The 117603-nt window shown below is 57.7% G+C and overlaps 4 protein-coding genes and 1 non-coding gene across 5 annotated transcripts; 3 read left to right on the forward strand and 2 right to left on the reverse strand.

Annotated features, from left to right (window-relative positions):
* Positions 1-5411: 5411 nt before the first annotated feature.
* WRAP73 (WD repeat containing, antisense to TP73) lies at positions 5412-15800 on the forward strand. Its single transcript, XM_054394896.1, has 12 exons — positions 5412-5480; positions 6242-6394; positions 6914-7030; positions 10835-10907; positions 11986-12089; positions 12995-13081; positions 13373-13507; positions 13598-13675; positions 14162-14261; positions 14992-15117; positions 15205-15396; positions 15691-15800. Exons 1-12 carry the CDS (start codon positions 5412-5414, stop codon positions 15798-15800), a joined length of 1344 nt encoding a protein of 447 aa, XP_054250871.1.
* A 919-nt stretch (positions 15801-16719) lies between these two features.
* TPRG1L (tumor protein p63 regulated 1 like) lies at positions 16720-20300 on the reverse strand. The gene is made up of 5 exons (XM_054394897.1): positions 20106-20300; positions 19927-20018; positions 19286-19462; positions 18581-18734; positions 16720-17860 (listed from the first exon to the last, which is right to left on the reverse strand). Exons 1-5 carry the CDS (start codon positions 20298-20300, stop codon positions 17666-17668), a joined length of 813 nt encoding a protein of 270 aa, XP_054250872.1. The 3' UTR covers positions 16720-17665.
* A 3048-nt stretch (positions 20301-23348) lies between these two features.
* MEGF6 (multiple EGF like domains 6) lies at positions 23349-102652 on the forward strand. Its single transcript, XM_054394820.1, has 36 exons — positions 23349-23434; positions 25598-25732; positions 29649-29758; positions 71278-71400; positions 77087-77212; positions 78471-78593; positions 78940-79062; positions 80946-81083; positions 82186-82308; positions 82886-83008; positions 83545-83712; positions 83928-84059; positions 84139-84267; positions 85406-85534; positions 85969-86103; positions 86439-86573; positions 88676-88801; positions 89241-89372; positions 89785-89913; positions 90564-90695; positions 91361-91489; positions 92049-92177; positions 92720-92848; positions 93980-94108; positions 94668-94796; positions 96306-96434; positions 96836-96964; positions 97641-97772; positions 98628-98756; positions 99552-99680; positions 99860-99988; positions 100151-100279; positions 101029-101157; positions 101262-101390; positions 101985-102116; positions 102645-102652. The coding sequence occupies exons 1-36, from the start codon at positions 23349-23351 to the stop codon at positions 102650-102652; spliced, it is 4506 nt and encodes a 1501-aa protein (XP_054250795.1).
* Positions 55917-55989, forward strand: TRNAK-CUU (transfer RNA lysine (anticodon CUU)). Its single transcript has one exon. It is a non-coding gene; the product is annotated as a tRNA-Lys (tRNA).
* A 3497-nt stretch (positions 102653-106149) lies between the features above and the next one.
* Positions 106150-115561, reverse strand: ARHGEF16 (Rho guanine nucleotide exchange factor 16). Its single transcript, XM_054394990.1, has 14 exons — positions 115037-115561; positions 113896-113947; positions 113306-113475; positions 112693-112749; positions 112335-112495; positions 111245-111397; positions 110411-110540; positions 110195-110269; positions 109074-109166; positions 108155-108309; positions 107698-107898; positions 107190-107263; positions 106697-106798; positions 106150-106289 (listed from the first exon to the last, which is right to left on the reverse strand). Exons 1-14 carry the CDS (start codon positions 115559-115561, stop codon positions 106150-106152), a joined length of 2088 nt encoding a protein of 695 aa, XP_054250965.1.
* Positions 115562-117603: the final 2042 nt, after the last annotated feature.

Raw genomic sequence — 117603 nt, forward strand, 5'->3', positions numbered from 1 at the left:
GCCATCTTGAGCCCCACGCTGCCTTCCTTCCCCTGGCAGCCCTGCTGTGCAGTCCTTCTCCTCCTCCTCCCTGACTCATTCCCTGGAAGCAGCAACTTCCCTGCCCATGGATGGTGCCCAGGTACCATCTGGCTGCTCCTGCCCCCCACAGCAGCACCAGCAGCTCCTCTCAGCTCAGCACCAACACCTCATGATGAAAGCCTGAGAGCTTCCTGCTCTTGGGGCTCGCTTTGCCCAGCACCAGGCAGCCACTTTCTAACTGAGAGATGCTGGGGGGCACCCAGGCCCCTCTGAGCCAGCTGGGGACCCGGTGGCTGCAAGGACCAGGAGTGAAAACGAAAGCAGGGTGGTGTCCCCCAACAGCTCATCCTGTGGGCTGCCTTCTGCTGCACCCACGAAGCATGGCAGCCACAGACACTCCTCAAAGAGAGGAGGAAGGCTCCTTGCCCTTGCCTCTCTCACAGAGCAGCCACCAGTGCCAGCCTGGAGCCCTCCCATCCCTCCTCACCCCACGCAGAAAAACGAAAGGAGCCAGGAGGCAGCTTTGAGAAAAGCAGAGCCCAGAGCTGAGCTGGGTGAGTGCTGCTGGCCTTACCCTGCTTCCTTGCTGCTTTTTCTGGTTCCAGGAAGGAGCCAGGCCCTGCCCTGGGCTGCAGGCAGCACCTCTGTAGCGCCCTGGCTGTGGGTCCTGCTGGGTGACACCAGCTGTGGCCACGTGGCTGCTGCGCTGCCTCTCCAGGGGAAAGAAACCTGAATGGTTTCAAGGGCGTTGAGGAAGTTCCCCCAAAGGGCTGGCAGAGCCAGGCCAGCATCTTCCAGCATCCCTGAGGAGGAGCTGGGGCTGCTGACACATCCCTGCTGCAGTCCTCTCTGCACAGCCTGGGCAGGCATCCCTGCAGCAGGGATGGCAGCCTGGCAGCTAGGCTGGCAGCAAGGCTCTGCAAGCAGGGCTGCCCCAGGTTGGCAGCAGTGCCAACAACAGCTCCATTGACTCTAAAACAGGGTGCCACCCAGGGCCTCATGATGCAAGGAGTGCTGGTGGCACCCCCAGCTCAGGGAGATCAGGAAGGTGCCCTTATGGTGAGGTCCAGCAGAAGGGAACAATGCCCCATAGGAAGCAGTGGGGGTTGTGGCACAGCTGAATTAAAGCTGAACTAGGAAGAGCTTCAGGGACTCACTCCAGACTGCTAGAGAAGCTTTACCAGGTGGCTTGGATGTAATCACCTTCCCCATGGGCTATGAAAAGGGCACTGGGAGACAGCTAACCTGGGACTGAACACATCAGCAGGGGCTGAGCACATCAGCAGGGGCTGATGCAGAGCTGGAGACCAGCCTCAGCCCAAGTTCAGCTTCTCTGTCACTTCCAGCTCCACAAGTCTGCTTGGAGGCTGTTTCAGCTCTGCCAGAACTGTGCCAGCTTCCCAGCACCAAAGGACCTGAGCTGTCACCCCAGCTTCTGCCAGAAAGAGTTCTCTAGCCAAGCCCCCACCCAGAGCCCCAATCCTGTCCCAGGGAAGGGCTCAACAAGGGGTCCTCCACCCCTCCTGCCTCAGACCAGCAGGGAGGTGGTGGGCTCAAGGGGGCTGCCCGGTGTGGTGGGCACCCAGACAGCTCAGGGAGCCTGCAGCAGGGTGGGCACCACATTTATTTCAGGCTTCTGGAGGCAGAAAGATCCAGAAAGGGGAAGCAGGGTCTCTGGTGCTGGGTGCTGAGCTGCTGCTGTGATCTGCTTGTTTTTGCTTGGGAGAGCTGCTCTGCCCCTGCTCCCCTGTTCCCTGGTTTGCTGCTTCCCTCTGTTGCTGGCCAGGGCATTGCAGGGAAACTGCACATGGAATAAAAACGCCAGGAACATGGAGAGGAAGCCTGCAAAGAGGCCTTCTGGCACCTTCACTTCTGCTGCCTGCTGCCCACTGAGCACTGAGCTGGGGGCTACCACCTCCCCGGGGATGTGGGAGTGGGCTGGGGGCCTCTGGGGGTCCCCTCACTGAAGTAATTCCCAAAGCTGAGGCTGGAAATGCAGTGTCCTCAGTCCTTTCCCCACCACTGTGGCTTTGGCTTTATCCAAAAGGCTCCAGCTCAGCTGAAGCAGTTCCAGGGACACAAGGAGAACCGAAATCACACAGCAAGGTCCTACCCTGAGCTGCCTGGAGAAGCAGAGCAGAGGAACCTGCAGCATCCAGCCCAGGGTTGGAGTTTTGACCACAGGCTCAGAAGGTTCTTCGAATGATCACGAACCTAACTCCCTCCTTGCACCAATGTCAGGAAGCTGAGGAGGTGCTGCAGGGGTGTGATGCCCAGCAGCTGACTTTCTGTGGTCTCCAGGAGGAACATCTTTGATCTCATCTTTCATCTCACCACTAACTTTAAGCCCCAGCTCGAGGCACTTAGAAAGGCCTCTTGCAATACTTCACCCAGCAGTGACACAGCCATGGCTGTCCTGCTCCTCTGGCAGCCCAGAATGGAGCCTGACAACATTTTGCAGCCACCTCAGAGTGAGATCCATGCACAAAACCTCTTCTCCCTTCCTCTGCACAGCAGAACTTTTGGGCTCATCCAGCAAACCAGTTAATGTTTGCAGGCTGCTGACAGATCCCAAGGTGGCAACACTACCGCTCAGTTCTCCCAGGTGGTCAGACTCACACCTCCAAAATGAGGCTTGCAACCAAAAGCAAGGCAGCTTTCCTGCAGCACACTGCACCTTGGGGGCCAGTAGTTGATGAAATTTTCTTTCCAAGGAGTAGGCAGGTTCAGCAGAAAGCCCCTCTGATGGACAGAGACATCGACAGGCAGCTCATGGAGGAGCAAGGAGCTAACTCAGACAACTCCCCCTCCTGCCCTCTCCTGCAGCCCTGCCCCAGGAGCTGGCGGTAGGAGCCAGCCTCAGCATCCTGCTGGTCCCCAGCACCACCACTGCTTTCCCCATTCACAGCAGCTTGACCTCCACAAGAGCCTTAACTCCGGATTTAAGGCACTGGGGAGCAAACTTTCCAAGAGCTTTACCATTGTGTGATTAAAGCCTGCAGAGCAGCAGGGACACAAACCATCCTCCAGCTGCCTCCCCCCAGGGAGGGGGTCGTGCTGGGTAGCTCACACACACACACAAACAGCAAGGGGGGGGGTTCCTTTTGCTGGGGGTTTTCCTCCTACCTGCTCTGTGTTCCCAAGTGTTTCAGGTTCCTCTGGAGGTCTCCCGTGGGCAGGAGTGGCCTGGGATTGAGGATCTCTGTTCCTCACTGCACTACAATCAAGTAGCGTCCCGGTCGCCTAGGCGATGACATTGGAGCTCTTGAAAGCTATGTGGAAAGTGAGGCAAAAGCTCCTCTGCTCCTTCCTGGAATAGGAGGCAGTTGCAAGGGGGTGGGGAATGCTCAGCCAAGCGTGTCAGGGAATTAAGCTGCTCACCAGTGCCAAAGGGACTCAGGGCAAGCTGGTCTGTGGGCCTCCGGCAGCACCCCGCAGAGCTGTGCCTGAGGGGGATGCAGGGGGTCAGTCACAATGGGAAGGGCATTCAAGGTAGAGCAGCCCCAAAGGAGGCTGGGTTTGAGTTCAGGTTGGTCACAGCTCATCTGCTGCCTGGAGAAGAGAAGGCTTCAGGGAGACCTTAGAGCAGTCTTCCAGTACCTGAAGGGGGCTACAAGAAAGCCAGGAAGGGACTTTTTATGAGGGCTTGCAGTGGCAGGATGAGAGGGGATGGATTGAAGCTTGAGGAGGGGGAATTTAGACTGGAGATTAGGAAGAAATTCTTTCCAGATTGCCTGGGAGACCAGCAAGACCACCACATTGCTTCTCCCCATGGGTAGAACATCTTGCCAAGGGGCACCCTGAGTGGCAATGGATGGATCATAGAATCACAGAATGCATCAGGTTGGAAGGGACCCTCAAAGGTCTCCAACCCCCCTGCAGTGAGCAGGGACACCTCCAACTAGAGCAGGTTGCTCAGGTCCCCATCAAGCTTGGGCTTGAATGAAGAATGGCTGTTTTTGGTTAAAACCCATCAGTGATGAGACCCTAACATGTGGGCTCACTGCCAGCCCTGCTCTCTGAGTGCCCTTCCCAACCTCTGCTGCTTTGCTGCTTGCCTGCCCTGCAGCCTGTGCTTGGTGGCTCTGGGAGGAGGGGGAGCAGTGTCCTCATGGTGAAATCCAGCCTGGAGTCCCCTGCCTGCATTCAGAGACTGAGCAGGGCAGGCAAGGCTCTGCCCACAGGCACCCCGGGTTTGCTCCCAGGGCAGCTGGGGGCTGCGGAGCAGCTGTCACAGTCTGTCCCTTTGCTACGGGCAGGGCAGATGCACTCACCAGCCCCTACACACCACCAAGATGCCACAACTGGTTTGGGGGGCCTGAATGCCTAAGCCAGAATGAAAACAAGACTTGGAATGCCTGCTCTGAGCCCAAGGTTTATTTTGCAGATGGCAGTGACTGCATTCTGCAGACGAGGAGGGGACCCCTACCCAGAGCACAGCTCTCCCTGGGGACAGGAGCTGGGCTTGTGCCCAGGAGGGGCTCGCTGCCCACCTTCAAATGCAGGCGACATGGTGTGGTAGGACCAAAGGAGGGGTCCTGTGTACCCACCTCCACTACTGAGTGGCACTTGAGCAGGGAAGGGACACGGAGGGCTGCTCAGCTTCGGTGCTGTGTCTGAAGGACTGCACATTTTTAGAACACTGATGTCCCCATCATGGTCCCCATGTTGGTGCATCTGCTCCGTGGCAGACGGCTGCGGCAGGGGGGCTGTATCCCCGGGGAATTTGTACCCTGCTAGGGCTGATCCGGGCTCGTCCCCCCTAAGTCCCGCTCCTTGCTTTTCCCCCCTTCTTCCCCAAACTTTATTCATTCACTCTAGCGTTATCAGCATGGTGGTTACTGGTCCGTTCACATTGCAGCCTGCAGCCGCTCGGTCCTAGCCAGGAGCCTTGCAGGACACCGCTCCTGCTGGCAGTAATTAGCCAGCGGCAGTAATTAGCCAGCAGCAATAATTAGCCGGAACGAACTCGGGCGCGGGACGCTGCCCGCGGAACGGCGTCCAGTGGGGAAGGTCTGCGGCTGCGGGGGACCTGGCCCACGCCGCGCCTCATTAAGCGCCTCATTTGCATACCAATCACGGGCGGGGGGCAGCTTCCCGCTCGCTTCCCGCTCGCCTCCCGCCGCTGGCCGCCAGCAGGCAGCGGACCGCAGCGGACCGCAGCGGACCACAGCTCCCGGCGTGCCCCGCGGCGGCTCCTCCTATTGGCGGTGCAGTCCCCTCCCCTCCTACCCCTTCCGCGCTCCCATTGGCCGCGCAGCCCCCTCGGCTCCCGCCCCTTCCGCTCGTTTCCGCCGCGGGCCGGGCCGGTGTCTGCGGGCGGAGCGGAGCGCACCGGGGCGGGCCGGTTTGAATGGCGGCGCGTCCGTTTCCCCGCTCCGAGCCTTGCCATGAACTTCTCGGAGCTATTTAAGCTCTCCGGCCTGCTCTGCCGCTTCTCTCCCGACGGCAAATGCCTGGTGAGTAGGCGCGGGGCGGGGGGGAGGGGGGGGGCGGCTGACGCGCAGCGCTGGCCCGCTGCCGATCGCGGCGTGAGGGGGGTTGTTAGGCCAAGCGGTATCGCGGAGGCGGACGCGAGGCCCAGTGACCACCGGGAATTGGCTTCTCCGTGCTGTGGCAGCTGGTGGAGTCAGCCCGGTGCGTTCGGTGCAGCGGCATCCACCGGGCCCCCGGGGCAGCCCCCATCGAGCCAGGTAGAGGCCTGGCCAGCAGTGTCCCCCCCAGAGCTGGGGCTGACGAAGCAGCGATTGAGCTGCAAACCTGCAAAGACCGAAGCGTGTCTGTGGGCCGCCTTGCTTGCTAAGAGGCTTTTAGCCATCAGGCGTCTTTATAATGGGGAGCCGCTTAAGGTTAATTAAATAAAGTAATAGTTGTAGAGCCACGGACTGGTTGGTTTGGAAGGGACCTTTAAAGGTCACCTCGTCCGACCATCAAAGAGAAAGAATGAGAGAAAGAATAACGTTTTTAAAAGTAGAATCAGTCACCCAGCAGCAATAGGCTGAAGGAGGATTCTTTGCTTTAATCTCAGCCCTTCCCTCCTGCTTTAACTGCTCTGCTGTGGTTTGCAGCACAGCACAGCTCAGCCTAAGCCCTTCTGCAGTTATGATCCCGAGTCTGAAACGTGCAAACCCAGCCAGAGCAGAGAGTTTAGCCCCAGCACAGTGGCAGCCACAGGGCCAGCCTGGTGCCCCAGCTCAGTGCTGCCTTTGCCCCTGCTCAGGCATCCTGTGTCCAGTACCGGCTGGTGGTTCGGGATGCCAGCAGCCTCCAGATCTTGCAGCTCTACACCTGCCTGGACCAGATCCAGCACATAGAGTGGTCATCAGATTCCCTCTTCATCCTGTGTGCCATGTACAAGCGTGGGATCGTGCAGGTGAGGGCAAACCAGAGCATGCTTCCTGCTGGGCACTGCTGCATGCTGGCAGTGACAGCCCTTGGTCAGGGCTGGAGCCACTGCTGTCACTGACTCTGTGTGGCTGGGGGACAACCCACCCTGCCAGTAATTTTAAAGCCATGAACAAAGAACCATTTTTAAAGCCATTTGCAAAGAAACAAACAAACAAACTGGGCATGAAAATATTCCTGGAAACCAATCCAAGCTGGAGAGGATCCTGCAGTTTCTCAGTCCAGTAAGAAACAAATCCCTGCAAGCTTCCTAAATGGACTAAAAGTTGGGTTTTTAAAGCATTGGCTGTTGAGAATATTTGTCCCAGAAATAACCCAGCACTCAGTTTGTGGGAAGGGACAGAGCTGCAAGACTTACTTTTGGAGCGGGATCCAGCGCCAGTCCTTCATGGCTTTGCTTCAGGAGCCTCCCCTTAGCCGTGCTGCTGCTGGAGCAGAGGCTCTGCTGAGCTGTTTGCTTCACTCCTTGCTCTCCTCTCTGCCCTAGGTCTGGTCCCTGGAGCAGCCAGCCTGGCACTGCAAGATAGATGAGGGCTCAGCAGGGCTGGTGGCCTCATGCTGGAGTCCGGATGGGCGTCACATTCTCAACACCACCGAGTTCCATGTAAGTGTGAGGTCATCACTGCTCCTGCTGCTAGCAGATGTTGCTGTCTGCCCTTTGCCTCCTAAAATAACCTAAAGCCCTTAAAGCTGCAGTGGTGCTAAAGAACGTGGCTGCAATCCTCTTCTCTCCGTGTCTGCAATCCAGTTCATTCCAGTTTAGATGTGAGTTCTTCTGCTAGCATCTTCAGCTCTTGTGGAGATAAGGTGGAAAAATGGACATCTGGCTTGGAAGGTAAAAATTGGCTGAGAGCAGTGTGGGGATAACTGGCATTCATCAGAGCAGCTCTGGAAATCAGGTGTGGTGTCTGGAGCTCAAGAAAACCCCCAAGCCAAACCATAAACACTGCAGAGTGGCTGTGGGGTGAAAGTGTGGCACTGCCAGAACCAGAGGAGTGTGGTCTCCACTGACCTTTGAGATGAGATTTGGATCCACATCCTGGCAATGCTTCCATGGTGGTTTGATTTTTAATTTTACACCCAGATGTCTGACTGCATTTGAGAGAAACACTTGGGGGAGTTTTTCTGCCTGTGCAGCAGCCTCTTGCCATTCCCTTTCCCCTTCAGACAGTGGCTTGTGAGGAGTGCTGAATGGTTTGAACTGAGAGCAAAGGGCTGCAGGGACAGGACCAGGGGCAATGGTTTGAAATGGGAGCAGAGCAGGTTTAGATGGGATGTGAGGAACTAGTTCTGCACCATGAAGGTGCTGGAACACTCCAACAGATTGCCCAGGGAGGTGGTTGAGGCTCCATCCCTGGAGATACTCAAGGTGAAGCTCAACAAGGCTCTGAGCAGCCTGCTCTGGTGGAGGATGTCCCTGCTGGCTGCAGTGGGGTTGGACTGGATGAGCTTTGGAGATCCCTTCCAACCCACTGATGAATTTAGGGCTGAATCACCCTGATGGTGATGAAAACAACAAAAAGGAGCCCAGAGCTTCAGCCTTCAGTCACTACAAACATTCCTGCTGCTGAGGAAGCCTCCCTGAGGGCTGGGAGCTACAAGTGGGGAATCTGGTGGCACATGTGGGGGTGGCCCAGCAGGTATTTATTGCCTCCCAACAGAACTTGCTTTGACCTTAGAGGATTTCCTTAAGCCTCTGCCAGGCTGGCATCTGTGTTGGGATAGGTTTTCTTTCCTGCTGTAAACAGGCTGCTAAATTAGCTGTTGTCAGACAGCTGCCTGGGCTCTGCTGCTGTCTGAGTTGTGTTTACTCTCTGCTAAATCCATGGTCTGGTGGGGCAGGCGTGAGTGCTGCTCGAGACACAGTGCCAGGGGCTTCCTGTTGCTGTGTTGTCTCTGGTAGCAACTTCAGAGGTTGCTTGGGGGACTCAGGGCTTCCCTGCCCACCACTGCAGCCTGGCATTGCCAGAGAGCACCAACTGGTTCCTCCTGCTGGGAATTCCTCAGCTCCCCCTGGTGCCCCACACCAGGAACTCCTTATTCCTAGACACTTTTCAGAGAGGTGCTTGGCTGATCTCTTGCCAGCAATCCACACTCACAGTGCCCCTGAGAAATGCTTCCTCAGCTGCCTGACAGTCAGGCAGTGAAGGTTCTTCTTGTGGCCAGCATTGCAGTGCTGCCCAGAGAGGCTGTGGATGCCTCCTCCCTGGGCCAGGCTGGATGAGGCCTTGAGCAGCTGAGTCTAGCTGAGAGGTATCCCTGGGCATGGTGGAGAGGTTGGAGGAGATGAGCTCTGAGGTCCCTTCCAACCTGAGCCATTCCCTGACTCATCTTATGTGGTAAGCAGCTTGAAGAGGAGCAGCACTGCTCTTCCTGAGTGCTTCTTTAGGAGCTTAGATCTTTCTAAACTCCATACTTGGTGCTCCCTCTAGTCCCAGGCTGGGCACTGAAGCCTTGGGGAGCCTTGAACTGCAGCAGCAAGGAGGGAAAGTTTGTGTTTGTGTGGATCTTGGAGCTAATCCTTGGTAACTGCAAATGGCCACATTGCTTGAAAAATGCTTCCTGTCCAGGAATGTGCTCTGAATAATCTTCTGAAAGCCACTGCTGACAGACACTGCTGTGTGAGGGGCCCTTGTGACCCAGTCAAGTCTGGGACAAAGGTTGACAGTCATTTGAGCTGTGAGGTTGTTTTAGAAGTGTGTTTTTATCTGCTGAAAATCACCACTCTCCCACCTGCCTGGAGCTGTCAGCAGCAGGACGTGGTCCTGAAGCCAGCACTGCAGGCTCTTGATCACGTTACCAGCTAAATACTTTTTATTTCTCAGCTGTTTTGAGGCTATTTGAAAAATGCTGCTGCTTTTGGGTTGGTTTTCCCCTGCAAAACAACAGCTGAAAACCTCTCAGACACCATTATCAGGAGGATTTGAGGTTGACAGCTCCACTTAGAGGCATCTCTCCCTGGAGAGTGCCTGCTGCAGGCTTCCTGGGCCAGGAGCTGTTCTCCTGCTCTGACTGCAGTTGTCCATCCCCACAGAGCCTCAGGAAGCAAAGAACAAGGCAGGTTCTTGGGATTTTGGGAGGATTTGGCTTTGTTTTTCCCCTCTCTGTGCTTTTCATGTGCTTGTCTCTCATGACCTGGGTCAGGGTGGTCCCAAGCACAAATCCAGGCTGGGTGAGGAGTGGTTGGAGAGCAGCCTGGAGGAGAAGGCCTTGGGGTGTCAGTTGATGACAAACTCCCCAGGAGCCAGCTGAGTGCTGAGCTGCATCCAGAGCAGGGAGAGCAGCAGCACAGCCTCCCAGCAGACCTGCTGCAGCCTTTGGATCAGTGCTGAAGTTTCACTTCTGTATTGAACCAGAACTGATTTTGCTCAGGGAGGGGCAGCTCTGACCATGTGGCTTTGTTGCAGCCCCATCTTTACCACGAGCCCTTGCCTTGGTGCAACAAAATGTAGGCAAAGACAGCAGAAGCCAAAGCCACTGCCTGCAGCTAGAGGTGGGGAGGTTGAGATGCCCCCCATGTCCCTGCAGAGATGCCTGGGGGGCTGCTGTTGCTAGGGGACAGCAAGTATTTGTTTTTAATTGAATAATCTGCAGCTGGCAGCCCAGAGCCTGCAGAATGTGACCTTGCAGAGCTGTGCAGGGGCTTGTTTGGCAGCTGCCTGCCTCCACTGCAGCCCTGCTGCTGGAGGATGCACAAGCCCCCAGAAAAACCCCCAAGGAGGTGCTCAGTCCTTGCTCTGCAGGCCATGTTTGGTGAGGTTCCAGCTCCTTCAGCCTTTCCCCATCACAGAGATGTTCCAGGCCCCTCAGCACCTTTGTACCCCTCTGCTGTGCCCTCTCCTGCCCTTCTTGAACTGGGGAGCCCAGAACTAGACCCAGGACTCCAGATGTGGCCTCAACCAGGGCAGAGAGGAGGGGCAGGAGAACCTCCCTTGAGCTGCTGGCCATACTCTTCTTGATGCCCCCCAGGATGCCCCTGGCCATGAGGGCACCTCTCTGGCTCATGGTCAATGCTCACCTCTCTTCCAGATCCTGAGACCAAACTGATTTTCCAACTGGAAGGTGTCTGTGATGTTCATTGGACATCCTGTAGCTGTATTCCTGCTGGTGCCCATAACTCCAGTTGGAATCCATAACTCCAGTGTCCCTGCAGAGCTCTTCTCCTGGTCAATGCCCAGCTGGAGCCCTCTGCAGTCCTGGCAGTGCCTGTGGCATCCATTTGGAGTGAGGAACCTGGAGCTGAGGGCAGAGAGCTCCTCACAGGCACTCTTGAGGGCTCTGTTTGAGCTGCCAAGCTCAGCCCAGCCCAGGAGGTGCCTTCATGGCCTCTGTGTTGCTGCTGGGCTCTGGGGCTTTGTTTGCCTTCTGTCTCCAGATGTAACCTTCTGCCCTCTGCTCTCCCTGGCAGCTGCGCATCACCGTCTGGTCCCTGTGTACCAAGTCCGTGTCCTACATCAAGTACCCCAAGGCTTGCCAGCAGGGTAAGTGGCAGAGGCTGAGCCAGCAGAGCTGCCTGTAGTCTGGCAGGAGGGGAAGGTGACTCTGCTGGGTCCAGCTCAGGCTCTGACTCTTGCCCTGCCGAGGGCTCTGCTCCCCTTCAGGGTGCAGGGCTGCAGGAAATCCCCTGGGTGCCACCTGCTGCAGTGCCCTGAGGCTGGCACCTCCGTGGGGATGAAAGGTGAACTCTGGGCTGTGTCTGCTCTTCTCATAGAGTTGTTGTGGCTGGCTTTGAGCTTGAGGAGAGCAGATTGAGACGGGAGATGAGGAAAAAATTCTTCCTCAGTGAGGGTGGGGAGACACTGGAACAGGTTGCTCAGGGAGGCTGTGGATGCCTCCTCCTTGGAGGTGTTCAGGGCCAGGCTGGATGAGGCCTTGAGCAGCCTGGGCTGGTGGGAGGTGTCCCTGCCCATGGCAGGGGGTTGGAGCTGGAGGATCTTTAAGGTCCTTCCAACCCACTCCAGGATTCTGAGGCCTGGAGTCCAACCATCGACCCAACAGATCTTTGTGTTCAGCTCTGAAGGGTCCTTGAAGACATTAACTGAAGCTGGCTGCACTGCTGATGACAAACACTAATGCAAAGTGGCTTTTGTCATCTTTTATACATGAGAAGATCTGGAAGGGAAGCTCCTGTCAAGAGCTGCTGAGCCACATGGCTGTGGTGAGCAGATGCTGCCTGGGGCTCATGTGTGGTCCCAGCCCGAGTGTGACAAGGATAATTATGTCTTACATCTCCAACAGGAGTGGATGGGGAGCAGGGCCTGTGGAGCACCAGTGCTTGCATAACTAATGCAGTTAGCAGCACAAAGGAGCTGCTGATTTGTGATCTGTGTGCTTGGGGACAACTGTGACTCACCAGAGGTGGCTTTTGAAGCTCCCTCGAGCTCTGCAGGAGCTGCGAAGCTCCATCTGAGGAAGCGGTGCCCTGGCAGTGTGAGAGCTGCTGGCAGTGGCACTGTGCACTGCCCAAGGGGTGAGGGGCATGCAGGGGGGAGCTGCTCCTTTGCACTGGGAGGAGCTGCCCCTCCTGGGTGCTGAGCAGCTCCCCCTGTCCCGCTGCAGGCATCGCGTTCAGCAGGGACGGACACTACGTGGCCGTGGCGGAGCGGAGGGACTGCAAGGACTTCATCAGCATCTTCGTCTGCACTGACTGGCAGCTGCTGAGGGTGAGAGGGCACAGAAGGGCTCAAACTTGCAGGGGACCTCAGAGCTCATCTCCAACCTCCCCACCATGGGCAGGGACACCTCTCAACTAGACTCAGCTGCTCAAGGCCTCATCCAGCCTGGCCTTCAACACCCCCAGGTAGGAGGCAGCCACAGCCTCCCTGGGCAGCCTGTGCCAGAGCCTCACCACCCTCCTGCTGAAGAACTTCTTCCTCAGCTCCACTCTAACCCTGCTCTCGCTCAGCTTCAAACCATTCCCCCTTGGCCTGTCTCTAGACACCCTCAGTCCCTCTGCAGCCTTCCTGTAGCATCCCTTCAGGTACTGGAAAGGCAGCTCTGAGGTCCCCCCGGGAATCTTCTCCTCTCCAGGCTGAACATCCCCAGCTCCCTCAGCCTGGCCTCACAGCAGAGCTGCTCCAGTCCTCCATCTTTGTGGCCTCCCCTGGGCCTGCTCCAACAGCTCTGTGTCCTTCCACAGCTCCCATGTAGGCTGCCAGCCTGTGCTGCACAGGACTTCAGACTCCAGCACTTTGGTTGTCTGCTTCTAGACTCCCCAGAGCATTCTCTGGCTGCTCCCTTGGCCTGCAGGCAGCCTCCCGCAGCAGGGCTCTGCTCAGGAGGCCAATGTGTGCTGCATGTCCCTGGAGAGCTGCTGATGGGATGCAAAAGTTGGGGCTGTTCAGCCTGGAGAAGTGAAGGCTCCAGGGAGACCTCAAAGCACCTTTCCAGTAGCTGAAGGAGCTCCGGGAGAGCTGGGGAGGGACTTTTGGCAAGGGCTGGGAGTTACTGAGTGAGGGGGGATGGATGGATGGAAGCCTGGGGAGGGCAGATTGGGCCTGGAGACGCAGACACCAAGCTCTTTGTTGATCTCATCACAAGGGGTTGGGTTTTGTCTCTTTTGGGGCAGCATTTTGATACCGAGACCCAGGACCTGGCTGGCATCGAGTGGGCTCCGAACGGCTGCGTCCTGGCAGTGTGGGATGCCTGTCTGGAGGTATGAGGGGAAGGCTGAGTGTTTCCTTGGGCTTCCACTTGGCTTGGAGCCACCACAGGTGAAGCAGTAACTAAAACACCCACTCTGCACATTTTTGGGGTCTTTTAAACATAACAAAACCTTCAATTGTTTTGATTCGCCCTGGTGCCTTACAGGCATAGCTCAAACTGGGGCAAAGCTTCAGTGACAGCAAATCTTGGGGACTTTGTCATTTAGCTTGAAAAAAAATGGAATATTGTCAGTCTCCAGAATGAACCTCTCTGTTCCAGTGTGAAAATCTCTCTGTTGCAGTACAAAATGCTGCTGTACTCCCTCGATGGGAGGCTGCTCTCCACCTACCGTGCCTACGAATGGTCCCTGGGCATCAAATCAGTTGCCTGGAGTCCCAGCAGTCAGTTCTTGGCAATTGGCAGCTATGATGAGAAGGTGAGGGCTGGGTTTTGTTGCTCTCTTTTGGTCTAACCCAGTTGCAGAGCTTTGACAGCAGTGCTGTCCTGTGGTGCTGTCTTGACCCAGGTGCGCATCCTGAACCACATCACGTGGAAGAAGATCACAGAGTTTGAGCATCCAGCAGCTGTTGTGAACACCAAAGCTGTGAGTGCAGAGCCCAAAGCCAGCACCTCTCACCTGCCATTTGGGCATGAAAGGTGCTGGTAAAGACATCTCACTCTGCAGACCTTGCTTTTGCCCTCCTAATGTTCAATCAGGGCCTGGGAAATCACTGGGGGTGTAAGAAATGTAGAGGAATCCTTTCAGTTTCATAGATCCATGGAAAGGTTGGGTTGGAAGGGACCTTAGAGATCATCCAACCCCCTGCCATGGGCAGGGACACCTCCCACCAGCCCAGGTTGCTCAAGGCCTCATCCAGCCTGGCCTTCAACACCTCCAGGGAGGAGGCAGCCACAGCCTCCCTGTGCCAGTCTCTCCCTACCCTCACTCTCAAGAATTTCTTCCTCATCTCCAGTCTCAATCTGAGCTTTGCCTGCTGACCCCTTTCCTGCTCTGCTGATGGAGGAGAGGCTGAGCTCATGTGTCCAGCTTCTGGCAGCCCCTGCAGACCTCTTGCTTCTTTCTTTGTAGGTTGTGTACAAGGAGGTGGAGAAGTCCCCAGCTGCCGAGAAGCTTCCATTCCCCCCCCCACGAGCCCTGGCCAGTTCTCTCTTCAGCACACACAGCAAGTGTAAGCCAAACCTCCCTCACTTGAGCTTCTCTGGGGAAGTCTTCCTGTAAATAACTGCTGCAGGTGAACTCTGCTTCCTTGAGCATGGGATGGATCCTCTGGAGGCTCTGCTCCAGGCTCCCAAATGACCTGAGGAGCTCCCAGGGCAGGAAGCTGAGAGGGGGTCCTGTGGTGGCTTGAGGGCAGGTTGAAGATCAGAGAGGTGCTGTAGGAAGGGGCTGTGGTTGGTGGAGAAACACAATCAGAGAATCATTTTGGTTTGATGACATTAGAGGTCTCTTCCAGTCCAACCTTCAACCCAACACCACCATGGCCATCAAACTATGTCCCAGAGTGCCATGGCCACACATTCCTTGAACACCTCCAGGGCTGCTGCCTCCACCACCTCCCTGGGCAGCCTGTTCCAACCCCTGACCACTCTCAGTAGGGAAAGCAGGAGCCACATCTTGGTCTTGGAGCTGCTTGCAAAGCTTCTCTGAACGTGCTGTGGAGTTTGCTCTCAGTGTGGATTTAATCTCAGCCTTGCTTGGATGTTTCCAGCCTTTCTTCCCTTGGGAAAGGGCAGCAAGCAGCCTGTTGATCTAAACACAGCATCTGCAGTTACTGACTGGAACACCTTGGGGGGACTGAACCCTGGTGCTGCCACTTCAGGGCTGAGTTTGTTCCAGCCTAACTGCTTGGTCCATTCAGGCTTGCTCAGTGAAGTGCTTCCTGTTCTTTCCCATTCCAGATGACATCTCCCCAGTGCCAGCCTCTTTACACTGTGTCAAACCAGTTGCTGACAGGGCAAATCCCAAGATGGGAATTGGGATGCTGGCATTCAGCCCAGATAACTGCTTCCTGGCATCCAAAAATGGTGAGTTCCTACTGCCCCCAAACCAACCCAACAGTGACCTGTTCATCCTTCAGATCTTCACACGATTTCCTCCTCCTCTTCTGGCAGATAACATCCCTCATGCTGTCTGGATCTGGGACATCCAGAAGCTGAAGCTGTTTGCAGTCCTGGAGCAGCTGTGTCCCATCCAATGCTTCCAGTGGGACCCCTGCCAGCCTCGCCTGGCTGTCTGCACAGGGAACAGCAAAGTCTACCTGTGGTCCCCAGCTGGCTGTGTGGCAGTGCAGGTTCCCCTGGAAGGTAAGGCTGCTGCAGCAGCTCCTCCAGGCCACCAGCAGCTGCTTAGTCCCTAAATATTTTTCCATTTCTGAGCATCATCCTGTGAACAGCTCTGGTGTGTTCTTGGAGCTTCCAGAAGTAGGGATCTGTAGCTGTGCAGAGTGCCAGGAGCTGAAGTAAAGACTGTGATGGGTTTGGGGAAGTGTGCAGGGGGAATCTGCTGTGCACAGCTGGAAGCACCTCTGTGTGCCACCCACAGCTGCCTGGTCCTGCAGCCAGAGCTGCTGCCTGACTAACTCTGACCTCTTTCTGCAGGTGACTTCCAGATCCTGTCCCTCTCCTGGCATTCCAGTGGAGACTCCCTGGTGCTGCTGAGTAAGGAGAACTTCTGTGTGTGCTACTTGGAAAGGGAAGAGGTGAAATAACTCTGCTGCCTTTGCACACCCAGGAGCTGGGGGAATAGTGAGGGAAGGGCTCAGACCCTGCTGCCCAAGGTGAAGTGTTTGTATTTACGGATTATTTATTGGAAGGAATGTTCCCAGACTCCAGTGTGGGAAGTGCTGGGGAGTGAAGCCTGAGTTTCAACAACTCCTGAGTTTTGCTGCAGCTGAGCTTCCTCCTGAGCTGCCCACCAGGAAGCCTCCTGTTCCACACTGTGTGTATATAATGTAGAGCTGTTGCCATTTGGTAAGGGCAAATAAAGGTTTTGATAGCTACAAACTTTGTATGACTCAGCTAGAAACCTTCTCCCTTCTCCAGTCTGTTTCTGTGTTATCTAGAAGATGTTTTAAGACCAGGCTGGATGAGGCTTTGAGCAGCTTGGTCTAGCGGGAGCTGGCCCTGCCCATGGAACTGGATGATCTTCAAGGTCCCTTCCACCCCAACCCAGGGCTGGGTGGTTCAGCAGGAGCAGAGCCCTTGGCCTGTCCTTTCCCTCTGGCCTGTACCCACTGCAGGCTCCAAGGGGAAAGTAGCCTCGTGGGCAGGAATTCTTGGATGTTCTTCCTTTTGCTACTTAATTGACAGCCTCGATCTATCTCTACCAAATGAAGAAGCCAAGAACAAAGGGAGTTGGAAGTTCACTTTACTGCAAGATTACTGAAGATGAAACCAATACCTTAGGGAGGTGCATGGAAGGGCACAAGCAGCTCAGGGCAGTGCTTCATGACTTCAGCTCTACAGAGGCCTCACAAACACAGATCTGCTGCAAGCTCCAGAGGCTCACTGCAGCACAGCCTGGATTCAGCATTGCAGGGGGACAGAAGCTCAGCCACGGTGGAGGAGGTCTCCAAGCCACGGTGGAGGAGGTCTCCAAGCCACGGTGGAGGAGGTCTCCAAGCCACGGTGGAGGAGGTCTCCAAGCCACGGTGGAGGAGGTCTCCAAGCCACGGTGGAGGAGGTCTCCAAGCCACGGTGGAGGAGGAGCTTCGCAGAGGAACCTCAGGAGGGGTTTTAGAGCTGCTGCTGCTGCTTCTGAAGTTGAGTTCTGCACATTGGGCTGGAGTTAAGCACAAGAATGGCTAAACCAGGCCTTGCAGCCTGTGCTTAAAGGCTGTAATGGAGACAGATCAAAGCCCTGCACTGCTGCTGCCCAAAGTGGAGGAGATGAAAGGACAGGAATCAGCCCAGAATCCCCTCCAGGTGTATGAAGCTTTGAAGGCAGATTTGGGAGGCTTTTGGCAATACTGTCTCCAAAGAGTCTGTTCTAAGGCTGCAGCAAGAGACCCTACAGAAGAAATGAGGAAGTTTAGACTCAGATACTTCAGTTTACAAATATGTTGTGTGCAGAGCTCCTGAGCAGCCCTCAGTGCAGCTCTGCCACCTTGTGCTGTTTGGCTAGGGAGGGGCCCAGCTTCCCCAGCTGGCCACAGGCATTCATCAAAGGACACTGTGACTGAACACCAACACCTTGAGCACTGCAGCTCCATCCCAAGCACACACAGGACTGCACACCACAGCCAGGGACACAGCTGTGAGGGGGCAGGAATGTTCTGCTGTGTCCTGGGCCTTTGGAGCAGGGACCAATCGCACTTAATGGAGAGGGAGGACCTTTAGAACTGGGAACACCACTGCTACCTGTACAGGAACCAGGGAGAGCTGCAGGTTAGGTACAAAATACAGCAAGGACATTGCCCTGTGTCTGCTTCAGAGTCATCTAACCTGACCACAGCAGCCAGGGCCTCCTCTGAACATCAGCTCCACAACCACCCCACCCCTCACACCCTGCTGCGTTCTGCCCAGGAGAGGAGCAGCAGCTCCCTTCCCTTGGCAACACCAAATGCCATGGATCCTAGAACCCAATTCTGCCTCTTGTCATGGAGTAGCCAAGCTTGGCCTCGTTGTTGATGAAGGACATCAGCCCCAGGTAGGTCTCAATCAGCAGAGGACACTCCAGCACCAGCACCCCGCCCGCCCTGCCTGGCAGGGGTCGCTCCTTGTGGGCCTTCTTCACAGCTTGGATGAGCTGAGTTTTGAAGTTCTCCAGCTGCAAACCAACCAAACACACACAATAACCTCACCTTGGGCCTTTCCTGTGCTCTTAAAGCAGCAGCAGGTAAGGAGCTGCTGGTGGTGGTGCTCTGTAAGGGGTCAGCACTAAAGCTGTAGCTGTCAGGGGGGCTCCTGCACCATGGCAAACTGCACAGCCTGGTCCTGACCCTCAGGGAGGGAAGGGAAGTTTTAAGCCACTTCTGAAGTGCCCTTTTCACGTGGAAGTTAAACACCTGGGCTTAAAGACTGAGCACTAACAGGGATTATTTCTGACTGCTGCTCCTGCTTGAGCTCCAGTTACCACAGCTCTGTTTTTAAGGACACCTTCAGAGGCAAGCATCCATTGCAGGAATGTCTGGGAGCCACCCAGCTGAAGGTCTGCAGTGAGCAATTAAACTTTAATTAGCTGGCAGCCTGAGATGAAGAGTCAGGCATCAGCCTGGCAGGTAATCAGAGTAGGAGAAGCCCCAAATCCATTTCATTTTGGGCATTACAGGGCTCTGATGGTTCCTGTAGGAACTATTTATGGGTGGCTGGCTAGAAGTGACAGCTGGGCTGCCCTGAAAGCCACTCTGGGGGCTGGGGAAGTGCAGCTCAGAGCCTGAGCTATGTCTCTGCTGTGGCTGCTGCTGCTCAGTCCTGTCAAGCAACCCAGGTCCTACCCAGCCTGTGAGCTCAGCAGGCTGGGGGCCAGGAGAGGAGCTGCTGCCCTTACCAGGCAGAGGGAAACAATCTTCTCATCAGCATCTGCCATGGGGTGCTCGGTGAAGGTGACATAGGGGATGTTGGTGGACCAGGGGTTCCATCTGTTGAGGAAGGAGCCACGGCCCTGCTTGTCCCACTGCACCCTGATGCCAAGGCCTTCTCGCCTGGGGGGAGAGGGGAAGAGTTTGAGTCTTTGGGGTGATTCATTGGAAACCTGCTGGAAGCTGCAATACAACTTTTGAGTATCAAATTTTGCTCTGGAATGGTAAGAGGAGAATCCAGCCCCTGGAGTATGCCAAGGTATGGCCTTAGAAGGTTGAGTGCAAAAGGTTGAGGTCAGTGGGCACCAGGCCTGAGCTGGGGCAGCCTCTGTCTGCTATGAGCTGACACTTACACACTGCTCCCTAGCACTGCTCCTGCTGCTACTCACTGCCTGACCTGGTGAGGAACTGCTCCCACATCTACTCATCCTGCAATCCCTGAGCAGCTCACTTTTAACCCATCCCCTCCTGGCTCTGCCCCCCCAGCTCCCTCCCTTCTGGCTCTCCTCCCACCTCCTGAGGTTCTAATGAAGCTGCTTCAATGGTTTGCAGTCAGATGAGCACAAGGAAGAACCAAACCAGTCCAAAGGTGAGTGGCAGCAGCTGGCAGCTCCACCTCTGCACCAGCACCACAGGAATGGCAACAGCTCCCTGGTGCCCCGGTGCCAGCTTACTTGTTGAGAGATTTGGGTGGGAACTCGAAGGCTCCTACAGAGATGGTGTCCACTGCACTGAGGGAGATCCTGGTGACGTGCTGGCACTGCAGGCTGATGAAGTTGTACTTGCAGATGAGCAGGGACCAGTCAGTGATGAGGACCAGGCGCTCCTTCTCGTTGTTCCAGTGGTCAATTCTGGTGAGACAACATCAACCACCTCTCTTCAGGTACTGGGAGAGAGCAATGAGGTCTCCCCTCAGCCTCCTCTTCTCCAGGCTCAACCACTCCAGCTCCCTCAGCTGCTCCTCACCAGGAGCTCTTTTCCAGACCCCTCACCATCTTCCCTGCCCTTCTCTAGACCAGCTCCAGCACCTTCTTGTAATGAGGGCCCCAAAACTGAACTGAGTATTTGAGGTGTGGCCTCCCCAGTGCCCAGGACAGGGGCACAGCCACTGGCCATGCTATTGCTGCTCCCCCCCATCAATTCTGCCCTTTCTCCAGGACCAGGCTGCACCTGAGCTGCGCCCCCGCACAGCGCCGGCTTTGCACCCTGCGGCGGTTGGATGGATCTAGCCGAAACCTGCCGCGGGTCCCACGGCAGCAGCGATGTCCCACGGCCTCCCTGGTGCCCGCACCACCGGTGCCCGCCCCCCACTCACTCTGCCAGCAGCCAGACGCTCTGCACCTCCCCGTCCTCCGCCGGCGACACCACGACGCGGATCTCGCTCACGGCCCGTTCGATGCTACCGGGCTGGGGAGAGAGGCAGGTAGAGGGTTACGGGGAGCACAGCCCCGTTGGGGCGGGAGGGAGCCGTTCCCATCCCTCCCGGGGCCGTACCCGGAACACGAAGTACTCCCGGAGGCGGCCGGCGCGGGTGGCGGTGCGGACCCGGAGCGGCTGCAGCCTCTGCGGTACCGGGACCGGCTCCGGGGGCTGCCCGGCTCCCCCCGGCACCAGCAGCTCCGCCGCACCGGGGCTTCCGGGGCTCCCGGACGGGCCGCTGCCGTCCTCCGCGTCCCGCAGCTGCAGCATCGCGGCCGGGCCGAGCTCTCGCTGCCTTCCGGGGCGGAACGGAAAGGGGCGGAACGGGGCGGGCGGTGACCGAGCACCGAGCCCTCCTCCCCTGCATCGATCCCGCCTCCCCCCGCCCCGAGCCCACCCGACAGTCTTGAGTACCCGCGCCAGTGATCTCCTCCGGTGTCGCGGGATGCTCCGGCCGCAGGGCAGGGAGGTGCCAGTTTGCAGCCTCGCCGCCCCCTCCCCGTTCCCTCTTGTCCCGGGGCCGTACCAGGTTGGTCTCTGGATGGGGCCAGACTCTTGTCAGTGGTGCCCAGTGACAGGACAAGAGGCAATGGGCACAAACTGGCACCCAGGAGGTGCCAGCCGCACATGAGCAGAGCTCTCCTTACCCTTCACCGATCTCCTCCAGGTTTAGCACATGCAGTGCTACTTGGACTTAGAACACCCAGGTGAAAGCTGAGGGCACAAGAAGGCACCAGCTGCTCCCAGCTCTGACCAGATGCCCACTGGCAGGTGGCAGGAAGGGTGCAGGACAGCCTGGCCTCCAGCATGCACACAACTGTGCAGTGCTTGTGCAGCAAGCCCTGGTTTTGCCCAAATTGCTGTGCTGCTGTGCCCAGGGAGTATGGGCACAAGGTCTGAGGTACCCAGGAAGCAAGGAGGTTTGTGAGCCTGCAGAGGATGGGCACAGCTCCCGGGGGCAGATCTTGGTCAGGTGTACAAAATCCTTTGATGCCATCTGGTCAACATTTCCAGGTGGGATGTGGCAGAGAAAGACAGGGAGGGGATGGAGTGGTGCAGGACTGTGAGCTGAGAGCTCTGAAGCCCAGGCTGTGCTCAGCATACTTGAGAGCAGAGCTCAGCTCCTGCTGGGGAGTGAGTGGCAAGTTCATATTTGTGTTTCTGTGGTCTCTGGCCTTGCTGCAGATCTTATCATCACTCTTCCTGGAGCCCTGCTGTACTTCTGACTGCTTTCCAGGCCTGTTTCCCCCTGAGCCAGAAGATGACATTGTCGGTGTGCTGGGAAGCAGCACAAAATTGGAAGCACATGAAATTGACTTCCCAGACAGTGCTGGGGATCAGATCTCCATCTCTCACATGTGTCAGGAATTCTTTGCTGCACTCGCTGCAGCCCCTGCCCACGTGGGCCTGGATAAAGCCTTTTTGCTTTCTCCCGACACAAGAGCTGCAGCCTGGATCCTCTTCCCAAGCCCGGGTGAAGCCAGGATTGTCACCGGAGACAGCCTTGGAGCTGCGGCTGGAGCAGGACTGATCCCTGTCCGTGTCCTGGAGAGGGAGCCACACTCCAGGCTCTGCCCACTGCCTGCCTGCTGGGCTGGAGGCCAGGCTCCCCTTGGCCTTCCTGCTGCCTTGCAGGTGGGCATCGGGGCTGGGCTGTGCCTCACCATGCCTCAAGGGCTCACCTGAATGCCTGAAGTGCAGGTACCAGGTACCCAGCGCTGTGTGCCAAGGCTGGACCCACACAGGGGATCAGCTCAGTATAAGGGAAGCTTTTGGGCAGCAGCAGGAGGTTAGCCCTGGAGGACAAGCTGAGAACAGTCTTATGGTTTCCTGCTGTAAGGAAAATCCTGACCTTGAGAGATCTGACAGGAAAGTGGAGGCTGGAATTTCTGTATCCTGGAGCTCTCTCCATCATCCTAAACCACCTTTATAGAATCATAGAACTGCTTTGGTTAGAGGCCTCTAATGTCATCCAGTCCAACCTTCAACCCAACACCACCAAGCGCCATGGCCACAGGTTTCTTGAACCCCTCCAGGGATGGGGACTCCACCACCTCCCTGGGCAGCTTGTTCCAGTCCCTGACCACTCTTACAGTGAAGAAATTGTTCCTAATCTCCAACCTAACCCTCTGCTGGCACAGCCTCAGGCCGTTTCCTCTCATTCTGTCACCTGATACCAGAGAGAAGAGACCAACCCCCAGCTCACTGCAGCTTCCTTTCAGCGAGCTGTAGAGAGCAGGGAGGTTCCCCAAGCCCCTCTCTGCCCAGTGTCTCCCCAGCACCCTGGGAACTGGTCCTTCACCAGTGCTGGAGCAGGTCGGATGAGTCCTGTCCGTTTTCCAAGCAGCCTTTCCTTGAGAAGAGAGGGATGTGGTTATTTGCCAGAGTGCACAGGAAGGATTAAGTCTCTGTGGGGGCATTTTCAGAGCAGCTGTGAAAGGGATTTGGGGTGGTGTGTGCAGAGCTGGCCTTGGCCAGTGCAAAAGAGCTGCTTCTGGAGAACCAAAGCCGCAGCACTCCTGCTACTGTTCTGCAGGGTTCCCCCCTCCTCTGCTCGGGGTTGGACACAGCTGGTGGGAGGGATTTCTGCCTGTCAGCAAGAAAAGAAACAAGAGAGCATGTGAGGGAAAGGAGCTAGACCTGGGAAAGACAGGAGGAAAGTTTGGTTACTGCCTTAAAATGCAGGGAAGCTGCTCCTGGTGTGTGTGTGTGTGCAGGAGCTGCTGGATCCTGTCTCCAGAGGACCTGTAGCAGAAGGATCGTTTCAGTGATGTGGATGGGATAAAGGAGCACCCTGCCCGCCTCGGGGAATGCTCTCTGGAAGGTGACTTCTGGGTGTGCAGGAAAGCAGCCTTCCTCTTCCCTTCCCTTCTTACTGCTGCTGAAGTGGATCGGGACTCCGGAGCAGCTCAGCCCACATGGGGCTTCGCTGCTGGACACAGCCCAGGTTTTGTGAGCCGCCAGGTCCTTGGGCTTTGTGGAGAAGCAGATGCTAGGAGGAGAAGTCACTCTGGTGCGTTTCACGGCGAGCAAATGAGCACAAGCAGCCAGGTTTGCTTCGGGGGAAGACCCGCGGAGGAGCCGCACTGGAAGCCTTTCCCGTGGGCTGGAGGAACTTGCTGAACTGAGCCTGTCCGGGAGGGAGCAGCCAGGAGGGATAAAGCTGCTCCTTCCCCTGCGCCCCCATCGCGTTGTGCTTTGCAAGAGAGAGGCACAACGGCAAGTGGGCAAAAGGAGGTGTCCAGCAGCATCCTTTGGGGAGCAGGGACTCGGGAGCTCTCCCTGGCAGCATCCCGGCGGGGGACAGGAGCTGCTGCGATGGAGCTTCCTGCCGTGGCTCTGTCGTTCATCCTCGCACTGCGAGCAGCTTCGCTGGCCGCGGGCACCAAACTCCAGCCCCACATGTGAGTAGCGATGGGAGAGAGACCCAGAAGTGCATTTATAGGGCAGGGAGCTGCAAAGGAGAAGCTAAATAAAGCGGTTTAGCATCAGGGGTGAAGGGAGGAGCAGGGAGAGTGAGGGGGTGGGAGAGCTGCTCGCTGCTGTTTTCTCTGGTACAGAAAGGGGAGAGAAGTGGAAAAATCTGGGGAGCCTTTGCTTGCAGGAGGTAACTGAGCGTTTGGAAGTGAAATGTGCGAGCAATTGTTGTGCAAATAGCCTGACCTTTCCTCGCAGACCTGCTGGGTCTATCGCTCGCTGTGTGTCTCTGTCTCCCTGCACGTTTCCTTCCCCCCTCTGCCGCTCCCCTGGCAGCACGGAGCCCGTTCTGTTTAATTAGATTTTACAGTTACAGTTTGGTGTTAATCATTTGGCTTCTTTGGAAAACTTCCTTGCAAATTTGGTCTCCTGCCAGAAGATGATGTCTGGATGCAGGGGGACTGCTCTAATTCTTTCTGTAAATGAGCCCAGTGTTGCGTGGTGTGCTGACTCCAGGCTGCTCCCCTGATGCTTTTAACCTTTGGGCTGAAAAGGGTCCCTTTGAGCAGGGAAAGGGCTGGCAGAAAGATGCCTTTTTTCCTCCCTGTGTCACAGACTTTGTGCTCTGCCTTGACAAGTACTTTAGGACTCCTTGGATGAGACCCTGCAGATGAGACTTGTGCCAAAGCCTCAGAGAAAAGAGCCCTCCGGTGCCTGGGAAGTGCTGTCCCTTCCCACAGGACAGCGCTGCTGATGCTGTTACACACACAGCCGCTCTCTGGGGCACACAAGGACCTTTCTTCCCTGCCATGAATTACACCAAAGTGGTGCTGCTGCAACCTTGTCTCCATCCCTTCAGTCCTGTAGCTGGGCTGGAGGTGAGGGAGTGAGGGGCTGGTGGCAGAGGAGGTTCCAGGGTATGGTGACACCTGGGGGTAGGGAAATCCTCACTTTGCAGCAGCTTGCAGCTCCTCTGGCAGCCACCATCAGTGCCAGGGGCTGCTGTGGCATGAAGTGAGGTGCGTGGGGCTCCAGAAGCCAAAGCTCAGTGGCCACTTGTGGGGATGGCAAGAGGAGAGGGTTGAGAGCAAAGTAGAGGGGGAAGGAAACGTGCCATTAATGCCCATGGTAACAGCACCCTGGAGCAGTCAGATGCCAGCTGCAATCTCTATGTCTCACCACAGCCAAGTTATTTAGTTTAACTTTCTTTCTAGAAAGGACTTTTGTGAAAAGAAAACATTTTGTGAAGGGTCTTGGTCCTTTTTGAAGGACTTTTGAAGAAGTGGTGACAAATAACTCCAGTCAGGGATGAAAGGTTCTCTCTTTGTTCTTAGTTAAAACCACTGACTCCTATTTGGTGAAGGAGAAGTCTGGGTTAGAAACAAAAATAAAGTGCAAATGGTGTTTCCCTGATTTCTTAGTGACTTACAGCTGTGCACTTTATTGGCTGCAATTCATCCCCCAGCCCTGAGCTCTGAATGAGCAGGAAAGCAGTGAAGGCAGCAAAATGGGCTCTGATTTAAAGCAGTGTTAGACAGCCTTGGTGTTTGCATGGCAGGAGGCAGGAAAAGAATCCTCTGGGTGCAAAAAAAGCAGAATGGCCAAGCACAGAAATTCCTCTGCTGCCACTGTGCAGGCTGCTGCCTCTTTTCTGATCCATCCCCTCTAGTCTCAGGCTAAAGATTAACCTTAGTGTATCAGTGCAAGAGTACCTGCTGCGTGTTCCAAGTGTCCCAGGTTCTAGAGGTAGGGAATGCCAGCAGATTCCCACTGTCCCTGATGTTCCCTGGGGTGCCATGCTATGAACCCACATTGCTTTGGCTTTCCCCTGCTGTGTCTGAGCCTCGGCATTTCAGGATGGAGCAGGATGACTCCACCCTGGGATGACTCAAATGTCCTCTCTCTGTGTGACCATTTCCCATCTGTAGATACTGCTTCATAGAAAACACCTTAAGGTCCCTGAGCCCACCTATAACCTCCCTGCACACAGCTGTCAGACCACAGCCCTAAGCTCCTCAGCCAAACACCTCCAGGGATGGGCACTCCACAGCCTCCCTGGGCAACCTCTTCCAGTGCCTCCCCGGCCTCACTGCAGAGAATTTCTCCCAGTCTCCAGCCTCACCCTGGCCTCTGTCCCCCTCTGTCTGCAGGCCCAACGTCTGTGTGCAGCAGGAGCTGGTGGTGGTGGGGCAGAGGCTGCCCTGTGTGCAGAGCCTGGTCCGCACCCTCCGTGTCTGGAAGCAGGACTGCGGTGCCCGGCGCTGGTGCCCAGGCTACGAGCGCAGGTGGGTGCTGCTCTCCCAGATTGGTTTGCTCCATGTGTGGTGAGAATCCCCAGATCCCAGCATGCAGGCCTGGGAAGGGAGCTCTGGAGCTCATCCAGTCCAACCACCCCTGCCCCAGCAGGGCACCCACAGCAGCTTGCCCAGGGGCACAATGGCCGGGGGGGGTTGGAAGCTCTCCACGGGGAGACTCCAAAACCTCTCTGGGGAGCCTGCTCCAGGCCTCCAGCAGCCTCATGCCAAAGAAGTTTCTCCTTGTGGTCAGGTGGAACCCTCTGGGTTCCAGGTTGTGCCCAGTGCCCCTTGTGCTGTTGCTGGGCACCACTGAGCAGAGTCTGGCCCCAGCCTCTTGCCCCCCAGCCTTTAGCTCTTGCTGAGCATTGCTCAGATCCCCTCTGGGGCTGCTCTTCTCCAGGCTCTCAGCCCCAGGGCTCTCAGCCTTTGTTCCTCACAGAGCTACTCCAGGCCCCTCAGCAGCTTCCCAGTATCCCTTGAACCACCAACTGGTCTTTACTGGGAGCCCAGGAGAGGAGGGGCTGCAGAGGGAGGCTGTGACAATGTGCAGCAGTGCAGAAAATGCACTTTTCTTCCCCAAAGAGCAGCCAAGCTCTAACGTGCCCAACCTGCTGTGCTCCACCTGCTTCCCCATGGGGCAGTGCCCAGCCAGGACAAAACGCTGCTGACAGTGGCAGTTTCAAAGCAGCATCTTGGGCTGGAGGCAGCTTTTAAGTCCTGGCTTGAGGAATTCCTCCTGCTCTGTAATTGCTGGTAATTATCTGAGTGATGAGATCTGTGTGGTGCTGATCAAGGAGCAATCAAAGTCCAGTTTTTGACTGTGCTTTAAGAGAGGACTTTGAAATGCTGCGTGCCCTGTCTGTTCCTGCTTCAAAGGCTGGGGGCTCTTCTAGCCCCAGCTGCCCCTCTTTGCTCTTTAATTCATGGTTCTGGAGTTGTATATCAAGGAGCTGAAAGGAAGAAGCTTTCTGTGCTGCTGCATTCTGAAGAGCAGGACACTTACTGCTGGAGCTCTGCTCCTGAGCAAAACCCAGAGGTGAAGCCCAAGGCTGCTGTCAGGGCTTTCACCCAAGCAATTTGAAAGGCCAGACAGCAAGAGCACTACCAGCAGAACTTCCTCAGAGCTTTCCTTGTCCCTCATCCCCTCACTCCAAATTTCTCTGAGGAGTTCCCATCACCACGAGCTTGCTCCAGCAGATGGAAGCTGTCCTGCCAAGTCCCTGGTGCTGAGCTATGGAGGGCAGTGGAGCACTCAGCTTCAGCAGCCCAGGGATGCTGCACAGGCTCAGACTCACCCACTGGAGCTGCTCCAGTTGGACCCAACGCCAGCAGCTCAGGAAGCGTATTGACAGTTCCAGGATCTGACACACAAAGGGCTGACCTCAGGCTGGCCTCAGTGCCTGCAGCTTCATGGATGATGCAGCAAGGAAAATCCAGGCTCTGCTCTTCCTCTCCCACCTGCCTGGCAGCAGCAGCTGAGCAGGGGCTGCAGCACCAGTCCCTGAGGTGCAGGTGCAGAGGTCTTGGAGCTGATTTCCTCAACCCCCTGGGCAGCTCAGGGTGCTGCAGGCACTGCTGGAGTCCCATCTGGTGGTTGTCTGCTGACTCTGAGCATTCCAGACCCAGTCCCCTTTGGTTCTGTGGGACTTCTGTCTGTGCCTGGAGTGCTGCATTGGAGGATTTCCTAAAAACCAGAACAGTCCTTTCCCCACAGCCCCAGGACACAGGTCCTGCCCACTCAGCCAGGCAGCAGATGAGCTGAGCATCCTCTGGGCTCTGCTTCTCCTTGTGCTGGTAAAGTGATGCTGCTGCTGCCGGCGGTGTCACTTTCCCAGCTCAGCCAGCAGCAGGAGGTGACTTTGTCAGCCCTCAGTAACCCAGCACAGAGCACTGACAGCACTGTCCCAGAGGGGCTGGAAGTGGATTTTCCAGCAGCAGGACACAGCAGGATTTTGCAGCCCCCAGTTCCATTAGTTCTGGCTCATTCGAGGTTTTCTGTGCCAGGGACTCCTTAAAACACAAAAGAAAACAGAAGCAGCGCAGATAAAGTATCTCCTGTGTGGCTCTTTCCAGTCTGCAGCATCCAGATAGCCCGAGGCAGCTGGGGCTGTCAAAATATTTGCATCTCCTTGAGAACCCACTTAGGATGCCTGATGGAGCTCACTGAGGCTGCTGGAGATGAGGTTGAGCAGGGTGCTGCTGGGGGCAGGGGGGAGCCTGGCATTGGTTCTGAGCTCTCCTACATTGCTGTTTCTTGAGGAGCTTTCCTGCTTCTCCTCATTCCTGGGCTCAGGCAGGCAGGAGGCAGCTTGCTGCCCTGCAGCCTCCCTCATTTTGGGTGAGAAGCAGAGGATTTGTGCACTCAGTGCTCGTGGTGTTGGGGCCACCCTGCACCCATCGTGTCCTGCAGGGCTTCTGCTGCACCCTGCTGCTGTGGGGAAGCCCTGGGCTGGGCAAGAGCTCCTGGTGGCCACAAGGAGGATCCAGATGGATCTGAGCCTCCTTGCTGGCTCTTCTGGGTCCTGAGTGACTCTAAATGGCTTTCTCAGCTGCTCCTGCAGCACAAGCATTTCCTTCACAGTTTGTTAGCAGCTCTCTCTCTCTCACACACACAAACCAAGATCATTGCTTTCTGCTTTTGTTCCTCTCAGCTGTGCCTCCACATGCTGGTTGGCACAGCCCAAGGAGGAGCCCAAGCTTTCCCTCCCAGCAGTGAAAGGCTCCCCCTGATTTAGGGCTATTTTAGCCACATTCAGACAAAAACCAAACAACCAGCCCCAGTTAGGGTAAATATTTTGGGTGGACACATAGGGACACATCTGCTGTGCCCAATATTTGTTGTTGTTTGTCTGATTTTGCTTTGGTGGAGCAGTTTCATCTCCTGCCAAAGGAGCCTTTTACAAATCAGCTTCAAAAGTTGTGGCAGGGTCTCAGTTTTCACATAAACACAACATCAGATTTCCAGGAAAGAAGTGTCCCTTGGATTTATTTATGCTTCAGATCAATCCCTGCCTCCCTCTGCCCCAGCACCTAACCAGCAGAAGTTGTTAAAGGGAACTTCAGCTCCTACCTGAGTGCAACATCTCCTGCTGGACCTGCCCTGGCTCTGCTGAGCCCTGGGGCTGTGCTCATCGCTCTGGAGATGTTCTGGGGCTGGGCTGGGCTGGGGAGGGCTTCTGGCTCTTTCTGGAAGGTGGGAGAGAGATGTGGTGTGGCCAGTTTGGTGTGGATGATATGGTATGGTTGGTGTGGATGGTGTGGTGTGGTTGGTGTGGATGGTGTGGTTGGTTTGGTGTGGATGATGTGGTTGGTGTGGATGGTATGGTATGGTTGGTGTGGTGTGGTTGGTGTGGATGGTGTGGTATGGTTGGTGTGGATGGTGTGGATGGTGTGGATGATATGGTGTGGTTGGTGTGGTTGGTTTGGTGTGGTTGGTGTGGATGGTGTGGATGATATGGTGTGGTTGGTGTGGATGGTGTGGTGTGGCTGGTGTGGCTGGTGTGGTGTGGCTGGTGTGGTGTGGATGGTGTGGTTGGTGTGGTGTGGTTGGTGTGGTGTGGATGGTGTGGTTGGTGTGGATGGTGTGGTTGGTGTGGTGTGGATGGTGTGGATGGTGTGGTTGGTGTGGTGTGGTTGGTGTGGTGTGGATGGTGTGGTTGGTGTGGATGGTGTGGTTGGTTTGGTGTGGATGATATGATATGGTTGGTGTGGATGGTGTGGTGTGGATGGTGTGGTGTGGTTGGTGTGGATGGTGTGGTGTGGATGGTGTGGTTGGTGTGGATGATATGGTATGTTTGGTGTGGTTGGTGCAGTGTGAGCTGCAGTCACAGCCTCTGTTCTTCCCAGGTCAGTCTCTCCACAGGAGCTGACTCTGCTGGGCTGTGTTTGCTTTGCTGTGTTTCAGGACCTCCTACCACACAGGCTACAGGCAGCAGTACAGGCTGGAGCAGCAGAGCAGGTACCACTGCTGCCCGGGCTGGGCACAACTGGGGGCTGACCTTGGCTGCCTCTACCGTAAGTACCCTGCTGGCCAGGCAGGATCCTGCCCCTGCTGCCCTCAGCCTTGAGCCTCTGGCTCAGGCCAAGTCCTGTGCCTGCAGGAAATGCTGTAAAAATGTCCTGAACCAGAGCTGGGCTTCCTCTGGTCCCTGTGTGCCAGGAGGGCTTCCTCTGGCTGCTCAGGAAGCTCTGCCTGCTGCCTTCTCTCCTCCCAGCCTGAAAGGCTTTTCCAGAGTCCCATTCATTGATCCAGTTGCCAAATGCTACTCAGGCTGTAAAGCCAAGCCCAGATGCAAACTGCTGGCAGGGGTGAGGTGGTGGCACGTGGCAGGCTTGGAGCTGAGACCCAGGGCTTGGACCTCTTGGACTCTGTGGCCTCCTTTGCTCCTCTGTTGTCTTTGCTCTGCCAAACAGGGGTGGAAGTGTCTCCTGCCACGCAGGGAAGCTGTGATGTGTGTTTGGATTTGGATGAGTCAGGCCAGGGATGAGCAAATGTTGGTCTACAAAGTGATTCTCTGCTGTTATTGCAGAAGGCAGAGGCAGCATTACCCTCGGGGGGCCCAGTTCCCACCTCCCCCCAGGCTGCACTGCCTGCCAGGGGAGGCAGAAGCCCCTTGCCCTGCACACTGCAGCCACATCCAGCTGGGGAAATGTTTAACTTCAGCTTTGCTTTGGAGATGTTGAGAGCAGAGGGAAAAAATCTTCTCTTGAAGCAGACAGAGGTTTTCTCTGAGCCTGTGTGCAGCAATGAATGTCCCCAGCAAGGCAGGCACAGGCACCCTGGCATCTGCCTGGCTCTGATCTGCCCTCCCCCAGGCTCTGGGGCTATGCTCCTGCCCTCACCATAGCAAAGCAGCTTCTGCTGTGGCAGGCAAACCAACAAAGGCTCTGAGCTCCAACCTGCCTTGGCATCAGGGGATGAAGGCTGCCTGTGCCCAGCTCCATTGTAAAGCTGATTTGGGGATGTAGTTGACCTTCAGTGTAGGGAAAACTCCCACAGGCAGTCAGCTTTTGTTCTCTGAAGAGGCTCTCTGTACCTTCCCTGCCTTTGATCCTGAAGCAAAGGTTTAAAAGAACAACAAGAAAAAGGAAAGAAAAGAAAGGTCTGGCTGCACCCAAACCTTGTTCTGCCTGCTCCAAAGCCTCCAAGCCAGCAGAGCATCCCCACAGTGCCAAGGCAGCTGTGTGGGTCCCTGACACCCTGCTGTCAGCCAGCAGATAACAACCTTGGGTGAACCCAGCAAAGTGCCTCCCAGAATGGTTTTTCCTACAGAGGAAATGAGTAATTCCATCCAGGAAGGAAGCAGAGGAAAGGAAATGAAGGTGCTCAGGGCAACCTCTGAACTCCTCCTCCCCACCAGCAGCAGCGCTCGGGGGCGGGGCAGCGGTGGTCAGCAGGCTGCTGGCTGTGAGTGGGTCTGGAGGAGGAAGGAGAGGCAGGTCCAGCTCCTTTGGAGTGCAAAACACTCCGAGGGTCCCTGCTGGGGTCAGGCTGGCTGCCGGCTGCGCCCTGGTGTTGGTGTTCCTGCCGAGTAGTTCCTGTTGCTCCCTCCCCAATGGCTCTTGTTTATCCCCGGCAGTGATTCCCAGGAGCTGGTGGAGGTTTTGCACCTGGAGCGTCAGCTGAAGGACACCTTCCAGCCTCCTTGCTCTTCCTTGCTTCCACCCGTTAACTTCCCCATCCCAGAGTGGCACCGCGGGGTGCATGGGCAGCCAGGGGGGATGCTGGCAGGAAGCATAGAGGCTGCAGACGCAGGGCAGCAGCTCCGCCCCCACCTCTGCTCCCGGGCTGCCGACCTGCCCCAGCGGCTGGAAACTGACTCTGGCTGGCTGACCCCAAAGCCTCCTGCATCATACTCCTGTGGCAGGCAGCTCCTCTGGTTTGCTCTGCTCCTTAACAGCTCCTGGGGCAGCTGCCCCCTGCCCTCTGCAGCAGAGGGACCAGCTCCAGAAGTGCAGCAGAAACTGCTGGTGGGGTTCTGGGGTGGGTCAGGACCTTTGCTGCTGGTGGGGTTCTGGGGTGGGTCAGGACCTTTGCTGCTGGTGGGCTACAAAAAGCAGCTCTGAAGCCAAGTGAACTGAAGGCTGATGGCTCCACAGAGATCTCCTGGGTCCCACAGGATGGTTGATGTCTTTGTTCCTCTGGTGCTGAGCCAGTTGAAGCTGTGAGAGCTGTGCTTGCTGCCAGCACCCCTGGGGCTGGCAGATCTCACCTTGCCCAGGCAGGGTGCCCAGGTCCCTTGCAGTGTGCCTGCTTTCTGTCCCCTCTTCTGCTGGTGGCAGAGGCCTGAGGGCTCTTTGTGTGTCCACTGCCCTGTGTCCTGGAGAACATCTGCTCAGTGCTGCTTGGGGAGGAGGGAGGTCAGGAGTCAAGACACCCTCTGCATTTCTAGCATGGCATCAGGTTCTCCCCCTGCCTGCCTACTGATAGTTTGACTTTGAGACCAGGCTTCTCAGTTTCAAGTGGCCTCTGAGATGCTACTTAAATTCCAGATGGGTTCAACAGCACAGCTAAAGCCCTTGCTGATTAGCACAAGGGGCCTGCCTGTCTGCTGAGCCCCACAGCCTCTGCTTTCAGCTGGAGATGCTGAAAAGCTGAGTCCCACCGAGTCCCTGGCTCTTGGAATGCATGGAGGAGCTGGAGCTCAAATGCAGACATCCTGTCTGTGCTCTTGGGCCAGCCCCTGCCACGTTCAGAAATGCCCTGGTGAGGCAGAAAGGCACCAAGGAGAGCAGGAAGCATGGCAGAGGTTGAGGAGGAGACCATTGCCAGAAGATGTAGAACTGGTGACCTGGGCATGGTTGTGGTGTCACCTGCAGCCACACTGGGCTCACCATGCAGGGCTGGGTGCCTCAGCACCCACACTGGGCTCACTGCACAGCCCCAGCATCCTGGCCATGCAGGAGAGCTCCACAGGCAGGTTGGAGCCAGCTGAGCTGGCCTCGGGGGTCAGCAGCCCCAGGTTGGGAGGCTGAGCAGGAAATGTCTTTGGCTACCAATTTAATTTCCCCATCAGGCTGCTTTCCCTTTGTGCATCACCTCTTGGCTCCTGGGGGCTCATTGTTTTGTCAGCTGAAAGGGCTTTGATTGAACTTCTGAACCTTGTACCTGGGCTGGAGCCTGGTGCTGGCTGAGCCCCTGATGCGTGCTGCCCTGGGAGCCCCTCTCTGCCCAGGCAGGGTGTGGGCATCTTGTCCCTCCAGCAGCCTGCAGGAGAAGAGCTGCTCCCCAGCACTGCCCCTTCAAACCAGCCCTGCCTCTGCTTCCCAGGCCTCTCACCTTGCTAAGTCCTCACTAAGCCATTGGCAGGCTTCTCAGGCAGCAGGTGACACTTCCCCCAGCTTCTCCCCTCTCTTCCCCCCTTCCCCACAACGATATCATTATCCTTCCCCAGATCTCACTGCCTGCCACGATGTCGCTCTGAATTAGGAGGCACTTTGCAGAGGGCTCAGCCAGCGTTGTGCTGGGGGACCCAGTGGGGTTGGGAAGTAGGTTATGGTGGTTTGCAGCCTCCCTGTGCCAGCCTGAAGCACAGAGCAGGGAATTGTGCTGCTCATTCAGGAAATCTGGGGCAGAGCCAACAATAACACCCCAGCTCCTCAGCCCTCACTGTGGGGCTGCAGTCGCCTCCAGCCTTTGCCTTTGTTGTGCCTGGGGGTCTTGCTGAGCTGAGCACCAGGCTGGGCTGGATGGGACCCTGCCTAAAGGCTGCTGTTTTGGTGGTTGAGGTGAAGGATTCAGGGGAAAGCAAACCACTTGGCTGTGCAGTTTGGCCACCCTGTTGGTTCTGACAGGAGAGGGAGAAGGCTTGTGAGGAGGGGCAGGGGGAGCTGGGGAGGTCTGGTCTGCAGGGGAGGAAGCAGTGGCAGGGATCATCCTACTCCTGCCCAGCCCTGCTCTCCAGGCCCTTCACCAGCTTCTCTGGACACTCTCCAGCCCCTCAATGTCCTTCCTGGGGTGAGGGGCCCAAAACTGACCCCAGGATTTGAGGTGTGGCCTCAGCACTCAGGGTGGTGCTGGTGCCAGAGTCCCAAGTCCAGCCCCAGTGCTGTGCATGGGATGGATGTGGGCTCACCATGGTCCCCAGGGAGAGGTGGCTGTGAAAAGTGCCTGAGTGGTGAGATGAGGAACTCTGTGGATTTCTGAACCCACATTCATCACTGCTTCATTGCCTCGTGGGGGTGAGTGGGGGCACTTCAATGCCACCTTTGTGTTCCTAAATGACCTCCTTTTAGGGGAGGAGATTAGAAAATCCTCAGGTCCGCGAAGGAGCCTCCACTGAGGCAGGAGCGGTTCAGCTCCAGTGCACCTCAGGTGCAGAGTTTTTGGGTGTCAGTGACAGCAAGACCTGGAAGGAGCTGGAGGTGTTGCTCAGGCTGGAGAGGTGGAGCAGGGGAATGGCCTCCAGCTGTGCCTCAAAGCTGTGTGCTGGGAAGGCAGTGATGGAGCAAACATCCTTAACGTGACTCCATGGCTTTGTCTGGCATGGCTGTGGGATTTGATATCCACCCTGGGAATGTCCTGGCCACCTGAACCTTCACAAACCTCCTGCATCACCCCAGAGCAGTGACACAGTCCCAGGATCTAGCAGCAGGGGGAAATGAGGAAGTTCATTTCTGCAGAGAAAAGCAGAGCCAGTCCTGGGTAAGTGGTAGGAGAAGAGAGGGAAGCTTCACCATGGGGTGAGTGGATTTCCATGCAGAGCAGGCTGGAACTGATTGCTTTGGGATCAGAGCTGTGTGAAGAGCTGCTGAGAGAGCCTCCAGGGGCTGGCTACCACCAGGCTTTGACTCAGTGCTTTGGCTTCCACTGAGCCCCAAAGCCAAGGGCCCCTTCCCCTCTCCAAACCAGCATCAGGAGGCAGCCTCAGGTGAGCTGCTGAGGAGCTTTGTGCAGCTCCCAGCATTTAGGAGTTTTGAGGATGGGAATCTGCCCTGCACTGAGTACATTGTCATCATCATCCTCATCATCTTTAATGAGCAGAGAGGAGGCTGGAGCTGAGGCTGGGGGCAGAAAGGGCCCTGCCCAGGTTATCTCTGTTAACTTTAGGGGATTCTTGCTCCACCAAAACAAGATTCCCCCCCCCCACACACACATCCCCCCCTGCCTCCAGAGCCTCCAGCAGAGCAGTGACAGGAGAGAAGGCTTTGGGGCAGGCAGCAGCTGCTCCCCCACACCTCTGAGCTTGTGTTCGTGCCTCAGAGTCCCAAATTATCTTTGAACAAGGCAATTTATCTTCTGCTGTGCACAAGATGTCCTGCCAGCCTGCCCCAGAAATGCAGACACCTCCTTGCACTGCTTCCATCCCTGATTCCTTCTCCTCCTGAGCTCTTGCTGCTGCTCTGGAGCAGGCACAGGGCAGGTTTGTGCCAAGGACTCGGAGGCACTTTGGGAGCCTGTGCTGGGTGCCTTCCCTCCCTGCTTCTGATGACACAGCACCAAATGTGTAACCACAGACCTGCTTCCCCTGACACTGATGAGTTACAGCCTGAGCTGGAACGGGAGGAGAAGCCCAGGGGGACTCCCTGCTTGCAGACAGGAGGGGAAAGCTGCAGGGTGGAAGCCACTGCTCCGGGAGTGCTGCTGGAATTGTTTCCAGGTGGCCCCACACAGGCTTGGGACTTAATCACAGCCTTTGGATGGGCAGCTGGTGGCTGCAACAGAGCCAGTTCATGGCTGGCCAGAGCCCTCTGGATGGGAACTTCTCCCCTGGCCCATGTCCAGGGCCACAAATTGCCCTCCAATGCCACCAGCATCTCCTGGGCCCTCACTGAACACACTGAGGAGCTGAGAGCTGTTTCTGGACCTGCTGCTGCTACCTCCAGCTGATTCCTTACAGGACATGCAGAGCTGGCAGCCTTGGAGCTTTGAAGAAGGGCAAAAAGGGCTCCTCAGGAGGTGTTTTGGATTTCCTCATCCCTCTGGGCTGTCGGCACTCCTGAGCCCAGGGGAGGGTAGCACAGGAGGTGCTGCTGTGCTGTTTACCTGCCTGGTGTGGACCCAGGGTGAGGAGTTGTGGACATGACACAAGAGTGGCCAGGAGCATGCAGGGCTCTGACAAGTCTGAAACTTTCTTGGCTGTTCCTTCACCAGGTGAAGTCCTTCAGAACAGCCCTGGTGGAGCTTCCAGCAGGGAGCAGTTCTGGTAGGAGTCTGGAAGGTGCTTTTCTTGGGCATGGCTTGCTGGGCACATGGGCTGCAGCAGCACCGCCAGCTGCACCTAATAGCCCAGCTGAGGCTGGAGATGAGGAGGAAATTGAGAGAGAGGCTGGTGAGACGCTGGCACAGGTTGCCCAGGGAGGCTGTGGATGTGCCCTCCCTGGAGGTGTTCAGAACCAGGCTGGATGAGGCCTTGAGCAGCCTGGGCTGGTGGGAGGTGTCCCTGCCCGTGGCAGGGGGTTGGAGCTGGAGGATCTTGAAGGTCCCTTCCAACCCAACCCAATCTGTGAGACTGTGAAATGCTGACCATGGGGCACTCACTGCTTGTGCTCAGCTGATGCTGGCCAGCAGCTGCTCCCCCCCTGTGTGGCTGTGGGACTGGAACAGCCTCAGGCTCTCCTAGCAGCACAAAACCACTGGGCTCATTTCCCCCCACCCCCTCTTGTTTCCACTGAAGCCAAAGCCAAATCTCATCTTTGCTTCAGCAGAGGAGGTTTGGCATCTTCCTGAGGGTGCAGGATGTGTTTGCAGGTTGATGGTTCACTGAGCCTGCTGGCAGGAGCCTGCTTCAGCTGGCACAGGAGCCAGGGTGCATGGCAGGGTGAGCTGTGCTTGGCTCCAGCAGCCCCTGCCTCTCTGCTCCTTCCAGGAATTCTGCCTCTGAGCCAGCAGGTTTGGGGCTGCCAGCTCTGCCTGCTGCCATTTCAGCTCCTTGAAATGATTGTGTTGTCTGGCTGCAGCAGCTGGAGCAGTGGGGCACGAGGCTCCTGGGCACAGGTGACTGTGACACAGTTGGCACTCAGAGGGCATTCCTGCCTGGGCTGCCTGGGCTGCAGCACATCAGTCCTGCTGCTGCTGCTGACTCAGGGCTGGCCAGGATGCAGCTGAGGCTGAGCAGGATCTTGGGGTGGGTGAGTGAGAGCTGCAGGACTGGGTCCTACCATGGACTCTCCTGCATGGTCCAGCCTGGGCTGAGCAGGAGCTGGGAGCAGGGAGGAGGGAGCTGTAGGATCAGGGACAGGCAGGAGGCAGCTGTAGGATCAGGAAATGGCAGGAGGGAGCTGTAGGATCAGGGACAGGCAGGAGGGAGCTGTAGGATCAGGGACAGGCAGGAGGGAGCTGTAGGATCAGGGACAGGCAGGAGGCAGCTGTAGGATCAGAGGCTGCCACAGCATCTCTTGCAGCACAGAGGCAGCTGAAGCTCTTTTTGCTCCTCAGGAGCTGGTTCTCCATGGTTTTTACAGAGGTATTCCTGCCCAGGGCTGTTGTCCCTGGGTTCTGTTACAGTTTGGTCAATGGGAGTGAAAAGGGAATGAAAAAAAGGAAGGTGCAGGAGAAAGCAAGCAGAGAGAAGTTGGCTGGCAGCACAGCTGTGTCCAGATCAGTGAGCAGAGAGAAAATGTCATTGTCTGAACCTTGAAATGGCCTTCAAAAGGCAGAGAATTGCTTGTTCTGCCTCCTCACCCTCTGGCAGAACAGGGTGCAGGTGACAGCACCACTGGGTGCAGCACTGTAGCCCTGGGCAGCAGCCCACTGCAGAGGGGAACCTCAGCTCCTGGCTGCCTGTCCTGAGCTGCAAGGAGCAGGGCTTTGGGTGGCAGGAGGCTGGGGCTGGGCAGTTGGAAAGGTGGATTTCAGCAGCCTAATTGAGCATTCTCTGCCTCTGTGTCCATTTCACACTCCAGTGCCTGAGAACAGAGCCCCTGGCTGCTCAGGCTTCCTTGCAGTTTAGCTCCATTTCACCCTGGGCCAGGGGGAAGGTGATGCCATGTTTGGGTGCCCAGCTCCCCAGGGAGCTCAGCACAGAGGTGGGAAGCAGCTTCCCTAGTGGCTTCTTCCTGAGAGATGCCTCCAGCTTCAAGCTAAGCAACTTCCCTTTGCTGCCACCAGATCTGGCCTGGGTCTGCACCAGTCCTCTGCTGACTGCTGGTTTGTTTCCTCACCAACCCACCCAGGAGCTCTGCTGGGGTCTTCCTGCAAGTTCTCACTGAGCCACACTAAGGAAAGCTCTTAGACATCCTCTGGGGCCTTTGACTTCCTGCCCTCCATCCTGGGAGGCTTTGAGCATCACTTTGTGAGTTAATCACAGAGTGGTTTGGGTTGGAAGGGACCTTGCAGCTCATCCAGTGCAAGCCCTTGCAGCCAGCAGGGACACCTTCAGCTGGAGCAGGTTGCTCAGAGCCATGCCCAGCCTGCCCTGGCATAGCTCCAAGGATGAGCATCTCCCACCTCAGCCAGCAGAGAGCCTTCCAAGAAATGCTTCAGTGGCATTTTTACAGCGACCCAAGCTTGCTGCAGGGCTGTGGGAAGGCCATCAGGATGTCTCTTAGGGCTTGTGGTCTCCAACCACCATCTCAGGCATCATTTTCTGCCTCCTCCTTGCAGCTGTCTGCAGCTCTGGGGTTTGCTTCAACGGAGGAAACTGTGCAGAGGGATCCTCTCAGCCCTGCCACTGCCCCCCTGGCTTCCAAGGGCCTCGCTGTCAGTATGGTGAGTTGGGGCTTCCCGAGCCCTTCCTTTCATTCCCAGGGGGAAGGGGAAAGGATTCAGAGCGAGGGATGCCCCACTGCTGTGGGGCCTTCTTATCCCAGCCACTGTTTTACCTTCCCAGCTCCAAGGATCTGCTCTCTGCTTTCCCTGGCCACAGCCTGGGCTGTTTGGGAAGCTGGCTGCTGGCAGAGAAAATGCTTCTGCCCTGCTGCAAAGCACAGTCCTGTGCTGCACAACCACCCTGGGGGCTGCCTGCCCTCCCTGCTGCCTGCCCTCAGTACAGGGCTGTGCTGTGGTCACAGGAGGAAGCTGATTCAAGTTGGGTCAAATAAGGAATCCCTGAGCTTTTAAGGAACTTTAAATTGCTGTTCCCTCCATTTAGAAATGCCTGGAAGGCCCTGAAGGCACACAGGTCACAAAGCAAGGAGATGCTCCTCAGGTACCAGCTGTAGCTTGGCCAAACCCTCCCTGGTGCTGTTGGCTTCAGGCTCTGCTCATTCCAAGCCTCCTCTTCCAGCTGGAGCTGAGTTTCTTGCAGCCAGAGGCTTTCCTTGGGCTCAGCTGGTACAGTGCCTTGTGTGGGATGGTTGTGAGTCCCCTGCCCCATGGTCAGTGTGGCACAAGTCTTCATTTCACACTCACAGAATGCATCAGGTTGGAAGGGACCCTCGAGGGTCACCTGCAGTCAGCAGGGACACCTCCAACTAGAGCAGAAGGAGGAAGAAGCAGTGCCCAGAGCCCAGGGGGACAGCCCCTGAGGCTGTCTGCACATCTGCCAGGGCTCTCCAGGGAACAAGCAGCCCTTCAGCTGTCCCTGCAATCTTTATGTCAGAGCCTCTCTCCTCCCAATCAATCAAGCAGGGGTTGGATGTCCTCCTGTGCACAACCTGAGAGGTAAAAAGCACTTCCACATTTGGAAATGTTCAGCCATCCCCACAGCCATAATTGGTTGCAGCTTTGAAAATCAAGCCCACATTTCTAAGACCCCCAAGGAGGGTTTTCTTTAAAGGGGAATCACAGACTTATTGTGAAGGGAAGGAAAATCCACCCTGAGTTCCACTGCTGCTACCTCCCTTGGATGAGGGACCCCAGGTCAGGGCTTTGGCTCTTAAAAGGTCAGCAAGGCCTTGGCTGAGGGTTGGCTTTTATTTCCCTGCCCTGTGAGGCTGGAAGCTGCTGCAGAGCAGAGTGGTGAGGAGAGACTCATCCTGGTGAGTCAGAGAAGCCTTTTGCCCTCATCTGTCACCTACAAAAGCAGCTCTCTGGTCTCTGAGATGATGAAACCTCCCCAAGGAGCAGCTCCCCACAGACTGGGGCTGTGCAGCATTGGGCTGGGAGAAGCTTTGGGCAGCCTGGGCTAGGGGGAGGTGTCCCTGCCCAGGGGTTGGACTGGGTGATCCTGGAGGTCCCTTTCCAGCTCGAAGCATCCTAGGATTCTATGGATGCAGGTGTGATCCAGAGGGCTCCTGCTGAGGCTGTCTGATGAGAGCAGCCTGGAAGTCAGGCAGAGGGGATGGAGCTCTGCAGCCATGCTCCATGGGCTCATTCCTCTGCCAGCAATCTCTGTGGCTGATCTTAACAGCATTGCCTTTTCTTCTCTGGAAGGGAACACAGAGGTGTTTGTGTTAGGGGCAGGCTGCTCTCAGAGCTGGCCAGACTCCTATCAGACCTTTCAGCATGGGATATTTTTGCTGGCCAGCCTGCAGCAGCAGCCAGCCCCTGTTTACCCTGGCTGGAAAGCAGGAGGTACCCAATGGGTCTGGCTCCCAGGGGTGAGATGTTGCCCTTCCTGCTCTGCTGAGCTGTTGAAAGTGATAATATTTGAGCTCTCCCTGCATTAACTCTCCCTGCTTTGAAGGCAGAGCTCTCACCAGGGCTGGGCCAGCTCTCAGCAGCTCTGCAGCACATCTTGTTTAGCCTTTGCTGCTGCCTCTTGCCTCTCAGAGATGTTTGATCCTCTCAAGTGCTCTCCGTGTAGGGGTGTAGCATCTTTTACTCCCCCCCTGCAAGGTGGCATTGCTGAGCTGCTGTGTGTGGGGCTTGGCTGTGCAGCAAGCCAGAGGAGAAGGCTGAGCTGGGCTGCCCAGCTCAAGAGGGAAAGGGAACTGCTGGAGAGAGTCCAAGTGAGTGCCACAAAGCTGCTGAGGGGCCTGGAGCATCTCTGTGAGGAGCAAAGGCTGAGAGCCCTGGGGCTGCTCCAAAGAGCAGCCTGAGAGGGCATCTCCTCAAGTGCATCTAAATGTCTGAAGGGTGGAGGTCACCAGGATGAGGCTGAGCTTTTGAGGTGGTGCCCAGGGACAGGACAAGGGGCACTGGGTGCACACTAGAGCCCAGGAAGTTTCACTTGAGCTTAAGGAGAAACTTCTTTGGTGTGAGGGTGCTGGAGCCCTGGAGCAGGCTGCCCAGAGAGGTTGTGGAGTCTCCTGCTCTGGAGAGATTCCAAAGCCAGGGGGATGTGGTCCTGGCCAGCCTGATCTAGGTGCCCCTGCTTTAGCAGGGGGGTGCTCTGGATGGTCCCCAGAGGTCCCTTGCACCCCACCATGCTGTGACTGTGTTACAGTGGCTGCAGAGGCTGCTTGTGAGCTGAGTTAGCAGCTGGGCTGTCCTGGACTCCCTCCTTATCTCCCTGTCTGCAGATGAAAGGGCTGCAAGTGGAGTGCTGGAGCTTTGCTTTGGACTGAGGCTCTCGGCAGGAGCTGCCTCCTTTCAGCCTGGGCACAAATGACCTCTGCACAGGGCTTGCAGGGAGGGGAGGGGAGGGGGTGCTGGGGATCCTGGGCTCAGCTTCAAGCCTGTCCTGGCCTCCCAGGGCTCCTGGGACCACCCCAGGCTGTGGGGTCTGGGTTGGTGAGCTCAGTGTGCCTGGGAAGCTGCTCCTCTCTTGGCTCTGGTGGTGCCCAGGGCCTCCTCCTGCTGGGGGGTGCCACAGAGGTGCTGGTGGTGACCCTCCAGCCCTGGGATGGGGACCAGAGAGGCTGCTGTCATTTGCATCCCCTCCTGCAAATCAGCTGCTGGGCTGCTCGGCACAGGCATCCTGCTGGAGTGGAGCTTCTCAGCCACACTCAGCCCTGGGGCTCCGTGGGGGAACTTTGCTGTGCTGTCAGGACAGGCCCTTCCTAATTAGCCTGGCTGTGGTCTGAAGAGCAGAACCTCCTTCAGCTCTGCACAAAGCAGAGGTCAGCTGGAAGCAAGCAGGGCCTGTGATTAGTGTCTGCCCCTGCAAGGCTGCAAAGCTGAGGTGGCTTTGTCACTGCTCCAGGAGGCTGTTCTTGGCTCTTGCCAGCACTGCCCTCATTCACACAGGCATTGGCCATGCCCTCAGGGCTGTTTCATTGCCTCATGTCCCCATTCCTCCTGCCAGTCCCTGCAGCTGAAGCCTTTGGGCTGTGCTGGGGCTGGGACCCAAGAGTTTGCTGCATCCTTGGGGCTGGGGGTGGCTTTCAAGAAGCAGCACAGGACTGCAGAGCACTCGAGGGTGCTGAAGCCAAAACTGGGAAGGGTTTGTCTTTGGGAGCAAAGGAAAGGACCTCACAGATCCTCCTCAGATCCAGGAGCAAAGGGGGCTGCAGGAAAGCTGGGGAGGGACCTTCTATAAGAGCTTGTAGTGATAGGATGAGAGAGAATGGACTGAAGCTGGAAGAGGGCAGATTGAGACTGGAGATGAGGAAAAAATTCTTGTCAGTGAGGGTGGGGAGGCACTGGCACAGGTTGCCCAGGGAGGCTGTGGATGTGCCCTCCCTGGAGGTGTTCCAGGCTGGATGAGACCTTGAGCAGCCTGGGCTGGTGGAGCTCTCCCTGCCCTTGACAGGGGGCTGGAGCTGATGACCTTCAAGGTCCCTTCCAGCCCAGGCCATTCTGTGAGGCTGGCAGTTTCTGGTTCTTTCCAGGAGGGGAGACACAGCCATGGGGTGCCCACAAGCAGTGACACTGCTTTGGACCTGGGGAACCTCCCTGGTCCCAGTGGACCCTGCTGCTGTTTCAGAGTGGGAGCAGTGAGGTGCTGTGTGCAGTGTCCCAGGGGGCTGCAGTTCAGCAGGGTGATTGGGGATCCATTGGTGGCATTAAATAGCCACAACTGTTCTTCAGCTGGCAGTTTCTTGGAGAGGATCCACTGCTACCACCACCAGGGCTAAATTCAGAGAGCACTGCCCCTCCAGCAGCCAAGAGCTCCCAGAGAGAGCATCTGTGAGCAGCCTCCTGGGGCAAAGCTTCACCTTCTGCTGGGGAGGGAGAGCAGAAGGGCTGAGGCCAGAGGAGCTTTCTGCCCCTTGGGGGGATGTTGCTGTGAGGCTGTGCCTGGGGGACTTGCCCTCTTCCTTTGGCTCAGGGAGGCTTGTGCAGAGCCCTGCTTGGTGCTGTGCTATCAGCTTGTCCATCAGCCAGGCACTCAGTATGGCACAGCTGGCAAACAAGTAGTGCTGAGCTCCCTGACAGGGCTGGGGGCAGGGAAGCAGCCAAGGCTCTGTAGGGGCTTATTCTCCTAAAAAAAGAAAACCTTATGTGAAGGGAGCTTTGGAACAAAGGGAGGGAAAATGTGCTGAAGGTGGGGGCACAGCTGGGGCTGTCCCTGTTCAGTCATGCTGCCAGTTGTGGGGTGCTGCCAGCTGGGGGCTGCTGCCAGCTTCAGCATCCTTCACTGAGGTGCACAAGGTGGTCACAGGATGTTAGGGGTTGGAAGGGACCTCTGGAGATCTTCCAGTCCAACCCCCTGCCAGAGAAGGACCATAGAATCCAGCACAGGTCACACAGGAACACATCCAGACAGGGCTGGAAAGGCTCCAGAGAAGGAATCATAGAATTGTGGGGGCTGGAAGGGACCTCAAGGATCATCCATGGGCAGGGACACCTCACACCAGATCAGGCTGCTCAGAGCCACATCCAGCCTGGCCTTAAAAACCTCCAGGGATGAGGCTTCCATCACCTCCCTGGGCAACCTGTGCCAGGGTCTCACCACCCTCCTGGGGAAGAGAGACTCCACCTCTCTGTGTTCACCACCAGCATCCTGGCATGGCCCTGGCTGTGCAAAACGTGCTTGTAAATGCAGGGCAGTTGCTCCCTGAATGACTTCTTAGTTCATCTGATTTGAGTTTCCAGAGGTTAGCTGGAGTGCAGCAAACAGCCTCTTGGCTGCCTGCTATCAGGCTGAAGCTCTCCAGCTCCATCCAAGGCTGGTGGAGCTCAGGCACAGGCCAAGGCATGACTGACATTTGTTTAAAGGAACATGATAGTGGGTGAGGAAGAGCTGCTGCTGCTCGAGGAGACTGAAACCTGGAAGGCTTTAGTGGATTGGAAAGCTGGCTTGCTTTGTCCTTCCCCAGCTTTGCTTGGGTGGAACTCAAGAACTGAGGATTTCATTAGAGTTTGAAGGGGGTGGTTATATTAGGTGAAAGAAAATGCATGGCTGGAGTCCTCCAGAGGAGCTGTAGCCCTCTGCTTGGGTTTTGGCAAGCAAACAGGAGAGGAATCCTGTGGCTGAGGCTGCACTGGGTTGAAATAGAATCATGGCTTGGGGGTGGAAGGGACCTTAAAGATCATCCAGACCCAACAATGGGTCTTTAAAGTTCCTATGGGTCCTTAAATGTTCCTATGGAACCTTAAACCTTCCTATGGGTCCTTAAACGTTCCTGTAGATCTCTAAAGCTCCTCATGATAAGATCTGTCAGGGGCAGGCAAAGCTTGGAGGGAAACTGTGCCACAAGAGAGGAATTCTGTGGCTGAGGCTGCACCAGTTTGAAACAGAATCATAGAATGGCCTGGGGTGGGAGGGACCTTAAAGGTCATCCAGGTCCAACAATGTTCTATAGGTCTTTAAAGCTCCTGTGGGTCCTTAAATGTTCCTATAGGTCTTTGAAGTTCCTGTAGATCTCTACAGCTCCTCATGTTAAGGTCTGTCAGGGGCAGGCAAAGCTTGGAGGGAAGCTGCAGGTTGTGCCACCTGGAGAAGAGCAAATACACACTTCCTGAGGATTCATCCCCTGGGCCAGGTCATGTGAGGTGCTGGATGCCATCCTCAAAGCCTTGCCTGCTTTCCCTTCAGGGAGGACTGAAGCTCCTCAGCACCTCCTGTGATCACCTCCTTAATTACCGCAGTGCTATGGGGAGTGTCAGGCTGGGCTCTAATCTCCCCCCAGGGATTTCCGTGAGCCTCGGCAGCCGGCTGTGACCAATTAAAAGGGGGGTGGGGAGGACCCTCCAGCAGGCACGAAGCTGAGCTGGGGCTCTCAAGAGCTGAGAGCTCTAGAGCCTACCTAAAGGATTTTCTTCTCATAAACCATCTGCTGAAAGCCAGGCTGTGAGCACAGAGCTTTGTGTAGCAGAAGAGATTATTTCCCGAACCCTTGGAAAATGCTCCAGCCTGGAAATGGACCACTGGGATCCATCAGGTAATGGTAAGGAGAAGAATTTGATAGCTGGAAGCTGAGAGAATGAATGTTGAGTCCTTGGGCTGCTCCATCCCCCATGGGGGTCAGGTAGCTGGGGGCCATCCCAAGCTCAGGACTGCCCTCCTAGCTGGCTGCCCTCTGGAAAGGGGAGAGAACAATCCAAAAGCACAGCAGGTACCAGGCTGGGCAGAGGAACCATAACCATCCTGGAAGCACCTCTGAGATGGTCCCTCCCAGGAGAGCCTTCTGCTCCTGGCTGCTTTGTGTTGTGGAGCAGAGGAGGAGCCAGGGCAGCTGGACTCTGTCACCTCCTGTCATTTGCTGCTGGGAGCTGGTGAAAAGCAGGGCGTGTGGAGATCCACAGTGGCCACAGGAACAGGGTGCAGCCCGGGGGGGCTCGGGTGAGTGGAAGGAGGAGAGGAGGGCAGCACAGAACAGATAAGTTCTGCTGTGAGCCTTGCTGGAAGCCATGAACCAGCAGCAGCCTTGCCTTCAGCTGCTGCCTGTGGGAAGGGTGGAGAAAACATTTCTGTGTCCACTGTGTGCTGCCTTCTCCAAGGGATCTTCCTCAGCACTGCTCTCCAGCAGGTGCTGACATCTAACCAGCTTCTGACCCCCCCCAGCTCCTCGTCAGCCCCAGGGCTGCTTTGTTTGTTGTGCTTGGGTCTGTTTGCTCTGAGTGCTGCAGCCTGTGCAGGAGCTCCAGCAGCAGCCCAACCTGAGCCTCCACTCCCTGTTGGTTCTGGGAAGATGCTCAGGGGATTCCTGCTCCAGAGGCTCAAGAGATGAGAGTTATGTGAGGAAGGGAGGACACTTTCCATGTGCCCTGGAAGCCAAGTTCAAGAGCCTGTGCATTCCTCTTGTGCAATGCAAGGCTGTCCTTGGGCTGCTCTGCACAACCCCAAGGCTGCTGCCTGATAGCACAGGAGGGAAATCTCCCCCGGACAGCCCCCAGACAAGGCAAGGGTGGCACCAGCCAGCAAAGGAGTTTCTTCCAGTGGGTTTTTGCTGCTAGATGTGTTGCAAAATCCAGATGAAAAAATGTTATCTCTGGAAAGGGGAATCCTCCTCCTGAGCCTGTGGCACCAGATTCAAAGAAGGAGCTCAGGGAGTTGGTGCCTCTGCAGCTGCTTTATCCTGAGGTTTCCTGTGGGCTTAGCCTGGATCATTGTTTGCAGTGAGCACTGTGGTGCCTGTGGTTGTGTGTGAGCAGCAGGAGATTGTGGTGCAGCCATGGTTTGTGGTGTATGGATACCACCTAGAGCCAGCAATTCAAATATGGATTGCATCTGAGCAAACCCCCAGCAGTGGGGTGAGGATTTACCTGGCCAGGGGGGATATGCAGCCCCTCCAGGCACAGCCCCAGGCTTTGGAGGAAGCCAGCTCCAGACCCTGCTCCTCCCTGAACCACAGAACACAATTGTGGAGGCTGGAAGGGACCTTTGAGCTCATCAAGTCCAACCACTCATCCACAGCTCCCAACCCCACCAGTGCTGCTGAGCCACCACCACTGAACCACCTCCCTCAGCACCACACCTCCAGGGATGGGACTCCACCAGCTCCCTGGGCAGCCTCTGCCAGTGCCTCAGAACCTTTTCTGGGAAGGTACTTTCCCTAATACCCAACCTGAACCTCCCCTGGCACAACCTGAGGCCACCAAGGCTGTGTGGTGTTGTTAGCAGTGTGAGGGCTTTGGCACCCTGCTGGGGGAAGTGGCTGGGGACAAGCTGTGCCACACGGGGCTGTGCCATCACCTTTGGGCTCTGTGGTTCCCCCTGCCCAGGATCTGGTAGCTGACAGCAGGCACAGGAGAGTTTTCCTCAGCAGAAGCAGCTCCAGGGAGGTGCAGGCAGCCCCTGCTGTGCCAGGGTGAGGGTTCCCAGTCCTGCCATGGTTGGGTTCCCCCCAGATATGCTCCATCCTCTGGCTCTTGGGTTTCTGATGGTTCATTGTGCAGTCACAGCCATGTGTGCTGACTGTAGCTCTGCAGACAGTTTTTCTTTGCCTCCTTTGGTGTTCATGGGGCCTCTGTAACCCCTCCACACCCCCACTGGCTGCAGGGACACCTGTCAGCCCCCTCCAACTCTACAAACCAGCCAACCCTCCCCAGTTCTGAGGGCCAACAGGTGGTTCTGGTTTGCTGCATGTGAATGCACATCAACCACCTCTCCTCCTGCCTCCCTGAGCAAATAAACCCCAAGCTGAGCCTGGAAATGCTCTACTCCAGCCCAGCACACCTCACAGCTAGACTCTGGGGCTGCTGGCCCTCAGCTGCCTTCTGACCTCATGCTTTGTGTTCTGCTTTCCATTTGTTCTGGAACATGAGCTGAGAACCTGGCAGGATGCAGCCTTCAGGACCCCCTCATACCCATCACACCCTTGATGGCTTTGATTGCTTGGAGCTGCAGAGATCCTTGGGCAGGCTGAGCTAGCTCTGCTCACACATGGTCAGAGAGGTTGGTGCTGGTCTCTTCTCACAGGTAATTAGTGACAGAACAAGAGCGAATGGCCTCAAGCTATGACTGGGTAGGTTCAGACTGGACATTAGGAAATATTTTTCCCCAGCAAGAGTGGTCAGGCACTGGAATGAGCTGCCCAGGGAGGTGGTTGAGTCACCAGCCCTGGATGTGTTTAAAGGTTGTTTGGATGTGGTGCTTGGGGATATGGTTTAAGAGTGAACCTTGTAGAGCAGGGTTCTGGGTTGGTCTCGGTGATCCTGAGGGGCTTTTCCAACCTGAACGATTCTGTGAAGTCATTCTTCTGCCTGCAAACGCGGCAGGCTGCATCCTGCCCCTGCAGCGAGGTGTGGGAGGCTGCCCTGAGCCGGGCAGCAGAGCCCTGCCTGCGGGCAAGGAAATTCGGGATTGCCGCCTCCGATTCTTCTGCTTGCCGAGGATCTCACCTCATTAATGGTGAGGGGTTTGGAATGCCAAATATGTGGAGTGTCAGAGCTGGACAATAGATGTCTGTGAGCTGCAGCGAGGTGTTGGCTTTGCTGCCTGCACCGTGCCCTGACTCTCTCCTCACCCCGGAGCAAAGGGCTCTGAACGTCACCGACGGCTGCCTGGGGAAGGTGACCTCCACCTTCCAAACTTTTTACTTTGCTTGAGGGCTGCTGCTATTTTTTTTTTTCCTCTCCTTTCCTTCCTTTTTTTTCCTTTTTTTTTAACTTGTGCATTTAAAAAGAAGCAAGTGGCAGTGACCCTTTCATTAGAGACAAAAGGAAGTGTGTGGAGATGTCTTTTGTGGCTTGGCAGTGAACTTGCTGAGGACAACACAAACCCCTGCTCATTAACCCTGCTTTCCATAGCATTGCTTTTTGTTTCCAGGGGCAATGTGATGTTTCATCCCACCATTAATTGCCTAATACCAATTATGGCCCAGACAAGCCAGCCCCTGTTGTAACTTGTTCATTCTCTTTTCCAGAGTTCTTACTCTTGACACCTATTATGCAGCTGGGCACAGGAGCAGCTCTTGTAGTGACATAGAAATAATGAGATCAGTGATCGATAGTTTTACATGGACCATCCTGTCCCACCCATGCTACTGCAGCTCCTCAGGACCTTACAAAGCTCTGCCCTCCCCCCTCGGGTGCTTTGTTGTTTGGAGCTTAATTATTTGGAGACAAAGGGACTGGGAGGGGATGGGGATTTTTCCCAGGGACTTGCCAGTGCTCCGGAGCTGGATGAGCAGCAGCCGTGGGGCAGCGGTCCCTGAGCGAGCAAGGCCCAGCAGAGAGACACTCTGTGAGGTAGGGTTGGGAGCAGCCAACGCTCTGCCAAGGGTCTAGAGAGACTGGGAAGGGAAAGAGCTGTCCTGGACGCTCCTCTCCCTTCTCTGGTCAATGCTTGCACTTGATGATCATAGAATCTCTGAGTCTTGCTCTGAATCATAGAATCATAGAATGGTCTGGGTTGGAAGGGATCTCCAAAGGTCATCCAGTCCAACCCCCTCGGCAGTAAGCAGGAGCATCCTCAATTAGATCAGGCTGCCCAGAGCAAGCTGACCTTGGAGGTCCTTTCCAACCAAAGCCATTCCATCATTCTGCCTGAGCTTCTCTGCTGTTTGAGTGCTGCTGACTCTGTTCCAGCCAAAAGCCTGAGGTCTGCTGGGGGGAGCAGCTGCTACTCAGTGCCTCAGAGCTTTGAAAGATGCTGGCTTTGGGATTCCTTTTGAATCCTTTCTTCAGAGCATGGCTGCTGGAGCTTCCCAGTCAGATGAGAGCACTTAGAGTTGACTCAGGAAATACCTGAATGGCAAACAGATTCTCCCTGTGCCTGTCCCTCTCCTTCTCCTTTGCTGCCTGGCTGCTTTGCTGCAGGAGCAGGAGGCACACTGGGGTCCATCCAGAGGCAAAATGCTGTGGATCAGCAGAGCACAGAGCTTCCCCCTGGCATGGGCTGCCCTGCAAGAAACAATCAATGTCAGGATGAAGCTGCTGCTGCCTTCACACCTCCAGACACTCAGCCCTGGCAAGCACATCTGTGAGCTCATGGAGCTGAGGGCACTTCAAAGGCTTGGAAACGCTGCAGGAAGTCTCCTCAGCCTCTCTGTGAGAGGAACACAGGTTCCTTCCCAGGAGAGCCATCCTCCTCTCCTTCCATGAAATGCAGTTCTGGCCATGGAGTGGGGAAAAAATAATAATCATCAAACAGCAGCCTGAGCATTGAGCTCCCAAAGGGAAGCCTCAGAGAGCCTGCCAAGAGCAGGGATTTGATGTTGCATCCATTAGCCAAGGTGTCAGAAAAGAAGCCTCTCCCCCTGGGGAGATGTTTATAGCCCACAAGGTTCTGTGGCAGAGGCTGAGAGGCTAAGGTTACTCACTCAGGCTGTGCCTCCAGCTTCACTGGGAGAAGGTCTTTGGAGCATGAGGGTCACCTCTGGGGAGAAAGGGCCCAGCTGGTGGTACCCATCCCACCTCTCTGTGCCCTGAGGTACCCTCTGAGAAAAAGCAGAAACTTTCCAAAGATAGGCATGGTAGCAGAGAGTGAGGAGCTTGGTAGAAGCTGGTGACAGAGCAGAGGAATGGTCAGGAAGAGGAGGAAAGCTCTGGTGGTGTGGGCTGGGGTCTGGCTGAGGCAGGAGCACACAGCAGCCCCAGCACAAGATGTGGCTTCTGAGGGAGTAAGAGCACTGCATGAAAGTCTTTGTCTCAGCTCTTGATGGAAGGTACCCAGCACAGCTCCTCCTGTGTAGGAAGTGCTCTCAGATCCCCCTAGCTGTTATCTCCTCCAGATGTTCCTTCCTCCAGAGCCTGAAGAAGTAACTCACAGCAACCTGGCAGGTAAATGCATTCCAGCTGCACACATTCCAGCTAGGAAGGAGAGATCCAACCAAGCCCTTCCATGCAGATGAAGAGGTCACAGATGTTCCCTGCCCATGGAACTAGATGAGCTTTCAGGTCCCTCCCAACCCAAACCATTCTACGGATCTGTGGTATTTTGAACGTTGTTAAGGCAGGGAGACTTCTGGGAGTCCCTGCTGATGGTTTCACTGCAGAGTTCATTCCCTTGTCTTGCAGGAGGCCAAACTCCCCAAACCTCTGCTTGAAACAGGTCTTTCTCCACAGAGCTGCTTTGCAGCTGGCCAGCCCCTGGAGCCCTGTGCTGGGTTGTGTTGCAGTGGCTATAAAAGAGGAGTTCCATCTCCCAGGGCATCCCAACTGTGCCCCAGCACAGCTCTGAGTGAGGAAATGCTACAGCAACTGGATGGTTAGAAATGAGCAATGCAGATTTTCCTCTGGAGGTGACTTCATCCAGCCTGAGGCTGCTGCTGGCTCTCTCCCGACTGCTCCAAGTCTGTTAAGTTTCTCATGGCCAGCGGGAGGGGATAGAGCCTCTCGATCTGCTCGGGACAGCAGCTCCAAGCTGGATCCCTTCTTCCTTCCTGCCTCCCCCTTCCACCAGGGTGAGGACGTTTCCCATGGAAGCACTTCCCGGTTATCCCTTTGGAAATGGATAAAATTGATTTTTATCCCAACTTTAATCACTTTTGATCTGGCTGTTGGCAGAGCTGCAGGACCCCAGCTTTCAGCAGAGCCCCAGCAGTGTCTGAGTCCCTCTGGCAGCTCCTGGGACAGCAAAAGGAGGGAGGATGAGTGGGCAGGGCTGGAGAGAGCAGGGGGGCTCAGACCCAGCAGCAGGGTGGAAGCTTTTGGCTCCACAGAAAGGTCACATCAAGGCTTAGGGGGGAGTTGTCTCTGGGCCAGGACAGCAGCACCTTTCCTGCCCCTGGGGGAGAGCTGACCCTGATTTGGAGGGGGGAATCTGGTGCCAGCAAGGTATCCCTTCACAGCCTGAAGTCCCCTGGCACAGCCTGCAGGTGGAGATGCCCTCCTTGGCCTCTGCTCCTGGAAGAGGTTGATGCTCATGGGGTGTGTGCTGGGTGTGCTCCAAGGGGCAGCTCTTGCTCAAGGGCAAAGCAGCTGCTACCCACCTGGGGTCCCTTGGCATTTAGGCTTCCTTCAGGCCTTTTGCAGGGTGGTGAGAAGTCACTTGGCAGCAGGTTGAGAGTGCTCTTGGTGTCTCAGCCCAAAGGCAGAGGGCAAGGGGGGGCTGGGGGCTGTGTCAGGGGAGGCTTCTTTCATGGGGTGTGTGGAGCCTCCATAAACTGAATGCCAGGTGTGCCTGAAGTCTGGCTGCCTTAAGGGCACCTGGGCACTCTCAGGAGGACCAGGAGTACCTGCTCTGAGCAAGCCTTCCCTAGAGAAAGGTGCCAGAGTCACTTCCTGATGGAACCCAGAGCTGGACACAGCCCTGAGAGCAGTTTCCTGCTGGGTTTATTTGCCTTTACTTGGCTCTTCAGCAGTGTGTCAGGAAAGCTAAGGGCAGGGAGCAGCCTCCCAGGAGCTCCTTGGTGCCTGCTGGGTATGGCTTTGGAGATCAAGTGTAGGTGGAGCCTCTGGGTGTGAGCCCAGGCGACCCATGCTTGGTTTCAAGGGTCTGCAGGGAGTCTCCAGAGAGGAGCAGCAGAGGACCATGCATGGTCCTGCTGCACTGAGGCCACTGCAGTGCATGAAACTCGAGTCCAAAGGTGCAGAGTTACTGGGTTCATACTTTTCATGCCTTTGGTGGGAAAATCCATCCTCAGAGGATGGTGAGGGCATGGCTGGGTACTCCCCTGCCCACCACCTGCTAGCTTGTCCCACAGAAAGCCTTGGGAGCCAGCTGAGGCTCTCTGAATGCTGGCAGGCTGCTGCCAAGGGAGGATTAAGCAGATATAAATCCACCAGGATTTCCTTAAGCTCCAGCAGGTTTTAGGATTATTGCAAAGTCAAACAAAACTTGCAGGCTCTGGTGTCTGAGCAGCAGCCAGGGAGCTCCCAGCCCAGACAGGACCGAATTAGGGGAGGCTGAGGGAATTAAGCAGTGAGTCCCTTTGATCACATCAGCCTTGTTTTGATCACTGTCCTGCTCTGACTCCATTCCTGGCCACTAATACCTCTAATTCCCTCTGGCTTGGCAGGGCTGTGTGGGCATCTTTTGTTGTTCCTAGCACAGGAGTCATCCAGGTTTGTGCTGCACAAAGAGCATCCCTGCAGGGATCCTCTGCAAAGAGCTGCCCTGGGGCAGGGGAAGTGCAGCTGGCAGTGAGTGGTGGATGCCTGGGAGGCAGTGGTGGCTTTGTCCACCCCTGTCCTTGTCCCCACCCCTGTCACACCTACAGCAAGCACTGCATTGTGCCACCCCTTTACGCCAGCTCCAAGCCATTTATTTTCTGTTTCAATGGGAGGTGCTAATAACAGATGGAAAGCTCCACAGCTGCCTGCAGCCTGGAGCAGCCCTGGGCTTGCTGCCTTTTGGAGGAGCTGCCTGCAGCCTGCACCCTTGCAGCATCCTGGAGCAAACCTGGGCTTGCCTTTTGGGGGGCTGCCTGCAGCAGCTGGGAGCAAACCTGCACTTGCTGCCTTCTGGGGGGGCTGTGGTGTGAGTCTGACCAAGCCTTGTCCCCATAGCTTGACCCAGGGTTCTATCTTCCATGGGGCCAGCAGAGCTGGAGCCAGGCTGGGAGCTGAGAGCTGATGGGAATGGGGCTGGGGCTGGGGCTGGGCTCTGTCAGCTCAGGGTGAGCAGAAGGAACCCAGGTTTGATGTGCAGTAGCAGAAGGAAATGCAGAGAGCAGAGCATGGCTGGAGCCTCTGTGGCCAAGCTGCAGCTCATTACTCTTCCCTCCAGCCCAAGAGCCTTAGCCTGGTGTTTGTCTCCATCTCTCTCCTTTCTTTGAAGAAGGAAATGCTGCTTTGGAGACCAGAAAGTAAAAAAAAAAAAAAGCCTCTGAAGCACAAATGCATTTTTAGAGTGCCTTGCTCGGTGCCAAAATGTCAAGAATTTGGCCAACAACTGATAAATCTTTTTGAAACCTCCCCATATATTCCTGGTGTCCAACTGGAACTTGGCATTTCCTAATCTGGGCTTGATTTTGATCTGTAGCTGAAAATAATGAAGCAGCTGAAGGTTGATGCAGCACAAAGGTTTCCTCCTCAGCAGCCTCTCTGGCTGGTTTCTAGGCAGATGTTTTGGAGGCTGTGGTCAGGGGCTCAGAGGGTCCTGGCCAAGCATTTGGTGTTTCTCCCAGCACTAAGGGTGCATGATCCATAGGGAAAGCAGGATTTGCATCCTGGCCCTGACAGAGGCTCCTCTTGCCTTGCCAGGTCTTGCTGCCCACCCTTCCCCAAACCTGGGCAGCTGGTTCCTGTAGGTTGTCATCTACAGGTCATGGAGGCTTCAGCCTGGTAGCCTGGGGTCCTGCTGCACTGCTGGCAGCCCTGGCAGCTTCCCAGGCTGATTTGGTTTGGACTAATGAAAGGAGCTCTGGTGTGACTTGGGGAGGTGTGGGTGGAAGAGTCATCTCCAGGGCTTATGAACAGCTTCCAGGTGGGCTTTGGGGAGGAGGATGCTTCAGAGCTGCAGGAGAAGGTTGCTGCATTTTGGGTCCCCAGGTGTTAAATCCCTCAGAGCAGAGCTGAGGAGGGCAGGAAGCCTGTGTTTAGGTGACAAGGGGGGGACAGCTCCTCCCTGGTCACCTGGTGATTGGTCATTTGCTCTTTAAAAGTTCATCTGAGAGAGATTCTCCCTCTTCCTGAAAGGTCTGGCCTAGGGGAGAAGTCTCTGGTTTCAGTAGGGTAAGAGGAGTTCTTCTGGAATGGACTTACAGAAGTGGATGGAAACTGTGAATCATAGAATGGGCTGGGCTGGAAGGAACCTCTGAAGGTCACCCAGTCCAGGCCCTGAACCCTGGGGAGATGTGAACAGTGCCCAGCTGCCAGCTCAGTCTTCTCTGGGTGAATGCCCTCAGGCTACCTGAGCAGCTTTGTCTGGAGGGGGTTTGGTAGACAAGTCTCATGGCTCTGCCACTCTGACTGAAGCCAAACTGCTAACTTCAGGTGAAACAATCCTCTTCTCGTTTGGCTGCCCAGGTGCCCAGCAGGGTGTGAGGCACCAGGCTGTGATCACCAGTACACGTGAGTGCCAGCCTGCAGCCAGGGCTGGGCTGGAGCCTGGTGGCTGGAGACATCTTTCAGTGCTGGAGCATCTCCCAGAGGGTCTCACTTTGTGCTGATTCCTGTGCTCCTGGCACTGAGAAGTCAACGAGAGGGTGGAAGCTGTTGGCTTTGCTCTCGGGCAGTGTTGGAGCTGTTGGCTTTGCTCTCTGGGCAGTGTTGGAGCTGTTGGCTTTGCTCTCGGGCAGTGTTGGAGCTGTTGGCTTTGCTCTCGGGCAGTGTTGGAGCTGTTGGCTTTGCTCTCTGGGCAGTGTTGGAGCTGTTGGCTTTGCTCTCTGGGCAGTGTTGGAGCTGTTGGCTTTGCTCTCTGGGCAGTGTTGGAGCTGTTGGCTTTGCTCTCTGGGCAGTGTTGGAGCTGTTGGCTTTGCTCTCTGGCAATGCCCCAGGGGGCTGCCCCAGGAGTTCACCTTCCCCTCCTCCTCCTTCCTCTCTTGCAGACGTGAACGAGTGCCAGGTGGGGAGCGGAGGCTGCGAGGGGCAGTGCCGCAACACCATCGGCAGCTTCTACTGCAGCTGTGCAGCAGGGCTGAGCCTGGCCCAGGATGGGAAGTCCTGCACAGGTAGGGCTAGAGGGGAGCCTTCAGCTCCTCCATCCCCTCTTCCACTTCATGCATGCCTCTGATGATGCTCAGCCACCCTCAGTGCCCTCTCTTGGGGTGTGGATGGTGGTGGCAGGAGGGAAGCCTGGGCTGTGCTCCTGGGGAGAGCCTGCTCCTGGGGAAGGCAGCCAGATGTGGTTTATGGCTTCCACAGAGGTGAGGCTTCTGCTCCAGGCTCTGTGTCACCACATTGCTGCTCCTCTGATCTCCTGCTTTCAAACCAAGGTGGGAGGGAAGGTGCAGTTTTGTGTCTGTAACGTGGAAACACGAGATGGGACCTGCAGGAACGTTCTGGGCAGGACCTTTTGGTGTCCTTCTACTACTTGGAGCCCACTGCAGTTCCAGGAGTCACTGCTGGGGTCAGGGAAGCCACTTTGCTGCTCCCCTGCAGAGCAGGCAGCTGGAGCTCACACATTGTCCAGTGCCACATTGAAACACCTACTGTGGGGTGCTCTGGGTTGGCCTGGGATGGTCATGGCCTGTGGTGGCCTTCTCCTAGGGCATGTGGTGGCCTTCTCCCGTGCTTTGTGATGAAGTTCTCCCATTTTGTGGTGGCCTTCTCAGATGCTTTCAGCCCTGCTTGGCTTAGCAGAAGCCCCAGAGCAGTGCAAGCAATCAGCAGAGGCTGCTGGCAGCCTGGGAGGAGTCCTTGCTGTGGCCATTGGCTTGGAGGCTCCAGAGCTCTGTAGAAGAAAGTCTCCCTCCTGGGGCTGTTTGGTGCATTTGTCTTGTTTTGTTGAAAAGAGCTGAAAAGTATTTCCTGGCTGGGTCCCACTGCAGAGATGTGTGAAATAAACAACTCTGCCCTTAGCTTAGCCAAGTGAAGATATTTGCAGCTTCCCCAGAATTCCCCTGCTGGGGATTAGCTGCTCAGATGATGAAGAGCTTCAGCATTTTGGTGCAAACAAACAATCCTCTTTTTTCTTTTTCTTTTTTATTTCCCCTTCTTTTTCCTTTTTCTTTTGTTTTTCTCAACTGTGTCGGTGTGAGCTGAAATTCCACCACCCCCCCCCCCCCCCCCCCCCCCCCCCCCCCAACAATAGCCCGGCTAGCTCAGTCGGTAGAGCATGAGACTCTTAATCTCAGGGTTGTGGGTTCGAGCCCCACGTTGGGTGCCAAAAATAAAAAGTGTGTCGGTGTGAGCTGAAATTCCCCCCCCCCCCGACAATAACCAGGCTAGCCCAGTCTGGAAGCAAATGAAAAGCTGTATTTACAAGCAGAGTCTAAAATCTACAATGAAATGCAATTAATATGTACAAATATACAAAATTCACAACATTCACAAATATATACAATCAACAGAAAAAAAGCACAATCGATCTCACTTTGCTTCCCCCCAAGGGGACCCTCCCAAAGGGGCCTCCCTCTCCCAGGAGCTTCCCCCCCAGACCCCCCTGGACAGAGAAGCAGAGTTAGTTAAGCAGAAAGTTGTTAACTTAGCTGCCAAGGTCAGTACGTGTTATCTTCAGCCAGAAGAGAAGAAGAAACAGCAGCCAGACAGCCCAGCAACTGCCCCCACTGCAGAACGCAGAATGTGCCGAATGCCCTCTTTGTTTTGGGTAATAGTTCTTAAACATTTCTATCTATCCAATGGAAGTGTTTAGAACAATCGTTATTTTGCTTTCTTACACCCAATAGTGACTTATTTACATTCTTTCACTTTCTCTGTTCTGAACTTTGCAAGGAAAAATTAAAAAGACAGTTTCAAACCACCACATCAACCCTTTCCATATTTTCTTGGAATTACTTGTAATCAGCTGTGCCCCCTCTCTGCCAGTTTTTGCACCTCAGTCCTCCCCTTGCCCAGCTCCTGGCCAGGTGGGACTCTTGGTGCCATCATCCTGCAGCTCCTCACTTGTCCTGCCTGTGTTTGCTCTCTCCTCAGGCTTCCTGCCCCCTCCCTGCAGGTGTTCAAGGCCAGCTTGGATGGGACCGTGGGTGACCTGGGCTAGGGGAAGGTATCCCTGCCCATGGCAGGAGGTTGGAACTGCATCATAGATTCATGGAATGGTTTGGGTTGGAAGGGACCTTAAAGATCCTCCAGCTCCAACCTCCTGCCATGGGCAGGGACACTTCTCACCAGCCCAGGCTGCTCTTTAAGGGCCCTTCCAACCCCCACCATTCTGGGATTCATCAGGAAGAGGGGAAATGAAGCCCTAAACTGTCTGAGACCAGACTCTGCCCTGGCCACATCACTGCTCTGCTCCCACTTTGCTCCAGTTTAAATCTCTGAGTACCATCACTGCAGGTGTTAGTTGTCCTCTCCATGGTCTGTGCCTCTCCATCAGTTCTTCTGCTCCATGGTCTGTGCCTGTCCATCAGTCCTTCTGCTCTATGGTCTGTGCCTGTCCATCAGTCCTTCTGCTCTATGGTCTGTGCCTGTCCATCAGTCCTTCTGCTCTATGGTCTGTGCCTGTCCATCAGTCCTTCTGCTCTATGGTCTGTGCCTGTCCATCAGTCCTTCTGCTCTATGGTCTGTGCCTCTCCATCAGTCCTTCTGCTCCATGGTCTGTGCCTCTCCATCAGTCCTTCTGCTCCATGGTCTGTGCCTCTCCATCAGTCCTTCTGCTCCATGGTCTGTGCCTCTCCATCAGTCCTTCTGCTCTATGGTCTGTGCCTCTCCATCAGTCCTTCTGCTCTATGGTCTGTGCCTCTCCATCAGTCCTTCTGCTCTATGGTCTGTGCCTCTCCATCAGTCCTTCTGCTCTATGGTCTGTGCCTCTCCATCAGTCCTTCTGCTCTATGGTCTGTGCCTCTCCATCAGTCTTTCTGCTGGCCTTGCTCTGCTCACCACTTTTCACACCCATTTTTGGTTTTACATCAGATGAGAAGCTCTTCAGAAGCCTTCTGAATGCTGACACAGGGCTGGGGAAGGGTGGATGGGATTAGGTTGGTGTTGGTGCAGATGAGGAGGGTCTGGAGAAGACAAAAAAGGCTCTGGGGAATGTGGACAGGCTGCAGGATGTTCAGCTTCTCTCGATCAAAGTCCTGGTGGAGCCTGAAGGAAGCAGCCTGAGCTGCAGAGCTGGAGGTTAGATGTTTGGAGCTGTTTGTTGGCTCTGTGCAGGACAGCAAGGGTTGGAGCTTGCATCTGTCCTGAGGGTGGCCCAAGGAGACAAGTCAGGGGTTCAGAGGCCAGCAGTTCACTTGCTTCACCCTTGTGGCTTGATTGCTGGCTCAGGGTGACGTCAAGCTGGCCTCTTCAGAGCCCTCCTCTTTGAAGTGTCTGCTAAACACATAGCTGGGCTGTAAGATCAGCAGGAGGCTTGGTGTGGAGAGGCAGAGAGCAGCCAGCAGCCAGGGCTTGCTCCTGAGGTAGGAGAATTTTTTGGAAGGAAAAACTTCATCTGGGCTCTGTGAGGACTTCCCAAGCTCACCTCTGCTCAGGGACAAAGGGCTGGTGGGGCTCAGGGAGGGTTTCCACCTCTCCTGCCCAGAAGGAGGTCAAAGTTGTGTTGTTTGGCTTTCAGTGGAGATGGAGAACAGCATTGCAGGAGTGAGAGGACAACCCCAGGAACTTGCTCATGCAGGGGTTGGGTGGTTGGCTGCAGGCTGGGAGCTTCACACAGGTGTCAGTGTTCTGCTGGAGTGCTGCAAAGGAATGCAGAAAACTCTGGAGAGGTTTGGCTGTCCAGGGCATGGCACCATGCCAGGCTGAGATGGTCACACACCACAGCTGGGCTCCAGGAGCCCCCAGTTCCTTCCTGCTGTCTGCCATTCCCTGCTGCCAGCAATGTGCACCCCAGGACAGGGGTGGGATGTGTGCCCAGAGTGTGCCCATGAGTGCCTGCACACATCCCAGCCCTAGCCTGGTGCCCTACAGAGTGACTCCTGCCCTGGTCTTGATTCAAGGCCTTCTCTTGACTTCAGCTGCTTGACCTGTGCCTGAGCAGGCAGGAATTAGCTCCAGGACCACCTCTTCAGCTGGAGTTTGTTTGGGTTCTTATGCAAATGTAGCAACAGCAAGAGTGGAATGAATGAAATTCCCTGAGTGTTCCCGGGTTTACTCCAGCCTGCTCCTGGTTTGAGGAGCTTCTTGGGATGCTGATGCTCTCCTGGCTGGTGCTGCAGGAAGCAGGAATGATCTGCTGCTGCTGGGGATGTGTTACCATGCTCAAGGCAACTCTTAGTACTTAATCAGCTGAAGTACATTAGGTGAGAGGGAAGTGTGAGCTGGCTCCAACCTGGCCAAGCATAACTTATGACATAAGCAGGATTCAGTTGATGTTCCAGCCTGAGGTCCCTGGGACACAAGTGCTGTGCCCCAGAGCTGGTGAGGAGCTCTGGAGCCTCTCCTCCTGATTTCTGTTTTTTTAGCAGTCTGAGAAAACAGAAGGCTGAAGAAGTTTGTCAGAGAACTCCCTCAGCACTGGCAGCTTGTGCTGAGCTGGGAGCCAGAGCTCTGTGTGCCCCAGGAGGAGGAATTTCCAGGTCATGGAGCCAGTGGAAATGTCACTTTGGTTGGTGGTTGTGGAGTCAGGGAGTCCCTTAGAATCACAGAAGCCCTCCAGGATCATCCAGTCCAGCCACCAACCCCACCCTGCCCATCAGACCATGGAAACACCTCCCTGGGCAGCCTGCTCCAACCCCTGACCACTCCTGTTCCTAATCTCCATCCTAACCCTTCCCTGGTGCAGCTTGAGGTTGCTTGGAGAGCTGCAGGTGGTGACTCATCAGCATCCCAGGTGAGGACCATTCCATGGAGACAGAACCTGAGCAGCATCCCGGAGCTGAGGCAGTTTTGAAGTCGTTTGTCATAGCTCTGTGCCAGGCTCAGCACTGCTGGAGAGGTTTGCTGGAGGGCTGCCAGTGCTGGCCATGGCGATGGGCCTGAGTGTCCCTGCTCCCAGGGACCCCCCAGGGCAGTGAGCAGAACTCAGCATGTCTGGCAGTGAGACCTTTCTGCATTTGGGGAAGCATCTGATGGCTCTAGAAGTGGTTCTGGCAGGATGGCAGAGTGTGGCTGCAGGCACAGAGGCAAAGGAGGCTGCAAGAAAGCTGAGGAGGGATTTCAGACAAGGGCTTGGAGTGACAGGGTGAGGAGAATGGCTTTTTGCTGGGAGAGGGGAGACTGGGACTGGAGATGAGGAAGAAATTCTTGCCAGTGAGGGTAGGGAGACACTGGAACAGGTTGCCCAGGAGGCTGTGGATGCCTTCTGCCTGGAGGTGTTCAAGGCTGGATGAGGCCCTGAGCAACCTGGGCTGGTGGGAGGTGTCCCTGCCCATGGCAGGGGGCTGGAACTGGATAAGCTTCAAGGTCCCTTCTGTGAAAGCAGCACAATGAGGCATCTGCTGCATGGTGGAGCTTGGGGAGCACAGGTGGAACTCCTGGTGTCCCTCAGGGATTCCTCCTCTTCTGCCCTCTGTCCTGGTGCTGAGCCTCTCCTCAGGGTCTCTGGTTCATGTTCAAGGGCTGGAGGACACCAGCCTTTCACACTGACCTCACTTCTGCAGACCCTGTCTGAAGCCCCACAGCAACCTTCAGAAGGTTGCAAGTTTTAATTTTTTTTTGTATTTTTATTTCCTCCCCTAAGCCATTGACACATGTTTGAGGTCAGCTATTTTGGTTCAACTCAAAATACTAATGAGAAGCATCTGGGCTGCTACAAGGGGTGGGTGATGAGCCTGAAGTGGTCCCTGAAACATTAGGAAGCTGCTTGGAACCATCTGCAAAGGGGACTCGTGACTGGAGTCCACCTTCCTTTGGAAACCACCACAGCCATAGCCTGGAATTGCTTTTTTCTTGCTGGACTCAGCTGCTCTCAGGGCTTCAGAAGGGTTCTGATGGAACTCTGTGCAGTGCAGCCTAAACCACAGCTTTTAATTTGGAATTTTCCTCCAGCCAAGTAGTGCTGCTCGGAGGGCTCTGGGTAGCAGGCTCTGCGCTCCCCTGAGCTCACTGCTTCAAAACATTCCACAGCCTTTTGAGCTGGGCTCTGGAAAATCCAATCAGCTATTCCTGCTGCTCACTTCAGGAAAAGGTAAACCGAAGTCCTTGGCTCCATTTCAGAAGGGTTGGGGTTTGCTTTGGAGCACCCCCAGAGCCTGGTCCTCATCTCAGCTTCAGTTGGTTGATGAAGGTTTCCTTTTTTATCTTTTGCCATGGAACATGGGGAGGAAGAGCCTCCTGCAGCAGTGCAGGTGAGAGATGACCTGCTGGGGAGCAGCTCTGTGGAGAAGGGCTTGGACTGCTGGTGGACAAGAAGTTCACCATGAGCCAGCAGTCTGCTGTTGTGGCCAAGAAGGGCAATGGTCTCCTGGGGTGCATGGAGAGCGTGAGCAGCAGGCTTGGGGAGGTTCTGCTCTGCTGTGCCCTAGTGAGGCCACAGCTGAGTGCTGGGCCAGTTCTGGGTTCCTCTGTCCCCAGGGACAGGGAACTATTGGAGGGAATCCAGCAGAGGCTCTGAAGATGCTGAGGGGCCTGGAGCCGCTCTGTGAGGAGCAAAGGCTGAGAGCCTGCAGAAGAGCAGCCCCAGAGGGGATCTGAGCAATGCTCAGCAAGAGCTGAAGGCTGGGGGGCAAGGAGATGGTGCTTGGATCTTCTTAGTGGTGCCCAGGGACAGCACAAGGGGCAATGGGCACAAACTGGAACAATTCTCTGCTGTGAGGGCTCAGAGCCTTGGAGCAGGCTCCCCAGAGAGGTTGTGGAGTCTCCTTCCCTGGAGAGCTTCCAATCCTCCCTGGCCATTGTGATCCTGGGCAAGCTGCTGTGGGTGCCCTGCTGGAGCAGGGGGGGTGGACTGGATGAGCTCCAGAAGTCCCTTCCAAGCCCACTAGGCTGGGATTTGGGGATTCTGTTCAGAAAAGCCTGGGGAAGGTTTGCTGGTGGTGCAGATCCATCCCTTGTGAGTTGATTCAAGGAGGGACCATCAGAACAGGGACCCAGCGAAAGTCAGGGGGGAAATGACTGATGGGATGGGAAGGAGACAGGAGCTCAACTGGGGGAAGGCTGAGGGGTGCAGAGGGGATGAAGGGTGAGGGAGAGAGGACGAGGGGTGCAGGGGGAAGATGTGGGGTGCAGAGGAGAGGATGTGCGATGCACGGGAAGCATGAGGGATGCAGAAGGGAGGCTGGGCGGGTGTAGGGATGAAGATGAGGGAGGCTGGGGGGGCGGTGGGGGTTCATGGTGTCCCGGCTCGGCTGTACCTGCGCAGGCGGAGCCGCCCCGGGACCGCCCGCCCGCAGGCTCAGCCCCCGCCCGGCTCCGCTCCCTCCTCTTCCCGGGTTTCCCTCCACTCCCGGGCTCGGAGCGGTTTTTTTTCCCCGGCTCCTGCAGCTCAGCCTCTTTTCCTCTGTCCTGAGCCGCAAGCCCCTGCTCGCTGCGGGGCTGCGCTGGTTTTGTTCGCTCCCCGTCATGGAGCGGCTCTGGCTGCTGCTCTGGTGCCTGGGCAGCGTCCCGGGCAGCGCCGGCGAGCACTACCCCTACCCTTACCCCTACCCCTACCTCTGGAGGAGCTGCTACCCCTGCTACCTGGGTCGGGCTGGGCACGGAGCGGGGCATGCCGAGCTGAGGGCAGGTAAGGAGCAGGGCTGGGGGGTCCCGAGCCCGGGGGGTACTGCGGGGGCGAGTCCCGGCTTGGCAGCAGCCGAAGTCACCAGCTAGGGACCTGGCTGCACGTCTGCCTCTGTCTGCAGCATCACTTGGGTGTTCCTTGTCCTGAGAAGTCCCGGCAGGCAGAGCAGGAGAGGCAAATTTCTCTCCATCAGCTGCTGTGCAGCCCCACGGCACGGTTAGGGGCAGCTGCTGTGCAGTGCTCCTTTGGAGCACAGATCCTGTTCTGTCAGGGGTGCTGAGGAGTTTTCCCCTCAGCTCCAAAGGATTTCAACGCAGCCCAGGGCAATGAATCGAGCTGGATGCTGTTGTGTCAGGAAGGAAACTGCCTTGCTCCCTGTGAGAGTGGCAGAGTTGGAGCTGCAGTGTGGCCAGCAGGTCAAGGGAGATTCTCTTCCCCTTCACTCTGCCCTGGGGAGGCCACATCTGGAGTGCTGGGACCGTTTCTGGGATCCCCAGTTCAGGAGAGAGAGGGAACTGCTGGAGAGAGTCCAGTGGAGATGCAGAGGGGACTGGAGCACCTCTGTGAGCAGAGGCTGGGAGCCAGCAGCTGGGAGGCTTTGGGCTGAGGCTTCCTTGCCCTGAAATGCTCAGGGTGTGCAGTGTCTGTCGGGGAGCAAATTCCCAACCAAGGCATCTCGAGCTGGCTGCAGTGTGCCTGGTGCTGGGCTGCAGTGTGCCTGGTGCTGGGTCAGCCTCAGCTTCCCACTGGGCAGGTGCAGAGGATGGAGCTGCTGTGTCCCCCCCTTGCACTCACCTCTGTTGATGGTACCTAGTGGTTAATCAGTCAGGCTCAGTGCCAGCCTCTGCCTGCTAGCATTGGAGGGAGATGCCAGGGAGGTGCCAGCACACCAGAAGGTTCCACAGTCCCATTTCCCAGAGCAGGAGTGAGCACACAGCTCCTACTGCCATTGAGAGGCTGATTTGGGGCTGCTTGGCTGATTTAGGGCACCTGCACCTCCAGCTGCACTGTGTCAGGCTCTGCAAGGTGGCAACAAATTCATTTTGTGCAGTTTTCCACTGTCTGCTGTTGGACTTCTCCATGCACTGCCTGAGGTGTGATAGTAGAGGGAGAGGTTCTCAGCCCTGTTGCATCCTCCGGCTGTATTCAGCTCTCAGCAGCAGAGGGAGGTTGTGGTTGCCTGGAAAGTTGGGAAATGATGGAGAGTTTGTGAGGTTGACTCAAGAGTTGGGATGCTCTGAGTCATGCAGGCATCAAGGAATGCATTAGCTCAGCCTGGGACAATCCTGAGAAAGAAATGCCCTAGCAGCAGGCTCTGAAAGTGCTCTCAGTGAGGCTGTGAGCTGTGCCAGGCCTGGGGCCGTGGGCTGAGCTGCTCTTTATTTATTTATAGACCAGATCTTTCTCTCAGACCACATTTGCTGTGTCCATCCAGCTGTGGTAGCTCACAGGACTTCTCCAAGGCAAGCTCCTGGGATTCAGCTTTGCGTCTGGAGCACAAACCTGCAGCCTTCCCTTCCCCTTCACCTGAATTCTGCTCACCTTGGGCTCTACAGGCTGGCAGCTCCCTGCAGCCCAGGGCTTGATCCTGACCTTGGTGTGAGGTATCCCTCAGTCTGCAAGGCTGAGGTGTCCTTCAGGTGGTCAGGAGGGAGCTCAGTTAAGGCTTCAGGCAGATCAGCAATGCACCTGGGGGTGAGCTGGATGATCTCTCGAGGTCCCTTCCAGCCCCTGACATTCTGTGATGCTTTTGGCCATGCCAAAAAGTGCTCTGAACCTGGGGACAGAAGCAAGGAGGCCACTGAGAGGTGTGGGAGCTTCAAGCCTCTTTTGCAGCAGCCTGGTTGCCTTCACCTTTGGAAAAGAGGTGTCCAGACATCTGCAAGACAATATCTGCCTGAGGAGCCTCATTTGGCCTTTCCTCCAACAAGTTGTGCCTAATGCTCTTACATAGCTGACAGGATAGGTGCAGATTACAGAGGAAAACAAACCCAGTCCAAGCCAGCACAGCCTTCAGCCCCACCCAGCTCAGAGCACCAGAAAAAGACAAGAGAGGGAGAGAAAAATAATAATCTTCTCCTCTCCTTCCATCTCTGCAAACAAGCAAATTTCTGGCGTGCTGCAGCATGAAAAATGTTTCCTCTGCATGGTACCTTCAACAGAAGCAGCAGCTGAGGGCTGAAGCCTGGCTTGGGTTGGCCACCTTGGTGCTCTCCTTGGGCAGGATGAGCCTTTGCTCTGCAGGTGGCTGATGTGCACCCAGCAGAGCTCTGGGCTTGGGACTTTGGAGCTCCCAGGAGCTGCTCCCTGCACTCTCTGGCCCTTGCTCTGCAGCTGCTGCCATGGCAAGCTGGGACCATTTCCCAGGGAAGTAGCTTTTGGCTTTGAACTCAAGTAGGTCCTCAGGAGATGGGACCTGGGATGAGGAGCTGGGGAAAGTTCCTCCTGCTCTGAAGCTCTCACCGTCCAGCATGCAGGTGGAGACCCCAAGGTCTCCCACACCCCCCAGGACTGGTGGTGGGAAGCTGGCATCACCCCTGCAGATGGTGAGGCAGAGGAGGTAGCCCTGGGCAGGTTGCTCATCCTGAAGCTGGCACTGCTGGAGCCCTGTGCCGGTGCCATGGGTTGTGTCCTCCAGCTTAGCCCTGCAGCAAGGTCGCTGTGCCAGGCTGGGGAATGGCAGTGAGTGGTCTCTGGAAGGTTGCTGCTTCCCCTGTGAGTCTCTGAGGCAGAGCAGGGAGCAGGGCTGTGGCCTTGGTGTGATTTCCATGAGCTCCTTTAGCAGCAGCTTGCATCCTCTCCAGCTAGGTGCTGGTGGTCAGCTCCACAGACCATGCCAGGGTCCCTCAGCTCAGGGGCACCCTCCAGGCAGAGTGAGACCCTGCCCAGAGGCCTGGGGTGGAGCAGAGCCAGGGAAGCAGCTTGGAGTGGCTGAGCAGCAAGCCAGGGGCAGGCTGCCTGCTTGTTGTTACCTGCACCCCTGCCCTGCTCTGAGCAAGACCCAGTTCCCAGCAGATCCAGAGACAGAAAGGTGAGCCCAGGGAGAGCTGGGCAGCTCTGCCAGCTGCTTGCAGGCAAACCAAGGTGAGCTGAGGACAAGCAGAGTGACTGAGGCAGTGCAGCTCCCTGCTGCCTTTTCACTTTGTCAGCTTCATGTAAACCCAAAGTGCCTGCTCCTGGAGTGCCTTGGGAAGCTGCGGCTGGCACAGGAGGCTGCAGGCATCTCCCACTTGGCTAGGAGAGGCTGCAGTGGAAGGGATGCCAGCCCAAAGCACCCTGTGGAGCTCTGCAAGAGCCTTCAGGGCTTTCCCTACTGCCTGTTCTCCAACAAGACCAAAGGAGGGTGTGGAGGCATTTTGACCAGCCCAGGTGACCTCACATGGCTTGCAAGCTGAGACCAGCCTGAGGCAGGCACTGTCTGGTCTTGGACTGGAGGAGGGGACAGCTCCAGGTGAGCAGAGGGGGGATGAGCATCATCCTCTCCCACACCTTCCTTGTGCTGTGACCTTGGCATTGCTGAGTCCTGTCTGCAAGTGCAGCAGGGAACAAGGGAGCCTGCAGTGCCTGCAGGTTATCTGTGCTAGGGGCTGTGCAATCAGTGCAGGAGATGAAGTGAAGTCTGCAGGCTTTCCTTCCACCCCATCCCAGCACCACCCTGTGCCCTGAGTTCCTGACCTCTGTCTGCAGCCCTGGGCAGCAGCTGTGAGGTCCCCCTTGCTCCCCCAGCCCCCTTGGTTCAGCTCCTTCCAGTCTCCTTGCTTCTTAAAACTGCTGAATTGGCTTCACCAAGCTGTTACCAGAAAGATAGTCTCTCAGTCCCACACATGCTCATCCTGATGGGTTTTAATTAACCTTTTCCCTGCAGCCCTGCTCTCTAACCCAGGCTAATTGCCACAGGGATTAAAGCCTGGCACTGCTCTTGGGCCAGGCAGAGCAAATCTGAGCAGCCTGGCTGCTGCCTGAGCTTCCAGCTGGGATCCATCTCCTCCTCCTCAGCCCTCAGAGCAGATAACTCCCTCTGTACCAAGCAGTTAGCAATTGGCAGGGCTGCTGCTGCCACTTTCTCTCCTCTTGTTGCAGATAAATCATAGCAGCCCTTGGAGGGCCTGTGCATGGACACAGAGTGCCCCTAGCCAGAGCCAGCCCCTGCCACCCTCCTCACCTTTCACTCCTGTGCTCACCTTCCCTGCCTTCAGCTGCAGCTCTACTCTCCATAGAGCCAGGATCTGAGGTCTGGTGGATTAATTGTGTGCAGGGAAGGAGCTGGTGAGAGCCTCAGCCTCAAATCCTGGGGTCACTTTGGGGCCCCTCACTCCAAGAAGAGCATTGAGGAGCTGGAGCAAGTCCAGAGAAGGGCAACAAAGCTGGGGAAGGGTCTGGAAAACCGCTCTGGTGAGGAGCAGCTGAGGGACCTGGGGCTGCTCAGCCTGGAGAAAAGGAGGCTGAGAGGAGACCTCACTGCTCCCTACAGCTCCCTGAGAGGAGGCTGGAGCCAGCTGGGATTTAGTCTCTTTTCCCAAGGAACAAGAGACAGGACAAGAGGAAATGGCCTGAAGTTGCCCCAGGTTGGATATTAGAAATGACTTCTTACCCCAAAGGATTGTCAAGGTCTGGTGCAGGCTGCCCAGGGCAGTGGTGGAGTCTCCATCCCTGGAGGGATTTGGAGCTGTGGAGACGTGGGGCTGAGGGCCATGGTTTGGTGGTGGAGACGTGGGGCTGAGGGCCATGGTTTGGTGGTGCTGGGGCAGTGCTGGGTTCATGCCTGGAGTCCATGATCTGGAAGGTCTCTTCTAACCAAAACAGTTCCAGGATTCTCTGATTCCCTGCTGTGCTCTTACAGATGAGGAAAGGACCTGCAGCTCCCTGGTGCGGCAGGGAAGGTTCCCTGCCCAAGCCTCACTCCCAGGCTCTTGCTGTGGTTGGGTTTTGTTCCTGCCCCAGTGGGCTTCAGCCTGCTCCCTCCTGTTGCCCTGTCCCCAGCAGCAGCATGGAGCAGGCAGGCAGTGGGGCTTGGCATGGCTCTGGGTTGCTGGGTGCCAGCTGCCCTCCTCGGGAGCCTCTTTGTGCTTCTCATTTTCTTTCCCTGCTGTATTAATTTCAAGCAGATTTTGTCAGCTCTGCAGTAGGAAAACAACCTCAGAGTGCCACAAACCACATCTCCCACAGCCTCACATCAGGGCTTGGGCTCTCTGTGCTGCCAAGACCAAGGGCAATGTGGCCTGTCCCTGGCATGCTCTGTCCTGGCCCCAGGAGGGCACAGCAGGACCAAAAGCAAACTGGTCCCCACCAGAGCAGTGCAGACTTTCCAGAGAGCATTCACCCAAGGGAGGCCTCAGCAGCCTTTGGATGTGTCAATGATGTGGCCCTGGGCATCCTCATCTGGTTGGAGAGGTCCCTGCTGGCTGCAGAGGGCTTGGACAAGGTGGCCTGGGAGGGTCCCTTCCAAGCCATTCCATGGCTCTGTGCTGGGACACAGCTGTGCTGCTTGCAAGGACACAAACCTCAGATTTCCTGGGGGGTGACCCTGCTGCCCTCCCATCAGGGGTGCCAGGGCTGGGAGGTGGCTTTGGTCACACCATGGTGTGCCCCTGATGTCCCCAGACCTCTCTGAGGCTGCAGGAGGAGATGAGTGAGGCTGCAGGAGGGCTGTGGTGGGCTCCAGGGGGAGCATTGCTGCTGGCTGTTCCTGCAGGGGGGTGTGAGGAAGGACTGACTGCTTCCCCAGGGCAAGGTGGGATGGGGCGGGGGGCCTCTGGGATGGGGACGTCCCTCTGGCATTCCAGAGATTTAGAGAGTGAAAAAGACAAAAAGAAGGGACTCTTGGAGAGGAGCTGAGCCTGAGTTATGGGGTGGCAGGAAGGAGTTTGTTCAAGGCAGCACTGACTTTCTTGGACACTCAGCTCTCAGTGGTGTCAGATTAGGGAAGCAGTGGAATAGTAATTCAAATTCAGGCCAAAAAAACTTTATAGAGGGTAATAAAACCTTCTCCAACTCCCCTTTTCCTGTTCCTGAGCTGCCCAGAGCCAGCTCTGTGTATTAATAGCTAATTCTACCCTCAGAGATGTTAATAAAACAAGGAGCAGAAATGCAAAGCACGAAGCAGGACCTGGCTGTGTCCTGCTGGGCAGCTGTGCCCAGGCTCCCACCAGCTCTTTGGGAGGCACAGAGTCCATCATGGGCTGCAGTGCAGGGGGGGACTGGGCACAATTCCACCATGCCAACAGGGACATCACCTTGCCTCTGGCCCTGGGCAGCTGTGGGAACACTGATGCCCTTCCCTTGTGCCATGGTGCCAAGGGCAGGAGGTGCCATCCTCGTTCCCCTGAGGGGTGGACCTTGGCTGATCTCCTCTAGGAGGTATCTGACCTGAACACCGGGCTCAAGCTGTGGAGCTGCAGGGTGGAGGCAGCACCGGGGGCTCCAGGGCTCTGCAGCATCCAAATTGTGCCAAGCCCTTGCAGAGGGAAATGCTTTGGTTGCTTTGGCAGCTTCATGCCACAGCATTTTTTTCCCCCTCCCTGAAGGAAGCTGGTTTGGATTTGGGCTGCTCTTGGGAGAGCATCACTTAAAGCTTATGTTTTACCTCAAAAATCTACTCGTTTTCTGTTCTTTAAGAAGTAAACGTCTTGGAGGGAAAAAAACCCAAACAGGAAGAAAATTCCCAAACCTTAAATCCCCAGGGAAGGAATCCTCAGTGCCCTGAATGAGCCAAGTCCTGGCACTGCAGCAATGATCATTGTCTGGTGGCTTAGTGAGGATGGCAGCTGCAGTGGGGAGCTCTGAGCCTCCTGTGGCCCTCAGAGCAGGACCCCAGGAGTGCAGGCTGTGGGTTCAGAGGGCATGGCTGGGGCAGAAGGGGCAGAGGACCACTTGCATGAGCTCTGAGCCTGAGGCTGTGCAGCAGTGAGAAGTGTGCTGAGGAAGCAAAGTGCTGGGGTTTGTCCCTTTGCTCCCCAGTTCTGCCCTGCCCCAGTCTGCTTGCTGCTGCCTGCTTTTTATTGGCAATTAATCTGATTAATGTCAAATTAATGAACATCAAATGGTAGCCCTGGCCTCAGCCAGGGCTGCACTGCTCCTTGCCTTGTGGGTTTTGCTGCCTTTTGCCTCTCCAGCACAAGCCTCAGCTGCAGCCAGGTGAGAAGGCAGCAGCAGAGCAGAGGGAGCTGAGAGATGCTGCAGGCAGGGAGCAGGTTCTGGGCAGGGCTGGAGCAGGTTTTGGCACTGCTGGCTTGCAAAGACACAGTCCAGGGAAACACCCTGCTGTGATTCATTGAGGAAATGTTTCTTTAGCTCATTAGCAACGGTCATTGATGAAAAGGTGCTGGTTCATGGCTCAGCTTGGCTCCCTATCATCCTGCTGCTGGGCTGAGCCACGTGGCTGTGCCAGCAGGGAAGAGCAGAAGTGCTCATGGACCCAAAGCTCCTGAAGCTTTCCCTCCAGGGAAGAGGAACTGCTGGATGGCTTTCTGCTCACAGCATGAATGTCCTCTGATTCCCTCAGCCTGTAAGGGATGTGTGACCCTCTCCAGCCTGAAAGGTTGATGTGATCTGGTTCCTCAATTCTATCAGAGATCCATGACCCTTTCCAGTCTGAAAGGTTGATGTGATCTGGTTCCTCAATTCTATCAGAGATCCATGACCCTTTCCAGTCTGAAAGGTTGATGTGATCTGGTTCCTCAATTCTATCAGAGATCCATGACCCTTTCCAGTCTGAAAGGTTGATGTGATCTGGTTCCCAATTTCATCAGAGCTCTGGGGCCCTTTCCAGTCTGAAAGGTTGATGTGATCTGGTTCCCCAATTCCATCAGAGATCCATGACCCTTTCCAGTCTGTGTATGTGGAGGCCCAGGAAGGGCAGGGGTGTAGGGCAGTGCATCCCTGGCCACCAGCATCCTTCCCTGCTATTCCTAATGACAGGCATCTGGAGGAGTCTTCTGCCTCAGAGTCTTGAAATTGCCTTTGACAGCTCCTGATACACATCTTAGTTAGCACCATGTCCTCACATTTCTCCTCAGTTCTGGAAGTGATTCCCAGCTCTCAAAGGCACTTTAAGGTCTGTGGAGCAGGAATGAAGCTGCCTTTCCATAACAGGCTGCAGGCTCCCCCCCTGCTCTTGGAGCTGGGATAACATCACAGGACTCTGTACCAAGAGCTCAGGGGCTGGTTCCTGTTTCAGCTCTCAAAAGATCACTCAGCACTTGGCAGGAGATTCCTCTGGCTCAGAGAGTGCCTTTTGTTCAAGGACCTGCAGTCTCACCAGCTGAGCTGGGGATGCACACTTTCACTGGCCAGGCATGTTCCTTGTTGCAGGAATTCTGCCTCCCTTCTTCCAGGCTTGCTCTGCTCATGGGCTGGGGAGCAGCAGCGCTCTGCCATTTAGAACCATGGAAGTGTAGAGGTGGGAAGAGACCTTTGAGCTCATCAAGTCCAGCACTCCCCCAGAGCTCCCAACCCCATCAGGGCTGCTGAGCCACCTCCCTCAGCACCACATCCATGCAGCTTTTAACCCCCTGCAGGGATGGTGACCTCCTTGGGCAGCCTGTGCCAAAGGGACTGTCCCAGCCTGCTTTCAGCACACACAGAGTAAGGAAGTGTAAAATGATCCAAGGTCCTGGAGAGAATGGGGAGTGACCCCTGTGAGGTGAGGAGGATGAAGGGTGGTTTGTGCTGAGGGCCAAGTGAGATGTTTTGGTGTTTTTGCTGTCTCCATGCTTACCCTTGGAGCTTCCTCCAGAGCCTGGCTGGTCACCACCCTGCCAGGCCAAACTCAGAGCCTCTGCTGTGCTTCCTCAGGCCTGGAGTCAGCCAGCAGAGGGTGAATGGTGCTGACCCCCAGCTCCCCACGGCTGGAGCAGCTCCTCTGAGGTTTTCTCTCCTTTTCTCCTGCAGATGCTGACGAGTGCCAGGTGCACAACGGGGGCTGCCAGCAGCGATGTGTCAACACCCTGGGCTCCTACCGCTGCGAGTGCAGGGCAGGCTTCCGCCTGCATGCCGATGGCAGGACCTGCCTGGGTAAGGCTGGCACCTCCTGCTCCTGCTCCTGCCTGGGCAGGGCTGCCACCCTGCAGCAGCCAGGCATGGGCTGGCTCCCTGCAGCAGGGGGGGTGGGATGGGAGCTGCTGCTGGTGCTGCTGGAGAAATGCTCAGCACAGAGCACCAGAGATGCATTTTCCCCATGGAGAGGTGAAGAGCAGCAGCAGTGCCCTGCCCATGTCAGGCTCTGGGTCCCTTCACTTGTGTGGCATCTGGGCCAGAGCCACCACAGTGGGTGAGACCATGCAGAGGAGGAGGCTCCAGAGAGACCTTCTGGTGGTGGCCTTGCAGGGTGACCTTCTGGTGGTGACCTTCCAGGGCAACCTTTTGGTAGCCTTCCAGGGAGATCTTCTGGTGGTGGCCTTCCAGTACTTAAAGAGGCTGAGGAGAAAGCTGGGGACAGACTTTTGAGCAGGGCCTGTTGTGTGTTCCTTGCTTCTCAGGGTGCTGGTACTCCTCCCCAAGGTGTTTCTGTTGCTGGGTTGATCTCCAGAGTGGGCATGGAGAGTGTTGACTTCTTTGCAGTTCCTGAGTTCCCAGTGCCTTGGTGCTGCTGCCTTTGCTGCAGGGTGTAGCAGGGGTGGTGGTTTCAGAACCAATTCATCACCTACACCATGGAAAGCTTCACCACAGTCTTCAGAACCTTTCCCAGTCCACATAGTGGACACCAGCTGGGACAAACCAGTGGAAAGGAGGTTGGAAAGGGAAGAGGGACAGCTGCTTCTCCCTGGTGGCAAGCAACAGATCCAGAGGAAATGGATTAGGCTGGATAGAAGGAAAGATTTCCTCACTGGAAGGTTTCCAAGCATTGGAAGAGGCTGCCCAGGGCAGTGGTGGAGTCACCATCCCTGGAGGTGTTTAAGTGGTTTGTGGAGCTGCTGCTTAGGGACATGGCTGAGGGTCAGAGGTTGGACTGGACAAGCTCAAAGGCCTCTTCTGTGACCCTGTGCCCACAGCCATCTCTAAAGCTCCTTCCCTGCATGCTGCTGATACAAGCACTTGGCTGGTGCTGTCTAGACATCACCACCCAAATGCCAGCTCTGGCTCTCAGCTCATTCCTGGGCCAGCTCCTGGAAATGTTGTTGATTGCCTGCCCCAAAGTAGAAGCTTGGAGATGCTGGGGTGGAGCTTGGAGTCTGCCTCCCAGCATCTGCTGCTGGTTTTGCTAAACCACTTCTCCTTCTCAGCTTCATTTGACACGTTTTTCCATTTTTTTGGAGGGATGTTTTCATGCAAGTGGAAAGAATTCCTGGGCCATGGTTTGACAAAGGCTCTTTGCTGCTTGTTCTCAGGATGTGGGCACGTTCCAGAGCCTGCTAAAAACGGCTGCAGGAGCCTGTGTGTTCCAGCTGGGAATGGGGATGGGAGCAGGAAAAGGCCACCTGAGGAAGTGGTACCCAGGGCAGCACAAACTGCAGAGCCCTCACTGTGTGATGGTTCCCTGGCAAGCTTGGGGAGATCTGGGCTTGAGGTGCAGGTCCCTGGAGTGCCCAGGAGGGGTTGGAAGCTCTCCAGAAGGAGACTCCACAACACCTCTGGGCAGCCTGCTCCAGGGCTCTGAACCCTCACACCAAAGAGGTTTCTCCAGGAATAAGGAGACCTGGAGCCAGAGAGACTCTGCCACCCACTCCCTCTGCTCCAGAGCTGCCTGCCCTAGCTCAGAGGAGGTCACTGGTGATGGTCTGGGGCAGATTTGCAGCTTAGAGCTAGGTCAGGCTCGGAGCAGGCTTTGGGAAGCCCTTGGGAAGCTGCTGGCAGCCCCAGTGAGCAGCAGAGCTGGCCAGGAGGCACTCTGGAGGCAGAGGAGGACAATTGTCAAGAAGCTGCTTGCTAAGGTCTGTAAAACCACAGAGGGAATTCTTGGAATGCTTTCTGCTAACCACAAAGGCTTCAATGCAGGCAGCACTGCCTGGGGTGGGATGCTCCAGAATTCCCTGTGGATCCTGGTGGCTGCTAACCCTGGCAGGGCAGGGGTGGCTGAGGAGCTGTGCTCCTAAGGGTGGACTTGGGGTGATTGGTGCCTTCCAGCCTCTGGCTGAACCCTTACTCCAAGCTGATGATGGCAACTCAAGTCCTGTTTTATTCCTGAAAGCATCAATGGGTTGGAAAACCATAAATGTTTTGCTGCTCCCTTCTGATGGCTTCAGAGCCTTGGGAGATGTTGGCACCTCTGGGATGGGTGCTGCAGATGGCAAAGCAAGGCACAAAACTCCAGCAGGACTGGGCAGAAGCTCCTTAGGCACCTCCAGAAGCAGCTGCCCAGGGCGGTGGTGCAGCTCTGTGCCGCTGGCTGGCACCTGGGGTTTGTGGGGCTGGGAGAAACATATTTTGCCTTTGGAAGGGATTTTCTTCATGGATCTTGGGACTTCTGCCATTGCTGATGCAGGTTGGTTGTGCAGGATTCATGGAATCCCAGAATGGTTTGGGTTGGAAGGGACCTTAAAGCTCATCCAGTTCCAACCCCCTGCCATGGGCAGGGACACCTCCCACCAGCCCAGGTTGCTCAAGGCCTCACCCAGCCTGGTCTTAGGCACTTCCAGGGATGATCCTTTTGTTGTGCCTCTGCTGGGCACACAGAGCAAGTGAGTGATGAATGCAGCAAAGAAGGGAGGGAGGAAAGCAGCAGCCAGCCCTGCTGAATGTGAAACGGAGCAAAAGGAGGCACTGGATGTCCCCACATTACCTCCCCCTCTATCAGAACCACATGGGCAGGACACAGGAGGCTGACATCTTCAGGTCCATCTCCTCTGCTTCAGCAGAGGGCTGAAACCCAGCCTGAGGCAGAGCTCACTCTGAGCCAGTTGCTTTTGCTGGCCTGCAGAGCTGTGCTGTGCTGGCACACACCAGTGTCTGGAACTGGGCTGGGGTGGGAATAAATCACTTGGGGACTGCACCAAGGATCCCTCCTGCTGTTAGGAGCACTGCAGATGGAGCCCTCTCGAGCACAGCAGCGATTCAGGCAGCGAGCAGAGGGACTCTGGGTGGGCTGGAGCTGTGTGCAGGGAGGGTAATCCTCTGTGTGTGCTGCCAGGGGGTTCCATCTGCACATGCTGTACAGACAGCCTGCAGGGCTTGCAGGGCTTGACCTTCTCCCTGTCCACTGGCACGTCCCTCAGCTGCTCCTCAGCTGCTCCTCAGCAGCCACAGCCTCCTGGGAGGTTGCACAAGGAGATGCCAGGCTCCAGCCTGGCTCCAGCTGCTTATGGCTCCTCTGAATGTTAACCAGAGGAGGCTGAGGGGAGACCTCACTGCTCTCTACAGCTCCCTGAAAGGAGGTTGGAGTGAGGCTGGTGTTGGTCTCTTCTCCCAAGTGATAGGTGAAGAGGAAATGGCCTGAAATTGTGCCAGGCTGGAGATTAGGAACAATCTCTGTCCTGCAAGAGTGGTCAGGGATTGGAAGAGGCTGCCCAGGGAGGTGGTGGAGTCCCCATCCCTGGAGGTGTCCAAGAAATGAGCTGTGGTGCTTCAGGGCATGGCAGTTGGGTTGTGGTTGGACTTGGTGATCTTAAAGGTCTTGTCCAGCCTTGATGAGGCTGGTGGCAAATGACTTGGATCTGAAGGGAAGGTGACATGGATGGGAAAGAGGAGAAACCAGAGTGGAGGAACCTGAGTCAGGCCAAGTGCTATCAGCTCCAAGCTGTGGTGTGCTGACACCAAGCTCCACACCTACCTGGTAGCTCAGCCCCGTCAAGGTGGCCTCTGCCCCAGGGCTGGGGGGCAGCCAGAGGGGGATGCCAAAGGAGTGAGTGCAAAGATGTGAAGCTGCTCATGGTGCCCAGGCTGGGTGAGTGGCTCTGCTTGGGAGGCTGCAGGGTGGCTGCTGAGGCCAGCTCTGCTCAGCTCATGAGGCTGCTGGGTCAGGCTGCTGCTTCTCACATGCCACAAGCACTGACAAGTCCTTTCCATCCCTTTTTATCCATGCCCTGGGCACCAGAGGGTCAGGATATGGATAAGAAGGGATGGAAGGAAGGTTGCTCCCATCCTCCAGCAGTCCTGTGCTCCCTTCAGACAGAGGGATGGAGCTGAGATCCCCTCTTGCAGACACCAAAACATCATCTGTGGAAAATGTGTCTGAGCTTTAATTGCAACAAGCTGCCTGATGTGCAGATGACACTGGCTTTGGCAGCCTGGTCACAGGAATGTTGGGCTAGGAAAAGCATCTGGGGATGGAAATATTTTTAGAGTGGTTCTGTAAACAGCCAAAAAAAAAAAAAAAAGCCAAAAAAACAAACCCCAAACCCCAGAGCAGTAACCAAAGCAAGGCCAGCAGTGAGGTCTCCTGGCTGCTACCCTAGGAGAAGGCAGCTGAGGAGACCCAGAATTCAAAGGGCTTTGATGGGAAACCCCAAACAATTGCAATGTTTCCTTTGTTTTGTCTGATCATTCCTGGGGTTTGTAATGGAATGAATTCACTCTGGCTCTCTCTAACTCCCTGCAAGGAGGGTGGAGCCAGGTGTGGGGCAGTTTCTTCTCCCGAGGAACAAGTGACAGGAGAAGAGGAAACAACCTCAGGGTGTACCAGGGGAGGTTTAGGTTGGACAGGAGGAAAAATTTGTGCCCCTTGAGAGTTGTCCAGGCCCTGGCCCAGGCTGCCCAGGGTAGTGGTAGAGTCCCCATCCCTGGAGGGGTTTTGGAGCTGTGGTGCTGAGGGCCATGGGTTGGTGGTGCTGAGGCAGTGCTGGGTTCATGGCTGGGCTGGATGGTCTCTAAGGTCTCTTCCAACCAAACCCATTCTGTGATTCTATGACTTGGGGCTTTCCCACCCTGAGAACACCTCAGCAGCATGCAGGGGGTGGCTGCTCAGGGTGCATGCTCAGAGCACCCTGGGAGGCTGTTCAGCCATTGGATGCATTGAGTTGTTAGACCCTAGCCCAGGACTCTTCCCACATGGAATGCTCTGGCAGGCAGCAGCACTGCTTCGCTGCTCTTGTAACCCCCCTCCAACCAGCACATTACTCATGGCTGGCTTGGAGGATTTGTTGCTGAACACTATACCAGAGCAGAATATTTTTAGCTGACCACCCACCCATCTGCTGCAGCTTGAGGCCTGCAGCCCTGACCCAGAGCCTTGCAGGAACGTGGAGCAGTTGTGCCTTTGGCTTCCAAATGGGTTCAAGGAAGCAATGCCAGCACCAGGGATGGAGAGGGAGAGCCTCTGCCCCAGCCCTGGGCATGGCAGCAAAACCCTGACCCTTCTGGGTCACTTCCATTCCCCTAAATGGTCTTCAGTTAATTAGAGGCTTATGATGGGATGCTGGGCTTGGAAGGTTTCTAATGAGAGTTCCTGGAATGGTTTAGGTTGGAAAAGGCCTTTAAGATCAAGTCTAGCCATCAGGCTAGGACAGCCAAGTCCACCACTAAACCTTGTTCCTAGGAGCCACATGGGCATGTTTTGAATCCCTGCAGGAACAGTGACTCTACCACCTCCCAGGGCAGCCAGGTCCAGCCCTTGATAACCCTTTTGGTGAAGACGTTTTTTCTGGTGTCCAACCTAACCCTCCCCTACTGCAACCTGAGCTCCAGGGAGCTGCTTCCCAGCAGGTCAACCTCTCCCCTGCACTGCTGCAGGATCCTGCAGCTGCCCTTGTTGAGCTCCATGAGGTTCCCTTCACCTACCTGTCCAGATGGCACTGTCTGATGGACCCTCTGTCCCCTTGCCTCCTAGCTGTGAACTCCTGTGCCCTGCACAATGGAGGCTGCCAGCACGACTGCGTGCAGCTGACACTGGCACAGCACCGCTGCCAGTGCCGAGCTGGCTACCAGCTGCAGGAGGATGGCAAACACTGCACCTGTGAGTCTCTTGAGCATGGGAGGGGGGAGCTGGGCAGGCAGAGCTGCTCCTTGGCCTGTCCTCAGGGCAGCTGGGATGGGGGGAAGCAGGGGATGCACCCTGGCAGGCTCAGATGTCAGAGATCCATAGAATGGGTTGGGTTAGAAGGGACCTTGAGGATCATCCAACCCCTTGCCATGGGCAGGGACACCTTCCCCTAGAGCAGGTTGCTCAAGAACTGGAGGCAGTGCTGCAGGTGGGGTCTGAGCAGAGCAGAGGGGCAGAATCCCCTCCCTGTGCTGCTGCTCTCCCTGCTCTGGATGCAGCTCAGCACACAGCTGGCTCTGGGCTGCCAGCGACCATTGCTGGCTCCTGGGGAGTTTGTCATCAACTGACACCCCAAGGCCTTCTCCTCCAGGCTGCTCTCCAACCACTCCTCACCCAGCCTGGATCTGTGCTTGGGACTGCCCTGACCCAGCTGCAGGACCTTGCCCTTAGCCTTGCTGAACTTCATGAGGCTGGCTTGGGGCCCCTGTCTCCAGCCTGTCACAGAGCTCAGACTGGAGGTTCCTCTCCAGCACAAACTCTGCATGGTGTGTTGGCCTGGCCACATCCTGCAGCTCCCTCTGAAGGGCCAGAAAGAGCTGAAGGAGTGTGGCCAAGACAAATGGAGCTGTCTGAAGGCACACACTGCTGAGAAAGAGAAGGAGCAGCAGTGTGTCACAGCAGGATGGGACCTGTTCCCCCTGCTCTCAGACAGCTTCCTGGCTGACCTGCTGTGCCTGTGGGAGGGAGGGAGGCTGGAGGGGATGGAGAGCAGAAGTTCAGGCTCCTCACTCATAGCAGCTGGCATTCGAGGAGGAGGAGGAGGGAAGTCTTTAGCTGTGAAGTTGCTAAGGGCAAGGAAACACCTGGGGCAGTGAGGTGCAGCAGTGAGCAGGGCTCTGTGCAGGTCCTGGCATGGGGCAGAGTTTGGCAAACATCTTGGTACCAGCACTGGAAGCAGATTTGCCTGGCATTTGCTCTGTGCTCTCCACAGAGGGAGCTGCCCATGGCAAGACTCTGCTGGAGAGGTTTTTACCCAGGCCAGCACCTCACACCCTGCAAATCCTCCTGCTGGGGTGGAGCAGGAGGCAGAGCAGCAGAGGTTGTCTGGTGGGCAACAGTCCTGCAGGGACTGCAGACTCCTTTGCTGGGCACAGCTGCCTGATGCTCTGCTCTGCTGTAAGCATGGAGGCAGGACTAGCACGAGACAAGGCTGGCTCTGCTCTGCCTGCAGTGAGGAACCCCTGCATGGAGAGGAACGGGGGCTGCATGCAGCTCTGCCAGCAGCAGCGGGGCACAGCGCGCTGCCACTGCCACCCCGGCTACCGCCTGGCACCCGACGCCAAGAGCTGCGAAGGTAAGGCCCTGGCAGCAGAGCTGTCCTGGGGAGCAGCAGAGTCTGGTGGGGTGAAGCAGTGCTCAGTCCTGGTAACCACCAGCAGCTGGCACAAATCTCCTGGAGGCTCTGCTGACCTCTGTCCCAGAGCCGTGCTCGGAGCTGCCTGGAGCAGCACTGAGAGCTTCCTGCGAGGTCCTTTCCTGCGAAGCTCTGCAGTAGCTCCAAACTCCTCACTCTGGGCCAACAGAATCCAGAATCTGGATTCAGAGTGCAAGAAACCAGTGGAAAACTTGGGGGCAGTTAAAAGTGCTCCTTTGAGGGCCTGTCTGTCCCTGTTCTGCTCCCTGACTGCTCCTCTCTGCAGACGTGGACGAGTGCCTGACTGGCCAGGCCCTGTGTGCTCATCAGTGTCTCAACACCCAAGGCTCCTTCAAGTGCACCTGCAGCCCTGGCTATGAGCTGGGGGCAGATGGCAAGCAGTGCTACCGTGAGTACTGCCTGCAGACTCCCCTCAGGGGGCATGGGGGTGGGCTGGCAGCTCCAGGAGAGAGTATGTGCACCATCCCCTGGGAGCTGGGCAGGCCAGGCTGGAGTAAACCCTTTGGGAAGGATTTCACAGGCAGGTTTGGGGCTGTTGACTCTCCCAACACATACAAAAAATGATGTCTGATCTGTCAGGTTACCAGGGAGCTGCTTTTGCTGGTTTAGGCAATTTCTTTGGAGCCATTTGGCTGCAAACAGCCCAAGCTCTGCTCCTGGATGAGTTCAGTCAGCTGCAGATGTGTGACTGAAGGAGGAATTGAGCTAGAGAAGTGATGGCCTCTGCTCCCAGCAAGAAATAAACATGGTTGTGCAAGAAGGAGCCAGGCTCTCCATGCATCTTAGCCAACACATCCCCAGGGACAGCCCAAAGTGGGGCTGTCAGCACCAGCAGCCCCCTTAGGGACAGCCCCCATGGCAGTGCCAGTGCTGGAAGCTGTGATGCCCCTCCTGTGCAGCTGCTGCAGCTCTCACTGGGGGCCTGGCAGGACTATGAGGATGAGGCTTTGCAGACCACAAATGGGTCTTAAAAGGCATCAGACAGAGCAGTGTGAGGAGCTGGGCTGCTGATATGCTCATTAGGAGCCTGAGCACCTACACAGCTGTCTGCAAAAGCCACCCCAGAGCTCAGCTCTGTGGAACACTGCACATTCACCTGCAGCTGGTGGGGTGAGGCTTGCAGAGGGCTCTAAGCCTTAGCTGCCTCCTCACCCAGCAGGGAAGATGACTCTTTGTGGCTTCAGCAAACTGGCCCACAGGGGACAAAAGGCTTGGGTTTGTTGCTGCTCAGGTCTGGGGTTTCCAGGTAAGCCCCTGGTAAGAGATGAGACCTGGAGGGTCAGTTCTGGCAGCAGGGGCAGCACAAGCCCCACTCCTGTTCTCATGTGGCCTCTCCAGCTGGGCCTCTGACCACTCCACTGTAGAATTAAGTAGCCTCCACGGATGGAAAATTTCTCCCTGCCCCTTCTAGCACCTTCTATGCAAACCCTGCTGCTTCTTGCATCAGTGAGAGTGAGGGAAAGGGACCCCACTCATGTTGTGAGATCTAGGAGATAGCTGTGCCATGCTGGAAGGCTCTCATGACATGCACAGATCCATGGGGAAGCATCAAGCTCCCTTTCTTTTGTCCTCCTTGGGCCTGAACCACACTAAAAATAAAAAATGTTCTTCTAGGCAGAAAACATTTTCCTGAGGTTGAGGCCTGAGCCAAAGCTCCATGGTACAAGTTCCTTTTAGTTGAAGAAAGCTTACTGAAGCAGCCTGCAGTTTACACAAGCCTTGCCAAGCCCAGGAGATGTGAGGCTGCTCTGGATCTTTGCACCTACCACTGCTGACACGGCAGTGAGGAACGTTCCTAGCTGTAGGCATCTGGATGTTCCCCTGCTTAGCTGCTGCTCCCAGAGCTGGCTGGCACCAGGACAGCTCTGTGCTCGCACAGCCTGAGCCAGCTTTTTGGTTGGCAGCACACACTGCAGCTTGTCAGGAATGGGAGCAGCTCTGTCTGCAGCCTGCTTCATCTCAGAGGCTGTCCAGAGCGTGCTCCATCAGCCTGGCCCTGGGAGGCTATGTGGGACATGGCCTGGGATCCCTGGGTTTATTTTTGCACACCACTTTCCCAGCCCAGCAGTGGCCTGTGCCAAGCTGTTTCCATCCCTTTCCCCACTGCAGAGCTCTCCTCTCCCCAGCAGGGCTCTGCACGCACCAGCAGCCATGCCAGGAGGTCAGCTGGAAGCTGTGCAGATGCCTGCTGCAGCTGGGCAGCAGGGCAAGGCAGGGCCCAGGCAGTGTGCAGCAGCTGCTGGGGGGTGCTGAGCCCTGTGCCTCTTGCAGGGATAGAGATGGAGATTGTCAACAGCTGCGAGGCCAACAACGGAGGCTGTGCCCATGCCTGCCACCACACCAGCGCTGGCCCAGCCTGCTCCTGCCGCTCCGGCTACCGGCTGGAGGAGGACCAGAAGAGCTGCACTGGTAAGGGGCAGGGCTCCCTGCCTGGGGCCACAGGGGGTGAGGATCCTCTGCCTGCACCAACAGGGCAGCGAGGCTGGGAACAGGGGGAGGGGAGGTGCTGCTCTTCTTGAAGCCCTTCACGGTGAGGGAGTGGAATCCTGCCACAGGTTGCTCAGAGATGTGGTGGAGGCCACAGCCCTGGACACATTCAAGGTCAGACTTGGTAGGGCCCTGAGCAACCTGCTCTAGTTGGAGGTGTCCCTGATGACTGCAGAGGGTTGGACTAGAAGACCTTCAAAGGTCCCTTCCAACCCCATGCATTCTGATTCCATGGAGACATCCTCAGACCTCCCCTCAAGACCTACTCAGAAGCTGTTGGCTCCAGAACCAGCTAGTTTTGCCCTGCTGAAACTGATCTGAGGCAGCATTGGCAGACAGAGGCTCACCTCCTACTTACCAGCCTATGCCTAGAGGGGCACCAGCCTGGCTGCCATCTCACAGGAAGCAGCAGGAAAGAGGGAATGAGTGATGTGGAGGAGTCAGTGGCTGCAAGCCAAGCTCAGAGCAGCCCCATCCTGTTCCATACAGGATGTGTTAATAGAGAAGCAAGGCAGAGATCCACCTCTAGCTCTGGAAATGTGGGGCAGGCACTACAGATTGAATCAGAGCCCCTTGAGGAGCGAACCCTCTGAGCAGCCTCCTACTGCCTCAGCACAGGGAGCAGGAGGAGCTGTCTCCATGCACCACACCACAGCAGCACAAGCACCAGGTCCAGCTGTTCTCCAGAAGTCTCTTCCCACCCCTGCCAGTCAGTGGTTCCTCCCTGGGCTGAGGAGCACAGTGCCAGGCTGAGCTGCTGGCAGCAAGCTCCCTCCTTGCAAGAGGAGCTCCAGGAGGAGCCCAGCAGCTGGCAGGCAGCTCAGCTCTCAGCAGGGCACTGCTGCCCAGCACCATCACCCTGCACAGCTACACCTGGACCTTTTCCAAACCTACCTGGATGCCATCCTGTGCAAGCTGCCCTGGGCCAGCCTGCTCTGGCAGAGGGCTTGGGTTGGATCTCCAGAGCTCCTTCCTGCCCCCTGCATTCTGTGGCTGTCACCTCTGCCCTCTGCTTTCTGTTTAGACATCGAGGAGTGTGCCAGCAGCGCTCACTGCTGCCAGCAGGACTGCTACAACTACCCTGGGGGCTACGAGTGTGCCTGCCAGGCTGGCTACAGGCTCAGCACGGATGGCTGTGGCTGTGAGGGTGAGCACAAACACCTCCCTGGCACTGCTGCTGTCCCCAGCCTGGCAGCACAGCGAGAGACACACACAGCAGGGGCTCCTCTCCAGAGGAAGCTGCCCCCAGCCTTGCCAGGGGGGTTCAGGTTGGATGTGAGGAGCAATTTCTTCATGGTGGAGGTGTCTCAAGCACTGGAACAGGCTGCCCAGGGAGGTGGTGGTGGGGAGGGATTGAAAAGCAGGGATGTGGTGGTGGCTTAGCAGCAGTGGTGGGATTGGGAGCTCGAGGTGAGTGGTTGGACCTGATGAGCTCCAGGGTGGAGCTGTCTCCTCCTCAGGAGTTGTTCTCACTACCAAAGCTCTCCCACAGCCTTTCCCGGCTGGAATCCCAAGCTGAGCCAGCTCTGTCTGCACAGTTAGTGACAGGTGGGAGCTGACATCCAGCACAGGGTGTTTTGAACCCCAGGGTTCCCTGCATTGCTTGGGTGGTCTCCTGATGCTTCAGTTGTGCTTCGTGCAGCTAACAGGGATGATGCCACCAGCCAGCTTGCTGAACTGTGGGCCCCATCCTGTATGGGGGACCTGCTCCCCTTCTTTTTCAGACATGGATGAGTGCTCCTCAAGCAATGGGGGATGTGAGCACACCTGCCAGAACCAGCTGGGCTCCTTCCAGTGTGGCTGTGACATTGGCTACAGGCTGGATGAGGACCGAAGGAGCTGCCTCCGTGAGTGTGCTGCCTGCTGCTGCTGGGGGGAAGGGCTCTGCTCAGAAAAACTGAGGAGGTGAGGTGAGCTCAGTGTCCTGAGAAGCCAGAGCTGCTAGCAGGGTGAGGATCAAAGCCTCTCCCATAGAGCAGGAAGGCTCTCAGCTGACCTGTGCCCATTCTAGACAAAAAACCCACAAACTAATAGCAACCACCAGCAAAAGTTTTGGAGGTGCCACTGTAGAGATCAGTGCTGCAAACTGTGCCACATCAGCTGCCCCAGCACTGGTCTCACTTTCCTAGCTGGGGGCTTCTGTCCTGCTGTTCACCTGCCAGAGATCCCTTTCTCCCCCTTTCTCCCCCTTTCTCCCCCTTTCTCCCCCTTTCTCCCCCACTGACTCCATCATCCCACAACAGAGTCCCCTCCCTGGAGGTGTTCCAGGCCAGCTTGGATGGGTGGGAGGTGTCCCTGCCCATGGTGAGGCGGTTGGAGCTGGATGATCTTTAAGGTGCCTTCCCACCCAACCCATTCCATGATTCCATGGCCGCTTCCCTAGCTCTGGAGGACACCGTGGAGGCGCTGGATGGGCGGCGCCCTGTGATCCGCCCCATCCCCCATGTCGCCATCCTGAGGGACGAACTGACTCAGCTCTTCAACGACGACTACGAGGAGGAGGAGGGAGAGGTGGAAGCCAGAGGAGAGCACACCCTGTCAGAAAAATTCGGTGGGCATCTTGCAGCCCTGGTAAAAGGCTTTGTGTGCTTGGAAGGCTTCATAGCTAAGAGAGCCTGCTGGGTGTGTTGGTGCTTGCTGAGCACACCCACAGCTCCTGCTGAGTCCCTGCCCTGCCCACACAGAACCCACTCAGCTAACAACCCCCCAAGGAGGGGCTGAGCAGCCTTGGGGAAGGCTTTTCACCTGCAGCTCCTCTCCTTGCAGTCTGCCTGGAGCACACCTTTGGTCCTGACTGCAGCCTGACCTGTGGGGACTGCCGGAATGGAGCTCCCTGCAACGCGGAGGGGAATGGCTGCGACTGCCCCGCAGGGTGGACTGGCATCCTCTGCAACCAGAGTGAGTCAGGCTGCAGGGCAGTGCCCAGAAGACTCTGCCCAGCTCTGTCTGAGTCTCACCTCTCTCTGTCTCACCCCAGCCTGCCCAGAGGGCACCTTTGGGAGGAACTGCAGCCAGAGCTGTGGCTGCCAGAACGGTGGCACCTGTGACCCTGCCACTGGCACCTGCCGCTGCCCGCCCGGCGTGGCTGGAGAGCTCTGCCAAGATGGTAAGGCCATGGCTCTGCTTCCCTCCTTGTGTGGCAGTGGTGAGGATCTTTTCCTTCTCACCATGGCCCTGGGACCTGGTAGGGTGCAGGAGGTTGGAGTGAGGTGGGGGTTGGGATCCTCTCCCAAGGAACAAGTGACAGGACAAGAGGAAACAGCCTCAAGTTGTGCCAGGGGAGGTTTAGGTTGGACATGAGGAACAATTTCTTCCCCAAAAGGGTTGTCCAGTCCTGGCTCAAGCTGCCCAGGGCAGTGGTGGAGTCTGCATCCCTGGAGGGGTTTCAAAGCTGTGGAGATGTGGTGCTGAGGGCCATGGGATGGTGGTGCCCTGGCAGTGCTGGGGTCATGGTTGGACTCCATCATCTGAAAGAGTTAAAGTCTGGGGAACAGAATCTAAAACCACAGAAAAAGAGTGAGGCAATGAGAGACTGAGACCAGGGGCTGGGACATCTGGGAGTGATTACTGAAGAAGACCCAAGCAGAACGTGAATGGATACAAGAGATGCCCTGAGCTCTTCAGCATGGAAGAAGGAGCTGGTTGAGGGGTAGAGGGAACAAACAGGAAGGTAGGAATAAAATAAAGCAAGGGGAAGTGATCTGTTGTCCCAGGGTGGCATTTCCTCTGCTGCTGTCCCAGGGCAGGCTGCCTGTCTGCCTGACACATGCTTCCAGTATGGAGCTCCTCAGCACAGCAGAGAAGGAGCAATGATTTTATTCCCTCCCCAATGCAGCTGTCACCATTATCTATCATTAGGAATGTCCCCAGGGGTTGCTTTCTCCCGTGTGACAAAGGTGACTTTTCAGAGCCCTGCAGGGCAGAGTGGTAGCAGGACCAGTGGCACCAGTCCAGGAGCTGGTGAGTGCCCTGGAGGCACCTCTTGAGGCTGGAGATGGCAAGTGTGGCACTGTGCAAGGCCAGGAGAGCTGCAGCAATCCCCTCTGGAGCTGCTGCAGGACCCTGGTGACCCTTGGTGTCACCTTAGCAGAGATCCAGCAAGTCCCTGCTCAGGAACCACCTCCCTTGGCTGGATCCATCTCTGGTGCCTTCTGGCTTGGACTCTGCAGGGATCTCCTGTGCTGTGCCAGGGATAAAACCACAGGCACTGGCTGATCCTCCCCCAAACCTCTCTGTGTTTCTAGGATGCCCCAAAGGATTTTATGGGAAACAATGCAGGAAAAAGTGCAACTGTGCCAACCGGGGCCGATGCCATCGGATCTACGGAGCCTGCCTGTGTGACCCTGGCTTGTACGGACGGTACTGCCACCTGGGTATGGCTCTCCTCACCTCCTTGGCCTGCAGGAAAGCTGGGGAGGGACTTTTGATAAGGGCTTGTAGTGGCAGGATGAGGGGGAATGGACTGGAGCTCGAGGAGGGCAGATTTAGGCTGGAGATGAGGAAGGAATTCTTGCAGTGAGGGTGGGGAGACACTGGAACAGGTTGCACAGGGAGGCTGTGGATGCCTCCTCCCTGGAAGTGTTCCAGGCCAGGCTGGATGAGGTCTTGAGCAACCTGGTGGGAGGTGTCCCTGCCCATGGCAGAGGGGTGGAACTGGAGGATCTCCAAGGTCCCTTCCAGCCCAACCCATTCTATGCAGGTCTGTGATTTTCAGACCGTTCCTTTCTTGCTGGGTGCCAAACCCTCTGCACCTTGCCCTCTGCCACCGATGGGTCTCTCACTGACCAGCCCCTTCCCTCCCCTTCAGCTTGCCCCAAGTGGGCTTTCGGTGCTGGGTGCTCCGAGGAGTGCCAGTGCGAGCAGGAGAACACCCGGGACTGCGACAAGAGGGACGGCTCCTGCCGCTGCAAGCCCGGCTACCGCGGCAAGCGCTGCCACACCCGTGAGTGGCCAAGGGCTGCCGGGGAGCAGCCCCCTTCCCCGCTCGAGCAGCCCCCTTCCTCCTCCTGCAGCCCCCTTCCTCCTCCTGCAGCCCCCTTCCTCCTCCTGCAGCCCCCTCCCCACTAACTTCTCCTCCTGGAGAAAGGCTCAGCTCACTTCCCACTCTCCTGAGTGCCTCAGCTCTTGTTCAGGTCAACCACAGCCCCTGTCCGTGTGGCTGGTGGAGCTCATCCAGCCTCCCGCTCCCGGGAGTGCCAGCACAGGGGCCTGGGGCTGCCGCCTGTCCCAGGGTCAGCTGAATGATGCCAGATGTTCTTTCTCTGTGGCTGTCTCCAGGCTGTGACCCTGGGTACTACGGGGATGGCTGCAAGCAGAAATGCAGCTGCCCTCCCGAGGTGCCCTGTGACCATGTCACCGGAGAGTGCAGGAGAGAATGTCCCCCAGGCTACCACGGGGACAGCTGTGACCAAGGTAAGCTGCAGCCCTGCTCTGAGCCTGCTGTGAGCTCCTCACTCACACACAGACCTGTTCTGCACAAAACCACCTGAAAGCACCTTCAGGACTCCTCCTGTGCTCTCCCTGACCCCTCAAGCCCTGAGCTGATCTGATGAGTGAAGGACCCAGGAGCTCTGAAGGGCACAGGAGCTGCTCCTGGGGGTCTCTGTGAAACCCTCCAGGCAGGGAAGCAGGAATTGTCCTGCAGAATGAGTCTCACTCAGGGAAGGAGAGCCAGGTCTCACTTTGTCCCACCACTTGGGCATCTCTGCCTTGTAGATGGAGGTGGTAGCTCTTGAGTTCTCTTCCCCAGCCTTTTGATGTCTTCTGGCTGCCATGCACTCAGTGCCCAGCAGAACATGATCCCATTTTCTGCTCTTTCTCTGCTCCACGGGGAGACTCTGCTTGGTCTTCAAGTGGCAAAGAAAATGTTGGATTTCATCCACACCAGGGTTCAAAGTGCTGCCTCTGGATGAGCTTTTCTGCTCCTCACATAACGTGCCAGGTGACAGCAGGGCATGAAACTGCCCAGCTCTGTGTGTGCAATGTGGCAGCCAGGCTCTGAGGCTGCAGGTCCTCAGGGTCCTGGGGGATGGTTGGGGTGGCAGAGGGCTTGGCTTGCTTCAAGCAAAGGTGGTTTGAGTGCAACTGAAGACAGTGAGTCACTGGCATGAGATGATGACTCCAAAGCACGAGCACAGCCCTTGGAAAGGGATAACTTCCACCAGCCTTGGAGCTGAGAAGCCAACCTCCCCCTCTTGTGAGGTTGTCCTCTCCTGAATCACACTTCAGCTGCTTGGAGCCAGCAGGAAAGGCACAGGTTTGAACTCCTGGAGTCCACACTTGCAGGCAGGGCTCGTGGTGCTCAGCAGCTGAGGCTGGGTTCAAGCATCCCATCCCCACCCAGCCCAGAACTGCAGCTCCCAGCACGTCATCCTTGCCTAACACCATGACTGGTGGGACCAAGCTGGTCTGGTGGTCAGGACAAGAGCTGCAGATGGTCACAAGGAGTTCTGAAGCCAACCTGTGCTTGCGGAGGTCCGAGGTGCTCAGAGGAGTGAGGGGAGCAGCTTCTGCAGGGCTTGTGCCCCTCACAGGGCTCCTGGTGGCACTGGAGCCCCCAGACAGGGCTGCTGCTGTCCCCAGAGCCCTGGGGGCTGGGGGCTTGGGTCGGAGTATTTTTAAAGAGCCTAAGAAAGGAGCTTAAGCCTGGAGGGGGAGTGACAGGAAATAACACAAATATTTGCATAGAAATAGTAGGCTCTTGGCTGCTGTCTGGGCTGGAAATGATTAAAGGGTGAAGACAAACATCTGCCATCAATTAGCAGAGGAGAGGAACAACAAAACCTCCACTGTGTGCTTGAAATCCTCACTCTGCTCTGCTTCTCCTGGGCGCTGGTGGCTGCCCAAGCCCTGGATCCAGTGACCAGAGGGGACTGCAAGCATGGCCCTCTGCACCACAGCTCCAGGGCTTTGAAACCCCTCCAGGGATGGGGACTCCACCACTGCCCTGGGCAGCCTGGGCCAGGTCTGGACAACTCTTTTGGGGAAGAAATTTTTTCTCAGTCCAACCTGAACCTCCCCTGGGGCAAGCTGAGGCCATTTCCTTTTGTCTTGTCACTTGTTACCTGGGAGGAGAGGCCAACCCCCATCTGGCTCCAGCCTCCCCTCAGGGAGCTGTAGAGAGCAGTGAGGTCCCCCCTCAGCCTCCTTTTTCCCAGGATAATCAACCCCAGGCTGCTCCTCAGCAGCCCTGAGGGACTGCTCAGAAGGAGCTGTGGGGATAGGAGGAGGGGCAAGGGATTGAAACTGGAGCAGGGCAGAGTTAGGTTGGACATCAGGAGTGAGTTCTGCACAGTGGTGAGACACTGGAACAGGCTGCCCAGGGCTGTGCCTGGGGCTCCATCCCTGGACACATTCAAGGTGAGACTCAATGTGGCCCTGTGCAGCCTGATCCAGCTGCAGGAGTCCCTGCTGAGTGCAGGGGGGTTGGCCAAGGTGACCCCTGAGGGTCCCTTCCAACCCAGTGCAGTCTGTGACTGTGAGCTGGCAGCTCTCTCCCTGCTGTTTTGGTGCAGAGTGCCCATGGGGGACGTTTGGGGCAGGCTGCCAGGGGTCCTGCCTCTGTGGTGGAGCCTCCTGTGACCCTGTCAGTGGGCACTGCCTCTGCCCACCTGGCTGGACCGGACATGACTGTGGCCAAGGTGAGCAGGCAGCAGCAGCTGGGGGCTGAGGAGGGGAGGGGGGTGCAGAGCTGACACTCTTTGGCCAATTCTTAGCCTTTGGCTTCTCACCTGCAGCTCAGAGCAGGCCTGGTGCTGTCTGGGGGTCTGGCAGCAGCTGTGAAGAGCCTTTGCCAGCAGCACCATTTCCTAGCAAGGAGACCTTGCAGGTGTAAATCCAGAATGGACACAGCAGAGCTGGAGTGAGCCCAGCAGAGCCCGAACAGGCTCCAGGGCTGTTGATCCAACACTCCAGGAGCTGTTGTCCTTGCTGGCAGCCACTTGTTGCCAAACAAGAGCCCAGGGTGTGCTGAAGCAATGGCACCAAGGAGAAGGGGACCCCAGGGCCATGCACCAGGAGGTTGATGCCTGCCTCTCATCAGCCCCTGATGACCTCTCTCTCTCTTTGCCCACCCTCCAGCTTGCCCTGAGGGTCGCTGGGGCCTGGGCTGCCAGGAGATCTGCCCTGAGTGTCTGAACAATGGCAGCTGTGACCCTGCCATGGGAGCCTGCCGCTGCCCCCCCGGCTACACTGGGCACCGCTGCCAGGAGGGTGAGTGCTGCCCATGGGGCCTGGCACCTGGAGGGGCCCTGGCTGCCTCCAGCTGGAAGGGGGCTCCTTGGGTTGCCCTGGAGCACCTGCTCCAGCCAGAGGAGCACCCAGCTCTTGGCCAGGCATCGCAGGGCAGCTCTCTGTTGCCCCAGATGCTGAAGCATGGGCTGGGTCCTTGCCTTCAAGCCCCCCTAGCCCTACCTTCACGGTGCCAACCTCCCCACCACGGAAGGGGAGGGAGATCCCTGAGTTCCTGGGCCCATTCAGCTGGGGGCTGAGCACCCACACCTGGTCAAAGAGCATTGGTGGCTCTGCAGGAGGATGCTCTGGTCCCTGCTGGGTCCATTGGGAGGGAAGCTGAGGCTGTGGTGGCAGAGCAACCATCTGCAGCCTGCCCACGTCTGTGTTGCAGTGTGCCCTGCAGGCTGGTTTGGGCCAGGCTGCCAGCTGAGATGCCACTGTGGCAACGAGGGACATTGCCACCCTGTGACAGGGACCTGCAGCTGTGCACCAGGCTGGACAGGCCACAACTGTCAGAGAGGTACCTGCTGGGCATCAGCCACCTTCCTTGCCCCCAGGAGGCACTGCTGGGCATCACCCATTCCACCTGGGAGGCACTGCTGGGCATCACCCACCCTCCTTCCCCCCAGGAGGCACTGCTGGGCATCAGCCATTCCCCCAGGAGGCGCTGCCCTGTGCAGAGCTCTGCTGCCCTCTGCTTCATTGGCATCCTTGTGCTGTGCTTCTGCCCCAGAAGTCTCTCTCTGAAGTCCTTTAGGTTTCTCCACTCTCCTGCCTAGTGCCACAGGTGCCACCTCTGCTGGGCTTTCTTGCAGGAGGTGACATCAGCTCTGTGCTGGTGTGGTGCCTGCCCTCACAGCCCCACCAGGGGTTCTGAGCACCTCCAGCCTTGCTTATGCCCCTGCCCGAGGGAGCAGTTGGGATCTGTGGCAACAGCCCCCTGAGGAACCCCAGAACTCCAGAACTCCAGCCTGGTGGAGGTTGAAAGGAGCCTCTGGAGATCATCCAGGGCAGCCCCCAGGATCCCGGTGTGGGGCTGGAACCTCTCCAGAGGAGGAGACTCCAAACCTCTCTGGGCATCCTGCGGCAGGGCTCAGCACCCTCGCAGGAGTCATGCCCAGGCCCTCGCTCGCTGGGCACCAGTAAGGGTCCCTTGTCTGTGTCTCTCAGCCTGTGACGCAGGTCGCTGGGGCCCCGACTGCGCCCTCCGCTGCAACTGCAGCAACAGCGACGGCAGCTGCAGCGCCGACACCGGGAGGTGCCTCTGCGACGCCGGCTACAGGGGCAACCGCTGCCAGCAGAGTGAGTGCAGCCCTGTCTGCCCTGCCTGTCCTGCCAGCCCTGTCTGCCCTGCCCTGCGTGCCCAGGCTGCCCTGCCTGTCCTGCCAGCCCTGCCTGTCCTGCCAGCCCAGTGCCTGCCCAGGCTGCCCTGCCAGCCCTGTCTGCCCTGCCCTGCCTGCCCAGGCTGCCCTGCCTGTCCTGCCAGCCCTGCCTGTCCTGCCAGCCCTGCCAGCCCAGTGCCTGCCCAGGCTGCCCTGCCAGCCCTGTCTGCCCTGCCAGCCCTGTCTGCCCTGCCCTGTCTTGTCTGCCCTGCCTGCCCAGGCTGTCCTGGTTGCTCTGCTCACCTCTGAGCCAGGAGGCACAGAGCTGGATTCCAGGAGAAAGGAATTGCCCAGGCATGTCGTGAGGGTCCTGCTGTGCCCTGCAAAGGTGCCATGGTCCACACTCCTTCTTGGTTCAGTCAGAGATGTTCAGTTCCTGTGCCGTGTGTGTGGCCAGTCCCATCCTGTCCCCAGGGGGGTTGGGTGGCATGGGAGCACATCGGGAAGGGGCAGGGCAGAGCCCTCTGGGCATTCCAGGAAAGCAGCTGCCCAGCTGCTGTTGTTTCTAGTCATGGCCTTCATGTAGCACCCTGGGGCTGCCAGGCCAGGCCAGGCTCCTCATGCTCCTTTGCTCCTGCTTGCCAGAGTGCCCAGCAGGGTGGTTTGGGCCGAGCTGCCGGCATCAGTGCCAGTGTGACCACGGAGCTGCCTGTGACCACGTCAGTGGTGCCTGCACCTGCAGCCCAGGCTGGAGAGGGACCTTCTGTGAGCTCCGTGAGTACCCCTGCCTGGGCACCCAGCCCTGCCAGCAGCTGCCAGGGGCTCCTGGCCAGCAGGGTCAGCACTCCCTGCCTGCCTTTGCTGTCCCAGCAACCAGAATCCCTCGGGATGGAGATGGAACAATCTGCATGTCTGCAACTGCTGAGGCTCTGGGTTTAACTCAGGGGAAAAGGCCTAGGGGAACAACAGCAAAAACAGACTAAGCAGGGGTGAAGGAGGGGGCAGTGCCCAGCTGCCTCACCACCCGTGTGGGCACACACATTGCAGCCTCTCCAAGGGGGCCCTGGGTGCAGGGCTCAGCCTGCTTGGGCTCTTGGTGGTCAAAAGCCCCAATGGCATCACTCCTCTGAGCTACCCCAGCTTGGGTCTGCACACTGAGTGTCCACCGTGGACAGGCACCCAAGGTTCTGCTGCCCTGCCAGGGCAGAGCCGTTGGCAGGTGCCCAGCACCCTGGTGTGGCATCCTGTCAGCAGAAGAGGCCACCAAGAGGCATCTGAGCTCTGCTGGGATGTTCCCAGTGTTTTGTGGGCATTGCTCCTTTGTTTTCCACAGCCTGTCCTGATGGATTTTATGGCCTGGAGTGCCAGCAGGCCTGCCACTGCCTCAATGGTGCCAGCTGCGACCACATCACCGGCCAGTGCCACTGTGCCCCCGGCTGGGAAGGGCCCCACTGTGCCCAGGGTGAGTGTCACTGCAGCTGGGCACCCAGCTTCTGTGGCTGGGGTGAGGAGGGGATGGAGTGGGACAAGTTGGGATGGGATGGAGCCATGCAGGAGCAGCCCTCCACGAGGCATCGCAGAGCCTTCACCACCCCCTGCTCTGCCAGGCTGTACAGCCAGGCCTGAGGTGCCTGCTCCCCACGTGTGGTTCCCAGGGGTGGAAGCTCCTCCTGTTCAGCAGAGAAGTATTTGGGTCTGGAGAGGGCCCAGGGGGGCTTGGGCTGAGCACCTTGCTGCTGAGTGTGCTGAGGGCTTGGGCAGCCAGCAAACCAGTTCCTGACAGAGCAAACGATGCTGAAGCTACCAACAGTGCTGCTCTTGGGCTGCCAGAACCCCCTGGCACCCAGCTGCCCTTGCCCCATGGCACCATCACCCCACCCTACCCAGCTGCCCACCAGCATTGGTTCCTCTGCCAGCCAGGAGCACCTGGGGGGTTGGTAGGAATCTGGCTGAGGGACCCCACACCTGCCACCTAACAGTTGTGCTGCCTCTGCTCCCACCAAGCCTGCCAGGGGGACAGCTATGGCCAGAACTGCAGCCAGAGGTGCAGCTGCTTCAACAATGCCACCTGCAGCCACATCAGTGGCCACTGCCTGTGTGCAGCTGGCTGGATGGGACCCACCTGCCAGCAAGGTAACAGCCCCCAGGGCCCCTTCTCAGCCCAGCCTGCTGCTCCCCCTGCCAGCACCCCTCAAAAATGCCCTTTCTGGGAGCTCTCTCTGGAGTAGCAACCACAGCACAGCAGCAGGGCCAGGCTGCAGCAGCTCCTGACTCACCTTCAGAGGGAGAAGCCAAGGAGTTGCCTTGGGCAGAGCAGCAGAAGCTGCACTGCCTTGCAGTTTGCCAGCAGCACACTGAGCCTGGTCCTGCACCACGTGGAGCATTTGGGCACCAGGCCAGGGATGCCTCCTGGCACAGCTCAGGCTGTGCACATGAGAGCACTTCCCCAGATGGCTTCCTCCCCTGCCAAGCACTGGGGCTAGGGCAGGAGGATGTCCTGCAGCTCAGGCCTGAAGGAGTTGGCTGCCAGCTGAGAAGGTCTCCTGCCTGCTGGACTCCTCCAACCTTTTCCGTTCTGTGGATTTGCCATCACCAGAGCTAAGAAGGCTCTGAAAAGAGCCCTGAGCCATCAGTGCCTCTGAGCTGAGCAGGTTAAACACCAAAGGTGGGAGCTGAGCTGCCTTCCCTGAGTCACAGACTCATGGAATAGTTTGGGTTGGCAGAGCCCTCTGAGATCATCCAGGCCAACCCTCAGCCCAACCCCACCCTGGCCACCAAACCATGGCCCCACGTGCCATGGCCACAGGTTTCTGGAACACCTCCAGGGATGGGGACTCCATCACCTCCCTGGGCAGCCTGCTCCAGTCCCTGACCACTCTCACAGCAAAGAACTTTTTCTAATCTCCAACCTAACCCTCCCCTGGCCCAGTTTCAGGCCAGTTCCTCTCCTTCTATCCTTTGCTACTGGGGAGAAGAGACCAAAACCTCCTCCTCATTCCAGCCTCAGGGAGTTGTAGGGAGCCTTGAGGTCTCCCCTCCTCTTCTCCAGGCTGCACACCCCCAGCTCCATCAGCTGCTCCTCCCCAGCCCTGTTCTCCAGACCCTTCCCCAGCTTCCTTTCCATGTCCTCTCCCTGCCCCTCCCTGCAGTGCTGGCTTCATGTGTCCCTGGCTGCCCACCCCTGGCTGCAGCAGGCCACCAGAGCTGTGCCCCTGCCTCCAGAGCTGTGTTCTGATGGAGCTCTCTGCTCTGCTTTCCCTGCAGCATGCCCAGAGGGGCTCTATGGGAAGGGCTGCCACCAGCACTGCCTCTGCCAGAACGGTGCCACCTGTGACCCTGCCACGGGGCACTGTGCTTGTGCCCAGGGCTGGACGGGGCTGGCCTGTGAGCTGCGTGAGTGCCACTGTGCTGGGAGCACTGGGAATGGGCTCTGCACAAACCTGTCCCATCTGGGGCTTGTTCTCCTCCTCGGGAGGCTGGGGGTGCTGGGGGAGGGGTCCCTGCTTCTCTGCCATGTGTGTGAGGGGAGGGGGTCCTGGGGTGGTGCTTCACTGTGTGCCTCCTCCAGCTGAGGGACCTGGGGGTGGTCAGCCTGGAGGAAAAGAGGCTGAGGGGAGACCTTCTGGCTCTCTACAGCTCCCTGCAAGGAGGCTGGAGCCAGGTGTGGGTTGGGCTCTTCTCCCAAGGAACCAAAGACAGGACAAGAGGAAGTGGCCTCAAGCTGCACCAGGGGAGGTTTAGGTTGGACATGAGGAACAATTTCTGCCCCTTGAGGGCTGCCCAGGCCTGGCCCAGGCTGCCCAGGGCAATGGTGGAGTCTCCATCCTTGGAGCTGTGGTGCTGAGTGCCATGGGTTGGTGGTGCCCTGGCAGGGCTGGGGTCATGGCTGGGCTCCTCCATCTGGAAGGTCTCTCCTAACCAACACAATGCTTTGGTTCCTTGATCCTGCCAGCCTGTGCCCAGGGCCAGCACGGAGCAGACTGCCAGCAGCGCTGTGAGTGCCACCATGGGGGGCTCTGTGACCCCCAGCACGGCCACTGCCTGTGCCAGCCAGGCTGGATGGGAGAGAAGTGCCAGAGCTGTAAGTGGGGCACCAGGTCCTGACCTGGGCACTGCAGCAGCAGCCTGGGGGCTCTGGGGGGCAGGGGTGGGATTCAGCCCTGCTGAGAGAGCTCACAGGTGCCACAGCTCGGGCTGCGTGCCCTGGTGGTGCCCAGATTCCTGCTTTGCCAAGGGGGTAGGGTCTGCAGGGACCACAGCAGCTTCCCTCTGCTTCTCTCTGGTGGTTCTGCCCCTGAATGCCTGGCTGGGTCCTGAGCCCAGCAAATAATGGCCCCTGGCACTCAGCAGGCTCCTGCTGCCCTGCTCTCTGCTGGCAGCACAGCCTGGGGGTGCCCTCACCATCAGCAGGTGTGCAGGAGGCTGCTGCCCTCCTGCCAGCAGCACCAAGTGTTGGCACAACAAGAGGAGCTCCACACCCTGCTCCCCTCCCAGGGTCCTGGCTGCTCAGGCTGGCACAGCCCTCAGGTGACTGTGCAAAAGGCACCTCCTGGTGCAAGTCAGAGGGAGCCTGGCAGGAGGGAGCTGCCCTCTGCAGCTGTTTCTGCCACCAGCCACATCCAAGTGCTCTCAGGTGCCCTGGGAACCTCTCTGTTGTGAGAGCAGCTCGGCTGGCAGCCCAGCCTTGGCACGGGGTCCAGCCTTGGCACAGGGTCTAGCCAGCAGCTCACCTCCCTGGCCGAGGACAAGCAGATGGATTCTGCTGCACCCTCAGGCCTGGCATCCCCTTACAGCCCCAAACCTCACCACAGCTCAGGGCACAAGCCTGGCCCTGGCATGGACAAGCAACCTGTTGGTTGCCCTGGCATGGACAAGCAAGGTTGTGCCTGCAGCCTGCCCTTTCTGCATCCACCCCTGAGGCACATTGCCAGTCAGGGGCATGGGTGCTGTGCCAGTCAGGGGCATGGGTGCTGTGCCAGTCAGGGGCGTGGGTGCTGTGCCTGCCCTGCTGCTTCCTGCTCAGTTCAGGTCCCTCAGACGTTTTGCTCTGCAGCTTCCCTGCAGCCCAGGCCCTCCTGTGCCAGAGGAAGCAGCAAAACCAAACATCTGCTGCTGTGCCCCCAAGGGCTCTGTGCTGGCACTGGCACTCACCGAGCAGTGCCAGCAGCAGCACTGCCAAGATCAGGAGCTGCAGATGCAGAGAGACCTTCCCGCTGGGGGAGGTGGTGCCCAGCAGTACCCTGAGCAGGTCTGACTGGTGATGGGCATCAGGGGGCACTGGGCAAGTGTTCAGGGCTGGCTGTGCCAGGGTTTCCCATGCCATGTGTGCCGTGGGGTGAAACAGGGGCTGCAGTCCCCATGCTGCCGGGCTGGTGTTGCCCATCACCACCAAACCAGGGGCAAGAGGGGTTTTAGGCTCTGGGCACATCAGCTGGCAGAGCTGGCAGAGGCCACCAGGCTTGTCCCTGCCCTGGCAAGGGTGGCAGGGGCAGGAATGAAGCAGGGACTGCAGTGAGAAGGTGCCCCCCTCACCTACCCCCTCACCCCCTGTGTCTAACTCCTCCTCTCTCCTGTCTTGGCACCCCTGAAGCTTGCCCAGAAGGGCTGTTTGGAGCAGGCTGTGAGCAGCACTGTGACTGTGGGCACAACGTCTCCTGCCACCACGTCACTGGCACTTGTGACTGCCCCCCTGGCTGGAGGGGCCTGCGCTGTGAGAAAGGTGAGAGGGCACCTTGGGGGGCACACAGCATCTCTTAGCGGGGCACAGCATCCATTGGAGGGCATAGCATCCCTTGGAGGGCACAGCCTGCCATCCCTTGGCGGGGCACAGCAGCTCTTGGGGCACAGCATCCCTGCTCAGGGGACCCCAAGCTCCTTCTAGAGCCTTGGAAGGAGGAAATCTTTGATTTTTTTTTTTTTTTTTAAACTTTATTTTCAAGGGAGCTGTGGGAAAAGGTCTGGTGGAGCTGAACAGTTCCCAGCCTGCCCTGGAAGAGGTTTTGGGGTTGCTGCAACAACATCAAAAGTGCTGTGCAGGGCCTCGGCTCAGCACCACAGGCAGTAAAAATAACCTGCCAGGCCAGCTGGGACACTGACATCTCCTTGCTCGTTTTCCCACAGCCTGCCTGCCAGGTTCCTTCGGGAAGCACTGTGCCAGTCGCTGTGCCTGCCCCCCGGGAGTGCCCTGCCACCACGCCAGCGGCCGCTGCGGCTGCCCGCCCGGCTCCAGCGGCCCCGCCTGCGAGCAGGGTAGGAAGGAGGAACCTCCCCTGCAGAGCTGCGGCCAACGGGAAGGGGCAGGCGACTGCTGCAGAAAATAGAGTGGGGGAGGAAATAAAACCCAAACAAGGGAAAAAAACCCAAACCCAACAACCCCCCCAGCCCAGCAGGGAGCTGTGCCAAGGAGCAGCTCACGCGTTGGCACCGGCTGTGTGCCCGCAGAATGGCAGCAGAGCACAGGGAGCCAAGAGGGAAAGCAGCAATAAATCAGGATGGGAATGAGCTCCTGTGGGCATCAGCAAGTCTGCAGAGGGCCAAGGGGCATGTGGGCACATTCCTCAGCCAGAGCACAGGGCACTGCTGAGGGCTGCCTGTGGGCATGGGAGCCTGGGGGGCTCCTGGGGAGGGCTGGGTGGCCAAGGGCACCTGATCCCCCCCAAGTCCTCAGTCTTTCCTGGAGTCAAGGAACCCTTCCTGGGTGGGTATCTGCTTTCTGAATGGCAGAGAACTTCCACTGCCACAAACCCTCTGCCCTGGCATGCGGTTGGTCTCTGGAGTCCCTTGCAGCCCTCACCACTCTGGATCCTGTGCAAAGGCTTCCTGAAGCCTGGCTTTGACTAGAGAGGAGGAAATGCTTCAGCAGGGGGGGGTGGGACAGCTGCTGCTGGGGGACCCTGAGCCACCTTGCTGCCCTCTCTCCTGCCAGCCTGCCCTCCAGGGACCTTCGGCCAGGACTGTGCTCACATCTGCCAGTGCGCTGGAGCCATCCAGGAGTGCCACCCTGTCACTGGGCAGTGCCTCTGTGCTCCTGGCTTCCACGGACCCGCCTGCCAGCTGGGTGAGTCCTCTGCCCCTTCGTGGACCTCTGCAGGCTGCTGGCCAGGGCTGCCATGGAAGTGTGGTGCTGGTGCAGGTGCAGAGCCAGGCCCTGGTGCTGGGCTGGCTGCTGGAGCCCAGGCTCTGATGGCTTCTTGCCTGCTTCCTTGCCGTGGTTGCCTTTGTCCTCAGCAGCCTGGCTGAGGATTTTCCTCAAGGTGTTCCTCTCAGAGCCTAGGAGCTGGGGCTGGCCAGGCAAGCGCTGTCCTGCTCCCCTGCCCAGCCTGGCCCTGCACAAGGCGAGAGGCTCTGACCTCTCAGCGGCTCCCAGTGAGTAATTTGTGAGTAGGAGTCGCTGTAAACAAAGCGAAGCGTCAGCCCCCTCGGGGCTGGGGCTGGGGCTTCTTCCCATCCTCCTTTTGGTCTGTTGGACATTTACCAGCGATAGCAGCAGCAGAGCAGCTCTGGGCTGGCTGCGGCTGCTGCTTTGCCATCAGCCTGCTCCCAGGAGCTGTCTGGGGCTGGCTCCAGCTCCTGCAGAGCTGCCACTGCCTTGGGGCTGCTGCAATGTTCCTGCCCCGCAGTGTGGGCTTCAGGGTGGGCAGAGACACCTCAGCAGGGCTTGCAGGAACTTGTGGTGGCCACAAGCAGCTGGTGGAAGGGAGGTGTGTGTGGGCTGTGCACCCTTGGCACTCTTTGGAGCAGCTCTGTGTGGGTCACAAGCCCAGAACCTGGCACCAGCCCTCTCCCAGCAGAGCTGGCACCTTCCCCTCTGGTGGCTTGGCTGCAGGAGTCCATATGCTGGGGTTGTCCAGGGTGTTTGGCCCTTGGTCTGGTGGCTCCAGGCTCTAGGCTCAGTGTTTCTCTTTGCCCACAGAGTGCTCCCCTGGGTGGTATGGCAGAGACTGCCAGAGGCCCTGCCAGTGCAGGAATGGAGGCCTGTGTGACCCTGCCACGGGGACCTGCCACTGTCCTGCTGGCTACATCGGTGCTGACTGCAGTGTGGGTGAGTGCTGGGCCAGCTGGGGGCACAGGAGCTGCCAGGAGTGCCCTCAGGAGGGGCACACAGCCAGATTGCTGACCCTGGGGCAGTTACCGTGCCTATTCCTGCACTGGGCCACTTCCCTCCCTGCACTGCCAGTGCTGTCCCTGCTTCAGCTGGCAGCCTGGGAGGGCAGTGCCTGCCTTGCTGTGGGAATCTGCAGCTGAGCTCATTTGCTGTCCCTCTTCACCATGCCAACATTTTCCTGCTCTGTTTGTTCCATGCCAAGAAGATTCCAGGCTGTGAGGGGTCTGCCACTCAGTCCTGGGGACCTGCAAGGAAGCTGGGGACAGACTTTTGAGCTGTTGTGACAGGCCAGGGGCTGATAGTTTGGACTCAAAGAGGGAGATTCAGACTGGAGAGAAGGGAGAAACTTCTTATGCTGAGGGTAGGGAGAGCCTGGCCCTGGGTTGCCCAGAGAGGTGGAAGCTGCCCCATGGCTGGCACCATCCCAGGTCAGGTTGTTTGGGTCTCTGAGCAACCTGCTCTGGTTGGGGATGTCCCTGAGATGAGCTTTAAAGATCCCTTCCCTCCCAACCCATTCTGTAACCCCATGCCCATCACTGCCCTGCTGGCAAAGCTTCACTCCTGCAGCAGCAGGAATCCCAGAAGCTCCTCTGTGCTCTGCTGGCACCAGCAGCAGGGCTGGGCACTCCTCCATCCTCCCCTTTGCTCTACTCTGTGCCACTGGGAGGTCCTCTCCAGCCCTCAGCTGTGCCCTGGCATGAGCAAGGCAGCTCAGGGTTTGTTCCCCTCTAGAATGCCCTGCAGGGCACTACGGTGAGGACTGCACTGGGCTGTGCCCCTGCGGGGAAGGTGCCACCTGCCACCCTGCCACTGGAGCCTGTGTCTGCCCCCCAGGAAGGACTGGTCCCACCTGTGAGCAAGGTAAAGGTCCCCTGCAGGCTCCTGCAGCAGGACAAGAGGGTCCTGCAGGCAGGGGGGCAGGAAAAGGTCCTGAGCAGGACCTGAGGTCCTTGCCCCAAGTCCTCTGCCTGTGCTTGGGCACTCCTGCCTGAGCCATGCCATGGGCCCTGTGCCCACTGCCCTCTCTTCTTGTCCCACAGCCTGTGAGAAGCACCAGTATGGGGTGGGCTGCCAGCAGACCTGCTCCTGCCACAACGGGGGGCTGTGTGATGCAGCTGATGGCTCCTGTGTGTGCCCCCCGGGCTGGATGGGGACATCCTGTGAGTTAGGTAAGCCCAGCCTGGGCACTTTGTCCTGCCCCAGCCCAGTACCCACTCAGTCTGCTCCATCCTGGGTCCAGTTTCTGTTATCCTGCCCTCTGAGCTGCAGGAGCAGGGCCAGGGCTGGCTCTCCAGCCACTGAGCTGCTGCTCCATGCCATCTCCTCTGCAGGATGCCCACTGGGAAGGTTCGGTGCCAACTGCCAGCTGCCCTGTGCCTGCCTGCACAATGCCACCTGTGACCCAGGGACAGGAGCCTGCCACTGCCCCAAGGGGCACTACGGTCCCCTGTGTGAGCACAGTGAGTCATGGCAGCAGCAACACTTGGGTCTGGGGAGAGGGCTGTATCCCAAAGTCCCCCCAGAGGGCAGAGCCACAGGGCAAAGCTGTGACCTGCTGCAGCCACACTCCTGGCTGTGGGCACCAACAGGCTCTGCTCTCACTGCTGTTCACAGGGAGCCCTTCCAGGTGGCTGAGAAGGTAGCAAACCAGAATGGTTTGGGTTGGAAAAGACCTTTCAGATGATGGAGCCCAGCCCTTAACCCAGCACTGCCAGGGCACCACCAACCCATGGCACTCAGCACCACAGCTCCAGGGCTTTGAGTGCCTCCAGGGATGGAGACTCCACCACCCCCCTGGGCAGCCTGGGCCAGGCCTGGACAACTCTCAAGGGGCAGAAATTGTTCCTCATGTCCAGCCTCAACCTCCCCTGGTGCAGCCTGAGGCCCTTTTCTCTTGTCCTGTTGCTTGTTCCTTGTGCCCCACCTGGCCTCAACCTCTTGTCAGGGAGTTGTGGAGCCAGAAGGTCTCCCCTCAGCCTCCTCTTCTCCAGGCTGAACACCCCCAGATTCCCTGCAGGAGCTCCCTGGACAGCGAGGCTGTGCCAGGGGCACACACCTCGGGCTGCCCAGCGGAGCCCTGTGCCCGGGGCAGGTCTCCCAGCTCAGGCTCTCTGCTTCTCCCTGCTGGAGGCTTGGCTGCAGCGGCCGGGGCCAGCGGAGCCTCCCTCCCGGCCGCGCTTCGCTGAGCTCTGCGCTTGGCTCCCCGCAGGCTGCCCCGAGGGCTTCCACGGAGCTGGCTGCCAGCAGCGCTGCGACTGTGGGCACGGAGCCAGCTGCGACCCAGCCACTGGCCGCTGCCAGTGCCCCCCTGGCCTGGCTGGAGAGCGCTGCCAGACAGGTACCACCTCCTCCTCCTCCTCCTCCTCCTGCTTCCCGAGGGCATGCCGGGGGCCTGGGGCGCAGCCCCAGAGCTGCTGTGCTGTGTCCCTCCTCTCCCCACAGGCTGCAGGGAAGGGACTTTCGGCGTGGGATGTCAGCAGCTCTGCGACTGCCCTGGGGGTGTGCCCTGTGACCCGGCCACGGGGCGATGCCAGTGCCCCCCTGGCAAAACTGGCACCAAGTGTGGGTCAGGTGAGCTGAGCCCAGCCTGGGGAGGGCAGCGAGGGCACCGTGCAGGCTGGAAGCCCAGTCCTAAAGTGGCTGCAAATCCTCTCTTGTTGGAGCTGTGTGTGCCCTCAGAGAGGGCATCTGGGCAGTGGTGGGCACCTCTCCAGCTGCTGTTGGCAGCCAGGTCTGAGTGCAAATGCTCCTCGGGCCTCCAGTGCAATGTATTTAGATCAGCAGAGTCCAAGAGGAGCAAATGCAGCAGGAACAGAGCCCCAGAAGCATTTTGGCTGCAGAGGACCTTTAGGATGGACCAACCCTTCCCTAACAGTGCCAAGGCTGGGGCTAACCTATGGCACCACAGCTCTGCCTCTCTGAAACCCCTCCAGGGATGGGCATTCAACCCCCTCCCTGGGCACCCTCTGCCACTCTGAGAACCCTTTCAGCCAAGAAGTTTTTTTCTCCCACCTTGCTGGGCATGCGCTGCTCTGATGCCCTCTGTCACCAGAGCTCAGGAGCAGGCTGGGGCAGGGGGAAGGCAAACAGCTCTCTGCCTGACCTCTGCCAGCTGCACAGCTGAGTTTCTGCAGCCATCTCAGCCTCTCTCTGCCTTGCCACCAGACTGCCAACCAACCCAGTATGGCCCAGACTGCAGCCTGCCCTGCCAGTGTGCCCCCAGCAGCTCTTACTGCAACGCCCGGAACGGGCACTGCCTCTGCCTCCACGGGCACACAGGACCCACCTGTCGGGAAGGTACGCTGTGGGCACGGTGCCACAGGTGCTGGGGGAAGCCTGCTGTGCCCAAGGGGTGGCTTGGGTAGTGCTGGGGTGGTTTGGGTAGTGGCAGCAGTACCTAAAAGCAGTCACCCAGGGCAGCTCCTGCCCTCCTTTCATGGGTCACAGATTCTCATAGCTTGGGTTGGGTTGGAAGGGACCCCAAAGCACCCAGTTCCAACCCATGCCATGGGCAGGGGCACCTCCCCTAGCCCAGGCTGCTCAAGGCCTCATCCTCGTCACCTGGAGGTGTTGTGGACACAGGCGCCATGCTGGCAGTGCTGGGACACAAAGCTCTTGAGTGGCCCAACCCCAGGTGTGCCCCTGGTGAAACCAGGACACAAAGCCCAAAGCTTCCTGGGCACACTGGAACAAAGTTAACCACATCCCTGCCCAGAGCAGGCCTGGCCCAGAGCCTGGGTGCTGGCTGGCAGAGTGGTCTGACTTGCTTTGCAGGTGGCACACCTGGTCTGCCAGCAGCTGAGCACCTCTCCTGGGTCCCACCAGGTCAGTAGCAACCCCCAAGCAGTGTCCCACTGCCCCCCATGGCTGCAGGCACAGATGAAGCAGAGGAGCAGAGCCACGCTCCCAGCTCCTGTCCTGCCCTCAGGCCTCACCTGTGCTGCTTCCCCTTCCAGTGGTGCAGCCTCCAGCACCTACCAGCTCACCTCCACCCTGGCCAGGCAGGCACTAGGTCCTGCAGCTCCCTCAGCACAACCAAGCAGCCACCTGAAGAAGCCAACAACAACCTCTCCAGCAAACTGGGACCCCAGCAGCAGCAATCACCTACCAACAGCCCAGGAGGCTGCTTCTGGGCTTGTCTGAGCAAGGCTGAAGTTCAGCAGCTCACTGCAGCAGCACAGACTGCCTTCCAGGCATGCCAGGAGGGTGAAGGTGCCAGCCCTGCTGCACAGCCTGGGCCAGCAGCAGAAGGGACAGGTCACAAGTGCTCAGCCCTGGCCAGCAGGCAGTGGACTTGGAGAGCTGGTGGCTAACTGCTGGCCTTCATCTTTTGGGTGCTAGGCTTGGGAAGCTGGAATCATGCTCCAAGAGAGGTATTTATGCAGCAGTATTTATGGGAAGCTGCTCAGCAGCCTGGGCAGAACTGCTGGGGGGCTGTGCCCTGCCCTCCTCTGGAAGTGCCACCTCACTTGAACTCTCTGTTGAATTTCCAGTGGTGATTTACTGTAACTTAGCAGCTGCTGGAGGATGCAAGGAGGGAGTGGAGGGGATCAGGAGCTGGGTTGTCACAGCAGGAGCACATCAGCCCCCACCCTGGGCTGCCCCTGGCCTCTGCTCCACTGAAAAATGAGCCTCAACTGTAAGAGGGAAAGGTGCTGTGTGGAGGCACCGAGGTCCCTGGGGCGTGCTCAGCATCAATCCCTCCTCCAGCCCCAGCCCTGGACCCTGCACTGCTTCCAGCTGCAGGCAGAAGCTGGGGGAGGGGGGAAGGGGGGTGCAGGGTTCCTTGCTTGCTGGGAGGGTGGCAGAGCCCTGGAGCAGGCTGCCCAGGGAGGTTGTGGAGTCTGCTTCTCTGGAGGTGTTCCTGGGGGACCCTGCTCTGGCAGGGGGGCTGGACTGGATGATCCCTGAAGGTCCCTTCCAACCCCAACCATTCTGTGATTCCAAGACCCAGCTCCAGGCTGGACACTGACTGTGGAGCCACAGCAAAGCCTCAGGTGCCACCTGCAGCAACAAGGAGCCACCAGGGCCTGGCACAGAGGCCCTGGGCCACAAGGAGGCACCTGGGGCACAGAGCCTGCCTCAGCCTGGCACCTTCCTGACTCTGCACAAAGCTCTGGGGCACAGGCAGCCCAGGAGCTGCCACTGACATCAGCAGCCAGGCTCTGACAAGGGCACAGCAGCCTCCTGTGCCACCACAGCTGCTGCTGCTGCAGCACAGCCCTGCCCAGGCACTTGGCCTTGAAAGGATTCTCACGGGGGCCAGCTGAAAAGAGTCAAAGAATTGTTTCTGCTCCTGGCAGGATTGATCTGAACCTGTACAGAACTTGTCCTGCTCTTGGCTTCTTGCTCCCTTGCCAGTAGTGTTTGCATCAGAGCTCCTCCTTGGCAAGAAAGCAGCTGCCTGGGAGGCTGCAGTGAAGGACCAAAGGCTGTCAGGAAGGTTGGATGTTGTGTGGTTGAGAACCAGGGAGCAGGAAGATGTCCACGTGCCAAATGCCCCTGATCAATCCTGCCAGTCTCCAGCCAATCAATCAGACCTCTCCCTTCATTGCCTTCAAGTGCCCCTTGCACCACACAAAGGCTTCTCTTGAGCTCCTTGGCTGGTTGGGAAGTGAACGCAGCCCCCAGGAGCCAGCAGCCCCTCCCCACCTGTCCTTCACCTTCCAGGGCTCTGCAGGGCCTCCAAAGTGCTGCCCCAAGGCCTGGGAGCTGTTTGGGACAGCCTGGGGCTGGCAGGTGATGCCAACGTGCCAGCAAGTGATGCCACCATGCTGTGTGTCCCAGCAGCAGCCCCTGGCCTGCTGGCACTGAGCTCCTGCCCTGCTCTGCCTCTCTGCCCCTGCTCCAGGAGAACACCAGGAGGGCTCCTGCCCCCTCAGCAGCAGTCCTCAGCTGCATCTCCAAGCCCCTGAGCAGGGACTGCAGGGACTCTCTTTCTATCTCTCTCTTTTTTATATCCTGGGGTGGAATTTATTTTTCCTCTTTCTTACTGCACTTTGGGTTTCCCTCTTGCTGCCTTGTGTGGATCCCTTTGGGCCTCACCTCCTAAATGTGACTTAGCACTGAGGGGAAGCTTTGGCTCCTCCCCAGTTCAGAGCAATAAACAACCAAGCCTCACCCAGCCTCCCCTGCTTGTCTCTCCCACCTCCTTCCCCATGAAGCCTGCTGCCCCTGGCAGATTTTCACTCACCCCTGCTGAAGGATGCTTCCCCAGGTGTCAGGAATGAGCAGAGGCCAGAATGATGTCAGCAGCAACAGGAAGCTCTTCCCAGGGCTCCTGTGGGGGAATCCTAACTCCCTGGCATCCACCCACCCCAGAGCTGTCCTGCTCAGGGACACCAGGAGCAAGCCCAGCACAGGGACCCACCACAAAGCAGAGAGTGGCTCACTGGGATCCAAGGATTTATTGTCGAAGCCAATTAACCCTTTAACAGCTTAATTAAAACAGACACACTGCAAGGATGCTGCCCCTCTGGATCCAGAGCCAGGCAGCACCTGGAGCTGCCTCTTGCCCCATCTCCTGCCACCACCCTGGTGAAAAAAAGGGCTCAGCCAGGGCAGAAGGAGCCTTCCTCAGCCCTCTTCAGCCATCACCTTCATTCTGGAGGAGAGGGCACTGCCTTGCCTCAGGAGGGCTGAGGTTTGACCCCTCCAGAAACCCTCCCCTGCCTCTGGGCACATCCAGCTGCCCACCCCAGGAGAAGCAGCAGCAGCTGCAGCATTGCTCCTGCCCTGCTCACCCCGTGGGGCTTGCAAATCATTTCCCAATGGCCAGGGCAGCCCAGTTCTGGCCCCAGAGCTGCACCAGGCCCTGGCATCACCAGGGACTCAGAGGTGGTGGGCATCACCTCACCCTGGGGGAGGGTATGGCTGTGCTCAGCAGAACTAAGAATAATTGTGGAGGGGAATAAAAGGAAAGAAAATGAAACAGGGCGGGGAAATGGGGCTGAGGAGCAAGCTTGGCACAGACTCCAGCTGCTGAAGCCCTCCTGACCCAGGTGTCCTCTCCCTAGGGCCTGGGTCTCCCATGCTGTCAGCATGGGTAGCTCCAGCTGCTTCACAGAGCCCAGAAGGTGACTGCAGCCTTTTCAGCTCCAGCCAGCACCTTGGCTGCCTCTGGAAGCCTGCTCCAGGCCACAAACATCAGCACAGGGCAGCAGCGCCTGGGTGCCAGGTCCCACACTCACCAGCTGCTGTCACAGCCTCTGCCCAGGCCTGCAGCTGCTGCCACTCAAGACAACCAAAAGCCTAGAGGGAAGGGAGGGTGTCCTGCTCCCTGTGGGCTCAGCCTGCAGAGGAGTGAAGCCCCCTGGGCCAAGGCTGTGCCCTACACGTTGGTCTCTCTCCGCAGCCGCTCCATGCGCCGCACGTTGCCCTCCACGGCGCTGGGGTTGGTGATCTGCCTGGCACAGGCCTGGGGGAACCACCCCCTCTCCCCATCCCTCAGCCTCTCCCCCCAGCACCAGCCTAGGAGGAGAACAGAGAGAGGGTCACCCCCTCAGCCCACAGCTGCTGGGCACCTAGTGGAGGGAGTGGGCTGCAACCCTGCCCATCACAGGGAGGTGCCAGCCTGGGGGAAGCTGTGCAGGGCAGAAGGTTTCTGCTCTGCTGCCTGCTCTGGGGCTCCTCTCTCACTTCTGAGCTCACAGAGGTCAGCCACAGCTTGCCCACAGGAGTCACTGCTGAGTGCTGCCCCTGGCAGTGCCACCCGCAGCAGGCTCTGAGGAACTGGCACAGCCCCTGCCAGCCACACAGACCCCCCCAGGGATTCCTGGAAGCTTCTGAACATTGCTAAAACCCCAGGAAGCTACCACCCCAGCTGCACCTAGAGTGAGCCTTCCCCAGCCCCATGCCCCCCAGGGGCTGGCACTCACCATCCTCTTCACCCAGCACCAGGACAACATCAGCCTGCTGCAGGGAGATCTCATCTGCCTGCTTAGCCAGGTAGGCTCTGGTGATTTCCACTTGGCTCAGATCTGCAGGGGACAGGAGGCACCCACTCAGAGGGCACAGCCAGGAGCCACAGCCTGGCACCCATGGCTGGCACCCCTGCCCAGCAGTGTCCCCCATCCCTCTGGGGCTCCATGACAAGTCCTGCTCCAATTCCCCTCCTTGCCCTTCCCTTTCTCTCTCCTGCTGCCCTCTCCAAGCAGATGGGGAACGGAACCCAAAGCTGCTCTTGGACAGCCTGAGGCATTCCGGGAATTTCAGGGAGCCTCCAGGGACCCTCTGTGAGGTTTGTGGTGACTGAGAACTTCCTGGGAGGCCACATCTGAGCTCTCCTCTCCATCCACACATCATCAGCTCCTTTTCCAGCAGGAGCAGATGAGGACAGGGTAGGGAACTCTGGCTCCAGCACCTCCCTACCTCCTCTGGGTGTGGGGTCAGGCTTTGCCTTTTCTCTGTGCATCAGGGCAGCAATCCAGCGGGCACGGTCGCTCCTGCCAGGGGGAAAAGCCAGATGGCAAAGCCAGCCCTGGAGGCAGCACCCATGGTGCCCAGTGCCTGGGCAGCCCCCAGCAGGAGGAAGGCTCTCAAGGGAATTTGGACTGGGCAAGCATCTGATCAGAGCATCATGGCACACCCCAGTAGGCTGCTCTGCTTCCTTTGGATCAGATGGGAATCAGAAGGGAAGTGTGAGAGAGAGAAGGCAGCAGGGCAAGGGGAGAAGCCCAGGAGGGTGACCCTGGCAGGAGGAGCAGGGAGGAGGCTGGGGGGGAGGGAGGGAGGGAGGGGGCTGGGGAGGGAGGGGGGCTGGGGAGGGAGGGGGGCTGGGGAGGGAGAGGATGGTTGGCAGGAGCCTCACCTCAGGGGGATCTCCAGCTGCCCCCAGCAGCAGGAACAAGCCCCCCAGGACACCCCAGCAGGCACTCACAGCGTCTCTGCCGCCAGCACCACCTCCTCCTGCCGGCCCTCGCTGTCCCTCTGCAGCACCACCCGCAGCAGGTGCCCACCAGTGCCCCTGGCACTGCCCCCACCCTTGCCATGAGTGGGGGAGGGGGGGTCAGGGCTCTCCAGCTTCTCCACCCTGATCTGGTCCAGCGTGGCGTAGTTCATCACCGTGTAGCTCTCCTCGCTGTGACACAGGTGGCATCAGCAGGGCCTCAGCGAGAGCCCCCGGGGGTGAAGCTCTGTGGGCACCCCCAGGGTGACCACCCACAGCCACAAGCAAGGCCAAGGGGGCTGGAGCTGGGTGCCCAGCCAGGGACTCCTCAACAAAGCTCAGCGCAGGGAGACCCAAGAGCTCCTCAGCTCCCTGCTGCTCGGGGAGTGGGAGGGTGGAACCCCCCCAGGTTGTGTTCCAGGGACAGGAAGGGGCTCCCCAGGCTTACCTCTTCCTCTTGGTGATGATGAGGACGTCGTTGAAGAGGAAGAGGTGGCAGAGCCTGCCCGTGGAGCGGCGGAAGATGCCAGGCTCCTCCGCCTGCAGCAGCTGCAGCTCCCCACGCTTCAGCAGCCAGCGGGACACAGACACCAGGGGGAAGGGCTGCAAGGGGCCCACAGGGACCTGCCTCAGAAGCCCACCCGGGGTCTGCCCTCCTGGGCACCTCAGGGGACTCTGTCCTGAGCCCGAGGTGGTCCCTGGGTCAGCTGGGATGGACGCTGGAGGGGCACCAGGCACTGGTGTAGGGGGAGGTGGCTCTGCATGTGGCAGGGGGTTGGCACTGGATGGTCTTGCAGGTCCCTTCCAGCCCAGGCCATTCAGGACCCTCTGACAGGTCACACACCTCTAGAATAGCTTCTTCAGCAGGAGAAGGAGCAGCCAGGTACCCCACAGCCCCCCACAGCACAGCAGGGTGGCATAAAGCATGGCTTCACCACAGCCCTTTGGAGAGATGCCCACCTCTGACACCCCTGACAGACAGACAGACCCACCCCTGTGCCCATCTGGAACAAGACAGCCAGGGCAGACCATTGCCAGGTCAGCCACCCAGGCTAAGCCTCCTCTGGGCAGGGGCAAGTCCAGCTCTCATCTCCCCTGTGCAGGAGGTGAAGGCTCAGAGAGAGGCAAGTGGAGGGTTGAGAGGGACATTGAGTGATCCAGGGCTGGTGAGCCCCCGAGGTTGGCAGGGCCAAACGTTCACCACAGGCAGGGAGTGGTGCTGCTGCTCCTGGGAGCTCCAGCTGGTCCAGGCTGGCTGGAAGGACCATTCAGTGACTCCCAGGACAGCTCTGACACCCCTGGGGTGGGCTCCTCTAACAACACCCCCCAAAGAAGATTTCTTTCCCCCCCCACTCCCTCAACCTTACCTTCTTCTTCCCAAACTCCAGCTGCTTCTGCAGGGTGTACATCTGCTCTGTCCTCTCCATGGCTCGAGCTCCATCATTGCAGCTCTTAACCAGCTGGGAAAAGAAGAACATCCACAAGGGACATGGAGAAGGCAGGAGGCTGAGCCCAGCCACCCTCCACACCAGCACCACTGGTGCAGAGTCAGCCCTGAAGAGGAGAAACAGCCAAGACCCAACACAGGCTCCAAGCCAAGCATGGGGAAAAGCAGCTGGAGGTGGTCCTGCTAAGAGACCTCCAGAAAAGAGGTAACACAAGAGAAGGATCAAAGTGACACCAAGAGGAAGAAATAAGCACCTGAAGAGAGGAGGTTAGCACAAGAGGGTGAACAGGGGGATGGAGGAGAGGACCTCTGTCCTCTGCCTTCCCCAGACAGATGAAGCAAGGCCACCCCTGGCACCCTGAGCCTCGTGTGGTCTCTCCTGAGCAGATGTCCCACTGCCCCACCACCCATCCAGCTCTGTTCCTGCACTGGAAGAGTGAGCAGGACAGGCCACAAGCACAGATGTGGTGCTGGGGAACATGGTTTGGCAGCTGGCCTGGTACCTGGTTGGACTTGATGATCTTGAAGACTTTATCCAGCCTAAATGATTCTGTGGTGACCAAGAGCTGTTCTTCAGGAGGACAGAAGGAAGAGTCAGCACTGCCCTGGTGGCTGCAATCTCCAAGGCACATTGCCACCAGGTGGGAAGGCAAAGGGAGCTGGGACATGGTGCAAGACTTCCACCACCTCCACTGCTCCTTTGCTACTCTGCACCTTGCCCTTTGCCCTGCTCACTGCCTACATCTCCACCCCACAGCAAATCAGTGCTGCAGCTGCCCAGCAGAGCTCCTAAGAGGTGAGAGCAGCAATGGAGAAGACACCCAAGGGAAGGACAAAAGATTGGCCAAGGAGGAAAGAAGATGCCAAGGAAAAGAAAAAACCAAGATCAGATGGAAAAGGTGAGCGAAGGAGAAGGATGCAGCAGCTGCCTGAGGAGAGAGCTCTCACAGGAACCAAGGCAGGGGAGGTAAAATGAGAGGCCAGAGCCACAGGATGGTGGCTGGGGGGAGGAAAGGTGGAAAGCTGGCAGCTGGGCCTCACCTTGCTGATGGCTTTCAGAGCTCTGGTGGCAGCTCCGTAGGCTGCGGTGCAGGCCTTGGTTTTTTGGCAGACTGTCTGGGAGGTCAAGACAAGGAAGAGGCTTTAGAGACACCGAGGGCAGAGAACTGCTCCTGCCACTGCCCTCAGCTCCCACAGGGATGGAAGTCCAAGCAGAGGCTGCCCTAGGCTCAGCAAACCCCTGTGTCACTTACTTACATCTAAGAGCAGAGGAAGCCGAGTTACCCTCTGCATGGGCAGGATGAGGAACGAGATCATTGGCAGTCCTCCACACTCTGGTTTCCTTTCAATTTGTTTCAAGGTCTCTTTAAATAACGGGTTTGTGCTCCTGGAACAGGACAAGAAAGCTCCATTAGCTCTACTCCTCAGTCACCAAGACTCTGCAACAGCTTTCCCTGCCTCTGGTGCCAAGGGCTGAGCCCCAGCACACAGCCTGGCTGGAGTGGGGATGGCTCCACCAGCAGCATGTGGTGGAGAAGCACCTGGAGAGGAGGAGGCCACCAACAGGCAGGTACAATCCTGACCTGTTCCACCTGGAGATGAACAGCCCCCACATGTGTCCCTAACACACCACATCCACACTACTGGCCCTGGCAGTGCCCACCTGACTTCTGGGAGTGGCAGCATCACCCCCACTCCCCACCCTGTCCCTCACCCTCCTGGCAGCACAGCACAAACCATGTCCTAATGCCCAGCACATGCTGAAGTCTAGAAGTTCTTCACCATGAGGCTGGTGAGACACTGGCACAGGCTGCCCAGGGAGGTGGTGGAAGCCTCATCCCTAGAGGGTGCTCTGAGCAACCTGCTCTAGTGTGAGGTGTCCCTGCCCAGGGCAGGGGTGTTGGAACTGGACGCTCCTTGAGGTCCCTTCCAACCCTGGTGATTCTATGATTCTAACTCTGCTCAGAAAGGAGCCAACCTTCCTTAGGGAAAGAACCACAGGGACCGAGGGTCCTGGTCCCACCTGCCCAGGCCAGGGCCACCTTGCAGGCAGCTCCACGCAAGCCCTTCTGAGCAGGCAGCAGTACTCACAGCAGCTTCTGCAGGGTCCTCTGCTGGTAGACTTCGTTGGAGCAGTAGCTGATGTAAGGGCTGAAGTGGTGGGAGGCATGCTCCTCCACAATGTCACTGATGTCAGGCATCAGGAGGTGCTCCTGGTGCCTCTTCTCCAAGTCCTCGAAGAAGCTGAGAAGAGAATTCCAAACAACCTCACTGCAGGGGCCAGGCACACCCAGCAGATGGATGCTCAGCAACATTCCCACCAGAGCTTTTCCTCAGGGAGACAAACTCCTGGACACCTTCTGCACAGAGCAGCTGAGACACTCATGTCCCCACAGAGCCAGGGAATGCAGCTCCCAAGACCCCAGCCCCCCAGGCTTCCTCCATCCCCACACCAGATCCCTCCTCTGCTCTGGCTGTCCAGAAGATCCCTTCCTGCCCCATCAGGGATGCTCCTGCCTGGCTGCAGGAAGCCAGGAGCCTCCCCACCCCCGCAGCAGTTCCCAGGGCTGCAGCCCTGCCCTCTCCTGCTGCTGCTTTCCCACATGGACACAGCTCTGCAGCCAGCCCAGCTCCAGCTCCTGAGGCCTTTTGCTCCTGGGGAAGAGGGGACCAAGGCCAGGCCAGCTGCAGTCAGCACCCAGAGGATCTCACATTTTGGAGCAAGCAGCTGCTCTGCTGTGGTGCTTGGCCAGGCTGGAGCCCTGCAGTTGAGCTGTGGCTCCCCTGGGCTCTCTTACCAGCCCAGGGCTGGCATCACCCCATAGCACCACTGCATACCCAAGGAAGAGTTTCCAGGCAAACAGGAGTGTCCCAGGCACAGGGCTGGCATCTCAGCCAGCTTCTTGTGCCCAGCTGCAGGACTGGACATCACCATCACAACCCATGACAACCCTGGGTGCCAGGGTCACCACATCACCTGTCACCAGACACAGAGGTCCCCAGCAGGTAACACTGCAGGAGCTGTGCTGCAACAGGAGGCACTGGAAGGAAGAGCAATGGGTTGGGATGTCCCAGCACCTTCAGCAGTCCAAGGGGTGGTTGTTTTCACGTGGCAAATGGAGCTCCAGAGTCTCCTCCAGGTCTGCCTGGTCCCAGCCCCACGCCAGCAGCCCCCTCTTGCCTGGTGCTGACTGTCAGGATGTCGTTGATGTTGGAGAAGAGGTGGTGGTGCTCAGTCTGAGTCATGGTCTCCTTCAGCTCCTCTGACCTCATGAAGTGGTACACCAGGATGCCCAGGCTGTGCATGTAGGAGAACTCAGAGGTGATGATCTCAAACATGGCCTGGAAAAAGGAGGGCATCGAAGATGGCACCAGGCAGGGAGCAAAAACTTCCTGCTTCCTTTCAGCACCCGGAGGAGCTGCCTGCTTCCCACCAGGACCTGTCTGCAGGAGCTGAGCCCAGCCCTGCTCTGAGCCCTGCATGAGGAGGGTCAGACACGGTCCTGCTGACCCCAGGGCACCTCCGAAGCTGCTCTCACCTCCTGCCGCTTGCGCTCCTCGGGGGAGATCCTCTGCAGGATGCCTGCTTCCAGCACCTGCGGGGAGAGGCCGAACTGAGCCGCGCCGCCGGCACCCACCCGAGGCCGGGCAGGGCTGAGCCGCCGGCACCTACCGGCGGTCCTCGCACGCCCTCTAGTGGGGCCGGGGCTGTGCCTGGCTCTGCACGTTCCATAAGTAGCTCCCACGGCTCCAGCTCCCCTCCCAGGGCTCCAGCTCCTCCAGCTCACTCTCCCACCACAGCATCTCCCACAGCAGGGAGCTGCTACCACTCCACAGGAGGAGGTTCCTCTTGCCAAGAGCCAGGCAGCCAGCAGGAGCACCTGCCTTGCCCTCACCTAAGGGAGCTGAACCTCTCACAAACACAATCACAGTGGCTCTGCAGCATCCCAACAAGCCTGGGCAGGAGCCTGCATGTCCCAGCCAGGGCTGGAAAGCCCCAGAAGATCCCATTGCAAGGACTAACACTGAGGAGTTCCCCACTCACAGTTTGGTCAGCAGCTCAGAGAGCTTCTCAAACACATCCCAGGCATGGAAGTGGCCCATGGTGAGGGCAGACCCATGCAGGCCCTGCAGGCTGGCAGCTGTCCCTACCTCTGGGAGCTGGCTCCAGGTGACCTGTGCCGGGCGGTAGCTCTGCATCACGATAGCAGCACTCGGTGGGGATGGCTCTCCTGGGATGGGTTCCTCCAGCAGATCCTCATCTGACTCATGGCTGATGGAGTTCAGACCTCTCTCACGGATCTCCTGATACAGCCGGGGCTCTGCAGAGGGAAAGGCAGGAGGTTAGCCAAGCCTCTGTGGCTTCCCTTCCCACCACCACTTCGCCCCAGCGGCCAAGAGCCCTGCCAGGAGGACTGAGGAACCAGGGCTGGACTTTGCATAGCACCAGTTAACCATCAATCAACCAGTGTGGCAGGCTCAGCTCTCCTGTGTTTGCCCAGAGCAGGGCTGGGACTGCTCCAGCAGCTGGAGCCTCAACATGCCCAGGCAGTGGGGAAGCAGAGCTGCAGAGCTGCTCTTGCAGCTGGGGAGACAGAGCCAAGAGTGACTGCCCCAGGACAGGGACGAGCAGCAGCACAGGGGCAAAGGGACTTCTAGGCCTTGGCTTTGCTGGGACTGTCCCAGTACCCCACAAGGCAGAGGGAACCCTGGAGGAGGTGCTTTGGGGAGGGAGCACTCACGGTCCTTGAAGGAGCCTCCACGCTTCTGCACCCGCTTGCGCCCGAAAGTTCTCTACAAGAGCAAGAGGAGGAGGACAGGCTGCAGGTGCTGCACTTCTGCAGCCCTGGGAAGTATTCATCTCCTCCAGGAACGAGGAGAAGTTGCCTGCAGGGTAGCAGGCACCGCCCTGCTCTTCCAGCCAGGATCCTGAGCTTTTGTTTGCCTTCCCACGGTGACTCAGCTCTCACCTCCCCTTACCGGGGTCAGCCCTGAGCCACTCTCTAGCTGCGCCGTCGCTGCCTCTCACATCTACCTGCCCCACACCTGGACTTTGCCTGCACCAAGTCTCCTTCTTCCCCAGCCCTGCTTCACCCATGTTTGTGTACAGACACCCAAGAGCCACCTCGGAGCCACCCGGCCAGCCCCACCCTGCAGACGTGTCCCCGGCCGCCGGCACCGCCCCGCAGCAGCCTCCCCACCAAAGCCATCTCAGCTATTTCCGGGCTCTCCAGGGACCTCCAGCATCTGCGGGGGACACGCAGCCCTCCCAAGGCTCAAGTCAGGCCACCAGACTCAGCAAGCCTGGCCAGCTCTATGCTGGGCTCACACAGCTGCAGCAAAAAGGTTCTGCAGAGCCCCTGCTCAGCTTGTCACCAAGAGGGTCACAAAGGTGATCAGAGGGTTGGACCACCCCTGCTATGGGGACAGGCTGCCAGGGTTGGGGCTGTTCAGCCTGGAGAAGAGAAGGCTCCAGGGAGACCTTAGAGCAGCCTTCCAGTACCTGAAGGGGCTTCAGGAGAGCTGGGGAGGGATTTTTGGCAAGGACTCGGAACAATAGGATGACAAGGAGTGGGTTGAAGCTTGAGGAGGGCACATTTAGGCTGGAGATGAGGAAGAAATTCTTTCCAGTGAGGGTAGGGAGACACTGGAACAGGCTGCCCTCGGAGGCTGTGGCTGCCTCCTCCCTGGAGGTGTTCCAGGCCAGGCTGGATGGAGGCCCTGAGCAACCTGGGCTGGTGGGAGGTGTCCCTGCCCGTGGCAGGGGGTTGGAGCTGGATGGTCTTGAAGGTCCCTTCCAGCCCAACCCATTCTATGAATGTATGAAAGTGGAGGCTTGATGCCCACCCGAGAGCACTTAGGTGGCAGTAGGTGCCCACCCACCTTGCTCCTGCCCGGGCTGCGGGCAGGCAGGGCACTACCATCCTCTGGCAGGGGTTTCAGGGAGGAGTTGTAGTTTGCTGGCTCCGCATCCTTCATGGCCTCACGGTAGGACATGTTCCGCAGGTTGCGCTTCAGGACCCCCACACCATCCTCCTCCTCCTCCCCCTCCGAGTCCTGGCACAGGCTGGGGGCAGACAGTCGCTTCGGGTCCTGGCTTGACCCAGCTGCTCCAAGGCTCTGGTGCCGGGAGGGGCTGCCCTTGGTCTTGGTGGAGACAGCCAAGCTCCTGGGGATCAGCTGCTGGGTTCCCACCTTCAGCGCTGCTGGGCTGTTGGTGCTGAGCACCACATGGTGGGGCTCAGCCTGTGGGGCACAGCCTGGTGCTGAGAGCGAGGTGGCACCGATGGAGCTGCGCTCCCCACGGGGGGACATGGGGCTGGGGGGCTCTAGCTGCAGTGGGTGGCAGCGGTACTCCAAGAGAAAGGTCTCGTCCTCTGCAGAGCTGCCACGGGGGCTCCCAGACATCATGGCAGGAAGCAGAAAGCTGAATCAGACAGACAGGATGACATCTCCCGGTGAGGCAGCCATGGCCAGCACAGGGGGCAGCTCGGGGCAGGGCAGGACCCAGCCTGCACTTCCCCAGGGCAGAGCCCAGCCAGCCACACTCAGGGTACTCTCACCACCTACACACCTCCTGGGGCCACCCAGCGTGCTGGGGCTGGGCTGGTGGCTTCCAAAGCCTCTCTTTGGCTTTGGGCAGAGCAGTGCAGGTTGCGGCCAGGTGCTGGGGAGCAGCCAGGTCATGAAGCAGGCACCAGGCAGGCTCACATCTGAGCGTGCAGCTGGGGCAGGGCTGAAGCACCACCAAGCTCTGCTTCTCCTCTTCTTCTGCTGAACCTCTGTGTCTGTCCCCTCCTTTGAGGATTCGGGGTGCCACCAGCACCAGCCTTCACCTTCCTGACTTCCACTCCCCCCCAGTCTGTGGTGCTGTAAAAGCCTAGGGAGAGCTCTCACCACGACCCTGTGCTCTTCAAGCCTTGTACCTGGCCCAAAGTGCCCTGAGGAGCAGCTCCACACCTGCCCGAGTCCCTGAGGAGCGCTCCTCACCTGGGGTTAAGCTCACTCATCACCTCTGGAGCTACACCACCTGCAGAGCCAACACCTGACACCTGCCTGCCCCACTGCACAACCTGGAGCAAAACTGGAGTTTGCCTCCCCTGAGGCCTCTCACAGCCACCTCCAAGCTGCTCCTTTGCAAAGGCCCACGGAGCAGGGAACCGAATCCAAGACTGGGACACACTCCCCTGCACCAGTGACTGGCAGAGGCACAAAGCAGCCTCATGCACAGGACGCTGCTTATTTGCCCACCCTTGGACGAGGGACACGTGCTTCTCGGCCAGAGGTGGAGGGGTGGACACCACCAAGAGCCTTGAACCTCCATCTCTGGAGCTTTGCAGCCTCGGACACACAATGCTGGGACTCCAACCAGCACCGGGACTCCAGCACTGGGCCCTCGGTGCTTCCATCCCGGTGCCAGGTAATGTGCCCGGGGGTGGGGGAGGATTTGCGCTGCAGTGCCACTATGCACGGTGGCTTACAGCCCCCGGGACATCCGAACCCGCCACCGGCACCCCCACCCCTGCCCCGACTCCCCGGGGGTCACCCCCGGAGCCAGGATGGAGCCTCCGGTTACTCACTGCGCTCCGCCGCCGGGATCCGCCTTCTGCAGGTGCCGGGCCCGGAGCCTCCGCGGAGGGGACTCAGGAAGGAACCAGGTACTAGTAGAGCTCCGCCGCTGCTCGTCCCCGTGCCGGTTCCGGTTGCACCCGGCCCGGCCCACGCCCCTCGGACCCTGGCGGGGCGGGGGCGGGGGCGGACGCGGGGCCGCCCCGGGGAGGTGGGACCGGGGCTGAGTCTGTCGGACGGGAGTGAGGAGTGCTGTGGACGGGACGGGCACGGGAGAGCCTGGCACCGATCTGCAGTCCCGGGACGGGCGGCAGCGGGAGCCGCTCTGCTGAGACGCCCCCCGCAGGGCCGGGGCCAGCTCCGGGGCTCGGCACAAGAGACAGCGACCTGCTGGAGCGGGGCTGGAGAAGGTCACGAAGGGTGCTGGAACATCACTGATGTCAGGGCTGTGCCGCCTGGAGAAGAGAAGGCTCCAGGGAGACCTTCTGGTGGCCTTCCAGTGCTTAAAGAGAGCCGAAGGCCGACTTCTGAGGAAGGTCTGCTGACAGGACAAGGAGTGATGGTGTAAATCAAAAGAGGGAGATTCAGACTGGAGAGGAGGAAAAAATTTTGTACTCTGAGGGTGGGCAGAGCCTGACCCGGGTTGCCCAGAAAGGTGGGAGATGCCTCATCCCCGGAGCCATTCCAGAGTTTGCAGCTCTGAGCAAGCTGCTTCGGTTGGGGGTGTCCCTCCTGGCTGCAGGGGACTGGACAGGGGAAGTGGACTTCAAAGTCCATTTCAGCCCAAACCGTTCCAGGATTCCATGACAGTCCCACTTCTGTCTGTCCCCAGGCCTGGCCAGCAGCAGCCCCTCCACGGTCTGAAGCAGGCTGTTGCTCAC

Source organism: Indicator indicator, chromosome 32 (genome assembly GCF_027791375.1).
Source record: "Indicator indicator isolate 239-I01 chromosome 32, UM_Iind_1.1, whole genome shotgun sequence".
NCBI classification, from domain to species: Eukaryota; Metazoa; Chordata; class Aves; order Piciformes; family Indicatoridae; genus Indicator; species Indicator indicator.

Excerpts from the sequence above, each read along its gene's own strand:
- TPRG1L (XM_054394897.1), bottom strand. The coding sequence starts at position 20,300 with ATGCTGCAGCTGCGGGACGCGGAGGACGGCAGCGGCCCGTCCGGGAGC. Across the intron at positions 20,019-20,105 it reads GGGAGTACTTCGTGTTCCGG|CCCGGTAGCATCGAACGGGC; the intron begins GTACGGCCCCGG and ends CTCTCTCCCCAG. Across the intron at positions 19,463-19,926 it reads AGCGTCTGGCTGCTGGCAGA|AATTGACCACTGGAACAACG; the intron begins GTGAGTGGGGGG and ends TTGTCTCACCAG.
- WRAP73 (XM_054394896.1), top strand. The coding sequence starts at position 5,412 with ATGAACTTCTCGGAGCTATTTAAGCTCTCCGGCCTGCTCTGCCGCTTC. Across the intron at positions 6,395-6,913 it reads ACAAGCGTGGGATCGTGCAG|GTCTGGTCCCTGGAGCAGCC; the intron begins GTGAGGGCAAAC and ends TCTCTGCCCTAG. Across the intron at positions 7,031-10,834 it reads TCAACACCACCGAGTTCCAT|CTGCGCATCACCGTCTGGTC; the intron begins GTAAGTGTGAGG and ends TCTCCCTGGCAG.
- ARHGEF16 (XM_054394990.1), bottom strand. The coding sequence starts at position 115,561 with ATGTCTGGGAGCCCCCGTGGCAGCTCTGCAGAGGACGAGACCTTTCTC. Across the intron at positions 113,476-113,895 it reads TGGAGGCTCCTTCAAGGACC|AGCCCCGGCTGTATCAGGAG; the intron begins GTGAGTGCTCCC and ends TTCCCTCTGCAG. Across the intron at positions 110,541-111,244 it reads AGGACCCTGCAGAAGCTGCT|GAGCACAAACCCGTTATTTA; the intron begins GTGAGTACTGCT and ends GTCCTGTTCCAG.
- MEGF6 (XM_054394820.1), top strand. The coding sequence starts at position 23,349 with ATGGAGCTTCCTGCCGTGGCTCTGTCGTTCATCCTCGCACTGCGAGCA. Across the intron at positions 79,063-80,945 it reads AGATGGCAAGCAGTGCTACC|GGATAGAGATGGAGATTGTC; the intron begins GTGAGTACTGCC and ends TGCCTCTTGCAG. Across the intron at positions 92,178-92,719 it reads AGGGCCCCACTGTGCCCAGG|CCTGCCAGGGGGACAGCTAT; the intron begins GTGAGTGTCACT and ends GCTCCCACCAAG.